Source organism: Pimephales promelas, chromosome 18 (genome assembly GCF_988280905.1).
Source record: "Pimephales promelas chromosome 18, fPimPro1.hap1.1, whole genome shotgun sequence".
Classification (NCBI taxonomy): Eukaryota; Metazoa; Chordata; class Actinopteri; order Cypriniformes; family Leuciscidae; genus Pimephales; species Pimephales promelas.
The window spans coordinates 33001744-33136748 of NC_142786.1; the positions used below are offsets into that span (position 1 = coordinate 33001744).

The 135005-nt window shown below is 36.2% G+C and overlaps 7 protein-coding genes across 10 annotated transcripts in view; 4 read left to right on the forward strand and 3 right to left on the reverse strand.

Moving 5' to 3' along the window:
* Positions 1-13825: 13825 nt before the first annotated feature.
* On the reverse strand, positions 13826-22717 carry edn2 (endothelin 2). Its single transcript, XM_039651563.2, has 6 exons — positions 22428-22717; positions 16804-17241; positions 15943-16096; positions 15692-15805; positions 14310-14402; positions 13826-14206 (listed from the first exon to the last, which is right to left on the reverse strand). The coding sequence occupies exons 2-6, from the start codon at positions 16862-16864 to the stop codon at positions 14119-14121; spliced, it is 510 nt and encodes a 169-aa protein (XP_039507497.2). The 5' UTR covers positions 16865-17241; positions 22428-22717; the 3' UTR covers positions 13826-14118.
* A 263-nt stretch (positions 22718-22980) lies between these two features.
* hivep3a (HIVEP zinc finger 3a) lies at positions 22981-58766 on the reverse strand. Of its 4 annotated transcripts, XM_089122617.1 has the most exons (10): positions 58578-58766; positions 50122-50204; positions 48313-48373; positions 45211-45269; positions 36429-40407; positions 34793-34932; positions 29936-30111; positions 28281-28382; positions 27265-27884; positions 22981-25496 (listed from the first exon to the last, which is right to left on the reverse strand). In XM_089122617.1, exons 5-10 carry the CDS (start codon positions 40059-40061, stop codon positions 24993-24995), a joined length of 5175 nt encoding a protein of 1724 aa, XP_088978743.1. In that variant the 5' UTR covers positions 40062-40407; positions 45211-45269; positions 48313-48373; positions 50122-50204; positions 58578-58766; the 3' UTR covers positions 22981-24992. The 4 variants fall into 4 exon arrangements, with proteins under 4 accessions (XP_088978743.1, XP_039508868.2, XP_088978744.1 ...); XM_039652934.2 differs by lacking the exon at positions 50122-50204; XM_089122618.1 differs by lacking the exon at positions 45211-45269.
* A 3273-nt stretch (positions 58767-62039) lies between these two features.
* serinc2 (serine incorporator 2) lies at positions 62040-72515 on the reverse strand. The gene is made up of 10 exons (XM_039652026.2): positions 72403-72515; positions 71422-71583; positions 70701-70888; positions 70416-70495; positions 69315-69452; positions 67561-67730; positions 67304-67394; positions 66560-66710; positions 64898-65116; positions 62040-62747 (listed from the first exon to the last, which is right to left on the reverse strand). The coding sequence occupies exons 1-10, from the start codon at positions 72439-72441 to the stop codon at positions 62609-62611; spliced, it is 1377 nt and encodes a 458-aa protein (XP_039507960.1). The 5' UTR covers positions 72442-72515; the 3' UTR covers positions 62040-62608.
* Positions 72516-76724: 4209 nt separating this feature from the next.
* Positions 76725-91961, forward strand: lin28ab (lin-28 homolog Ab). Its single transcript, XM_039652028.2, has 4 exons — positions 76725-77127; positions 79522-79697; positions 87142-87320; positions 91040-91961. Exons 1-4 carry the CDS (start codon positions 77103-77105, stop codon positions 91257-91259), a joined length of 600 nt encoding a protein of 199 aa, XP_039507962.1. The 5' UTR covers positions 76725-77102; the 3' UTR covers positions 91260-91961.
* Positions 91962-96182: 4221 nt separating this feature from the next.
* On the forward strand, positions 96183-110852 carry pdik1l (PDLIM1 interacting kinase 1 like). Its single transcript, XM_039652027.2, has 3 exons — positions 96183-96367; positions 98246-98545; positions 104023-110852. Exons 2-3 carry the CDS (start codon positions 98261-98263, stop codon positions 104761-104763), a joined length of 1026 nt encoding a protein of 341 aa, XP_039507961.1. The 5' UTR covers positions 96183-96367; positions 98246-98260; the 3' UTR covers positions 104764-110852.
* Positions 110853-111355: 503 nt separating this feature from the next.
* ppp1r8a (protein phosphatase 1, regulatory subunit 8a) lies at positions 111356-117534 on the forward strand. The gene is made up of 7 exons (XM_039651381.2): positions 111356-111457; positions 111974-112034; positions 112549-112702; positions 112783-113000; positions 114266-114410; positions 114865-114929; positions 116558-117534. Exons 1-7 carry the CDS (start codon positions 111408-111410, stop codon positions 116921-116923), a joined length of 1059 nt encoding a protein of 352 aa, XP_039507315.1. The 5' UTR covers positions 111356-111407; the 3' UTR covers positions 116924-117534.
* A 14625-nt stretch (positions 117535-132159) lies between these two features.
* foxo6b (forkhead box O6 b) overlaps positions 132160-135005 on the forward strand; it is a 45607-nt gene continuing 42761 nt past the window's right edge. Inside the window, exon 1 of the mRNA XM_039651544.2 lies at positions 132160-133180. Coding sequence (XP_039507478.2) covers positions 132722-133180 — 459 coding nt within the window. The 5' untranslated portion in view covers positions 132160-132721. The remainder of the gene's footprint in view (positions 133181-135005) is intronic.

The following is a 135005-nucleotide window of genomic DNA, read 5'->3' on the forward strand; positions in this document are numbered from 1 at the left end:
GAGTGGACAAATCACCCTGAAGTGTGGCCTGCCACAGAGGGAAAAATAAACATGCATGTGTCAATGTGTGTCAGGGTGCGGTATAGCATCAGATAATGTACAGTAGAAGTATGATCAGGGTTGAGTCACACATTATTTCCCTGCCTTAAAGTACCTGCCTTTGTGTTACACACTACACACAGAGACCGACCGATCAAAGCGATACTGAGCACAGTGGAAACTACTATCATTGTTTTTCATAACAAACCGTATCTCGCATTGTAAATCACAAATCATAAGCTCTTGTAGTTGAATGATTTGACATATTTTTTTTTAGAATGACCACATAAACAACAGGATACGCTCTATTTATCTGATGAATTTCAGCACAACAGTGGCTATAACATTCTCCTTTTATGGGTGGAGCATTTCAGTGGAATAGCCCTTTTTTTGTATATTATATAATGCGTGATTCATAGTGACATGAACGTGTGTTATGTCGTGTTGTTTTATACAGTTTTTATTTTCATCATTCATCAAGTTGAATAGCAGTGTGAATAGACTTGTGTGGAGACCTGTATTTCTGAATGAATTTATTATTGCAGTGAATTCTGTTTTTGCCTGCAATAAAATATCTGTGATAAGTGAAGGCCAACATATTGATGATGACACAGTGTGTGCTGGTTCTGACTGTAAGCCATTACATTTCAAGCCAAGTACAATGTTTGTCATGCAAAATGAGTGTATGCACACACTACCAGGATGAAATCATATTTTTTAGATTATTTAGTTTTGACAGAATTTACTTCAGTACAATATTAGTTTAAACTATATATCATGGAAAAGTATTTCTGGAAAAAATATCACCTTTATATTTAAATGACAAAGATGTTTTGTAAGGTATTTTGTTGTGAGTGTGTGTGTGTGTGTTCACAATGCATTATTACATAATACACCACAAACTTTTTTCAAGTTCAAGCTTGGCTCTATTTTTTGTTACAGGTGCTTATATGAGTCCAGGCATTCAGTGCTGACTGTTATTAAGATTTTTTACTAATAAGTAATTTTCACAGATCAAAATGTTGACTGATAGTCCTGTTCTCTAACGGATAAACCACAGTTGAAAAGATTGGTGTTAGTAAGATTCAAAGAAATCAATACTTCATGAATTATCAGAAGTGAAAATAAAGACATTTAAAATGTTTGAACAGTTAAAAAAAAAATGCTGTTCTTTTTAACTTTCCACACATCAACGAATTCTGAAAAAAATGCATTAAAAAATAAAAAGAAATTGATAATAATATGAAATATGTCTTGAGCAGCAAATCAACATATTAGAATGATTTCTGAAAGTTCTTGACCCTGAAGACAGAATTGATCACAGGAATAAATAACATTTTATGGGTTAAAAACAGAAAACAGTTATTTTGAAAGTATAACACACACTCAGAAGGCAAATCCAAATAAGCCCAACAAAGCATTAACCTGAACAGACAAAACACTGAAAAGACTAACTGAAATAGATAATGTCAAACATATATTAACACATTAATATGATGAATCTCCATAGTAACTACAGTAAGTGGCGCGAAACTAAACAAGAAACAACAGGAATTAAAGAAAGCAAATTAAGAGTCCATGAAAATGAAACTAACAGAACCTAACCGTGACATTATTATGTTTTACTGTATTTTTCTGATCAAATAAATGTAGCTTTAGTGAGGATACGTTTTTCAAAAATATTAAATCGTATTGATTTTTGGAACGGTGTAAATCTTGATAACCACCAGCCAACTTGATATTAATGATCTTTTATGCACCATTTTAAATCAAATATACGCACAGCAGTTATTTTTCATAAAAGGTTTTCTCCATTCTTTAAAAAAAATAATAAAAATGATGCCAAAATATTAGTGCATTCCTGAAAGTCCTTGATAAGCAACATTTAATACCACATAAACAATGTGCTTAACCATCCCACACTCTCCCTGTCCTCTGTGTCAGAGATTAATAATAGATCCACATGAAACCTCTCAGCCATGAGCGAAACCAACTCTTACTAAGTTAAAACACTGACGTGTGATTGTGGGCTAATCAGATTAGATCACAGGAGAATGTGTGTCGTCAGGATTATAGGAGGACCAGTGGATGCAGGTTCTGATGGAGACTGATAAACATGTTCATGTGAGGTCTGTGTGAGGAGGCCTGATGGGGAATGGGGTGGGCACGTAGTTCATGTTATCACTGTGAATCACTTTTCCACAGTAATGTCAACCATACCGTATTATGGAAAAATCTAGTTTTCAGAAAAGGCACCAAACTATTTTTTCTGTATACACTAAGTATCCAAATTTTCCCTGAAACTTTCACCCCATGATTTAGCTAAACTGTGCCTAAAACATGCCATATATCATGACGAAACCCTTTTCTTGCTAAATAAAGAAAGGCATGCTTTTTACATCACTGTGTGAGTCATTTGGCCTCTGGTTCCTGGTTCATGCCTGTCTCCAGATCAGTCCATGTCCCTCCAGACCAGTCCTGATATGCAACTATGCACTGTATGCTAAATCTGTCATCTTTCCTAACCTTCAAGATGGGTCTCTGTCCGTCACATCATGGAAAACGATAACATGTTGTTTGAGGTGAAAGATTGTTTTTTTGAGCAGTGGAAAGCAGGACCAAATTTAGCAGATCTGACAGTCTGGAGATTGTCATATAGTCACACAGGAAAATGGAACAATGGCTTCAAGCTACTGAGGAATCTGGGTGTATACCCAAAGCACCAGACTTGATCTGGAGGGTGTTTCAGGACAAGAGTTTAATGGATTACAAAGTCCAGGTCATCAGCATCAGAGAAATGTTTACCTGTTACCTAACAGTGGGTCAGGAGCGGACAACGGTGAAAAATAACTGCATCACGACTCCAAATCAGGAATGGTGTAAACACCATCTCATGAATGTGTATAAAGCTTTAACTCTGTCACTTTTTAAATATGTAAAATGTGATGCCGCCTGTAAATGTGTCAGATTTATATGCATGCATGCAATGCATTGCAATGCATGCATTTATATGCATTTATAACTCATGGTTGCATGTCCAGAAGTGCAAACTGTGTAAAAGGGTAAGTTCACTCAAAAATAAAAATTCTGTCACTAATTACTCACCCTCATGACGTTCCCGTAACCCACAAACCTGTAAGACCTTCGTAGTTCGTTCATCATCAGAACATGAATTAAGATATTTCTGATGAAATCCGAGTGTTTTTTTTTAATAGGCAGCGACGTCATTGCAGCTTTCAAAGCCCAGAAAAGTAGTCCCAGAAAAACGGCACCCTCGGCTCTTCATTAAAAGCAAACGTGAAAAGTTGGCAATATTATTGTGACCTATTTTGTATTTTTTGTATTGTTTAGTTTTCACATCAATATTTTTTTTTTTTTTTTCACATCAATATGATCTGTTATTTTATGGAAGCTTGTTTCCGCCATTGAATAAAAAATATTATAAAGAATTGTGACTTTTTATCTTACAATTCTGACTTTTTTTCTCACAATTCTGACTTTTTTTCTCACAATTGCGAGTTTATATCTCACAATTCTGACTTTATTTCTCAGAATTGCGTGATATAAAGTCGCAATTGCGAGTTATAAAGTCAGAATTGTGTGTTATAAAGTCAGAATTGCGAGATATAAAGTCAGAATTGCGAGATATAAAGTCAGAATTGCGTGATAAAAAGTCAGAATTGTGAGATATAAAGTCGCAATTCTGAGAAAAAAAGACAGAAGTGTGACTTTTTTTCTCACAATTGCGAGTTTACATCTCGCAGTTCTGACTTTATAACACATAGGCTAATTGCGAGTTTATATGTCGAAATTCTGACATCTTTTCTCAGAATTGTGAGATATAAACTCGCAATTGCGACTTATTAGGCCAATTCTTTTTCCCCCATCAGAAGAGTTTAAATCTCACAATTCTGACTTTATATCATGCAATTCTGACTTTAAAACTCGCAATTGCGACTTTATATCACGCAATTCTGACTTTTTAACTCGCATTGCGACTTTATATCACGCAATTCTGACTTTATGTCTCGCAATTCTGACTTTATAACTCGCAATTGCGACTTTATATCACGCAATTCTGACTTTTTATCTCGCAATTCTGACTTTATAACTCGCAATTGCGACTTTATATCTCGCAATTCTGACTTTTTATCTCGCAATTGCGACTTTATATCACGCAATTCTGACTTTATATCTCGCAATTCTGACTTTATAACTCGCAATTGCGACTTTATATCACGCAATTCGGACTTTTTATCTCGCAATTGTGAGAAAAAAAGTCAGAATTGTGAGATAAAAAGTCGCAATTATTTATTTTATTTTTTTATTCAGTGGCGGAAACAAGCTTCCATAGTTATTTGTACGTTATACTGCCCTCCACAGTCACGGTGTGTATCAGTGCAACGCCAGGCACAAATGTACATCTTGACTGTGCTCTGCAGATGTTCATTCACTTTTTTTTTTTGTATAAACTGTTTTTGATTGTGGTATACAGCATTTCAAGTCATAACTCTTTATTATTTAGTTGTGTATAATAGCGGATTTCTATGTTAATATTTCAGAATAAACGTAAGCCCACAAGCATTATTTTTGTATGAGAGCTGCTGCTACATAATTCTATATTTTTGAATTGAGCCATTTGTGATTTTCCAACAGCAAAATGTTTATTTCTAATTTTTTTGTCTGAAGGATTATATTGCTCATTGCAAATAACAGGAGGATGTGGTTAGACGTCTATTTTTAAATGCTAAAGATTCAGAATATGCTGAAATTTGTATTTATTTACTACAAGTATGCTGCTAATTCTGGCACACAATTGTTTTCCTGTTTGTTCTTTGCAATGTTGGGATATTTGCTGGCAAATGTAACCTTACAGATGACTTGCCAAATCACTTCCATTTGTTTTATTAACCCCTTAACGCCTGAATTTATATAGCTGTATATAAAAAAATGTTTTATGTGTGTTTTTTCCTAGTAAATAATGTTGAGATTATCAATTTCACTTTTGCACAACAAATAAATCGAAATTTTGTTATGTTGCAAATCTGCAACAGCGGGCATAATGGTCAATTTGGTATGTGGCAAATGTTGCAAATGTTCCTGACCGTGCGTAAACAGGAAATACGTCCGTCACTTTGCGGTCCCACTAGAAACAAGTGCTTGTCGAAGGTCCTAGGTCCGTAGCGAATATGCTCTTTGACTGAGTCAAACGGTTTGTTGCATATTTGCGACAGTGGGCGTTAAGGGGTTAATAAAATTAATATCGTAAGTATTGGAAGTAAGTTCTTTATCGGTCATTATAAATACTTTTCCGTTAAACTTCCTAGTAGTCACAAAAAAAGATGCATTGATAATCGTTACCCTCTGAATCGTAATTGAATTACCTAGAGATTGCCACCCCCAGTTAAAATAGTCCATGTGACAACAGTGGTTGAACCTTAATGTTAGAAAGCGTTGAAAAGCGTGTGCAAAAACCAAACAAAAATAATGACTTTATTCAACAATTTCTTCTTATCTGTGTCAGTCCCCTAACTTTTTTTTTCCACAAGGGGAGTTATGAGACCACAAGCAAAATAAAATGGTTTCAAGTCAGCTAGTTAGATGTCATGTCATCTTATGCTATGATAAGAGTTTAAGGTTTATTTAAAACTCTAAGTATGAAATCTTTCATTAAAAGCATGAAGGTAATCTGATCTCAGAATGTCACCGTTCCATCATTCCAGCTCAGTCAGAGTTCATTTACAGGCAACTATGGCAAACACGGAAAACCCCACACACACTGCTACAAGAAAATAATCTTTTTGATCACATTATAGATATGTGACTGTTTTAGAAATGTGTGATACCTGAAACACAAGAGATTACAAGAAATCATTTGGCATTCTTTTTGGTAAAGCACAGACAAGGAAACAATTCATGTTCAACTTGTTGACATGGCGTCGCCAATAGTTTGATTAATGATGTTGCCATATAATAGTATGAAATGCACCTCTGTAAAGGAGAACTGAAACACTAAATCATCCATACACCAAACTTTAGTGAATAAAGGTTCCAGAAAGGGGACTTTTTTAAGTTCCTCAAAGCAGGGCCGTAACCAGAATAAACATTGAAGGGTCTCCCCAATCATTAAAATGGCCATTGTTTCCCAATATTGTATATTCTTAACCCTTGTGCATCCTTATGGACATTTATGTCTTTTCCGGTTTTGTTTTTTTGATCACTTTGCCTGTGTTAAAGCTAACTGCAAAAAACTTGGCACAGGTGTGTATTTTTATTGGAATTTTACTATTTCACCGTCTTTTTCTTAAAAAAAATATTTTTTGCATTAGGTACAAAAAATATTCCCTCTCAGCGCCTTTTAGACAAAAATGTCTTCATTGAAAACTGCCATTTTTAATCCCCGGTTCAGTTAACTATAAAATTATGCAATCTTTGTTAAGAGGCTTTCATTCTGATGGCAAGGCTTCAAAATTTTATTTTTTACAATTTTTTTATTAGATTAAAATATATATTTTTTTTTAAAGTTTGGCCTATAAAACAAATATCACTTTGTTCCTGTTTTCTGCTTCGGCATATTATAGAGCCAACTGGATAAATTATGCAACAATATTTGTGTGGGTGTGTTGGTATGGATGTCAGAGTGTGGTTAGTATGTGTGTTATAAAAAAAATATGTGTGTGTTTGTAATACTGAGAGAGAAAAACTGCAAATAACAAATCCAATCACTGTGAGCTCCAGTGGGGTTTTGCTGGCACCCAATGGGGAAAATATGTTACTACACCCAAACAAACTGTTACCCAAAGCTCATTTTTTGAGATATCATCCTCAAATTTGGAACACAACCTATTTAGATTTATGGCTTTGATTTTATTGCAGTTTTGAGTTCAACCTGATTTATAAAATATATATTTTATATACAAATATTTTTTATAAATAATTTTCATAAACTTATACCTATATAACTTTTTTTATTTACTTATTATTATTATTTTTTTTTACTTCAGCAGTAATCTGCAAAGGGTCTTCTTTAAAATGATACCAAACTTAAGTCTGTGCTCCAAAGCGTAACATTTTTATTTTTGACATGGACATTTTTGTCCTCTTTTTACCTATGTGTAACTTTTTTTAATTGATGCACAAGGGTTAATGGTGCTCTGCTGTACTCCATTGCACACCACTCTATTGGTTTTTAAGATGACGAAAAGTTTAAAAAGTTACATTTTATTGCTAGTCTGCCTCACCGGTCTACCAGCCCTCGTCACTGTCAGAATGAGTGAGAACCGTCAATGCTAATAAAGAACCTTTTATATTTAAGAGCGTGTGTGTGTGTGTGTGTGACTGTAGTCTCACCCAAGTCTTTTGATGATGGATTGGCGATCTGCAAAGGGTGTTTCCCTGCCTACAGACTGAGCCACTGGGATAGGTTCCAATATTTGTTATATACAAACACATTTCCAGTTAATGTTTCTTTACTTACTTCCAATTTGAAATGGCTATTTTATTGATTTTAACGTGACATTGCAAGTTCAAATGTTATATCTCATATGAGCTTAAAGGAGAGAGAAATGTGTGATGTTACTGATTATGGAAAGGCTATGGCTCTTATCTGTCATATAAATAAATCTTATATTTCGTCTGAAATAAGTATCATAGTTTATGGATCTGATCTTTCATATAAATAGTTATTTCTAATCTCTGGATTGCTTGAGACACTTGTGAGGACAGAATCATCCAAACTCTAATTGTTATTCTGTCATACCTTGTCATGTCATGGAAAATACAACGCCCTTATACGGTTCTGTAGCTTACGTTTCTTCCTTCCTATTAAACTACAGACAAAGCACTAAATCCACCTCCGTCTAGCCAGTAAGGGAGTGTTTAGGTGTTTGCTTAATTGATATACTGTATATCTCCTTGCCAACCAAACATTTCCTGAAAATCTCAAAAGAAATGTCAGCAGACCAAAAGTTCATGACACAAACTGATGACCTGAAACAGCACAATCAAGCCGGGGCACACACCAGTGCACCCACATGCCACAATCAGCCTTCATTACATTAGATAATAGCTTACACCATATACATTACTCTTGTGAAAAATAAGTGTGCTTAACTTTTTGAATGTACAAAAAAATGTGAAGATAATAATGTACTGGGGGGGAAATGCCATTAAATTATCTTTTATTAACAAGGTTTGGGAGAAGCAGGTGCAGATAATTAACTTAATCAACACAAGTGGAGATCAATCAGTAATCAACAAAGTAATCAACCTTGACGGTTTCTCAGGCTATGTTTAGCTACACGGAAACGATTCTGAAGAGAAAACGCAAAAGTGGCGTTGCGTCATCTTTGTTTATAGAGTGCCGAAGTGATGACGTCACTTTGTAGGACAACCCGGAAGCTAGCGGCGCATGGGTTCCCTCAGTCGAAAAGCAATGCATTTTCCCCATAGACTTTTGGAAAATCGCAAAAAATAAGATGTGTTTAACAAACGGTTGTGACCCTTACACGTTTTGTCTAGCAAGATAATCTTTACAAGGTAATCCAAAATTTATACATTTTGAAGCCTATATAAAGATTTTAAAAAACACAATCAGACGCAATAAAGTTTAAAAAACCACAAGCAGGTTATAAATGTGTGTTCTATGTCATAGATCAAAACGTGAAAATATTTAGAGGCTTTGTTCACCACAGACCTTATTTCAGGCGATTTAGCAAAAACCCATTCAAAAATCCCATAGGCTTTACAGCGAGGGAACCGTAATGCTAAAATGCTAACTCACTTCCGCGTTTTAGCCTACAGAGTGACGTCGTAACTTCGGCACTCCCGCGTGCAAATGGAGACGCAAAAGTGTGTGAAATTCAATGTAGTATGCACTTCATGCGGCTAGGAGTGCATACTACAACAACACCAAGTCCACGCGCCTGCGTACAACTTTCACCGTTAAGCAGACTTTTGCGTTTTTACCGTTTACACGGGAACGCGGCGCTGGAGCGTTTTTAAGATTTCCACTCTGGAGGGTGGTTTCACTTTTTTGTGTTTTTGAGGCTCAAAAACGCCGTTGCCGTGTAAACGAAAGGCACATCCGATAAAATATTTTTACATTTTCACCCGCGAGCGTTCTCATGTAAACAGGGCCTCAGCATCCCACCTCCACCCCATCTCCGAGCTCGGATAACCCTTTACCATAATAATTTGAGTATAGTTCATCCAAAAATGAACATTCATTTTTGTGAATGTTGTTCCAAACATCTGCTGAGCACAAAAGAAGATATGGTTTTACTTTATTCTGATGGTCCCTTTTAACAAGCTATGTTGTCTATAATTAATGTTGCAGTGTGTTCGAGTGTTAGTAGTGGTTAGAATAAGTTGACATACTTGCAAAGTTATAGACTCATTAGACCTCTCAGCAGTTTGTGTATCGAAATTTTTCAAAATATCTTTTTAAAAAATCTGGGTAAATGATCATATTTACTATAAGTGCACTTTATAGTAATGTCAAATTAAAAGTTTCACTTCAAAGTACATTTTAAATCATTGTTAATAATCTAAAGTGCACTTCAGATGCTGAGGTGTACTTATTGTGCACTTCTTTTTTTCACAAAGCTATACATGCATAGACAAATACACAAGTGGCTGGGTCAATATTGTATATATACAACGTGAAACTCTATGTGTCAGCTTTGCAGAACTAATCTATGTTGCATCTGTTGTTTAAACAGATTCTGAAGTCGAGTACCTCTCAATAGAGTGTATTTTGCTTTCTGATTTGGGGGAGGATGTCTTTCATTTGAAATAGCTGGTTCTCCTTCTACAAAACACGTAATATTTCCCTGCGGGAAATGCTCTCTTACGTGACTCCCATGAGAATTTTTTCCGTTCTTGACCCAATAGACAATTGCCATAGTAAAACACAACCTGCAGTAATGGCTTCCTACAAAAACAAATATGTTTGCTTCTGCCAAGTGTTTAGACCTGTTATAGGAAACAACTGCATCTGCAGTCAACAGCCGTACCTTCATGCACCTGCTCGCAGTCGACGTGACTCCCAGCATTCCCTCCAACACGAATCCGAGCAGATTCCACCGTCCTGCAGGAGTCACTGGGTTTACCTTCACTTTCCCGTATGTGGATGAGGGTAAACCAGAGATCACTGTCAGCTCTGAATGAGAAATTAAGATAGTTATCCAATGCAATTAAACTGACAGATTGGACTGTTTACAGAGCTTGCTGAAGGTTGTTTATAAAGGTTTAACTGTTCTGGACATCTGCTCTACGTGTGCCACAACACAGGAGTGACCGTGATCTGCATCTCGAGCTGGTATTCTCAAACATGTCTCAGGCCCGGACATGAAAGTCTTGTTTTCTACTCTAAGAAAGTCTGAATGTTGGCTAGTTTGAGCTCTGTTTCAAGTCAGCAAAGAGACACTTCTTTACCTTCATGGAGAGCTCAATTCCAGAATTCATTGCCAATCATGTAATGACGACAGGCCATTGAATTTTTAGAAAATTATTGGAATTTGAATTTGAATTATTAGAAAAATAATGCACAGGCGGTAATGTGGTCATGACACGAAGCGAAGTGGCCGTTACACCTCGGGTTTGCATTATTTTACGGCCTGAAGTCAATTTTTCTGCTTATATACAGTTCCCACACCTCAAAACATTGTTCAGATGATGCATATCAACACATTTGTCAAATTTTTGTCATTAAAACGGTCTTGTGTGTAGGACTAATTTCTTACGCATGTAAATTGACTGTAACAGGTCTTAAACACACACTGAACACGCGTTTAGGCATGATCAGTCATAAGTGTCAAATTACAAGTAGGCCTATCAATTATTATTAATTTTTGATATTATCTGGAATAATTAAGAAAATCCACGCAGCAGGACTATCAATTTATTTATACATTATTATTATTATATATATTGCATTGTAAATTCCCCTTTTGAGAGGACAATCCCAAAAGTAGGTTTTGCCAATTTGAGCTAAACTCTTGGGGCATTTTGTTGGGGCACACATACACACGCAAACATTCCTGCAATGCAAGAAAAGGAAGGATAGGAACTTTCAGAAAGAGAAAACTGGGTAAACACATGATTCAGAAGAAATTTCCTCTAAATGAATGCATGCTAACCTGTGGACAAACGAGCACCTGCATCCACTGATAATTGCCTGAGCAACACTGAAAATCTTAAAGAACACAAAGGAAAAGATTAAAACTAAACACACAAGTGTTATGACAACCACAACAATTTAGTCGTAATCAGTTTCCGTCCTAGCCGGATTGGTTCCTCTCGAAAGACAAACTTTTTCCTTGTAGTTTGTGAACTGCACATATGCAGGAATGCGGCGGGAATGTGCAGACAGCATCCTGTTTTTTTTCTTACACTTAGTCAGCTGTTTACTCTCAAAGAACTGAGTGAAGAAATCAAGAGGTGAAGAGCAAATCGGTTTCCGTCTTAGTTGTACATAAGGGTGTAAAATTCTCTACTTATATTTACTAAATATTATCCGATTGAAATTAGCTCTATTAAAAACACTATATGCCGAAGACATGTTGGTAAGCCGTCAATTTCCCTGTTGTAATTTTGGAAAAATATTTTTAAAAATATTAACGCAATTAATCACGACCTGACATTTTATAAAAACGGATTTTCCTACATCTGCCCTTTCAAAAATGTATTTGTCTGTCACAATACACTCTCAGAAAAAAAGGTACAAAAGCTGTCACTGGGGCTGTACCTTTTCAAAAGGTACACTTTTGTATCCAAAGGCTGCATATTGGTACCTTAGTGGTACATATTAGCACCTAAAATGTACATATTAGCTCATGAAATGGACATTAGCACCTAAAATGTACCTATTATCACCTAAAATGTACATATTAACACCTAAAATTGACATATTACCATCTAAAATGTACATATCACCACCTAAAATGGACATGTTAGCTCATGAAATGGACATTAGCACCTAAAATGTACATATTAGCACCTAAAATGTACATATTAACACCTAAAATTGACATATTAACACCTAAAATGTACATATTACCACCTAAAATGGACATGTTAGCTCATGAAATGGACATATTAGCACCTAAAATGTACATATTAACACCTAAAATGGACATATTACCACCTAAAATGTACATATTAGCTCATGAAATGGACATATTAGCACCTAAAATGTACATACAATCACCTAAAATGTACATATTAGGACCTCAAATGTACATATTAGCACCTAAAATGGACAAAAGTTTACCTTTTAAAAAAGGTACAGCCCCAGTGACAGCTTTTGTACCTTTTTTTCTGAGAGTGTAGTATAATAATCTTTTAATTGTTGCATCTTTTGCATTTTTATTTTTCTTTCAATTGAAAGTTCTATTACATTACTCCATAGTAACCCATAGTAATTATAAAAGGAATTTTAAACATTTTGCTAAAGAATCTTTACATAAGCCAACTTCTATAAATCAACCCGCATAACTGATCTTGAGATTCTCCTCTTACATTATGGAAAACCTTAAATGTTACTCGGAATTTCAAAACAAAGTATTGAGTAAACATTCAGGCAGCAGGAATGAGGTGGTAGACAAAGAGACTGCACAAGATAAAGATAAAATACCGTCTCAGAACACTGTCAAACTCTGCTTAAAAAAGAAATAACACAAATGTTTTTAGTCTCACCTCACCCGTATAGCTAACTTATACTGACTTTTAAGGTAAGTATGTTACACACCTGTTTGAATGCACATGTGGAATTCCCAGTACTCCGAAGTTCTGCATGAACATTGCTCAAGGAGCCACAAACATGACTCTCACATAACATTTGGTTCACATATAAAGGGTTGCCCCCTTTTCCTTTAAAAGTTGCATGTTTCATAAATGTGTTTTGTAAAGTGTGATGTGTATATGCGAAGAGGGATTTACTGTATATTGTGGAAGAATGTAATGTTATTACTCATCTGGACATAATACCGAAAATTGCTATAAGTCAATAAAGACTTCTGTGTTATTTGACAGTATGCTGTTTCTTTATTGATAGATACAATGATACAAAAATAGATTTCATTGAATAAATACAATAAATAAACTGACTTCTGAATAAAAGCAATTCAAGTTTAAACATTCAAGTATCTGTGAATAAGGAAGAAAACAAGAACAGGTGCAGGATACTTAAATGTATTACAATAGTCAGAACTCTGGACATGTAAATAATAATACACAACAGATTGCATGTAACTCCGGGTATTTTGAGAGCGTAATGTGAACTCTAAGTACAGTAGCAGTACAGTTTTTTACACAATGGACCCAGCAGACAGCAGCAGCCGGTTTGTAATTTAGGAAAACAATAACAGCATTTCTTGGCAAGTGTTGAGCTATTGAAACTTGCTGGTATCTGAACAATAAAAACACCCGACTGAAAGTATGCAATAAATACTTCCGCATTCACTGAAACGGGGGAAAAAATGAAGGGAAGGAAAAGTCGTAAAAGGAAAACAGATAAACATTCCTCACGGCTACAGCTTTTTTTCTTCTTTTTCTTCATTTAGACACTTGATCATAGAAAGCATCAGACACATTTCCAAATACAATTAAATATATGAATAAATAAATAAATAATAAAATTAATCTCTGATTCAGAGAAAAACTCTAATAAATAAAGCATTAATAAAAAAAATAGGGTCAAGGGTGGAGATTATACCTAAAGTCCTTCAGTCTGAGGGTAAAGGGTTTTATTTGTTATATATATATATATATATATATATATATATATATATATATATATTCTTTTTGGTCTTTTCAAGAAGAAACCCACCATAACTTCCTGCTTAAATGTTTGCAGTATTTCAGCGATTTTTACGCTCACTCATTTTCTTCATTTCAGCACCTAATCATCCTTGTGGCGCCCAGACATTTCTTTTCCACCTCAACTGAAGAAATTGAAGGTTCATGCCACAGAATTGAGAGAATCCATCATGTTTGCCCTTCTTCACTCAAGGCAGATCCTCTTCATCCAGGATGGGTTTTGTTCAAATGCTCTCACGAGTGTCGTTTCATCTCGCTCTAGCTGATCAAGAGATTCCTGGCTCTGGATTTCTTTTTGGTTGCAGCAGATCGTGACGCTGTAATGAGGTTGTCTTTAAATACCTTCCTGCAAATGGAAATGATGCATTGTTTAGCCACAAAGCAGGATATTTTGAGTTAACTGAAGCAAACGCATGTGCTAATAGTGCTTATGTTGATGGCAAATATACCTGAGAGTTGACAGGAGATGATTACTGATTTTGCCCATGTGATTTAACTGGTCACCAAGTTGGGTCACAATCTCCATATCTGGATTTTCTGAGCTGGAGATAAAATTTGAGAATACCAGTTAACCTTCAAATGGTCTTCGTTTCCTGTTTACACTTCGGGGTCACAAACAATTGATTGAGTAATTGTACAAAAAATATACATTTTTAATCATACAAATAATATATCATTTTTTTTGTTTACTTCTCATCTATTCATTAATGCTGTGTTTTTGGAGATATAAAATACTTTTGTATCCATATACCACACAATTCCTCAACTACACCGTTAGCTTGCATATCAAATATTATTTTTTGTATGATGCATTGCATTTATGCTCTAGTACTAGGCCTTCAATTCTGTGTAAAAATTTTCAGATTTATGCCGGATTTTTTTTTTTTTTTTTTTAAGAAAATATATTTATTATTATTTTTTTTTCACATTTCCCATTTATTTCAATATGGGGTCATATCAAAATTTTTTATTTTTTTACAAATGGAAATGATGCATTGTTTAGCCACAAAGTTCATAATTTCAGAACAACTGAATCAAGCCTAGTTTTTGTTTGTGTGTGTATAGATAGATAATGAATGAAAAGCCATAAAATCTTTATGAAGGGAACCTTTTTTTCTTAAGTAAAAGTCGATTGTGGTCGTATAAACCCCATGACCCGATTGAGAGCTGCCAGTTTGGTCATTCAAATGTGTCCAATTTTGACTGGTAATGCTATTGTATATAATATGCTTTGTATATATATATATATATATATATATATATGAAGAGTTCAGATGCAAAAGCCTCTAAATGCCATTTGAAATTTTCTTCTTTAATGATGATTTTTTATCAAACTTGTATATTTAAGTACAGTAATTTCACTTAAATAACAATTAGTGAAATCACTGAACTTAAATATACAAGTTTGATAAAAATCATCATTAAAGAAGAAAATTTCAAACGGCATTTAGAGGCTTTTACATCTGAACTCTTCATATATAATAAAAGATTTCAGCTTTTTTTCAATGACTTGCTCTGGCATCCAAATCCAAATCCATAGACAAATATAGACATTAGCCAATGCCGACCACAGGACTGTTCTGATAAAAATAAACTTGTCCAAATAGCCGTCCTTTGATTTTTGGGACCTGCATGACTCATTACTACTTTAGTCATTAGATGTTTCTTTTTCACTCCCTTTTTTCCTTTTATCTCAAAAAAGGGATGCGTATCAGAGCTCGGTAAATCCTCCCACACACATCGCCCTCATCTCCGCCGCTTCCGCGACAGACAAAATGACACGTATCTATCTGGTTTCATCTTCAGGGCGGAGCTAGAAGTCTGACCTCACCTGGTGTGACAGAAACTGGAGCAGGAACGATCAGACGGATTGGCACATTCACAACGACCTGTGGAACGCCGGCGACGGGAAAGAGCACTTCCCAGACCGAAAGGGCTTATCTTACTGTACAGAGATGAATGAGAAGAAGAGAAGGATTTATTAAAATGCACAAGATGTTATAAAAGTCATGTGTCTACATGTTATCAAAATGACATATTCTACGGGACGAAACTGGTCAAGTACCTCATATACACACTCACCTCGGTGTGTTGACCCAGATGATGTCTAAATGGCAGAAATAGATGCACTCGTTGTCCAACCAACTGCTACAGGAGCAGCGCTTGGTACGAACCCGTTTGAGAGCAGGTGGATTGGCGGATGCTTCAGACTGTTCAGATAGTGGATATCCAAACCCTAGAAAACACACAGAATCTTTGAATCTTTAAAATACACGGTAATCTCGAAATCTACTTGACCAAATCACCAACAAAAGATCCAACTGCACATATTTCCTATTATTCTGTATTAAATGAATTACATGGAAAGATAAATGCACAAATTCTAGTATAACAATATAGATATGACACTGAGCAACGACAGCTGCACTTATCATTTTTGTGTGTGTGTGTTATCTTTGTGCAGATGTCCACACTGACATATATGACCATTTAATCATAACATCTGATTAGTGGAGATATTTTCTCAATTCAAAAATCTGAGAAGAAAAATTCTCCATTTAATATTACTGCTGACAAGCTAAAACAACTGAAATGTAAAATACTGTAAATCGAACCTTTTTGAAACCGAAAGTGCACAGCTCATACTTTAGTAACCCACACTGTAAAAATATAAATTTTCATGATTTGTTTTTTCAACTTGAAAAATTTTTAAATTTCAAATTTGTTTCACATTTTTTTGTCAAATCAACTTTAATGAATTATGTAGTTCAGATAACATAAGCTTTCGAGTTTCTGATGCTTAAATCAATCTCCTTCATTGTATTAACTCAATTTTTCCAGTTCATTGAACTTAAAATCTTAAGGCAACAAGGTTATCAGTTTTTAAGTTAGAGGACAGAACACTTTTGAATCTTCTTCTTTAAAAAGGTAGAAGTATCTTACCTTGCTGCAGCACACATAGTGTGACGGAGATAAAGACGGCCGTCCGCAGAGAGAGAGCCATTGCAGTTTCTGTTAAATCCAGATGATCAGTCAGTGCTCGAGAGAGAGAGAGAGAGAGACTAACAGGTGCTTGTGTTCAGCTCAACCAACCCGCCTTCCATTTATCCTGCCAAACGCTCCGCCCCACAACAGAGATTCCTGCCTCCTGATTGGCTCAAAGCATGTATGATGTGGATGGAACAGGGAGTGATGTCATGAGCTCCCCCTGGAGAAGTCAGTGTCACAGAAACAGGAAACCTTTGTTTTCTCCGCAGGGGAGCCCACGTGCTGTCATCATCATCATCATCATCATCATCATCAGCGGAGGAGGAGATAGCATTTAATGGCATGTTTTGCTTGTGTCCAGCGATATACATTCCACATTAGTGCAGAAAACCCCTGGAGGAAGAAGCAGGACTGATAGGATATCCAACCACAGATTATGGATGTGTCACGGGCACGGAATAATACGATTGGGTAGATATCCTCACAGGTTAGGGTGTATTACTTGATTCCATAACATAGTAAAAACAGTAATATTGCTAAGTAACAAATTCAAAGAGGAAAAAGTCATTGCTCAGACACACACACATTTATATACAAGGAGAGCGTAACGCTGTTTGACTTTCTCAGTTTGTGTAAATCTACTTCGGGTTTAGAGTATTTATTATTTTCCCACATTTATTTCCCACATGTCTTGTACAATTATGTGGTTTTGTTTTATTAATACTTTTTTTCTTGATTTACCCTGAAAGAATGGAAGTGAGATGTGACAACGTGCCCCATAGGTGGGGTACATTGTAACATCACCATATAACAGATTAAAATGCTATCTGATCTATTTAGAAAAATATACAAGTCAAACCAAAACATGTTCTTAATAAAATACAATTATTAACCTTTTCATATAAAATAATGGCATTTTTTAATAATTAAAAATAAACTAATGTTTGAGTTTGAACACACTAGAAAACACATCTATACAGCATAGTTCAAAACAAAATAATAATTAATCATTTCTAAAACATTGACTCTCACTCTTTATTTCCATGCTTCTCATGTTTTCTCAATAGAATCTATAAAAAGTATAGAGTATAATATCATGTTTCTAATGTAACGCAGTGTGACAACATGCCCCAACTGCACAACTGGGGTTTAAACCCTGCTAGTGACTATAGCATTAAAGAACTATATCAACTGTTAAACAACAGATTGGAGATTAAAATGATATCAGATTTATCTAATTTTAAATAAACACAAAAAATAGAGAAAAATACACAATAAATATACAAGGGTGTATATTTGCGTATTGCCACTGTTGCCTTGCTTTTGGCTTGCTTCTGATATTTAATATTTAACAATATTATTGATCTGTGTTGTATTACTTTCAAGTTATCACTGTGAAGCTGCTTTGATACAATCTGTATTGTGAAAAGCGCTATATAAATAAATGTGACTTGACTTGACTTGTATATACTCTTGTGTGTGTGTGTGTGTGTGTGTGTGTGTGTGTATCTGAGCAATGACATTTTCCTCTTTGAATTTGTTACTTTGCAACTACATACCAAGCCGATCCCTAACCTAACAGTCTACTAATACTCTAATGACAGTTAGTTGACATGTACAGTAGTTGCAAAGTTACTTCTAGTTAGTAAAATGTCAAAAGTGGACAATGGAAATAAATTGGAACCTTATATATATATTTGAACACAGGGAAAATGACATAACATTCAGAAAATATGCAAATTGAACACGAAACCCCATCAATGGAGGTCATGACAGCATCATTTGTATGTCATTAGTCCTATCAGCACACTCTTGTTAACAAATGTCACTGATTCAAATATGCAAAATATTCTGACCTGGAGGAAGACATTTTATTAAACACTGGAAATGTCCTCTAGCTGCTCTTCCATCATTGACTTTCCATATTTTGCTGATATTATCACTACAATGGTAATGGCAGAGAGAACCTGATTTTTTTTTTCTAACTGAATATAACTAAATCATTTATTTATTTAGGTAACTTGGTTGGTTATTATATAAAATGCATGGATATGCAATGAAATTATAAAACCAATGGATTCTGCAATAATTTGTTATGTGATGCAATGGACCCTAACCCTAACAGCAACTACCCTTCCCTTCAAAACAAAAACTGGACAAATATTAAACAGTAAGGATAGCCACTGCAGGGGGGCAGGAAATGCCAGAGTGATGATGTCACAATCTACCAAACAATGGCACCTCGCGGATTATTTGTCCTGTTGGAAATGTGGAGGTCAAGAACAAACAGAAATAACTAAAGCAAACGTTTGTTAACGCTCCCATCATTTTTAAAGATCATAACTCATCTTGTATCATTACATGTTGCTATTTCCCCAATTAAATATTTCATGCATGTCACATTTATGAACTAAGAGCATGAGAATATGATTAATTGTGCTGATTTAAATTCTAAAATGTTTTTTTTGTCTCCATATGAAGAGTTCAGATGCAAAAGCCTCTAAATGCCATTTGAAATTTTCTTCTAGAATGATCATTTTTATCAAGCTTGTATATTTAAGTTCAGCGATTTCACTTAAATGGCAATGATAATTACCTATTAATTGTTATTTAAGTGAAATTACTGAACTTAAATATACAAGTTTGATAAAAATCATCATTAAAGAAGAAAATTTCAAATGGCATTTAGAGGCTTTTGCATCTGAACTCTTCATTTACAGATGATTGTGCTTGATTATAAGTTAATGATTGCTCAGGACACTCACACTACACCTCAGACTAACTCTCTGTTTTTCTGTCTCAGTTTCTACAGTCACAATCGAACAATGTCGCTGTTTCCATTTCCTGCAGTTAACGTGGTGGCCTGTTGAAGGAATGCGGCGCTGCGCTCAGACTAACACTAAACAACTCAAAGCGTCTGTGGAATTCATTCAGAAGCTCTCAGGAATGCAATGCTCCTCTACACTTTGACACATCATGCTTCATTAGACTTTCCTGACCAAAACTAGTCACTGAGAGAGAGACAGAGAGAGAGAGAGAGAGAGAGAGAGAGAGAGAGAAGCAAATATGGCATGCAAAATTGTCAAACAATGCAGGCATAATGATGTCATTGTTAAAATTTAGCTTTGGAATTGTGAAGTGTGCTTTTCACATAAAGTATCAGTGACATATTAAGTTCACCCTTCACATGATAATTTAATCATCATTTTCTTGGTTTTTTTTTTTACACTTATTTTTTGTCTATACCTCTAAAGTTAATTGTGTCCAATTGGGGTTCTTTTGCATCCCACTGACTTTCACTAAATGCACTTTATTTATTATTTTATTAATTCCATTTTTTCAGAAATGTTAAAAAGAAATATTTTTAAAGAAATTAAGATTGTTGTGGGAGGTTTCCAACACTGTAAAAAAAAATATTGACGGGTTAATTTAAAAAAGTAAGTAACCTGGTTGCCTTAAAATTTTAAGTTGATTGAACTGGAAAAAGTGAGTTAATACAGTGAAGGAGATTAATTTAACCCTCAGAAACTCAAAATTATATGTTATCTGAACTAAATAAATTATTTAAGTTGATTTGACAAAAGAAAAAAATGTTGTGATTACTACACTGTAAAAAATATTGTTGGTTTAACTTAAAAAAGTAAGTAACCTGGGTTGCCTTAAAATTTTAAGTTGATTGAACTGGGAAAAAGTGAGTTAATAGAATGAAGGAGATTAATTTAACCCTCAGAAACTCAAAATTATATGTTATCTGAACTAAATAAATTATTATAAAGTTGATTTGACAAAAGAAAAAATGTTGTGGTTACTACACTGTAAAAAATATTGTTGGTTTAACTTAAAAAAGTAAGTAACCTGGGTTGCCTTAAAATTTTAAGTTGATTGAACTGGAAAAAGTGAGTTAATACAATGAAGTAGAATAATTTAACCATCAGAAACTCAAAATAATAAGTTATCTCAACTAAATAAATTATTATAAAGTTGATTTGACAAAAGAAAATATGTTGTGATAACAAATCTTGAAAATATTTTTTACAGTGAAGGTGTTGTTATGTAGTTGCTAGGTCATTCTTAAGTGATGAGCAAAGGTTAAAACATTGCTTATGGTCACATCACTAACTGTCTGTATGACGAGGCCTATATCAATCTAGGTGTTTAAGAACACACCCTCAAAATTGCAAAATTCATCTTTATCACACACAGGCTACCTGCAGGTATAATCCTAATCGCTTTGATGTTTATGCTAACTGAGGTGTTTGAGGAATTCCAAACAATGACAAATGGCTTCACTTTTCTTGGAATCCTGCATGAGACGATCCATTATCTTTGACCAATGTCTATGAAGGCAATGACGGGTACACACATGTCTATTTCCGTTTCCTGTACATTCCTCTTGTGTTAGCTATGGCCTGCATCACAGTTAAGAACACAAACATTTCATGATCTGTCTCTGGAAATCAAATACCATACATGCCTGTGGTTGGTTGGGGTGTGTGAGGGGGTATACTGTAGGCTATATGATTATTTTGTAATTATTTTTAATTACAAAGATAATTTAGTTCGTTTATCTGCACTGTACTATGAAGAGTCTCTTTAGCCATCGATAACACTTGACGTTGAGAACCTTTCATTTAGTTTCAGCGCATTTACAGCGCCCTCTGGTGGCGAACCGAGAGTAGACGTTTATTACATTAGCGGTCTAAGTTCCTTTAAAAAAAAATAAACGCAACAAATGAGTGAGTGAAAAAAGTAAAGAGATAGTTATTTATTCATGGAGCCTGACGTTATAATATAAATATAGGGAGGCAGTGGCCATGTTGAGGCATGATATCACACTTTATGGGATAAGTTGTAATTTCTCAGCATTTATAAATATATTATTATATAATATATAAATTCTATAAAACACATGTGAAAATAAAATTTGACATCTTACCCCAACAGTTAAATTATTTCAGTGTGGTTTTATTGTGTGCACTTGATTTTCAACAGCTATGACAATAATAATAAATATGATGATATTGTGATATTAGTTTGTTAGTCAAATTAATTAAAAAAAATCTGATTTATGATGATAAAACGTAAAACAACTAAAACTCAACAATTAATCAATCAACGAATCTACATTATTTAGAACTATGATGATGTACCAGTAGGGGGCGCTATCACCAAAGCTCTATGGTCTCACTCTATCTATACTGCCTTCAAGTGAAGTTAACAGTATTAAGAATACTTTTTAACGCCTTAAGACATGAGTGCATTTAAATAAGACTTAAGTAATTACTAATCTCTTAATTACTTAATTACAAAACAATTACTTCTAACACCTCATGTCACCTTCATTTATATTGCCTAGCGCTTAAAACAATATAGATTGTTTCAGAGCAGCTTTACAGTGATGATGATGATAGGAAATCACAGTTACAGAGATTGTTTCGGCGTAACAGCAGCTCTAGAATAAAGTTATCGTCCAGCTAAAGATAGTTTTGATTGATTCACTTCCGTTGAAAAGATCATTAGTTATTTACTTAAAGGAGTAGTTCACTTTAAAAAAAGACATTTGCTGATGATTTACTCACCCCCCAAGATGTCCATGTCTTTCTTTCTTCAGTCGAAAAGAAATGAAGGTTTTTGATGAAAACATTCCAGGATTTTTCTCCATATAATGGACTTCAGTCTGGGAACCAAACGATTCAAGGTCCAAAAGACACTTCAGTACAAACTGCAAACTGTTCAAAGGGCTTTAAACGATTCCAGACGATGAATAAGGGTCTTATCAAGCGAAACGATCGCTCATTTAATAAATAATTAACAAAGTTTAAGTTTTATAAGCACAAATGCTCGCCTTGCTCTGTTCTGTGATGCGCGCTGCGTTCGTGACTCTCCTGTTCGAACTCGTTCATCAAAATGAGCGAATCTTTTTCCGAGTCAACTCGTTCATTTCGTTCGTTGAATGAACCAAATGACTCGGGGAAAATATTCGTTAATTTTAATTAACACAAACCTTGAAATGCGTTGCAATGTGCAAGCCTTTAAATAATAATAAAAAGTTTATCTCTGTGCAAACTTCAAAAACGCAAAGCTTTGAAAACGCTGAGGAGCTATGATTGTGAAAACAAGGACACTGTAATGTTACCAGATATAATGATTGTATTTAATTAAAATGACATCAGATCTTTAATCAAAATGATCAGTCAAATCAACAGTTGCCCAAAACATTTGTAAAAAATGCTATTAACAGCATTAGTTATTAGAATCCATACATTAACAATATCTTTGCATATAGTTTGAAATACAAGACAGAACACATAATCATTTTGTGCATAGATTATCGAATAAATAAACATGGCCAAAGCAACTGCAGACTCTTGTAACATTGAAATTCATGTTACTCTTATATTTCTGATAATACTTTGTCCTGTCTGTAAGATCACACAAGAGATCTGTCTATCTGGACACATCACAACAACGGGAGGAACACCATACTGACATCTTCTTCCCACATCTAAATAATCAACGCCACAAGAACAACTGAAGCATCGACCAGAGCCGCTCATCTTCTGGGTTTGACCATATTCTAGACTATTTACTGGAAATGAATGAGTGTTTAAAATGCTGGCCAAAAAATATTCTACTGACCATCACATAAAATAAAGAAAAACACATATACACTGCAATGCCATAGAATATAGTATAAATGCATATAAAAACATACATTTGTACAGTAGGATTTCTATTAAGATTTACAGTTAGATAAATTTGTTTCATTCAATGGTTCCATGCAGTAACGCAATAAAACGTGAAAATGGTTGTTGAATTTTATTGGCACCTTATATATAATTTTGCTAAATATATGTAATAAATGTTTCCATTTTATCACACACACATACTGTATATATGCGTCTTTGTAAAATGTAGAATGCAGACAAGAACATACACATAGATCAGGAACATAATGTATCTACATAATGTTAAACGAAGCAAAAATGACCCCGGTTATTAGTTGAATCATGACCTAAAGGATAGTTCACCCAAAAATAAAGTTCTGTCATCATTTCTTCACATCCTCATATCCAAACCGACATGCAAGGCAGAATGTTTAAGCTAAGGCATCTTAAAAACACCCTAAAGTGCTCCATACAACGCATGAACACTCTCAGGAAAAAAGGTACAAAAGCTGTCACTGGAGCTGTACCTTTTCAAAAAGTAAACTTTTATCCATTTTAGGTACTAATATGTATATTTTAGGCACCAATATGTACATGTAGGTGCTAATATGGACATTTATTTGTTAATGTGTACATTATATGTACATTTTAAGTGCTAATATGTACATTTAGGTGCTAATCTGCACATTTTTGGCACCAATATGTACATGTAGGTGCAAATATGGATATTTATTTGTTAATATGTACATTGTAGGTTCTATGTTCATTTTAGGTGCTAATATGTACATTTTAGGCGCCAATATGTACATGTAAGTGCTAATATGGACATTAATTTGTTAATATGTACATTATAGGTTCTAATATCTACATTTTAGGTGCTAAAATGTACATTTAGGTTCTAATATGTGCATTTTAGGTGCTAATATGTACATTTTAGGTGCCAATATGTACCATTAAGGTACCAATATGCACCCTTTAGGCACTGTGTATAATTATTTTATATATATAAATACAACACATGCTTGTTTATATTTAAGAAATATTTCATGTGTATACTGTATATAGATTTATATATAATTTATATTATATAAATAATATTTTTTTTCTTAAATATACATGCATGTGTGTGTGTATTTATATATAAATACAAAATAATGATACACAGACTTTTATTTTCGATGCGATGAATCGCGATGAATCGTTTGACAGCCCTAATAAAAAGCGCAACACTTTCGCTGATTCTTTCTCTTCTCACACGATGTAAATAACCCTGTTTTATTATTTCTCCTGCCTGCATATCGAATACGCCAGAGGGTGATGAAGACGTAGGTGTTGGTTTGTGTCTATGCGTGTCATTTTTGCCCCAAGCCCCTGTTCGTTTCCAACACTGAAGATTCTGCCAAACATGCAGGTTTAGGTCATTATTAGGTCTGTAAAAATGAAGAAAGAATTGTCATTTTTGGCTGAACTTTATCTTTAACACTTAGTGTCCATGGATGTTCTTGAGCCGTCTACCGGTTGAGCTCGAGGATGCTTTCTGTGGTTTCTTTGAGAGATACTCTTCCAGGTCGTCATGGGAACGCCGGGAACCTTGGATACTCGCTCTGACTGAACCACTCCCCGGATTTGCTCCTTGTCTTCATCGGAGGAAGAGCTCATCTCCACCGTTGGCTCGGTGAACACAATCAGCTGATTTTTACGATGAGGAACTTCATCTGTCCCTTTCTCCTTCGTGAGTACAGTGACCGTCATCTGGGCCACGCTGTGGTGCAGAGAAGCGCTTCGGAGGAGCATGTTGGAGCGTGGCTGCACCATCTGGATCCCGCCTATAGGAATGGTGAGGCTGACACTGGGAATCATCACCTGGGGCTGGGAGTGCAGGGGCAGGTGACTTAACACACGCTGGCCTTCTTTCCTGGAGAGACGCCCATGTGGCAGAGGCATCATGTTGGTCCTTCGCTTAGGACTGTGTGTTTTCTCCTTGAGGGGAGCCAGAAAGACATGTTTTTTTTAGTGAAATCACCAAGTGACCACAGGTGGAGTCATCTTTATTCTAGGCAAAAGGACGTTATTTCTAAAGTGTGTGGTTTTTTGCAGCTAAAGATAGTCTTGGTTCTTCCCAAATCTAGTAGATGGTAAACAGATAAGTATGCATTCATCATTTCATGGGTTACTATCTAAGGCTTTGGCTTTAATTGTATGTAAAGACTCTATTTGTAATAAAGGTGCGACACAAAAATAACACAGTGTGCTTTTAGAATCGGGGTATTTGTGTTTGGATGTTTATCTTGGATATATTTGGGTGTCTTGTTTTCAGATTTTTTTGCACACAAATACATAAAAAACTCTATAATTGGAGTAAAACAAACTTTGACAAAGAAAGAAGCATCTACATACTGTATTTAGCTATCAAGGCTAACAACCCACAATTTATTATTGAAACAAGGATGAATGGTTGTTAAAAGAGAGCATGGATCATTCGAAGAAAAATTCGAATACATAAATACTTCAATCAAATAATATGTTAAATATTATAAATTACTTGCTGAAAAAAAAAAAATTATATACTTCGGACCAACTTCAATTATTAGTTTTTCAAAAATGTTTTCTGTCTAAACTTTTTATAAAAAATATTTATTTTCCCACTGATAAAAATGGTTTTTATTATAAAGATCATCAATGTGTGATTTAGTTTCCTAAAGACTAAATGTATTTTTAGAAAAATGAATAAAAGCCACAGTCAGTAAAGCTAGCCGATATGTGAAAATACTATTTAAATCAGTTTTTCTTAAAAAAAAAAAAAAATTCAATGGGTGTAATTTGTTTCTAAGGGTAATAAAAGTGTAATTTGTTTTAGAGAAACTAAACAAAACGGGTTTAAATGGGAAACCATTATATATATATATATATATATGAAGAGTTCAGATGCAAAAGCCTCTAAGTGCCATTTAAGATTTTCTTCTTTAATGATGATTTTTATCAAACTTGTATATTTAAGTTCAGTAATTTCACTTAAATGGCAATGATAATTACATATTAATTGTTATTAAAGTGAAATTACTGAACTTAAATATACAAATTTGATAAAAAATCATCATTAAAGAAGAAAATTTCAAATGGCATTTAGAGGCTTTTGCATCTGAACTCTTCATATATATATATATATATGTGAAGAGTTCAGATGCAAAAGCCTCTAAATGCCATTTGAAATTCTCTTCTAGAATAATCATTTTTATCAAGCTTGTATATTTAAATTCAGTAATTTCACTTAAATGGCAATTCATAGGTAATCTTCATTGCCATTTAAGTGAAATTAACATTCTTGAAGAAAATTTCAAATGGCATTTAGAGGCTTTTGCATCTGAACTCTTCATACATATATATATATGAAGAGTTCAGATGCAAACGCCTCTAAATGCCATTTTAAATTTTCTTCTTTAATGATGATTTTTATCAAACTTGTATATTTAAGTTCAGTAATTTCACTTAAATAACAATTAATAGGTAATTATCATTGCCATTAAAGTGAAATCACTGAACTTAAATATACAAGCTTGATAAAAATTAACATTCTTGAAGAAAATTTCAAATGGCATTTAGAGGCTTTTACATCTGAACTTTTCATATATATATATAATATAAAAATGCACTATATAAATGGCACGGACGGTCATTTAACCTTCTCAATGCTGGTTTAAACAGTCTTTTATGAGCATTCAGTCAGAAAGATGTCCATAAAGACACTTGCCGGTTTGGTCTTGAGATTTAATCTGTTGGGTGAGGCTTTAGTAGACTCAGTTTGGTACTGAACCGTCACACTGGCCCCGACGGTCAGCGCAAGTGGACAGCTGTGAGGCGAAGGCTGTACGGGGGACGAGGCTCTAATGGGGGACGATGAGGCTGGGTGTTCAAAAGGAGACCGAGAGGAAACGCAAGATGATGGAAAGAGACTGTGTCTCGGAGAGGGACAGCGCAGAGGGGACATGTCACGCTGAGGAGACTGCGGTAAAGCAGGGGACATCTGCAGGCCAGGAGACGGGGACGAGCACGTCCCTGTGGTGGGTTCCAGGTGGCGAAGGGTTACTATAGACTTTGTGGTCTTCGGAGAGGCAGCTTCTCCATAGTGGCTTGGTTTTCGGGGGCTCATACTGACAGGCGGATTTGGATGTTGTTCCCAGCCTGGGTTTGGAAAGCCCGAGATGTCACAGGAGCCAGAATTATCCCTGGAGAGAGACGCACTCTTGGACGATGAAGAGGAGCATGATGCTTGCCCGTCACCCTCATCATCATCATCATCATCCTCGTCCACATCTGTCTCCTCTGCGTCTGAGAACTGGTGCTCCTCCACCAGATCCGTCTCAAGGTCACCTACAGCACAAGAGTCACTTACATTCAGTACGGTTAATTATGCTAATAAACAAAGAGAAATGCACTGAACTAATTGAAGCACTAAGTAACTCTACTTAATCCAAATGCCACAGTAATTCATAGTAAATGCATCATTTATTTCCAAATGATCACAATAATCGATGAATCATATAATTTTCTCAAAGTCATATAATACTTTCAACAAACTACAGAGAACTACAAAAAGAAGTGATTGATAGACTAATAATTGATGATCCATGCACGTGGCTGCTGAAAATTCAGCTTTGCCATTACAGATATAAATTACATTTTAAAACATAGTTGTAATAATCTTACTGTTTTAGTGTATTTGTGATTAAATAATACTAATAATAATAAGAAGAAGAGACTTCTCACCTCCCTCATGTGTCTCAAGCTCACACTGAACTGGTCCTGGAGCAGTTCCCTCTGGACACCTCTTCCCATGAGCCTTTGACTTCATGTGTTTGGTTAAATTCCCTGAAGAAAACAGTATGACAGCTTCAACATGGGAATGGAAACTTATTTATATCAAGTTGTTCCCTGTGAGAGTACAGGTGTAGACTGTCCATGTAAACAACCTCCGATGTCATCGAACTAGTGATACAATAACATCTATTATTAACCTCTATTTTTGTTGTGTTGGCAAGATTTCTACTACAAGACAGGATCGTGATTAGTTTAACCCTCTGATGGTCATTGGCCACTTCTGACCGAATCATTTCTGTTTTGAATTTTACAAAAATCCCAGCTTCATCGGAAGGTTATGATACTGGGTACATTTTGAGGCATTTGGTATGTGAATACAAAAAAAATTGAGGTCATGATCCAAGCATACTAAGTGGTCGTAAAAAAAATATACACACTCGTGGTCTTCGGTCAAAAATGACTGACCCATAGGAAATTATTATTTTAATAATTAAGTATTTTTTGTCTTTACAATCTACAAATTGGCCACCTTTTTAAAAGAAAGTACACCGCAGTAAAATGTTGACACTCTACAACATCAAGAGTGCAAAAAATTTACACACACACACATTTTTATACACAGTACATACACACCAATAAATTCAGATTACAAAAAATCTGTTTTGAATTTTTTTAAATCACAGCTTCATCTGAATGTTACGAAACTTGGGGATATTTCTGACATCAGGGAAGCGAACACACACAAAAATTGAATTCATGATCCGAGCATGCTAAGTGTTCGTAAAAAAATTAGTCACAATTTTGGTCTTCGGTCAAAAATGACCCCCGTTAGGAAATGAATGGGAAATTGACAAAAACACAAAAATTCACCTATTTTTTTTCCACAATTTTTTCTAATAAGAAATTGTTTTTGAGATTGTTTCAAATATATATTCGAATCCACAAAAAAATGTACATGCCATCTAGTGGTTACACCATGGTTCTACAGTTTTTCTCTTTACTGTAACCAGATGGTGCTAATTTTCTTCAATTTTTTTTTTCTGAAGGCCTAGACTCTATATTAAACTAAAATACTGCATTAATCATTTTTTGAAAAAAAAAAATATATATATATAGAAAAATATATATATTTCCATGGCAAAAATCAACCATAAATATTGCATAAATATTAATAAATTCAATCAAATTGTCTCAAAATACTAAATTAAAAATAATAAATATTATAAAACAAAAATAAATTGCATTAGTTTTTACTGGGATGGAGGAAGTTTAATTTTTATGTGTCCGGTCACTTCTGACCCAGGACGTGACTCCTAAACGAAGACCATCAGAGGGTTAAATTTGCTTCTTGCTATTGGGAGAGTGGCAGTCTTATCCCACAGTACATTTTATTTGACCAAATATTTACAATTGCCCCTGACTGTACATTTAAATGTGTATACCTGCTAAAAGTTCATCTTGTTTTTTAGGTGTACACTAGCGTATAATAGTTGGACTCAAAGTTAATATTAAGTGAATATTTTACTTTATCACTAATATGAATATAATATGGACAGACATGAACTAAAAGCCACAAATCTCCATTCATCCGTTGTGCAGCATACCTTTGGTTTTGAAGGCAAAGTTACAGTGCTGACAGACGTAAGGCCGATCGTCCGTGTGTAGTCGAATGTGTTTGCGCAGCATGCTGGGTTTCTTACAGCGTATTCCACACTCTTCACATACATATCGTCCTCTGCCCCGGCCACGGACATACACGTATTCCTCACTTGACCTGTATCTGGAAAAACACAACAAAAAAGCTGAAAGGATATGTTGTGTGAACATTCATAATGATCAGGAGTCACTGACAAATAACAGACTGACCCCAAAAATGTTGAAAAAATGTCAATAGTGCTATTTATCATAATGGAAATTGTGGCTTTCGAAGTCTAAAGGTAACAAAACAAGCACCTCATAAAATACAGTAAGTGATGAACCAAATGGAAACTTCATGGGCAAAGAAGATTAAAAAAAAACTAAACACAAATGCTGAATTACAAACACGTTCTATTCATTAAAAAATCATCTTGAGACATTAATGTACTGTATAATCACCGATGACAACCATGTGTTTAATTGGCAAATCAAACACACACATATATAAGTGCACTTTGCATTTAAATGAACTTTTGCAAAAATTTGACATACACTACAGTCGCACATACTGTAGTGAAGTACACTTCTTTTTCACAAGGGAATCTCATTTGGGTTTGATTAAATAAAGACTTTGCCTGACTGAAATGCGTGCAGCAATCATATCCGACTAGCACTATTTTTTAAACAAACAGAATGGAGCGGAAAAGCAGCACATGTAGGTTGTCATTGACACTGCAAGTTCTCAACATCACCTTTAGGTTAATTAAAATAGCAGCAAAGCAAAGCAAAGCCTCTGGGCTGGAATATGTGCATAAAGAGGCCTTTACAGTGATCTCACAGGTCTGTGTGGGAGATCTGATCTCAAATCTACAGTATAGCACCTGCATGGCATGCTCTAAAACAACTTGGTATGCTTGGCACAGACCCTCTTTCAGACACCACGCATGCATATATATCCATACACACCCCCTCCGCCTACCCACAGACACACACACACACACATGGGTAGTCTGGCCTGTTTGTGTCCAGAAAGTCCCAAAACGGGGCCTCCACTTGACCTCAAACAGAGCTCCATTTATAATGTCAAGAACTAGGGCCCCCTCCCTTCGACCCCCATCAGCACCACCCCGGCTCAAACACGGGGATCTTGCAATGCCGCTCTGTGCCCACAGCCCGGGCTTCTGTGCCAATGCAAACAGCTGAGAGGGGGGAACCCTAGAGCCAAACAGCAGTTCATAACCAATAACACCAGTACAAATCAAGACCTGTGTTGCCAGCTTTCTTAAAAATAACACCATTATTTTTGAGAGATTTTTTTGAGTGGTTTAGTTTTTTAGATTTAGGCTGTGCCGCGATATATTCACGGTAACAGACTACCGTTCACCACCACAATTAATATGATCCAATGCCATTCTAAACATACCGGAATTCCAAAATTGGAAATTAAAGTGGGTCCAAAAGGCACTTCATTATTATATTATTTGATGAAAATGAGATTTTTCAGTCTCATTCATGTGGGATGAGTTACGCACTGACCGTTAATAACTAAATCTAAGTACAAGCCCTTTTGCGCCGACGTCACAGTTGCGTCACGGCGCTAGCTGGAGGCAAAACAAAGTGAAAACTGGAGGCGGCCAATACAAACCAGCACAGATTCGGCTGCATAATAAGGAGCTTAAATAATTGTTACTATTATTAAATGTCATCTTGTTGTGTTGTTTGGTGCAAGAATTGATGATTGATCTGGAACTTCTATTTCTAGAAAATATTCACATCATTAAAATCGCACTGTAATGTCACTCTTTACATTGTCGTGGTCTCGGCGCTGGCTCGGCAGAACTGCGGATCGTACACACAAGTCTTGTACAGGACCATATAGGCATCTAAAGATTTATATGCCCTGTACGATCGGTTTCTCTGTAAGGTAGGTGTAGAAGTCAGGCCACTCACCCGAGGTAACGTAACGTACGTTAATCCTGTCAGATCATCCATGCATTGAGTGAGCGTGTAGTCGGCTACGGGTCGGCCAATCTGGTTCCGTTCGTTAAAAATAACTTTTGGAAATAACAATCGCGGTCCTGGACACTGAGTGACCGTACACATTAAGATAATATCGGATTTTCTCCAGTCATTGTTAAAAAAACAAGCTAACAATCCTTGCTAACTAGCGTTAGTGAAGCGGCCAGAGGGATCGCTCTGCCTCCACCTAAGCTCCGCCCACAAAAAAACGTCACCATGTTTACCAACTGAAAAGGGTCTATTGACAACTTGTTATTGAAAGGTAAGACATGGCCCGAAGAAAGTGCATCAATCATGACATAAATATGTGAAAATTCATGACATATTCATTATGTGAGGATGAACTGTGCCGAAAACACATAATTACCATTCACCTGAAACCCAAACTTTCACTCAAAATCACTCCCCTCATACATCACGTAAAACCTCAGAGCTTCCATTTTAAGATGCACAAACCACCTTAACCACCTTCAGTGTTCTCATTCTGAAGAGACACAAATGTCTCCTAAAGTAAAGACCACACTTGGAGAAACGGCACAGCCAAATTATGAGTAAATTGCATGGCTGTATTCTGTGTTACTTCAGAAGTGGTTGGTGGTTGTTTTAGGAAGACTTGTGTCTGTAAACTGATCGCAGTCACGACAGACTACATGACCTTGAAGAATTACATTTCTTTCTATCAGTTGTCTGACTTCTTTTGTAGTTCATGGAAGTTCTCACTCGAGCTGTATAAAAAAATAAGCATTGAATGCCCAGTGGCTAGGCAGGAGCCTAACCCTAACCCTAACTGGTTGGAAAAAAACAAACAAACAAAAAAACCATTATACTGTACTTATCTTTTGTTGCCAATCATCCAATCGAACTACACCCAAATTATACATTAAATATGGGTTCAGTTTCAAAAAGGTTAAAATGGCCACACTAGACTTAACCTTCCACTGTCTTTCATTCTTATGCATTTATATGCATTTATACATATGCGCGGGAGACCGGATACACAACCTAATGCAAATACGTTTTGTTGCAAACAAGTTTTTGTGAACTCTGACCTGCAAATGCATATGACGAGACCAAAATTTGTGACCTGCATTTCCAATTCAGCTGTTCATGTAAATAATTGTGGCTTTTCTTGGGCCTATGGAGTTTTCAATAAATATATTATTTACACTCTAAAAAATGCTGGGTTGTTTTAACCCAGTTTTGGGTAAAATGTGGACAAACCCAGCCATTGGGTAAAAAATGTAATTTAAAAATGTAACCCAATGGCTGGGTTTGTCCATATTTTACCCAAAATTGGGTTAAAACAACCCAGCATTTTTTAGAGTGTACTTTATTACAACAATCAATTTTGGGAACTGTGTTTGGTTGCCACTTATCACTCGGATAATTTAGGTATTAAAGCAAATCCAGCTGAAAACCACGTAGATGTTTGTTTTTCATTCATCTGAAAACACCTCAAAATGTGACTCTACTGCCTCTTGGCCATCTCCATATGCCTTCAGCTCAATGACCAAAATCATTGATGCAGTATGGTGTAAATGGGACTCTGTGGGGTTCCACAGGAAGTGACCGCCAGGCTAGGTAGTTTCCTGGCTCGGGCCGTGTAACAGACGGTCCGTGTTGGCTCGGACAGCCAACCGATCTCCTGCAGCGGGGCAAGAACAGCACTGCTCAAAATACTGACAGAAAGCCACCGCACATTCAGTGTGAGCAGGATGCAGGAACTACAAAGATTCTAGCTTTTCTTACATCGGTGTACAAGAATCAACAGCTAACATGACATCATCTTTGAAGTGTTAAATGGTTAAATAAATGCATGAGAGAAAAGAAAGAAGACCAAGCGTAATTTAGCATGCAAATAAATGCAAAATAGAACAAGAAGCACAAATAAGTATGCAAACCATACTTTGAAGTTTTATTTTTGAACGGCTAATGATGCAAGTCAATATTGATTAAGTTTAATTTGACATTTTTTACAAGTATAATGTTTACAAAAACAAAACTACTCCACTGAAGTATCTACAAAGGTATCTATGGAGGTTTAGGCTGAACTTCTTGCAGAAATGCATGAGCAAAATAAACCAATATCTATATCTATACAATGCTGCCTTGCAAACACAGTAGAGCCCGACCGATAAATGATTTTGAAGGCCGATACCGATTCAAATATATTTGGGTTTTAAAATCCGATATATCAGCCGATATTTTTTTTTTTATTAAATATTGTTGGATTTCACACACGTGTAAAAGAAAAGCTAACTTTTCTGCACAAGATGCGTTTGATACTTGTTCTCTATGTCTAAATGTTCACTCCTCGCAAGTATAACTTACATTTTACAATGCAGGGACTGTAACTAGAGATATGCTAGTTATAAATACAGTAATCATTCCTTTATTTAGACAGAAAAAGTTCATTGTGGTTTCCAAGCTCATTAAGCAGTCTTCCACTGATGATAGTGGCGTTAGCTAGCTTTGTGGTTAGCTAGTCTATGATGAGCCATAATTTAGCAATAGATAACATCATACTGCAAATTGTAAAACATACATTTTCAATATAACAGGCCAAGGAGAGATGATGATTGAAGCGTGTTTCATCCGTTTTTATTTTATTTTTTTAAATATTCATTTATCGGCCATTATGATACCGATATTTTGGAAAATGCCTAATATCGGCCGATAATATCGGTCTGGCTCTAAAACACAGTAAGAAATATTTACTTAAAATTGTGTAAGGCATTCATTACGCTGTTACACTTTATTTTCATTGCATATAAACACAAGTGTTATGTATTATTATGACTTACCCTCCCTCACAAATCTGAACCCGTGAACTGTACTTGGAGGTAGATAGTTGGTCGTCCTTCTCCATTGCTGTTTTCTTTTCTACCTCTGTCAACTCAGCTTGCTGGGCTTCTTTCGGCTCTGTGGACTGAGTGGCACGTACCTACACTCGAGAGAGACACGGGCAAGTTCACCAACCCTATTCCAGGAGCCCAGGGAGACAGAGATGGGGGGGGGGGGGGGGGGGGTCTCATTCAACATTTTAAGTTGCCTTGTATACTTTTTATAAGTAAAATTTACAAGTTTACATTAACGTTGTCTTGTGAAGATTAAGATTAATCACATTTTAAAACTGTGGAGTGGGGACGGTAAGTCACTTACCTTTTGTATAATTTAAAACCCTCATATGCCTTAATACTGAGCTAAAAAACATACTCCCTTGATTTAATAATATCAAAGTCAGCAAGCATAACAGTTATTCTCCCAACTGAAAAATATAGTTTAAAGTGGTCAAGCTGGGAACATGGTAGCTGCCCAGCAAACAAATTTAGGTTCTGGGAACGTTAGTTTTTGGTTCCCAGAACGTTCCTAGAACTTTTCCGTAGGGTTAAAGCCGTGTTCACACTACATGATTTTAAAATGTCGCGGTTCACACTATATGACTTGCTCTCAGTGAAATCAGGAGTGTTCAAGTCGTTGAGCTGTTCACACACACACACACGACACAACATGATTGATCCACAACTCACTACACGAGCTGACAACGCACTACATAGAGATACAACCACGATCGGATGATAAAAGCAAATCATTTGTGACTCAATGAGAGCTGTTTCAGTACTATGGTACGGTCTAAATCCTGAAAATAATCAAATAAATAACAAGTCAACCAACGATCCTATCATGTCCACAAACCACGTTTTGTCACGAAAAAACATGCAATAAATAAATAAATATTGCGCCAATACCCAGCGAAGAAGAGAACACAACACGTGAATATGGACGTCAGACAGAAACTAGTGCTGCACACTGTTTGCGCGACGATCTGCTCTCCGGGAAAAAAAATGCAAAAAAAGAGAAAAACTAAGATTTTTACCTGGTGTCCTCAACCCATGCGCTGCTCTGATTGGCTGTACTCATGACATCACTGAGGTTGAGTCACGCGACGGCTCTGGATATCTAGCAGGCTAGATCTTGTTCTGGGCTCGGCGACGCGTCTGCGAGTGTTTTTGCTGCGTTGTTGGCTCTTTCACACTAACAGATTGGCAAGCGTTCATCGTCCGCTAATCCCCCACGCGATAACACCCTGACCTGTCGGCGAGCTCAATGATTTGCAAATCTGGCATAAATCGGGCTAAAAATCCTGTAGTGTGAACTTGGCTTAAGGGAACGTTCCCGGAACATTCTCCTTAGTCCTTACGTTATAAAAATGGAACCTAAAATAACCTAAATGGAACGTTCCTATAACGTTCCTTGTTTGGTTCCCCAAAAAATAACCTCATGGGACCATTCGGGAACGTTAGGGGAACGTTCTGTGTTTGCTGGGTGGTTAACCAACTACTGACCAGCTTGGACCAGCTAGAAACCCTAAAACACAGCTGATTTTCCAAGCAGGGCATGAATGATTGACGTGATTAATGCAAGAGTTGTTACATTTACCTCAGTCAAGTCAGGCTTTTGAGACTCAGGTGTCTCTTGTTTCCTGTCCAGAGGAGGTGACATGGCTGCCATGGTGTATATGAGTGGTTCTGGTCTCTGCCTGCAGTGCAACAGGGCTAGCATGTCCTTGCTTGTCAAGCCAGGAGGGTTTGGATTGCGGGTACTTGTACACCATGTAGAATAGACTGAGTTTTGTTGTTCACTCTGTATAGACGGATTGGGCTTTATGTAGTTTAGATAGCACCAGGTAAAAGTAAGGTTAGTGTTAAGAGTCAGAAATGGTGGTTCTTCGTGTTCTGTTGGTAAGATGGTACTTTGCTCACCCAGTCTTTCATCCTTCTTGCATTCAATCAAAACTTCATCATTCCCCCTTTCATTTTCCTCCTCTTTCACCCGTTTCTGCTGTTGCTCACTCTCAAGGCTGAGCTCCTCACTGCTTGTCGGGGATAGCACACGTTTGGTTGCTCCAGCACTTACTGATTTGAATCTATCAGATGTTGATTGTTGGTCCATGATTTCAAACTTTGAGGCCACTTGAACCGAACTGACTCCAGAGCAGCAAGGTTCCTGAGGCCTTGAGGCAAATGTTTGTGAAACTGTAGTATAAATAGAGCCTGCATGGTGTGGAAGGAGTGAATTGAGACGGACTGGAATTGTCTGGGCTGGTGAAGGTCTCAGTAGTTCTGTGTTTGAAGTAACGTCAAAACCAAGATTCCGATGGTGGCGATGATGAGTGAGGTATGGTTGGTTGACCCTTGTCTCAGAATTCGCCAAGTCATTCTCCATTGGAATTTCAAGCTTTAGTCCAGTTGACATTGAAGAATAATGAGCTCTGGCAGCACCTGATGGACAAAGCAGACTTCCCATTGTTGTAGGCTGGTCAGTATGAATAAATGGGGTCAACTGCAATGCATTCTCCTGTGATTGCAATTGCATTATCTGCTTCTCACTAGACAGAAGATGGGTGTTGGTTGGACTGTACGAGATTGCTGGGCTATGGCTAGGTGATGTGCTAGTCCTTTGAGTTGGAGAACTGGTGTTGAAGAGTTTAGATTGATCCTCCTCCTCAGGTTCCCTCACTGCACTGTGCCTCATTAGAAGGCATTTCCGCCTTTCTCTCCATCCCGCAGGGGTCCGATCTGGGGACAAACTGCTGTAGTCAAAAGACTTACTGCGAGTTTCCTTAATAAGGTTAACATGTTGAGGAACATGGGGTGCCTGCTCAGATGCAGAGCGCCTCATTTCTCTGTGAGAACTTGAGGGAATTGTCAAAGTATGAGTGGCTCTTGATCTCCTAGTTGGTGTCATATCCGCCTCTTCAAATGAAGCTGATCGACTGGAGGCGTGAGACACGCAACTGTCTTGACTTGGACTGTGAGGCAGGGACATTGAATCAAAGCTCGAGTCCTCTGAAGACTGGGCAGCTTCTGCAAGACGGAGACGTTTCTTTTTAGGCGGTAACTTCTCAATTGGAAGTTGGGCCAAAGTTGGACTTCTTTGGGGCCATTGGAACTCACTGACCTTTTCAGCGTCCTTGATTTTAGGTACGGTTGGAGGGGGTGATACTGCCATTTTGTTGGTGTTTGAATCTTCAGTGACCAGAATCTCTGGCACTTGGACGTTGTGTTGCCGTACAAGTTTACGGAAGTATGGTTTAGTTGACTGCTCCTTTGATTGTGAGCAATGGGAGACATCATGAGGGTGAGGGACCTCATCTGGTCCAGGGTTTTTTAAAGTACCATCATGTTTCTCAAAAGAACTAGTATGCTGTATAACAGATATTCCTTTCAAAGCACATTCTTGACCTAATTCAATGGTCCCTTTAATAGGCTGCTCACAAGATGGCGTATACCCCTTGAGTGATACATAAGAAACCGAAGGTAAAGAAGGATCGTCAAGTTCTATGCTCTCTTCTTTTCTTCTTTTTCTAAACGCAAAAGCACCAGGACGACTTGTGAACGTTCTTGTGTGTTCTTCCACTTGTTGTTGAGAAATATGAACCATGCAGTGGGTTTGATATCTCTCCCAGTCATTAAACACTATGCCACATGCATCACACTCAAGTGGCTCTTGTTTCTGGCTGGGATCAGGCACTGCAGGAACTGAGGGATGAAATGAAGAGCTGTGTTCATCTATGGTAATTTCAGCACCGATGGGCAATTCAATGGCGGGCTGTCGTCTTAGCATACCATGACGTCGATTCTGAACTGGTTGCTGGTCATCAAAGGATTGGCTAAGGCGAAGACTACGGGAAGTTTCAGACACGTCACTAACGCTTGCATCTGAGGGCATGGAGTGACTTCTCAGAAGAGGAGCGGTTGATGTTGAGTCAGTCGGTTCCATACTGAGAGGATGGTGCTGAAATTTCTCACAAGGTACACCGAGAGTAATTGAACCACTGCTCTTTGTACTCACATCTATTTCTTTTGGACTTTGAAGGAAAGGCTCTTTGGAAGAGGCTGGCTTCAGTTCTGTGCTGCTTCGCCTAGAGAGCGAGAACCTTCTTGGCTTGACACTGTCAATCTTACTGGTGTCTACCACAGCCTCATTGATGGTGATGAGTTTTGTTATGTGGTCAATAACTTGCTTTTTTGGCACAGAGAATGGAATTCGTTTACTTTCTTGCCCAGCAGGATGGGCATGTTGCTGATGGGCAGTCCTTTGTAATTGACCAAGACGACCAAACTTTCCAAGGATGACCTCTGCATAGCTTTTGGCACTTGTTGTGTTTGGTGGACTATCTTGAGAGACTTCCGTGCTCTCGGATCGAGAGAAATAGCCTGACTCTGTGCTACCTTTGCTACTTAGACCAAACGATGAGGATGTTTCATCAGATGATCCTATAGGTGTACGTCTTCCTTTACTGAGTCTCATTGCAAGTCTCTTTTTAACTGCGTGAGAATCCTCTGTACCTTGTTTATCAGAGCACTTTTCTGTGGTATTTTGCTTTTGAATGGACATCGTTTGTTTTTCTGAAAAGGAAGATGGTTTGCTTTCATCCTCTGATTCTGAAAGTGGCTCCTCGGAACAACTTGGTCCTTCCCGGTCTGCGGTAAGACCAGCTTTCACCCGGTGAGTATGTGATTTTCTGTGCTTGTACAGGTTACTTTTAGTCTTGAAGGAGAACCCACATGGTGCACATGGGTAAGGTCTCTCTCCAGTGTGGGAACGGATGTGTTTCTGAAGCACACTGGGCTTGGCACAAGCACGACCACAGTATGAGCACACATACTTTCCAGGCTTTTGAGGTTTACGCTCCCGTTTTTGTCGAGGTGTACCTTCCAGGGCCTCATCCATGGAACAGGATGGTCTAGCTGATACTCCTGAGGATGAAGCTCCAGACGGCATTTCACTAGGCTGCCTCATGTTATCATCAAGATTTCCAGAACTACCAGATGCCCTTGGTGGCTTTCCCTCTTCATCATTGTCTGTCTCCAGAGCAGTTTTCTTCTGTAATCTGAGACGCTTTCTCTCAGGATTAATACGTTTTTGCTGTCGCGCATGATGCTGCTGGGTGCCAACCTTGCTCTGGTCATGATCCTGAGGCTGGGGGCTCTCCACTGGAGTCTCATTCGGCTTTTCTAAACCTCCAGATTGCTCCCCTGTGGTCAACTGGCTATGCAAGGCCTCCATAAAATTTGATGAAAGCCTGAAGTACTGTTTATTCCAGACTACGAACGACCAATTAATTGAATGACTTCAGAGCATCGCTCAATGCATTGTTTCAGTCAACATATGCATGGATCGTCACAACTGTAGCATTCTGTATGCATCGTTGCTTGATGCTTGATTCTTCAAATTAATTTTATGTACTACAACGTTTTCAGTTACAGATAATTATTCCTCTTCTGTTTCTTGTGCTTTCTTGTCCTTTGAAATCCATGGCAACTATGTTTTATCCATGAGTGCCCTGTCTGGTTCTGCAGATGTTTTATGTTCTGCCTGGTTCAGATGACGATCCACTTCAAGGATTCAAATTCTGGGAAATACCAAAGGCAACAGAATTAGTAAGAATGTCAATTCTACATTATATGCACATGTATTTTAAGTTCTGTTAAAGAGGGGTAGAGGTGGGGTCACATTTGAGCATTTAAAATGTAATTTTACTTGAAAGTAACGCAATAGTTACTTTCTTAAGTAACTAGTTACTTTTAAATTTTTCAACTGAGTAACTAATTCAGTTACTTTTTGGAAGAAGTAACTAGTAACTGTAACTAATTACTTTTTAAAAGTAACGCCCGACACTGGCAGTCCCTCCAGAAAAACGCGATTATGCGATCGCTGAATTCAATGCAAAATCAGCCAAAGTCCGCATATTTATGCGGGGCCGCATTTTTTCAAAAACGCCGCACTATCGCCGCATAAATTGCCGATTTCCGTGCAAAATATGCGGGGTTTGCATAATTTCATAATCCTCGCATTTTCGTTGCAAAAAAAGTCACACGTATCTTAGCAGAAAGTTGAAAAATGTTGCGTTTGCTTCACACAAGAGCAGCCATTTCCCCCCGTTTCCATGGGAACGTTATGAAGTGACGCAATTACGCGACGCCAGACAGACTCACGGAGGCGATTGACATCTCACAAATCGAACTCGTATAACTGTCTGTCACACGTTCTACCGTCACATCGTTACTTAATAAACAACATAAGATAAAAGAAGTAGCATCAAACAGAAATTACCCGCACACATGGGGTGTTCGAGGCGCACACATAACACTGCAGAGAGCTCTTAAAGGGGCCACACCTTATTTACACTCGTTACAGTCTGAAATAAAACAAGATGAGAAATTAAATATTCCCAGCACTTTCTATGATGTAGTATGCTTGCTTATCAAAGGAAGTAATAAGAAATTACTCTTACATTAGCCTAGTGAGAACAGGATATTGGGGGAATCACTTTTTTTTCTCTTTTTCATCAAACCGCAATTTTTCCAAGTTCCCTCAATTTTTGCAAATTCCTGCAATTTCATCGCATAAAATTGCATAAATATCCCGCATATTCCATCGCATTTTTAAAGAAAACAGGCCGCGTAATCAATCAATTTTTGCCCGCAACAATCACAAAAAAACTTTGCGTTTTTCTGGAAGGACTGAATACCATTATGGTAAATGTTATATATAAATCGCACATTTTTTCACAAATTTTTGGAAATTACCACCACAAAATCAGTCATTTTGATCGCAAAAATCACAAAAAAAAAATAAAAATCGTGAAATCCTGGAGGGACTGCACTGGTAGCAATACTCAAAGCCATGTACTGTATGTGCATATAAAAAGTGTAATGTATGTAGTAATAAAGAGTGAATACTACAGGTTCTTTGGTATTCTTAACAAAAGCACAATTTCGGACAGCACTCACTGACTCAGATACTACTTTCACTAGAACACAATAAGGAATTGGGCATCCCACTCACTGACCAGCTGGTATTGGCACCCACGCTTTGCTTTAGGGGGCGGTTAGGTGTGGAAACACAGGAGGGATCAAAATCCCTGCCAGTGATACATTCCAGCACAATGCTTGTGTGAATCCAACTCTAAGTGATCAGACTTCCAATTATAGTCAAAACAGAACATATTGACGAGTGTATGAATTAAGAATGCCGTATAGTGGAAAGTAGAGAATCTGACATGTGACATTTATATTCAATAACCCCAAATATTTGATTCATGGAATTACTTTAGCATTGAAATACTAAATAAACCCCTGTTTTAACAAAAGTGCACTGTCATTTGAAGACTTCAAATAAACTAAACAATCATAATTTAAAGTAAAAAAAAAAAAGTATTATACAAAAAATAAATTTTAAAGTAAGATAAAACTGTCTGGGTTGTATTCACATGTCATTCTGTGGCTCAGGCTTTGTTAGGTTTGATGAGGATATGTAGGTCGGACTGATAGTGTAGGAGGCCTAAAACATGGTGGTTGTCTGGACTTGGATGCGAGTCAAGCAAGCGTTCATCTCTCTAGAACCACCTGTTCAGTCCTCCCACTCGAAAACACCGGCGACCTTGAATCACAGACTGCAGTGGCACATCAAAATGACTCATTTGAGCTCAAACACAGTTCTATAACTCTAACAATCCTGTATCAAACTACACATATAACTATAGAGACTGATCTGTCTTCTCTGAGCTGTTTTACCAAACATCTTCTTGATTAAGAGACGGGATTCGAATTAGGGCTGAACGATTAATTGCACTTGCGATAATATCACGCTTTTTAACCGCGAAGGTTACACCCTGATCATGTGACACGCAAAATAGTAAAGCAGTCCATAGAGGAAGCATCAACTTGGCACGCTGTGCATATAGGAAAGAACAGTTTATGTTTAATTTATGTGATACTGTTATATATTCTCTCTCCATTGATTCTGGATCAGTTTAGAGAATTTTAGAATCGATTCTGAGCTTAGTTTTTAAACACAGTTGCATGATCACATACAATCTCTTCAGGAAAATCAAGTCAAAAGAATGATGTTCTCCTTGACCGCAGACGAAATGTAAACTAAAAACGGAGGAACTGGTTAAAGGATTAGTTCACTTTTGAAAAAACTTTTGCTGATAATTTACTCACCCCCATGTCATCCAAGATGTCCACGTCGTTCTTTCCTCAGTCGAAAAGAAATTAAGGTTTTTGATGAAAACATTCCAGGATTTTTCTCCATATAATGGACTTCAATGGGGTCCAAAAGACAGTTAATAACAGTTTCAGATGCAGCTTCAAATGTCTTTAAACGACACCAGACGATGAATAAGGGTCTTATCATGCGAAACGAGCGGTTATTTCAAAACTGTAACTTTTCTAAGGACAAATGCTAGCCTTGCTCTATTCTGTGAGGCGCGTTTGTAACGTCACGTAATACGTAATTACGTTCAAAAGGTCACGGGCGACGTAGCCGGAAGTACAGAATCAAAATCGTCTGACATCGTTGTTTTACCTTTTAATTATTTTTTTTGTAAACGGCGTTTGAGTTAGTTTGCACGTTCAACCTATGCGTTCAACTTGTAAACACTGATTCTGTACTTCCGGCTACGTCGCCCGTGACCTTTTGAACGTAATTACGTATTACGTGACGTTACAAACGCGCCTCACAGAATAGAGCAAGGCTAGCATTTGTCCTTAGAAAAGTTACATTTTTGGAATAAGTTTTGAAATAACCGATCGCGTCGCATGATAAAACCCTTATTCATCGTCTGGTGTCGTTTAAAGACATTTGAACAGTTTGCACTGAAAGTGTCTTTTGGACCTTGGACCGTTTGGTTCCCATTGAAGTCCATTATATGGAGAAAAATCCTGGAATGTTTTCATCAAAAACCTTAATTTCTCTTCGACTGAAGAAAGAAAGACATGGACATCTTGGATGACATGGGGGTGAGTAAATTATCAGCAAAAGTATTTTCAATTTCAATAGTGAACTAATCCTTTAATGTTTGTACTGAAACCATCAATACTGTATGTGACAAAGAGAATCATCCAGCTGAACTGTGAATGAATGGTCACTGTGGCTTCTGTGAACATTGTAAGATATTTTATAACAAGGTCAGTGATCAGTCTTACCAAACCACAGCATTACCCTGCCAGGCTCAGATGGCGAGGAATAAAGCTTCGTCCACAGAACAGAAGCTTTACACTGTACGTAACCAAATCTAAAATATGTTGTTTAAATACGTTTAAGAAACCTTGCCAAAATTCCCTTTCGCTCGCTAATGGGCACCAATGGTGGTTCCTATAGCAACGGCCCTAAACCATGCAATGGCAGATGGAAGCAAAGCTGGAGGGCTAAATTTATCTCCCAGCATCCTCCCTGACTACAGAGTGAGCGCCTGACAAGCCAAGGTGCCGCCAAAAAATCCCCATCTCTCAAGACAGGAGGTGACGGACAAGGAAACACGACTTTTAAATAAAGTAAAGCAAATTTCCAATTCAATAAAAAATAATAATAATAATAATAATAAAAGAATTTCTTTCATTTTAAATTAAACACAAATTATCATCCCAGGATTAGCGAAGTTATTGCACTATTGTGGCTCTATAAAGTGATAAATTGAACATTGTCACTACAGACAAAAAGAATATTTTAACAATATCAGAGCAACATTTGTTCTGTCTGCAGTTACTGAATGCTAATATTCTAATCTATACGTGTATTTTATATATGAAATATTTTTGAGTAATTGTGATTGTAATTATTGCCTTTTGATATATTGTTTGGACCCCAGGCGTCAGCTAATGGGGATCCTTTTAAATAAACAAATAAACAAATAATGAAATCTCTTTTTATAACTTCACATTACATAAACAGACTACACAAAGCAGTCAATCTGAATCTGTTCAGGCATTCAGATAAGCAATCTTTTGGCTTTCCTATGCATTTATTATTCTGTACACCTTACGCTTATCATTAGCAAACAATCACCCCAATCCCAATGACTTCATCACGACTGTTCACATCCATCTCCCGGGATTTAAAGTTCCCCTCCATCCATCCGCTCCGAGTCTCATTCATACGGCAGCGACGTAGAGCACAGTACAGTCAGTCCATTCATACGGCAGCCATTTGAAACACACACACACACACACGGCGCACTACAGGCAGCACACAGCCTCCCAAACTCAACGTCAGAAGGTACATACTGTACAACCAGACATTTGATTGCATTAACACATAATATAGCTGAGAGCCCTTTACGATAAGATCCTGAGCTCTGCAGAAGTGGATGCGAGTGAAATCTGGTAATCAAGCAGACTAACTAGTAATCATCTTTGTTTGTTTGTTTTACCTGAAGCTGCAGGTCTCCTCTGTGAGGCTGAGAGCGAGTGAGTCATAGCGAGAGAGCCACTGAGAGAGAGAGAGAGAGAGGCTGAATGTATGAATGAGCTGCCGTAGTCTAGCACGGTATAACCGTGAGGCAAAGGGGAGGCGAGATTACGCTTCATGCACGGTGGATGGACAGAAGTGATGAGGCAGATACCACTTACGTACAGTATCAATGCCAAAATGTGTCATTTATTTTCAGGTAGGGATCAAAATTGACCATGTTTAATTTCTTAACACATCATCTGGTATTATATACAACAGTGCATGACAATTTAGGCCATCCTTAAAAACTATTTTGGTTTGCAGTAATAGTAAAAAAAAAAAAAGAAAAAAAAAAAAAGGGGGGGGGTAGGTATTTATTATTTTTTCTTCAAGGTTCAATGTAAAACAAAAAAAAGGACAATTTTGGTCATGGTGATAATGATTTTAAACAATTTTTTGCATATTGTGACGTCACTGACTGGGCCTTCAAACCGTGCCGCTCACTGCAAAAAAATATTGTTGGTTTAACTTACACAAGTAAGTAACCTAGTTGCCTTAAATGTAGTTGTGTAGAAATGTAGAAAAAGTAGTTAAGTAGTTTAATCATCAGAAACTCAAAATAATATGTTATCTGAACTAAATAAATTATTTAAGTTGATTTGACAAAAGAAAAAATGTTGTGATTATTAATCATGAAAAGATTTTTTTCTCCTTCATTTTTTCTGATTTTTTTTTTTTTTCAGAGACCAGTTACCCCTTAACTGTCACCGTCCCGGTACCGGGACGCCTAACTTTACTTCACTATATTTCTATTAAATCCTAATCTAATTATGACAAATTATATATTGTTGGAAAGGTCTAAGACTTCTAAATAGATATTCTACCCCTGTTTTGTGTTAAAAGTAATTGATGAATTTATGACAAGAGTGCACCTCAAAAAATCTTTTACTTTTACTTTTTTTTCACTTTTAATCATTGAAACTTCTGTTTTTATGCTAAAAGTTCATAATAAAACATATAATCTAGTATTTTTCAATAAAAAACAAAAAATTATAGTATATTATCCTCTAAAAATGATTATATTTATATTTATTATCCTCTAAAATATAATATTATTTTTATCGCCTTTTTTATTATATCACATATTTTAGTCATAAATTAGGTATCATTTGAAAGCTTATAAACTCAGAATTCATCGTGTGAAAATTGTTTTATAATTGAACGTTGCGTTACCATAGAAACGGTACTTATTTTATCAGGCTCCTCCCCTTTTGGGTGTCATTATATTTCATTATTTATGATCAAAACCTTTTCTAATCTTGACAAAACTGATATTTGGACAGAAATGTATTAATTTGTTAAGGCAGAATGTATGAAGAGTTCAGATGCAAAAGCCTCTAAATGCCATTTGAAATTTTCTTCTAAAAGGACCATTTTTATCAAGCTTGTATATTTAAGTTCAGTAATTTCACTTAAATGACAATTAATAGGTAATCTTCATTGCCATTTAAGTGAAATTACTGAACTTAAATATACAAGCTTGATAAAAAATAATCATTTTAGAAGAAAATTTCAAATGGCACTTAGAGGCTTTTGCATCTGAACTCTTCGTATACAACTAAATTAAATGGAATTCAATGGCACCCGGTGGCTATTTTTGGTACTACGCCTAAACAAAATCTCATGGGAACTTCAATTTTTGTGATATCAACAAAACAACAGCGTATTTGAAAACCTGAAGAAAAGGTTCTATATAGAACCTTAAAAGGTTCTAAAGCGCTACGTATTTGGAACCCCTATATGCAATGCATGTGAATGTAATTAATCAATATCGCACGAAGAGTGTCATTTCAGTTTTTGTCCTCCAAAAATGAGCATGATTAAAATGTGATATTAAGTTATAACAGTTTAATAAACAATAATTTAATTACAACTGCAAAATGTTGCAGAATAATGTAATAGCCTATAAAGAACTTCTGTGCCAAATGGGTTCTTTCAGTTCATTATCATCATTTTTTTTGCATAAAAGGTCCTTTGCAGTTGAGTAAAGAACCCTATGCTACATATATACAACCCTTTTTTCTAAGTGTATAGTCACTGCACATTAACCCTCCTCTTATCCTTGGGGTCAATTTGACCCCATTCAATGTTTAACGTCTGTAAAAACATAATTTTTTTTTTGCTTCAGGTTTTATGACTTTTCCTAATTTAATGGGGACAACTCTGTAAACATAAAATTAACCTGCTAATATTTTTTTCAAACTCCTGTACAAATTTTGTAGCATCGGTGTTCCTTGGGGTCAATTTGACCACATGCTCTTTTAGTTGTATAATACAACATAATAAATATTAAAATTTCACACACATTTGTTTTGGTTGTTATATTGAGGTTATTATAACATGTTATAATTTGGATTTATAATGTTCATTGTAATTTTACATATTCGATATCATTTTCAAAAAACGTCCCTCTGTTTTAGGGCCCTAACCAAACATAACCATATCTGTAGTATTGCGAGAACTACTAGTAGTTCACATGACATGTGACATAATTCTCAAGATAACTAATAATTCTTTCCTGTGCATTGGGGAGGGGAAAACATCATTTTTGTGAGATTGACCCCAAACATAACTCGTGTTACTATCCTACTAGTTTTTCTTTCCAAATGTTATAGATTACAAAAATCTATACTTAGAAATATTATAAAACAAATAAAACACCAGATGTATTTATACTTTTCCAATTTTAGGTCAAATAAGTAAGATTTATGTCAATCTGGATGTCAACTTAAAACGTTCCTTAAGTAGTCAACAAAGACATAAATTAACTGAGACAATCCTTTGTAAAAAAAAATAAACATATTGTGGAGGTTTAAATTACTGGAGTCAAATTGACCCCAGAGGGTAAAAAGTGTTACCAGATTTGAGGGTAACAGGAGGGTTAATAAAAAATGTATAAGACCTGTACCAGCTCTCTCCAAAGAAAGGATCAGAATACATGTACACAGAGTTACTCAACATTCAACCTGTCCTTGCCTGTCACGCCACATTAGACTGGAATATCAGTGATTCTCTGTCTTACCAGTGTCCTCCAGCTGGGTCTGTCTGAAAATCCTGAGAGAAAACTCTGGCCTCAATGTCACCTGCAAAACAAAGATGGACAATCACTCACTCACATAGTCTAAACCAGAGGATTACAATTTATTTTTACTTGGTAAATGCCCCCATTATTAGCATTATACGCTAAACAGGGTTTAAAGATAAAACTCTTTACATTCGATCATCATGAAAACAAATCTCAGAGAACAGTTGACTAGGTACCCATGTTTTATTCATTTTGCACCGGAGTTCTCCTTTAACGTGTATACGTGTGTTTGTTAAAGAGTGTAAAATGTGTATGTACCATTAATTTACAATAAATGAGGGTCTTTCATTTCCCTGTAAGCATCCAGAGGGACACCTGAGAGGGCTAAAAGAAGAACTCACATACACTAATACATGAAAATATGTACACACACTTATACAAACAGCCTAAAACTAGGGCTATGATGGTCTACCCAGCTAATGCAACAAGAAAACCATAGACTGGACCACTCCTTCAAATAAAAATGTGATCTGAGAAAAGGTCCAGAAGTACACGCTGGGACTCCTGCACTTCAAACATATGTCTGCAGCCACAACATACTTTGTGGTGGGCTTTTCTGGAAGATGTGTTATAAACAGCACTGTCTGTAACACTGCCAATATTTGTCCAATAGTAATATAGTCTCTCTTGGAAAAGGTGAGCTCAGCATATTATTGTCACTGCTGTTAAAATGCTGTCACAAAAAGTTTGGATCTTGGCAGATGAAACCAAGATGGGTCAAACCAACTGTATCCAACCAGAAAGAAAATGCATCACATATGAGTCACCACCTTACTTCCAGTAACACCCTAACGGTCTCATTCCTGACTCGCTATTACGGTTTCTTGTGTTGCTTACTGGAAAAGCCCTCGTTATTTTCTACCCAAAGACGATTAGCGTCTTTACAGTGTCTAAACTTAGTGTAGCGACTTGTAGGATGAAAATCATTCAAATGTTTTTGGAAATGTTACATGGTAGTTCTCTGACTAAGATTAAAATGTTTTAGATGGAAAAGAGGGAATCACTTATTTCATTAAAAAAAGAGTGGGTGAGGCGGATTAGAATGGTGGATTTGTAATGGATTATAAATATAAAAAAGAACATGTTTGCACTTGTTTTGACACAAATGTAAAGAAAATCAATCCTCCACCAACAGCATACACAGAACATACAAACACTATATATTGGGTCATTTTCATTTTGTCACAGTTTGGGTTTTGTTTCTGTCATGTGATCTTCCCTTGTCAGTTGTGTCATATTGTCTTTGTGGAGTATTGTTCACTCTTAGAAGAAATGGTTCTATTTAGAACCAGAAATGGTTCCATCCCCCGCTTCATATATGGAACTCCAAAATGGTTCTATATAGAACCATTTTTTTTGTTGGTAAAAGGTTCTATTGGCCAAATACGGAACCCCATGGTTCTATATAGAACCCAGAGGAACCCTTTTTTAAGAGTGTATAGAACCTTTTAGGGGTTCCAAATACGTAGCGCTGATAGAACCTTTTCTTCTAAGTGTGTTTGTTCTATGCTCTGGTGCATTAGTCTTGGTTTGTGTGCCTTATTTTAGTTTAGAGTTTTCCATGACTTGTCATGCTTTTGTTTTGTGATTATCTTCTTTTTGGTAACAAATTGTGTTTGGGTTCTCACCTAAAAGCTTAATGCTCATTTGAAAATGAACATACCACTTACATTAAGCACATCCTAAACCTAACCGGTTGTGTTAACAAAACAACACGACATGAAATAAAAGTGCATGTGACCTAACCTTGACATTTTAGCTTGCTTCTAAGCTTTTGCAGAGCTCAATGCTGTCCCTGAAGGAACGTTTTCTACGTCAGAAAAGCCACACTGTAAAAAAAAAATATTGATGGTTTAACTTAAAAAAGTAAGTAACCTGGTTGCCTTAAAATTTTAAGTTGATTGAAGTGGAAAAAGTGAGTTAATACAATGAAGGAGATTAATTTAACCATCAGAAACTCAAAATAATAAGTTCTCTCAACTAAATAAATTATTATAAAGTTGATTTGACAAAAGAAAATATGTTGTGATAACAAATCTTGAAAATATTTTTTACAGTGCATAGATAAGGAGCTGGTGATTTGATGTTTGGAGGTCATAGCATAGTATCATGCAAGGAATAATCAATAATCTGGTCATGTAATCATAATTTGTGCAAACAGTTGTTGGGGTTTGTTCATTTCAGCTGGAAACTACTGTGAATCGTGTATGTAGGTAAAAAATGTATGTAGAGGAACTTCTTCCAGTGAGCATAGGGTGTTAACTGGTGTTACCAGCAACAATTTAAAATGAAACGAAGAAGCTAAAAATCTGTTCTCTAACAAAACAAGTCCAATTTTTATTATCCTGGATTTGTGAGGAGTGAGTTTTATTATGAAAGGGACAATGGCGGCACCCCATGAGAGCAGCGCAGGCAAACAGATCAGTTCTGATAGCAAGGTGATGTCATGCGGAGAGGGACCAGACATGTGTTCTCTCATTTCACCCACACTCAATCAAGAGACTTCCAAATCCCCCCTGCCCTCAAATCTATAGCATTCGTACATAGATACGACACTTTTAAGAAATATGCCTCAAGAAAAACAGATTTAACAGCAGATATGGCCTGTTGAGGCATCTGTGAATGTTCATTTGGACATCTGACAGCTAAGCAAGGTTTAACACTTTAATTAGAAACGGTCAGGAAAAAATGTAAATGAAAAATCTACATGTAAGTGACACGTTTTTGTTACTTGTTATTTTGCACTTTTTATTTATTATTATTTCAATATTATTATTTTGTTTTGACACTTCAATTCCAGTAGTATTATTAAGAGAAAAATTCATTGTCATTTGAAATGGTGGTTATATTATGATTACATATTCAGTGGCATAAAATATTCTGAAAATGAGAATAGTAGTTTTGATGACAGGCCTAGTCGAGCCCCATTGTTCTAGGTTCCCAACGAGATGTGCTTCAGCACCGTGGACAGGGGCAAAGCAGGCGGGCCGAGGACACAACACGCACATTAAACCACTCCTGAATCACAACAGGAAGTCAAGGAGCACCTCTTTGGATTAAGTCGAGGTCCTCGAACCTTTATAATGCATCTAGCTTTAATCTTATACACAAAACGTGTCCTACCACAACAATCAACAATAATACAGATAGAAGCTGCAGATTTCCATGTCACAATCTGGACTGGACTAATAATCTGCATTAAATGCTTCTTAAGGCGAAGGCAAGAAGATAAATATATACTCTGAATGGCAAACAATGAGATACAGAAATAAATCAGTACTAATACACCTTGACATTAGTGTAAAAGCTCGATCAAAATATATATATTTTTTTAATTTCGCTTAATAAATAAAATAAATAAAAGTTTAAATATCCGAGCAGCGGTATAATACTGCTATCAAATTAATTTCAATAAAAATAACACCTTTAATTTCTATTATAAAGCAGCTCTCAATTGTGTTCATGTTTTTGTCAAAGTAGAACCGCAAATCCCACCTATTTCATAATTGCCATGGACCAATAAGGTGTTTATATATATATATATATATATATATATGAAGAGTTCAGATGCAAAAGCCTCTAAGTGCCATTTGAAATTTTCTTCTTTAATGATGATTTTTATCAAACTTATATATTTAAGTTCAGTGATTTCACTTAAATGGCAATGATAATTACCTATTAATTGTTATTTAAGTAAAATTACTGAACTCAAATTATACAAGTTTGATAAAAATCATCATTAAAGAAGAAAAGTTCAAATGGCATTTAGAGGCTTTTGCATCTGAACTCTTCATATATATATATATATATATATATATATTTAAAATATATCTGTCAAATGTAAAGGCTTAAAGGTGGGGTAGGTCATTTGAAACCCTCATTACATCCTGACAGCAATCAATAATAGAAGTGGTTTTAATATTAAAACATATACATAATGTATACCTCCTGTGTTCATCCAATCATTGCATTCAGTCCGTATGCAAGTATACATATCCTGCCTGTACTTATGTATCTCTATACCAACTGTTACATTTCCCCCTAAACAAAAAAAAAAAATGCCGTCCGAAATCTCCACTCAAACCACTAGTCCCTATGTAGGGGGTAGGGAGTAGAGCACTATATAGTGAGCTCACCAGCATAATAGAAACACCACTTTCGGACACTACTCGATCGTCTCTCAGTGCCGTTGATTACATCATCTGTCAGCTGGTGCCCGAGCCGGCTCTTAGATTTTTTAAAATAAATACATTATATTGAGCTTATTTTTAGTGGGTTAGTGACCATCGGTTGTACACACTACTTTTCAAAATGCATTCTGTGGACTATATAGGGTATAAAAAATAATCACTATACATTAGAGCCCGACCAATAAAGGATTTTGAAGGCCGATACCGATACAAATATTTTTGGGTTTTAAAATCCGATATTTCGATATATATCGGCCGATATTTTATTTATTTATTTTTTTAAACTGGACATGATAGTCATAAATTATGTCATGTTTATTTGAGTTGAGAGAACTGATGGGGATGTTCTTTTAATTGTTATTCAAGCGATGTATGTATCGTGACCAACTCAACGAGTGTTGCCAACAGGAACGGTGTAGAGTGCCCTCTGGTGGACAAACTATACAACTCCAACACTCATGACATGGTTCAAGCGTTTTTCGTCCGTTTTTATTTTATTTTTGAAATATTCATTTATCGGCCATTATAACTGCCGATACCGATAGTTTGGAAAATGCCTAATATCGGCCGATAATATCGGTCTGCCGATATATCGGTCTGGCTCTACTATACATTTGGACAGCACTACAAAATGGCGAGCTCACTATATAGTCCACTAGTATATAGTGAGTAGTGGGTGATTTCGGACACAGCAAAAGAGATTATACTGTGTTGTAACCGTAATTACGAGATTGCACCCAGGATCTGTTCACGTTCACGAGTTTCTATGTCAACACTATCAATGCCGAAATGAATCTGCAGCAGTCAGGTGGTATAAGTAAGAGCTCTGCAAGTTGTTTATGTTCATTATTATTCTAAAGTGAAGTGGTTTGAGACACGAGATCCCTCATCTCTCATGTGTTTTGGAGAGGGCGTGGCTTTGTAGACGCTCTGAAGGGAGGGTGGGATCTTATGCTTTCAAAGCTAACTTGCTATTGTTAGCCTCTCTGCAATTGCATACCCTAAATTGGTGGGTACAGTGTTTTAACAATGATCAATTACAGTTTCCTTTCATATCAAATTCTAGCCCATGCCTATTGAAACTCTCAAATCTCTGATTCAGGTTGATATAGTGATTGTGGGCTGTTCAGGTGGGCTGAGTTCTCCAAAGTTCTCCAGTTAGTGTCTGTCTACATGTAAATGAAACATGAATATCAATATAGACTTAACTGGGATTTGCTGTTAGCGGGACACTAAGACAGCCTGTAGTGTTTTCATAATTCAGTGGCACTGCTTTGATTTGAGGGGTAGCTTTTACAGTACACAGATATTAATGCAAGAGCCAGTCCTTCAGTACCAAGATGATGCTAAAATCATCGTTAGTATGGGTAGTAGACACACCTAAAACGTCCTTCTTAGGGATGGGCAATGATTAATCGCATCCAAAATAAAAGTATGTGTTTACATAATATATGCGTGTAGTGTGTATAATTACCCACACATGCATGTATATATTTAAGAAAAATGTGTTATTAATATATCAAATATTTATATATAATATTAATTATGTATAAAGTATATACATGCAAATATTTCTTAAATATATACATGCATGTGTGGGTAATTATACACACTACACGCATATATTATGTAAACACATACTTTTATTTTGGATGCGATTAATCGTTGCCCATCCTTACAATCTTTCTTCAGCTGTTTAAATTTGATCAATTGCTTATTCATTTATTAGACATTATGATTTTGCTTAATAAAATAATGCTTTCAAGGAATTTAGTCATTTTACAAAATAATTAAGACATTCGAATTGTGCTTTAGTACAGTTATGAATACATAACTGCAGTTCAATAGTGTGTGTTTTTGTTTTGCTGTTGTATTAAAATGAGAACAAAGAAGAGTGAGATTTCTCTGGCATCGGCGTTGACTGCTGACATTTTGGTATCGCGGTAACCCTAAATTCAACACAGTTGGCCAACTTGGATTTACTGTAATCTCCTCAAGTTTTAAACCTTGGCAGAGTCAATATCAAAGCCAGAGCTTCAAATATGAGTCATGTTGTCATCCCGCTCATACACTTGCTCAAGCACTAAAGCAGATTTGGCCCTTGTCTGGATAGTTTGGGTTTAATTCCTTCTGAACTGTGCCTGTATCAGGTATCAAGAAATCAAACTCCGTATTGGCTCTGATGACACACCTTCAGAGTGCCATTTGGGCTCTGGGCCTATCAGTTTCACAATCGAGGCTTTATTCCCCTGGACTATAACGGCTGAGGCTTTAAGTATGATTACAGAGGGATTGTCTTAAATAACCTCCGAGAGAAAAGGCACTGTGAGCTAAACCTTATGCTGGCAGAACACATCTAGCAAAGAGGAGAGCCGAGTTACGGGACTTACGGGAAGGACAGTTAAGCATCAGGTTTGAGTTTAAGGGAATACTTGGGATTATTTGAGGTAGCCATTGAGAGCCATGTAAGGAGTATCTTCATATTTGGTTACATAACCAGATACCGTTCACTTTACACACAATATAAGGCTGTCATTACGAAACCGGTTTCCTTTCCACGTCGTCCTCTGTTACTGTAATGCTGGATTGCATGTAAAGTTTACCAGTCACTTGCGGCCATGACTCGGCTCGGTGCATTTGAGCTGAGAACTGCACAAAGAGGAGAAGCTCAGTGCCACAGACAGAAAGTAAGCTGTGTGAGGCAAGATCTTGAGAAACGTTGCGCTCATACATGCTCTCTTAGAAAAAGAAGTGAAAGATAAATATTGTCACAGGCTTTCCTGGAAACCACTGGGGAGATTCCTACGGCCTGTCCGACGCGACCTGAAAAATCCCACTTCTTCGAGGAAAGTCATTAAGACTGGCTTATCAGTGTGTGTCAGCGTGCCGGGCCGTCGGAAACACAAGGAAAGGTGCTTTTGTGGGCCCTGCGTGGAAGAACTGATCCCATCGCGACACACTCCTGGCTGGTGGCTCATACGGGTGGACTGGGTTTGATTAGTAACTGGAATCTATTAGATTATTATTAGTGACATTAAAAATAATATGCTATTCATTATTCATATATGAATTCCTAATTAATTGGGCAATTAAGCCTTTATCTGTAGTGACAATACCCAATCTTATACACTCACATTTACTTTAAAAGGACAAAAAAAACCCTCACATTTATGTCATTCTGTGACAAAGCTAATGATGACTAGAAACTAAACAAGACAATAAAAAACGAAACTTGACCGTGACAATATTTAAATATGAAATTGTATCATTACTTCTATTATGGTTAAAGTGTTCTGCCGGCCTGGCGAACTAAAATAATTAACTTTAAATGTAATACTGAATAAAACATAACAGTAAACAATATAATAAAGTAGCTTACATGTGCTTCAGTATGTTAGTCAACACATTAAAACAAGTGTACTTTTGTAAAGCATGACACAAGATTATTAAAACAAAGACTTAAAGTGAAACTTTTCATTTGACATTAATTGGACTTTACCGTGTTAAGAAACAACATTAATGAAAATGTAATTCTTTGAACATAAGTTGCATTTTAATGAATATTAAATTATCTGCAAGTACATGTTTTATATAATTTAAGGTTTGAAGTGCACTAGAAATGCACATTCAATACAATTAAAGGAGTAGTTCACTTAAAAAAAAAAACTTGCGCTGATAATTTACTCAGTGAATTTGAAAAAAAACAAAACAACAACAACAAAGTTTAAGTTTTATAAGCTTTAATGGTCGCCTTGCTCTGTTCTGGGATGCGCGTTCGTGACTCTCCTGTTCGAACTCGTTCATCAAAATGAACAAATATTTTCCAAGTCATTTGGTTCATTCAACGAATGAAATGAACGAATTGACTCGGAAAAAGATGAGCGAATGAACGAGTTCAAACACAGAGAGTCACACAGAATAGAGCAAGGCGAGCATTTGTGCTTATAAAACTTAAACTTTGTTATTTTTTTATTAAATGAGCGATCGTTTCGCTTGATATTCATCGTCTGGAATCGTTTAAAGCCCTTTGAACAGTTTGCACTGAAAGTGTCTTTTGGACCTTGAACCGTTTGGTTCCCATTGAAGTCCATTATATGGAGAAAATCCTGGAATGTTTTCATCAAAAACCTTAATTTCTTTTCAACTGAAGAAAGACATGGATATCTTGGATGACAATATTAAATAAAGGCTACAAAAAAATGTAACAATCCATGATAATGTGGTGCATCGTACTACTTAGCCTACATTTAATTTGTTGCATACTTTGGTCACATTTTAAATTACATAAACATCTGTCTGTGTAACCATACAAAACTGAACTCATATTACATTATATTATAATAATAGTGTAAGTGAAATTGTCAATTTTATCTAATTCCCAGTCAATTAGTTACTAGAATGGTTTGAGACGGTGTGTGTTCGGTATCATCAGCCAACCCAGTGCTTCATGACATCATTTTTCTATGACTCCAGAGTTATTACTCACATACACTCAAAATAATAATAATAATAATAATAAAAAAATCAGATTTACATCACAACTATGTCTCTGCATATTTAAACATTTCTCAAACCCAAGAGCCACACAATAATATTCTTGTAGACTGTGTAGAGCATGGAAATGTCAACAATAAGAGATAGCTCAAAACCTGTGGTGACAATATCAAGAAATACAATGTGTTTGTAAGCTCCTGAAATGCTCTAGGTAGACATTTCTAGGTGATGATGTGTAATATCAGTTAAAATCTAAACAACCCTGGTTTCATTTTTCAGTATTTGCTCAATTTGTTATCATTTTATAATGTGCCTTTGGCTTATTCAGGCAGAGTATGGCTGGAAATGACAAAAAGGTGGACTATAATTAGGCCACATTAACATAAATCACATGAGCGATAGACTCGAGCGTCATTCCATCGACGCGACAAAACTACAACGCTCCTTTATAATCACCAAACGTAACGTTAGACAGACCGCTGTGTTTTCGAGATAAAATCTGAATTGGTAACAGTACACCTCGTCTAAAAAACGCAACGATAACGTCACAAAACGCGACGCCTAGAACAACGATTCAAACTAGCGCGGTGTTTACCATCGAAGCTTTCGTCGCGTCGCGATTAGGACGCTCGATCGCCTCGAATTCTATCTAGTGCAATAAAGAAAAGCAGAACCAATCTATTTTCTTTAGGCTAATGCACTAATCTAATGCTGCCCCAGCCTACTGTCAGTGTAACAAAGGCGACGAACAAACGTTGCGATGGATCGCTAGATTGATAGGCTAATCGTCATTATGTGGCATTTCGCATCTTTCTAGGATTGACACGCACGCAATGACCCCCGTTTAACCCAATCCCGCATTCTGCGATTATGTAACATTATTGATGATTTCATCGCGCTCAGGACAATGCCGGGAATTCTGTGTGCTCCGATAGTTCAGTCCGGCGTTTTAGCGACAAAATACAAGGATTAACGCGTTGACCAGGCGCAAGCTATTATTGCATTTGGTTTAATCTGCATTTATATATTTAATGCTTCAAGTTCTCAGTGCTGAGAGTCTGGATTTCCTGATGACGCGATAAACTGCACTTGAAATCATAAGCGGTAAGAAAAAAAAGCGATGATGTCATTTTACATATAACGTTTACTCCCGCTAACAAAGAGCTTGCATGTTTAAAATGGCTATCAACAAGAGAAACACATGTCTGTAGTCTTACTGAACATGTTTAGTGACCCCCTTTTACACCACTGACAATGCAACATATAGGCTACCCACCCTGTGCCTTGGCACCTCGATTGGTGTAGGCTATCCTACCTAATGAGCCCTCATGTGACTTCACTGCAAAGACATTAGAGTATAAATAATTGACGCACTGAACGTTTGCATTTGGCCTCATTGTATAATATCTGGCGAATAAAGCATATTTACAGACCGCATGGGGCACACTTGGGTTGTTCTGTTACTGTACCCTGCAGGACACAAATAACGTACACAATAAAGCAGGAAAAAACGCTTACCTGACAGCGTGGCCGTTCCCTCTCCATCTATTATTCCACGATGACTCGGTCAACCGGTTGCCTTGTAGCATTTAGGTCCGGAGAGGCAGGTCTGTTAGATGCTGGCACATGTCTTTCCTCTCGTCCAGGGCAGGCTGGCACAAGCAGAACTGCAATCTCGCGCAGAACACGCTGCTTCGATGAGCGCAAGCGCAAGCGCCACGCGCCCGCACGAGACCATTGAGCGCGGCCACGCCCCCTTCAGTGAGCTGTCAGTGGCAGTGCACCCGCTCGCTTGACCCACTGCATGCTTTCACATTCACATCGTTGTCCATGCAGACCTACATGTAATTGTAGATCATAAAATATAAGCGCAAGTGGAATGTCCTGCTGAACTAACTTCACTTTTCTGAGCCAAACTGACCTTCAATGAATGACGTCAGTTCTCCTAAATTTCACTAGCAGAGCATTGAACACAAACATGCTGTACACACTGTAAAAATGAATATGCTTTATCTAATCAATAAAATTGTGGCAACAGATTACAAGCAATATTATTTATTAAATTGAGCAAATTAGAATTGAGTAATAGTTAATCAAATTAATATTCTAATTTGTACAATTTAATTAATAATATTGCTTGTAATATGTTGCCACAATTTTATTGATTAGATAAAGCATATTATTTTTTTTCAGTGCACAATGCTTTTTTTTTAGATTGAGCGATATGTGTTTGTTTGTTTTTTCACAAGGATCATTTAAAATAAAACTGCTTACATCATGATATTCTGTTTATTTGCTGTCATTGGTTTGTGTTTGAGAATTATAATTCGGACAAAAAAGACTGTTTGTATTTTAATGAGTTTTGTATCAGTAAATCCTACTGACGGGAGCTTGTGGAGGTCCAAGGCTAATTATTATTTTCTCTAAAAAGTGGAAACACATAATAACAAAAGTCTTGTCCAGATCAAAAATCAAACGTGATTTAAAGCTAATAAAATAATATAACCCCCTTTAAACAATTCCAGACGATGAATAAGGGTCTTATCAAGCGAAATATTCGCTCATTTAATAAATAAATAACAAAGTTTAAGTTTTATAAGCACAAATGCTCGCCTTGCTCTGTTCTGTGATGCGCGTTCGTGACTCTGCTGTTCGAACTCGTTCATCAAAATGAACAAATCTTTTTACGAGTCAATTCGTTTGTTTTGTTCGCTGAATGGACCAAATTACACAAAAAAAGATTTGTTCACTTCGAACAGGAGAGTCACGAACGCGTGTCACAGAACAGAGCAAGGTGAACATTTGAGCTTATAAAACGTAAACTTTGTTATTTATTTATTAACTGAGCGATCGTTTCGCTTGATTCATCGTCTGGAATCTTTAAAGCCCTTTGAACAGTTTGCACTGAAACTCTCATTTGGACCGTTTGGACCCCATTGAAGTCCATTATATGGAGAAAATGCTGGAATGTTTTCATCAAAAACCTTAATTTCTTTTCCACTGAAGAAAGAAAGACATGGACATCTTGGATGACTTGGGGGCAAGTAAATCATCAGCAAAAGCTTTTTGAAAAGTGAACTACCCCTTTAAGTGTGAATCAATGATGACATAATGTTCATTTTGAAGTGAACTAATCCTTTAACCGTGTCATATTTCATGTGTAGAATCGTTTCACTGGGTTTGTTGTGTCCGGAGCAGAGAGGATGAGTGATGGACGTTGACGCAGACTTAAAAAAACACAGCATTTTTCATAATGAAAGCTTTTTTGTCTCTCCCCTGGTGCATTATCCCTCACTGCAGGTCCTAAAATGAGCTCCGATGGCCAACACAATCAGACACCATCAGGAGCAATTACTGTCGTTATGGAGCAGGTGTAAACCGTTGCTGTTTTTCCAGCGACAAAACCATGGCAGCCTCCCTACACACCACACTCGAGTCTCAGCGGCAGGGCAGCTGAACCTTTAATTACCCCGACCGGCCGCTAACACACAGATTTAGGCAGTGCAATAGGGTCCCTAGCCAGTGCATCATCCTCTATTTGAGTCAGTCCCTTAAGAGGGAGTTTAATATCGTGAAAAGTCTGTTTTGGGTGCGACACGATCATGGCAGACACTTTAGACTAGTCCCACTTTAGACTATGTTGTAGACTATGGTGGTGTAGTTACTGGTTATATAACAGTTTTGCCTACTGCTTTCTGGAGTGTGTGTATGTGTGTGTGCTGACATAAAACCATCAGGAAGATAGACGGGGGAGATCCCCGCAGTGGGACAGCTGAAAGCAAGAGAGCACAATTAGTGAGGTGACGTCACCCTAAAGTGATGCGTCTCGTCACGTCACACAACCAAACTGAACACTTCAGGATCTCACTATTACATCACTAGCAAATTAGGGCTGTCAAACGATTAATCGCATCCAAAATAAAAGTTTGTGTTTACATAATGTATGTGTATAATTATTTTGTGTATATATAAATACACACACATGCATTTATATTTATTAAATATATACAATATTTCTATTTATATATAAATCTATTTACAGTATATACAAGAAAATATTTCTTAAATATATACAAGCATGTGTGTGTATTTTTATATACAAAATAATTATACACATATATTATGTAAACACAAACTTTTATTTTGGATGCGATTAATCGTTTGACAGCCCTAATATTTGATTTTTTTTTTAAATGTCAAGGTGTAGGCCTTGGATAGATAATGTCAGTACAATAGATGGTCTATAAATTTATTTTAAGTTAGGGCTGTGCAAAAAGTAATTGCAATTAATCGCATCCAAAATAAAAGTCTGTGTTTACATAATATATTTGTGTGTGCTGTATATAATTATTTTGTATATATAAATACCTATGCATGCATGTATATATTTAATAATTGTTTGAGCTTAAATTCTGTGTATATATATATATATATATATATATATAAAGTACTTAATCTATATTATATAAATATAAATATTTTATATATGAATAACACATTTTCTTAAATATATACATGCATGTGTGTGTATTTATACAGCACACACAAATATATTATGTAAACACAGACTTTTATTTTGCATGCGATTAATTGCAATTAATTTTTGCACAGCCCTATTTTAAATGTAAACTATTCACTATAAGAATCCACCCTTAATATGATATCCTAGTCAGTCAGTGTAAGTGTTTTGATTTTGTCTGTTTTATCATTTGCTATATGAAAATTGCAAGTCTGACTGAAAAATCATCTGTATTAGTAAAAGTCTAGCTTTCTCCTTAAGCTGTTATTAAAACGAGTCCCCCAGTCATTTTTATTCCTTATTCAGATTTGATCAAATCCGTAACCCTAAACTGTGAGCAATAGTAATAAACACTCTCTTCAGGGAAGTCTACTTCTCTGAGAACAACACTTCCATCTAGAGGGAATAACTTGCTGTATCACAATCGCAGACTTTAAATAAATGGATTGATGAATCATAACTTCTTGTGTACATTTTCTTTAATAATCAGTTTTATAAGAATGAATAAAGTACAAAAACAGAACTAGAATCTCTTTTGGTCAGGAACATCATCATAAAGCTTCGAAAGTGTAAATGGATTCAGTTCTTTAGAAGAATGTATAAGGCGATCTTCATTTTCAACTGAACATTCATCTTTGATTTGATCAAACTTAGTGCAATTTATAACAAAATTGGACCCAAAACAGATATAAAGAACAATAAAATATCCAGAAATGGATGTCTAAAAAAAATATGTGAATTGAAGTATATATAAATTCTAAATATTTTTTTTAAAACAGAAAGAGTTAACCATAAAAGTGCCCAATTTAGTCATTACCAAGATCAAAGCATCATTTATGACAGGCTTTCTGAGTTTTGGTAAAGGTTTATGATTATGTAACAAAAATGTAAATGAAAAGTGTCCAGCGAAGGTTTACAAGTGTGCATAATTCAAGAGCTCAGAACATCGTAAGAAACTTCTGTAAAGTAGTGACCTCAGCATAAAGTATATTGCGTCTGGATAAGGCCACCTGTAGAATCGGATGTGCGTTTAGCTGAAGTCTCGGTCCGCCAGGATTACCGGAGCCACAAGAGTCCAGAGGTACAGTGCCAGTCCCAGCCAACTCGAACAGATCTTCACCCACACGGACGGCATCGTGGTTTTCATGGCTGTGTAGTCGGTTTCAGGCCTGAGAAGGAAAGAGAAGAAAAAAAATGTTTTTTTTAAGGAATAATTAATCGCTCAATCCCCAATTTTTTCCACATTAACATATACACAGAACTCAACTCAAAAACGGCATAATGTAAAGTGGAACAATTGTTTTCCAAAAGCAAAAAAAAAAAATGATTCTCCATACAAACTAATTACTGAGGATTGAAGACAAAATGAAAGGGAAAAATATACAATTGTGCTGTTTTAGGATATTCTAGACCAGGCATTTACAAATGGCGGACCGTGAGACATAACTGTAGCACCGTTTTACAGTTTCTACGGTTTAAAGTGAGCATCAAAACATCGGAGCGAAGTGCTCAGGTCGTTTATGGTAATGATCTTTCGGCACCATTTCCCCTCATATTTTTATTAGGGCTGTGCAAAAGTTAATTGCGATTAATCGCATCCAAAATAAAAGTCTGTTTTACATAATATATTTGTGTGTGCTGTATATAATTATTTTGTATATAAAAATACCTATGCATGCATGTATATATTTAAGAATTATTTGCGCTTAAATTCTGTATATATATATAAATACATAATCTATATTATATAAATATAAATATTTTATATATGAATAACACATTTTCTTAAACATATACATGCACGTGTGTGTATTTATATATACAAAATAATTATATACAGCACACACAAATATACTATGTAAACACAGACTTTTATTTTGGATGCGATTAATCGCAATTAACTTTTGCACAGCCCTAATTTTTATCTTTCTCTCTCCCGCTAAACTAAAGCACCACATTAAGAGCTGCAGATGATGTGGCTATTTTTACAGCAGTAATAGATTGATACTTTTGTGAAAACAAAGCTGCAAATATAGTTTATATAACAAACCAGGATTGTGACTATTTCATTTTTTCCATCTACATTTAGCATTATTATTCAGCATGTTTAGAACATTTCATAATAAACAATGTTATAATTGGGAAAAATATTTCTAGATGGCAAGGAAAGACAACTTAAACTTTGAAATTTGAAATGCATAGTGCAGCACGTTGCAAAAGGGGTTTTCCTGTTGCAAAAGCATGTGAAAGAAAACGACAAAGTTTGCTAGGCCAAAAAGGCTGTTAATCGCGTGATAAAAAAATTGACGCCGTTAAAATGGGTTTGCGTTAACGCTGTTAATAATGTGTTTAACTGACAGCCCTAAAAAATTATATATATATATATATAAAGAGAGAGAGAGAGAGATATGTATTAGAGCCCGACCGATAAAGGATTTTGAAGGCCGATACCGAAACAAATATTTGTTGGTTTTAAAATCCGATATTCCGATATATCGGCCGATATTTTTTTATTTATTTCAGAAACACGCAACAAAACATTAACAGATTTCCCTAACATTAGTTATTTGTGGTTATTTTTGAGTTTTAACTAAAATAATATGATAATGCATTTCAAAAAATTTTTTTTTTTTATTGTCAGAACAGAACAGACTGACGATAGTGGCATTAGCTAGCTTTATGGTTAGCTAGTCTATGATGGGCCAAAATTTACCATTAGATAACGTCATACTGCAAATTGTAAAACGTAAATTTTCAATATAACAGGCCAAGGAGGGATGATACGTCTCATTGCTATAACTGTCACACTGTCAATACTTCAGTCACATTATCAAAAGTTAAAAGGACAGTCCGTCAACTACACTGTAACAACGTAACGTAACTATCACTAGCTAATTCCGCTTCACTCTCGGCTTATTTAACAGCAAAACTGGACATGATAGTCCCAAATTTTGTCCTGCTTATTTGAGTTGAGAGAACTGATGGGGATGTTCTTTTAATTGTTATTCAAGCGATGTATGTATCGTGACCAACTCAACGAGTGTTGCCAACAGGAACGGTGTAGAGCGCCCTCTGGTGGACAAACTATACAACTCCAACACTCATGACATGGTTCAAGCGTGTTTCGTCCATTTTTATTTTATTTTTGAAATATTCATTTATCTTCCATTATAACTGCCGATACCGATAGTTTGGAAAATGCCTAATATCGGCCTGCTGATATATCGGCCTGGCTCTAATATGTATATATAGATGTATAATTAGACCGGAGTCGGACCTCTTGGACGTATAACTGAACACCCCTGCTCTAGACACTCACTGATACCAGTTGGTCAAGGTCATCATGATGTAGAGGGAGGCGAGGAAGAGAGAGAAATGGAAAAACGAGTAGCTGTATGTGACGCTGTCCTCTTCGTTATCCACAGCTCGTCTCACGCCATCCTCAGAGACGCCCTCGCTGGCATCCGCGCTCGCCAGCCCCTGAACCTCCTCTGTCTGCATGAGCTTGTTCACCTGGCTGTTGTTTGAGGAACGAATGCTAGAAAAAGAGAAGAAAACATGTCAAATGTGGCTTAGTCAGACATTTCACACACAAAAAATTGGCAGATATACTGATCATTTACGTTATACTGAATATGATTTGATGATAATCAATAGTGCCATTCAAAAGTTTGGGTCAGAAAGTAAAATGATGTTTGGACGATTTCGAAGTTTCCAATTTTCCAACGTGATTACGTAATGCATGAAGATGTGGATCCGTATCGCAGAGCTAGAGTAAGATAAGCATCTAAATGTTAAAAAGTACATTTGATCGCTAGATAAGGGCTGGGATTGGGACCTTCAACCCGTTGGTTCCCGTTTACATGGAGAAAAACCCTGGAATGTTAAAAACACAAAAATTTCTGACTCCAATTGTTTTTTTTTTCTTAATTTTTGACTGAAGTAAGAAAGACATGAACATCTTAGATCAGACGGGTCAGAAAATTACCAGAACATTTTAATTCTGGATTTAAATAATCCTTTAATGACCCCAAACGTTAAGCAGGAATGTAAAATAAACAAATACCATAAATATAGCAATGATTTCATTACTAATGAGCATAAGGGCTTTAAAGGATTAGTTCACTTTAAAAAAAAAAACTTTTGCTGATAATTTACTCGCCCCCATGTCATCCAAGATGTGCACGTCTTTCTTTCTTCAGTCGAAAAGAAATTAAGGTTTTTGATTAAAACATTCCAGCATTTTTCTCCATATAATGGACTTCAATGGGAACCAAACGGTTCAAGGTCCAAATGAGAGTTTCAGTGCAAACTGTTCAAAAGGCTTTAAACGACACCAGACGATGAATAAGGGTCTTATCTAGGACCCTTCGAGTCATGATTCGAAAAAAGATTTGTTCATTTTAATGAACGAGTTCGAACAGGAGAGTCACGAACGCTCAACACAGAACAGAGCAAGGCGAGCATTTGAGCTTATAAAACTTAAACTCTGTTATTTATTTTTGAAATGAGCGCTCGTTTCGCTTGATAAGACCCTTATTCATCGTCTGGAATCGTTTAAAGCCCTTTGAAGCTGCACTAAAATTGTCTTTTGGACCTTGAACCGTTTGGTTCCCATTGAAGTCCATTATATGGTGAAAAATCCTGGAATGTTTTCATCAAAAACCTTCATTTCTGTTCGACTGAGGAAAGAAAGACATGGACATCTCGGATGACATGGGGGTGAGTAAATTATCAGCAAAAGTTTGTTTTTTTTAAAAGTGAATTACTCCTTTAAGATAAAGATGTTATGATTTATTTCTAATCCATTTTAAGCCATTTCAAAGCAATTTCTACAATACATTTATTTATTTGAATAAAATCAAACGGTTACAAAAAATATTGAAGTATTTTATATTAGATGTACTGCTCAAGCATCACTGGTTGTCATTTAACTAATGATATTAAATAGTCCTTGAGGGATGATGATAAATGAGCTCACCTGGCATACAGTGTGCACAGGAGGAAGATGACCAAACCCACAATGCTCTGAGCATCCCACCACTGTGTCTGGATACCGGGGGCACTGGTGGGAGTGGGTGCTGTGGGCCCGCCATTGACTAGACTCAACAGACTGGGGTTGCACTTACGATCTGTTCACAGAGAGAATAAGAGATGTGTCGTGCATGTTTATTTATGGGGAAACAACAACATCTGTTGTTCATTTTACACATGCTAACTTGGCTACAATTAGGGTTGGGTATCGTTTGAATTTGAACGATTCTGATTCCGATTCCGGTTCCTGACGATTCTTGATTCCGATTCTTTTAAGAGGCAGGGCCAAAAAATTTTGCTAACCTTGCTAACCAACGGTCTTTCTGATGGAAATACTCCTTCTGTCACAAATACTCCTTTAGTCACAAATTTTGCATTTTTCGAGATTTTGTTATTTTTAAAAAAGTGAAGCCACACTTTGGACCGCCGACATAAGCTACTCATGTTCGACTCGCGCGGTTATGCCAACACTTCCGGTAGACGCTTCTTCGTTGGTGTTGTTCAGCGGTTTCTTCTTCCGCTCGGCGGACTGTGAATATCGAAACTAGGAATCGAAATTTTAACTTTTGAACGATTCCGGGAAAAACGAAAAAGTTAGTCCCGATTCCAATCGATACTCGATACCCAACCCTAGCTATAATGCAATAATTCTGAGTAACTGAGTGTACTCGGTCACATTTGTGAGACTTACTGGGGTTGTTGCTCATAGCAGACCATGTGAGATACATGGTGTAGAGAGAGATGAGAGACGCCTGGAGCAGACCAGAACTCGGCTGAGATTCCTGGAACACATTTACAATGCAAATGTTCACATTTTGATTCCACACACTCCCACAAAACCCAGAACACCCCAAAGCAGAAGCGCTTTAGCCTTTTGAGCGCCGTCTTGGGGCTGCGTAAGAGTGATAAAGAGAGAAAAACAAGAAAACAAATGAGTGTGGGAATGACCTGCACTTTTGGAAGGATGGCCACCACAGACACAATGATACAGAAGATGAAGTTGAGGCTGATGAAGACTTTGTGTTCTGTGCAGTCATCTGGCTGCGTGTAGAAGACATAGAACAAAACCACAGCAGCGAAGGCACAGATATAGTGCACCACTGTGAAAGAGAGCAGGGCTGCGGAGAAAACACACATCTGTCAATATTCACATTTACGGGGTTCGTCATAGTTGGCTAAACTTCAATAGTGGTGAATGGAAACTACAACAAATATCATTTTTGCATTCTCATTTACTCAAATAGCCAAAGGCAAACTATGATACCATTTCCATGACTTTACAAAAGAGCAAAAAATAAGTAGTGAGACTTATTACACTGGCTATAATAAAGAACGATGTCAAATTAGCCGTTATTGTTTTATAAACACTCATGTTGCAGCGTTAACTAGTTCTCTGTAATTTAATGCCAAAGTAATACAACATAAACTATAATGCTTTAACCCCTTAGCTGTAACCCCCCTTTTTGAGAATGGGGGTTAAAATGCACTATTCACACTTAAATGGTTGTAATTAAAGAATGCTTTGGAATATATAGCCAAGTTTGGTCTTGTTTTAAAGATTATCAGCAGTAAATCAAATACACTGTACTATATATTTTTTATTTTATATATAATATATATATTTGACAAAATATTTTTTGATTTTAAAATACTATAAAATCAAAGCCATAAATCTAACCAAGTTATGTTCCAAGTTTGAAGTTGATATCACAAAAATTGAAGTTCCCGTGAGATTTTGTTTAGGCGTAGTACCAAAAATAGCCACCGGGTGCCATTGAATTCCAATTAATTTAGTTGTATACAATTAATACATTTCTGTCCAAATTTCACTTCTGTCACAAAATTTGGAACCTCGAGACTCAGACCTTTCTGACGATATGTGTTTTGTCAAGATTAGAAAAGGTTTTGATCATAAATCATGAAATATAATGATGCCCAAAAGGGGAGGAGCCTGATAAAATAAGTACCGTTTCTATGGTAACGCAATGTTTAATTATAAAACGGTTTTCACAGGACGAATTCTGAGTTTATAAGCTTTCAAATGATACCTAATTTATGATAACTACTAAACTATGTGATGTAATAAAAAAGGCGATAAAAAATAACATTATATTTTAGAGGTTTATATATACACATATATAATAATAATTTTTAGAGAATAATATTATACTATAATTTTTTTATTGAAAAATACTAGATTATGTTTTATTATGAACTTTTAGCATAAAAACAGAAGTTTCAATGATTAAAAGTGGGTGCATCGACTTTTTGTGACAAAGGTCAGACCATTTTTTGAGGTGCACTCGTCTTGCACTCATAAATTCATCAATTACTCTTCCTACATAATTTGTAACACAAAACAGGGGAATATCTATTTAGAAGTCTTAGACCTTTCCAAAAATATATAATTTGTCATAATTAGATTAGGATTTAATAGAAATATAGTGAAGTAAAGTTATGCGTCCCGGTACCGGGACGGTGACAAACACATCAAATGAAAAATTAAAATAAACAACGTTCCGAGATTTACGATGTGAGTAACTGTGGGATTATAATCATTGTAATCTGTGAAAAAAAAGTGCTTTTCAATGCTGCAGCTGGTCAGGGTAGAATAGCGTTTGCTTGTGACTCTATCGTGTCACATGCTTTCAGCTTTTACATTCATCAGCTTAGTCATGGGGAAACAATGTTGCTGTACACACCTGCAAACCAGCATTTACGGTTCCCTTCCTCTGCGTTCTCCACCCACTTTTGGTTCCAGGTGTGTGCAAAATCCACCAGCAGAATGAGCTGAATCAAAATGAAGACGAAGGACCCAACCACACCAAAGTAGTACCACACTGCAACGGACAACATTTGGGTTTTACATCCTTGAACTGGCATGACTTTACCAGCTGTCCATGCCACCTTCAAGTGAACTTTTATAGTGAACAATTTTTTAAAAATAAATTCTTTACAGCTAAGCATAAATACAAGACTTTTTAAAGGGTTTCATGTTTTTTTGAGCTATAACATATAACATGACACTTTTTATTGAAACCAAGTCAAAACAACTTCTTTTGGATTTTGTCACATTATAAAGTAAAAGTAAAACGCCCACTTCTATATTATTGCCTCTTTAGCTCCGCCCACCGATTCGCACATGGGAACTATGAGTACTGAAATAAACCTATGTAGCAGTGAATGACAATAAATAGTGATTTATTATGCACTTCTTATAACTTACTGTGTTTACTCAGCTCTTACGGTGATTTTATGAAGTAAAACTGATGTACAATAACTTTATTAAACTCATCAGTATATGTTTGATCATCATTCGGACCTGGTCCGAAACAGATACATAGAAGCAGATGACAAATACGTGATAATAACCGTAATTAAACTACTAAACTATACCTGTTCCATCTCTATACAGCACTCTGACTCTGTAGGCATTATTGTCCGACTGGAAATGAGCACCGTTAATGAGAGTTTCTGATATTATCATCATGAGAGACTGAGGGAGCTCGTGAAGCCCCGCCCCCTGTGCCGGCAACAGCAGCTCATTTGCATTTAAAGGGCACACACTAAAACTGTGCGTTTTTCTGAGCCCCCAAAAAAATGACAATTTAAACATGCTATAAAAAATTATCTGTTGGGTATTTTGAGCTGAAACTTCACATACACATTCTGGGGACATCAGAGACTTATTTTACATCTTGTGAAAAGGGGCATAATACGGGACCTTTAAAAACAGCAACCTTTTTTTTTCCATGTAATAACTGAACAATAGTCTTTATTTTCTTATTTATCAGCTTACATACCTGTGTTGAATGCTCCATCTGGAATGAAGAAAGCTCCCACAGTAAGAGCGACCAGAATCAAGAACTTGAAGAACCAGAAACTGAAAAAAAAAAAAAGTCACATTGGCTTTTGAGTCATTATGGAAGGCTTCCTAGAAACCAGAAACTATTGTGCAAAAAGAAATTTCAACATATATATAAAAAACAGCTTTCAACTGTAGAGGGCAACACTTGTTAGTGAAAAGATTTGAGTTAGTAAGGATTTAATGAGAATGCCAGCTGGAACAGCAAACAGTAAAAATATACCCGTTTTGAATTGAAGCTCGTGGATCTTTGCTGCTTCTAACACGGATCATGATGATGGAGAAGAGGAAGAAGAAACAGGCCATAGCAAAGCACATCCTGTAGACCGACTTATAGCCAACGATGATCTCACAGTTCACCTTTCCTTCAATTCCTGGGATAGAAGAGCCTCCTTCACAAAAACCAGGAATCTGTTGATAAATTCACAATAAATAAATAAAACCTGCAGTTTTACAGTGATCAAAGAATGAATTTGAATCACATCCTGAACGTGTTTTTCACATCTCAAAAAAAAAATAATAATATCAAAAGTTAAAACATTTTACATTTAACATAATGAATAATGTATAGCCTAACCCACAAAAATGCATTAAGTAATGCAAACAGAATGTGTCATGTCACAAGCTTGCTGTGTTTTCATCAAACTACTAAAGCATAGCACAAATGAGAGAAGGCAAATAAATAAAACATAATCTGAATTGAAAATATGATTAACTTATATAAAATATAAATATAAAGATGTGGCCAAATTTAAATATAAAGATGTGGCCAAATATTGAAATCTTCAAACATTGCCCTTTACTAAAAAACAATTTCTGACACTGGTCTATATGTTTTAATCGTTTTTGTTTTTATGACTGGAATGCAGAGACACAGGAAGTGGGATCATCAGGACAGATTCAAACTTGGATCCTCATGAGCACATCACCAGCTGTCTATGTACCTTCTTTAGCTGTGTCTCCATGCCTGGCAGGATCATGATGATGGACACTATAGTGCCCAGCAGAAGAAAAAAGGAGAAGGCCAGGCGGGTCACGGTGGAGTTGTATGTAGAAGGGCAACATCCTGATAAGAGACATGGCGCAGAGCCGCACAGACAGGACGCCTACAGGACAAGAACACTCACTCAACACAGCAAAAACACTCATTTCCCTGTCATACAAGGTGAGCAACCTACTATGTAAACTATATGAGTGGCTTGGGTCTGTATGTTAAACATTCAAATTAAACTGTATTGTAAAATGGAAATGTTAAGTCTTGAAAGGGAAAGTGTAAAATTAAATGGGGGCGAAAAACTCGTGAGGAAAGGCAGTCTTGTTTCGTTTTTGTTGACAAACGGGATAGTTTTATTTATTTATTTATTTTTTGACTAAAGAAAATGTACCAGTTTGGTATTTTAGCAACGTTTTAAAACGTCTTATTTTTAACACCTGAATAAAACATCTCCCAAAAGTTGTACGTTTAGTTTGGTCTAGTTTCCTTTTAGTAGTAAACAAACGTGATATGTACGTTTTTATGACTACCCTAGCCTTTAGTGACTACAGTTTGGTATTTTCACAACGTTTTTAAAACGTTTTATTTTGGTTACATGATTTATTCATTTTAAAACGTTTTACTACTACATTACCTAATTACAACCAAAATACAACGTTGTAAAAACGTTTTGTGTTTGCTGGGAACATGGTTTATAAAGTTTTGAGATAACATTAACAAATGGATATACAGTTACTTATTCATGTTCTCAAAACTTTATAGTTTAAAAACGTAAATAAGACAAGGAAACAGCCTTTGAATCTCCTATGAGAAGAAATGCGTCTCCTACACGAAATCCGTTGCTGTTTTTACCCAATTCGTAGAAGTTTGAGAACATAAAATGAGAAAAAAAACTAGGCAGAGCCATTTATAAACAATATTTTGGACTTACGCAGCTCGCCAGCGAACACAAGGCCATACACGCACCCATGATGACGGAGAAAACACAAGACTAAAGCAAAAACACGGAAGTTAATCTTTCCTCCTCATTCTGGTGACTTAATAAATGACTCAAAAAGTGAGCAATGATTGGCTGGGAGAACAATCGCAAAACTATTGGGCCAATCAGACGACGGTACAGAAAAATCGCTGATGTAACAAACCAATCAGATGTAAACAAGGTTAGCAACTTGTGCGCTAGCTAGCGGTGGTTGGGTTTGCATTTTGTAACTCTCCATATTGCAATTTATAGAATTGCATTACATATTTATGTTTTGATTAAAGCAAACTATAAGATGAGTAAAAGTCTCTGTCTTACGATGCACTCTAGATGGCGCAAAATCCCATAAGATTGTGATGCAGAGGTTTTGTGATTACAATATAGACTTATTGAAACGTTTTTGTAACAAACCTTCCAAATTCCCATTAGGGAAAATTTAAGCAAGATATCCCCCTTTAAACAGTGCATTTACGGTTAAATTGTTACATATACACATCATGTGCGTTTAGCACAGGTACATTAATTGATTAGCCTAGCCTTTTGCAATATTTAAAAGGCTATATTTAGACCACTTTTTAATAACTTAAACTTTTCTGACTATATAAAATGCATATGATATCACTGTACAATACTAAATTAAATATTCAGATATAGATATAATTTAATAGTGCAATAGCACTACTCTACAATAATTCTGGTTAGTGCATCTACAAAGATTCTGCAAATAATTGTTTATTCTAAGGAATTTAAATAGACTATGAATTTTGGTTGGATAGGATTCCACTCTTTTAACCTAGGCTATGATCAGATGTTGATGTAATAGATAACTCCATGAATTATAATAATTAGTAAACTAGTAATAGAAACACCAGTAACAAGCTGGCCTCCTGCCCAATTTGAGCCAAAATTTTAGTCTGCCCAAATTAGACCTCCAGCAGCACACCTTCTGTCAGATAACCCAGAAACACTCTCCAGAGCCAACATCATAACTTCAGATTAGACAACAACTCTTCAGCAGCCTTCGTTCGCGGTAGGATTTGTCGCCATCTTGTGGCCTTTACCGGGTACTACAGAACCACAGAATCATCAGAATCCGAATCAGAAAGAGCTTTATTGCCAAGTGTGCCTGCCTTGCACACACAAGGCATTTGTTTTGGTGCTGAGGCTTCCAGTGCACAAATACAACAAGAAACATAGTAATACAAATTATAATACAAAAAAATTTAAATATAACAAATATGAGAATCATCCGCTATTCTAATTCGTGCAAGCCATCGCAGTTCTCTTGAGCTGCAACAAATATTGTCTTCTAAATATTCACAAACTCCAATTGTGAAAAGATTTGCAATATGAAGAAAGCTCGTTGTGGAATTCTCCTCTTACCACACAGCAACTAATCGGCAACTTTAATCCTTTCATAACATGATACCATCCTATCCTATTGCTGAGGTGTAGTAAGCCCAAAATCCTTCATTATTTTTTCAGGTGAAGAATTGATTCAGGTCCTCATTCGGATTACAATCATTTACTTAAAATTCTTGCACAATCAAAGTAGCCCTCTAACCGTCCTCACTCTATAGCCCTTAATCCTGTAATTGTGGTCAAATGTGGGCACAGAGGACTCACGTGTGATCCTAATTTTTATTATTTCACTGTCTTCGATAAAGTTTTGTCTATCCATTTATGGTGTTTTTTATTATTATTATTATGGGGCTATTTCTGCATTTATTTATTTCTAAAGTACTATATTTTCTATGTAAATTTTGCTTATTTTTGTTTTATTTTTTAAAAATATCATTCCAATAAGTTCTTAGAGCTAAAACCTAAAGATGAAGTGACTTTGCCGTCACCTGGTGTCTTATTTTGGCTTATTTTAGAATGCTCCAAATTACAGTTTTCCCCATTTATTTCTATGGGTGCCCATTTTTGACCCAAATACAAGATTAAGGAGGTTTTTTTTTTTTTCAAATGGATGTTTCCCTATGATGTTTCTTCGTTATAAAGTTAGCCATCTTGAAGGACATCTCAGTTTTGTAAGGCATTGATACCTGAAGTAACTCTGGTCTTTAGCGTTTGCTGATCATCTTTAAGTTGCATCCACCAGAGGGCAGTCAAGTCAGTTACCTGGAACAAAACTCACAACACAACCCATCAGAAGTAGAATGTCAATGTCAAAAACGCTAAAATAAATCTCATCGACAGTTTCTCTGATACATTTCTAAATATGAGTTGTAATTTAACTCTTGATGTACCAGTAACCCGAGCTCCCTCGGGAAATGCTGATCTTTCATGATTAATAGGCTACGGTTGTGAATTATCTTCATTCTGCACTGTAAAACAATATTGATGGTTTAACTTAAAAAAAAGTAAGTAACCTGGTTGCCTTCAAATTTTAAGTTGATTGAACTGGAAAAAGTGAGTTGATACAATGAAGGAGATTAATTTAACCAGAAACTCAAAATTATATGTTATCTGAACTAAATAAATTATTTTTAAGTTGATTTGACAAAAGAAAAAATGTTGTGATTACTACACTGGAAAAAATATTGTTGGTTTAACTTAAAAAAGTAAGTAACCTGGGTTACTTACTTTTCAAGTTGATTGAACTGGAAATAAATAAATTATTATAAATTTGATTTGACAAAAGAAAATATGTTGTGATAAGAAATCTTAAAAATATTTTTTACAGTGAGACCAACGCTCTCACATTTAACCCTTTGTAACCCAACCTGGCATTTTATCTTTGCTATTTTTTCACAATGTTGTCTAATCATGTATAATATTCAAGCATTAACATTTTCATTGGTTCCCTTAGGAGAAACTTTTATCAAAAGTGACTTTAGAGAAAAGTAGTACAGCAATCCTTGATTGAATCCTCAATTCAACACAAGGGAAAAAATGATACTCTCATGTTAGAGGAATATGTCTACAATCACATCCCAGTCGAGTTTGGTAGTTTGTGTTTAAGAGACATTTCTAAACTTACAGAAAGTTTCAGAGAGAGCTGTCCGTGGTGCTGAACGGGTCGCCAGTTACCAATATTGATCTGCACACACAAACAAAATGTTTTCACTCAGCCTTATGCTAATACAAAAGTAGGAGGTGAAAATGACAGAGGAATGAGAAATGGTGAGAATGATACCAAAGAAAAGCCAACATTGAATGTGTTGCTTCAGTTCTCTGGTTTCTGATGGTGAGTCAGAGGACGAGTCTCATTCTTCATTGTCATGATCACTGAAATCAGATCCTATAGATGTGAATGGCTGTTCACACTTGCTTCAGGTATTGATTGTCCACTGATTCCCTAAGGTCTTTGAGAAAGAACTTAACTGACATATTTCCCATTGGGATATGACCCTGATTTTCAATAGTGTGGCCCAAGCTTTCCATGCATATTGCAAACATCAGAAAAATGAATCGTTTTTTTTTTTTTTTTTTTAAATATTGCTTGTGGTCTTTCTCAAATGTTCTAATAGGGTAATTATAGAGGTCATTGTAATCATTTCTAATTTGGTGAACACACTGCAGAGGATATTTAACCCTAAAACTGTAGATGTGGGCAAAATAGTTTTGATTTATTTTTAAAAAATACTTTCCTTAAGACTTGGCTACTTTTCCTAAGTTTGCCTCCTGAACACACACATTTTTTTTCTGACTCAATTCTACAATGTTCAGTGGGTGGACAAAAAAACCCCCCTCCTAAATCTTGTATTTGGGTCAAAAATCGGCACCCATAGAAATGAATGGGAAAAACTGTAATTAAAATAAGCCAAAATAAGACACCAGGTGACGGCAAAGTCACTTCATCTTTAGGTTTTAGCTTTAAAATTCTTATTTTGTTTAATGTAAGGACTTTTGCCAACATAATAGAATTACACACAATGCAATGTGCTTTGATTTCCGCTGCGAACAATGTTTGTTTGTTTGTTTGTCTCTTCTTTTTAATGTTTCCTCGTGGTTGTCAGTATTTTTCCATAACGTTTAGGCGTATACACACAAACTGCTTAAGCAAAAATGAATTTTGAGACTTAAAAATGTCATGCGACTGTTTTATATGCTTAAAAATGCACAGTAAGTGATTAGCAATCCGTGCAGAGCCAGGATGGAGATCCAGCTGCACGTTTGATTGACATTTAATGAGTGCGTCATGTGATCCACCAAGTCATATGCCAATTATGAAGAGAGTTCTACGATTGGTTCTGTTCGTAATGTTTCATTATGTAAACTAAAGCTTCGTGACTAACGCAAGTAACAGGTGCTGTACTGTTTCCGTCGACATGAGTCAGCAACCTGTGCTCTTGTTGAGAGTGCGTCTGGGAAGCTGATGAACGCCATCCAAGAATCTTGCATGAATATTTAATTGGAAAGTGGATGCTGCTTTAATTGTGTTTGTGGGTGACGGGACGCATGACAATCCAAATACAGTCATCAGAGCAGAGCCACAGCAGGAGACTCACTGACTCACTGATCCTCATTCATTCACACACGCTCGACCTGTGGTGAGCTATAAAATGCCTTCGAGGAGGAGGAGGAGGAGGAGGAGGAGGAGGAGGAGAGTTGGAAGGCTTTTAGGTTTTCGCAAGGCTGGAGTTCAAACCACATTAGTAGATTAAACAACAGAGAGAAACTTAAAGATTTATATCTCTATCAAGATGCCCCCGGATCTGAATCACACAGGTGAGGAGAGCATTCTGAAATGTTGAAACAGGCATGTGTTTAATAATGACGAATGCAATACGCATATGAAATGGAGCATACAGTTGTCATATGGGCAGTTTGTCATGCTGTGGTGATAAAAAAATAAAAAATAAAAATAAAGCTTTAACTGATATTAAATATATTTCCCGCCATGCTTGAAGGAGTTATGCAGATGCGCGGAATTGTAAATTTGTGTGTGTGAAACACTTGACGCAATTCACATTCATTACGCGCTGGCGTCAGAGATCAATTAAACAGCATTTCCACACACGCCTCAGTGTCTCATTGTTCTCTTTGGTGATCTCTGCTCGAGGTGTGTGAGAACAATAACACACTGCGAACATGCGCCTTTCATGAAACCACAACTTCAATATCAGCTACAGACACATTGATGACGAGTTTATTTAATATTTTCAGCCATTTGAATAAAAAGTGAAAAGTTGCAGAGACAACCTTGCAAGTAGGCTAGATGATTATTATTATTATTTTTTTATTAAATGAAATGCACTTAATCAAGTATTAATTGTGAAACATTCCGAAATACACTTTAAATGTATAGGTTAGATTAGATTAAGACGCACAAATATCCCTCACACACACACACATTAATAGCCTAACTAGGAGAAAACAACAGCGTAGTTTTGTTGAGATAATTCTCATAAATAACACATTGGCCTGTTAAATGTTAAAATAGGCTAAAACATAGGCTATTATTAAAAATATGTTTTCGACGAAGATCGATTAACAAATGCCTTATGCAACAAATCAATATTTTTATTTTTTATTTTTTTATGAAGAAAGTGGTCAGGCTTTTATTGCTGTCTCAATGTCTATCCACTGTGGTGTGTGTGTGTGTGTGTGTGTGTGTGTCAGCACGCTGAGGGTCATTTCATGGGTTTAAGAGGGGAGGCCACTTCCTATTCCCCAAGCTGACTTGTTCTCACTCTGTGATTGGCTCATTGGCGAATTTGGACCCTATAGCTATACCGTTGCAGAAATGTGCAATTCATCAGCTCAAGTTGAGCATCACGTAGACTTGACCTAAAACTGAGGGAGATGAGATGCTGCAGTGACCCGTGTCCTTTATGATTCAGCCAGGATTTAACACTGACCACTGTTTTATGATATTTTTTCGTGGTGTGAACCAAGAAGAGGTTGAAGACATCCTGGAGACATGGCTGAAGGTGAGGTCGTGGGTGATCTTCCAGTGGGGGGTCAGAGTGGGATAAAGCAGAGGGGGTGGGACGGATCTTCTGCATTGTCTTTCAGATTTGGGGATCTTTACAAAGGGCTCTTCCCAGAAGCCCTGAAATGTCCGCGTAGTTACCGCGTAAAATGTATACCCCGAATCTTTTGTTTGTTCGTTTCTTTAAGTAGAATTATTTTGTCTGAGCTGGAGTTTTGAAATGTGGTGGAAAGTCTGAAGCTTTTCCAGAAGCTACACGGGATTTGTTTGGAGATTGATGGGCGAGATGGGGGAAATGGGCTCGGTTTATGAGCAATATTACACAGGTGAGCTGGGATATATTTGTGCTTATGATTGATTGCGCATTGATGAATCAACTTTCAGCTGTTTTAGACTTGTGTAGACTATAATTTTATGATAAAAATAGTACTTTGCGGGAGATCAATTAAAAAAAATATTAATAATAATTCATAAGATTTATATTGCGCTTTTCTCGGCACTCAAAACGCTTTATATAGAAGGCAGGGGGGATCACCTGGATGATGCAACGGCAGCCATATTGCGCCAGAACGCCCACCACACACACCAGTTTACCGGTTTAGAGGAGGCAGAGTGATGAAGACAATTGGTGTTTATTTTTATAGCCTACGTTTGATAATCTTTTACAATAAGCCTATAGGTCTATGTGCCGAATACTGCTAAATCACTGGTGACGCATATGGAAAAAAGGCTACCTGTAGGCCTATTCAGGTTTCTCATGGCCTGACTACGAGATTCCCTAATTTGCATTTTTCAGATTTAATAGGCCTAATGATTGTCACAATTCTCACTTGGGGAAAATTGAATGAATTATCGCGTTTTCAATTTCAATGCTATTAACAAAATCTGGAAAGAAGATTACCTGTTGAAGTAGGCAATTACTCTCATAACAAAGTAATGATATTTATTTAGGGTACGTTACAAACGTTGTTTATATAGCTATAGTGTAAAGTAATGTATTCGAAGGAGAAATCCATTTCATTCACTCGCGTTTCGCACGCAGATCATCAGATGTCGAAACGGCAGAGTTAAAGCTTAGCCTAATGATTTCTTTTGTTAGTTTATTTTTGTACACTTTCGATATCGAGATATTTGTGTTTGTAAAGTTAGTCTTGATTAGATAGTCTTGTTTGTGTGCTTTTATGAAGGGGGCTGTGCAAAGACAGAGGAGGAGGAAGCCGCGAGCTCTGAGGAAGACTCGGGCTCGTTCCGTGGCGCTGGGCTCTGCAAATGGTTTAACGTGCGGATGGGTTTCGGCTTCCTGTCCATGACCCATCGTGAGGACATCTGTCTGGACCCACCCGTGGATGTGTTCGTCCATCAGGTGAGAGCAAAGCAATCCTGCCGTTTTTATAAACCGGACCTGATAGCCTAAGGCCTTCGTCCATATCATCAAATAGCTTTATTTTCTCATGGCTTATAAACGACAAAAACTCTGGTTACTATAATAGCCTACACTAAATATTTTCAGTAATAGAAATTTATAATGATCTTGCTCCATTTATAAAGCTTTAATTTAGTGTTTTGTGTTGATGCTCGAACATTAACGCCTAAATATTCGATAGGCTATCAGACCTGCATTCTTAAAGATAAAGGTTATTCGTTCAGCAAAGGACACTCGTTTTATTAGCAACCTTTTTTCACTTTATAGTGTTTCTCTTCAGTTGGCTGTGTGGTGATTTAAGTCGTGTGTGGATAATGCGTTTTTAGTTATTTCACATATAGGACTTTAAAGCTCTTATTTTGGCTCCAAGTGGGACCTTTATTTTTTTAACATAGCCTAAAGATATTGTAGTTTTTATTTTGAGTGATTTACTTTATTTGGATATTTGGGATTTTTTTCACAGTTATGGTGGCATTTGGAGTTTTAGACTGATATGGTAATTGCTTTTTATGAGAATTGGAAGATCATGAAAGCACTATGGTTGTATTGAATTGTGTTTTAAAATGTGTCAAATTAGTAAATCATTCAAACTAATCAATATTGCAATTTTTTTATAAAACATGTGCAAACTTTACCAGTGACACTTACATCTCTATTTACAATTTATATACATATACTTTGACTCAATTTAACTTGCACGCCTGTGCTTTACAATACTTCCAAGGATTGGCCCTGAAATATTTTGCAAAACAAAAGTGATTTAGTTTTCTAACAGGGACACATACAGGTTCATGTCCGGTCTGCAGCGTCTACTCATTAACTTTCCTTCATATCATCTTTTAAAAAATAACAAACAGCCCAAAAATGAAAACACATAGTGAATATCTTAAATCTTTAAATCTAAAAATCACTCATAGTGATTCACAAAAAGTGCTATATTTTAAAAAAATCCTGTTGAGTTTACCAGTGTCTCCAGTCCTGGACACATACCTTCTCACTCAGCAATAATTTAACAAGCTATTGCCACAGAACAACCACCAAGTCGGCAAACAGTGGATCACCTATCGCCCCGAACCGAATGAGCTGCTGCCTCATGACTTGAGGTCATTGTGTAAAATTACCCAGAGATTAGAGCATCTTACGGGCAAGCAGCCCTACACACAGTGTCAAGTGATCTCTCTGTCTCTCTAAGTAAGAGGTCTTCTTTGGTTACCTCCAGACTGGCTGTCTGGGAGGCTAAACAGAGGGTGTTAGGGCTGAGCATACATCACCTGTAAGTTGGTTGACTGCAGAACTGAGATGGGAACAACCAAAGCTTAAAACAAAAACTGATAATTGTCATAATTTACCCTCATGTCATTCCAAACTTGTATGACTTTCAGTTTTTGTTACCTTTAACTTCCATTGTGTGGGGACAGTTCTAAAATAAAAAAAATAAAAAAATAAAAAAATCATACAGATTTTGAACAAAATGAGCGTGAATAAATACATTTTGGGTGAATTATGCCTTTTAAAAAATGTCCTGAAAGTATAAATGCATCAAGTTATGTTGATTTAAGTAAGTGATTTGAATGCAGGGAACATCAAAAACGTGTGTTGGATTAATATGATTTTATGCCTAACCCTAACACGCATTTGTACACTGTAAAAAAATATTTTCAATATTTATCACAACATACTTTCTTTTGTTAAATCAACTTTACAATAATTTATTTAGTTGAGATAACTTATTATTTTGAGTTTCTGATGGTTAAATTAATCTCCTTCATTGTATTAACTCACTTTTTCCAGTTCAATCAACTTAAAATTTTAAGGCAACCCAGGTTACTTACTTTTTTAAGTTAAACCAACAATATTTTTTTTTACATTGTAGTAATCACAACATTTTTTCTTTTGTCAAATCAACTTAAATTATTTAGTTCAGATAACATATAATTTTGAGTTTCTGATGATTAAATCATTCTCCTTCATTGTATTAACTCACTTTTTCCAGTTCAATCAACTTAAAATTTTAAGACAACCAGGTTACTTACTTTAAGTTAAACCAACAATATTTTTTACAGTGTACATGCAGTTTCAGTTGTCAACATCAAAAAATTGAGTACTTGAGTGGTTCACATTCATCTTACCTAATTTAACCTAGCAAACTACACATTTTAGAGAATAACATTAATTGGATGTAAATAATAAATGATGAGTAAATAAACAGATTGTTGAGATTCTCATGCACTGTAAAAAAAATGTTGTTGGTTTAACTTAAACTAAGTTCACTGAACTGGAAAAAGTGAGTTAATACAATGAAGGAGAATGATTTAATCATCGGAAACTCAAAATTATATGTTATCTGAACTAAATAAATGATTTAAGTTGATTTGACAAAAGAAAAAATGTTGTGATTTACTAATCATGAAAAGATTTTTTTACAGTGTGTAAACCTCACATCAATGTTTTGTGTATGTCTTCTCAAACCAGCCAAATGGGCATAGTTGTCGCTTTTTGCTTATTAAAAAAACAAAACAAAAAAAACAATAGCCACCAACGATAAATCGATGAATGCATACAACTCCTTAAAGCAATATTTCTCCCAAAATAAAAACAATCTGTCATAATTACTCATGCCATTATGTACAGTAAAGCGTAATTTCTTCTTCAGAACACAGAAAACAATTATACTATTAAAAATCTTTTAAATGTTTTTATTTATACAATGGAAGTCAGGTCTGTTTTCTATGGAAGAAAAAAGTCATAGATTGGAACAACATGAGGATGAGTAAAATGATCGGGGTCAACTGCCCCTTTAAGACCAATTCAATAATAGAGTAGGTGAACACCTCAGAGCAAATGCAGTGTGAATTTGACCTTGTTTGCTTAAAGATTTCCGGACATTGCCGGGTGCTTTTAACAGCTCTCAAACCTACCTGAGTCTCTTTCTGTGGATGGGAACTACAGGTTAAAAAAAGACAATGGCTGTCATTGTCAAACCTTCAGAAGGAAATCCTGCCTTCCCCAAATCTTTGAATCACTGAATGAATGGTGTTTGTGTGCGAGGATGACCAAAAAGAAGGGTCAGTGGGCAGAGATTTCATAATTAATGGTGAAAGACCTGCTGAAGAGAATGTGGGGAATGGAGACGAGAGATTGGAAGAAGGGGGGCAGGGAGAGAGTATTTGGGGGGGGAGGGGATCGTTAGCTAAATTCATTGATAAAAAAACCCCTCAGTAGTAAAAGAGGAGGGTGAGTGAGTGGTAGAGAAGGTCAAAGAATAGAGCCGTGGATGGTTTCAGGAAGCTTTGGCGGGGGTTGGGCCTGATTCCTTCTCCAGCGACCCCCTCCTGTGTAAAGACTGACATTATGTGAGCGCCAAAGCATGTAGACGTCTCACCTGGTGTAGTTAGCTCTATCGGGAATTGCTACATTGAAATGGAAACAGAAAAAAAGTTCTAAAAGTTTGAGTTTTGAAGGTCCAGCCATTGTGCGTTGGTGTTAAAAAAAAAAAAAAAAAACATTCAGGAGAGTAAGGTGCAACTGCAAACTCAAGCGAAATCAATATGCAATAGCCATTTTAACTCTTCATCCTCCCTTTTTTTAATTTCTATTTTTCTTCCCCTTTGTTTTTGTTGTTTTTTGTTTTGTTTGTATAATCTTTGTTCTTTTTTTATACCCCCCCCCCTTTTTTTTACTATTTTTTATTTATTTATTTTTGCATGTGTATGAGGGTATGTGTGTGTATATGTAGGTATGTATTTGTCTATGTGGATGCATGAATGTATGCTCAGCGATTTGCAAATCGGGCTTAAAATCATTACTCATTTTCGCTTGCACAATAATATGTTGTGATCTAAATGCTTTTGTGTACGATTTGTATCGACGAATCACTTAGCAGGCTCCAATATGGCTTTTCTGACATCGTAAACTTGCTCGGTTGCTCAGTATTGAGACACAGATCATGCAACTTGATAAAAGAGCTCAAAGACTTGTAGAATCAAGCTAAAATGGCAAATGCGTTTTATCTCTTATGAACACTATTGGTTGTGTTCAGTGTAAGTGGTGCGTTAATTACAAATGCGATTGAACATTAAACTTTTTGTGTCACTCACCGCCGGACATTTCATTTCCTGAACTGCCCCATTCATGCAGCTACTAATGCAATAAAACGTTGCCTAAATAAACATGATAAGCAGCCTGGTGTTTTGCTTTGAGAGAGAATGTGTGGAATTTATTACGGACCATTAAGAGTTTAATGGGTTAAACACTGAAAGCATTATTTTAAAGGATGTCCTCGGGACAAGATAAGCAGTTTTACTATAAGGATCGATTTTGAGGTACAGAACCACCAACTGTAAATACTTCAGTCCCACTTTAGATTAGGGAACTACTATGTTCCAATTATTTGATACAATGCACTTAGTGTACTTTTACATTGTAAAGGTATTTATTTATTTAATTACATCTCTAGTTATAATTTCACTGTTGATAACACCAAACCTGTCCCTAAGCTTACCCGTGTCCCATCTCAATAGCAGCAATACAACACACTCTCAGAAAAAAAAAAGGTACAAAAGCTGTCACTGGGGCTGTACCTTTTCAAAAGGTACACTTTTGTACCTTAAGGGTGCATATTGGTACTTTAATGGTATATTAGCACCTAAAATGAACATATGAAGAGCCTCTAAATGCCATTTGAAATTTTCTTCTAAAATGACCATTTTTATCAAGCTTGTATATTTAAGTTCAGTGATTTCACTTAAATGGCAATGGTGATTACCTATTAATTGTTATTTAGTGAAATTACTGAACTTAAATATACAAGCTTGATAAAAATGGTCATTTTAGAAGAAAATTTCAAATGGCATTTAGAGGCTTTTGCATCTGAACTCTTCATATCAACACTTAAAATGTACATATTAGCACCTAAAATGAACATAACACTTAAAATGTACATATTAGTACCTGAAATGTACATATTAGCACCTAAAATGAACATATCAACACTTAAAATGTACATATTAGTACCTGAAATGTACATATTAGCACCTAAAATTTACATATTAGCACAAAAAATGTACATATTAGTACCTAAAATGGACAAAAGTGTACCTTTTGAAAAGGTACAGCCCCAGTGACAGCTTTTGTACCTTTTTTTCTGAGAGTGCATGATGAACACAATACATTGCACTTATTTTTTATGTAAGTAGATAGTAGTTAAAGACACAAGTGTGATGAATTATTCTCTAAACACAATGGCTGTGGTCAACCTGATACCATGATCTCACACGTACACCAACTTGTCTGAAATTTGGTCTCCCAGTCGTTGTTTGTTAAGAGTACAAGCAAGACGGTTGTTGTTAAAGGTAGATCCTTTCTCAAGCCCCATTTCCATGCATCTGTAGAGCAAGTATCTCAGGAATGTGAGCTTCCCCCACCTTTTCCCACAGCAAACCCAGTGCTTGATGGCCAGGGTGAGATTTGACCAGATGGCGTTATTTTAGGGAAGCTCATCTGTCCATCACTTCATTAGCCGCACTTTCATTGCTTTTTCTTGAGAAACAAAAACGGTGCATATGTGATGTTCTGCTAAGATGCCACTGTGTGGTTAAATTTGAAATGAAAGCATGGATGTGTCTTTCGCTGGCTATGATATCTTCCAATATTCTGCATGGTTTGATCCTTCAGTTTCGGATGCAGCCATTGATCAGATGAGACGACCGTTTTGATCTGAGGTTGTTTGTGTCGGTCGGTGCTAGAGTCAAAGGGGATGTGCCAACATTGTTGGGGGCAGGAAAGAATTGCACAGCTCTATGAAAAAGGTTAATGGTGAAGTTAATGAACTATTCAATCTGGCTTAGTTTAACTTATTTTGTTGATGGCATGCTAAAAGTGGGAATTTTGCCAACACGTAGTATACAACAGAGAAGACTTGATCTTCCACTGCAGTGCGACAAATCAGAACTAATTATCGTGTTTATTATTTTTTTTAGCTTTTTATTTGACTGCACTTCCAAAAGTTAAAGAGGCTTTTAACACACAATTAACTTAATAATTAAGTAATCTTTTTTTTATTAGTATTGCCCAGAACTGGATGGCACTCGGATGCAACATGCAACAACAAAGTAATATACTACATTTGGATGATAAGTTTATATTTTGCAAATAATGCTATTTCCTGATTGCTTGTATATTTGCAAAATATAAACTTATCACGCGGATCTGTCCTGTGCAAAAAAATGCTGCGTTGTTTTAACACGATTTTGGGTAAAATATGGACAAACCTTTTTAAATGACAATTTTAACCCAATAGTTGGGTTTGTCCATATTTTACCCAAAATTGGGTTAAAACAACACAGAATTTTTTAGAGTGCGGGTGATTTATACTATATAGCAAATCTATATAGCATATATACAGAGTTCATAATTACATATAATTTTTTTAGATGCCATAAATTTTAACAATTGTCTTAAATTATAATAATAATATATTTAACTATATATTCTAATAATATAATTCTAATAATAATTTAATAAATTTATATTTAAATATATGTATTTATTTATTTATTAAATATATATTTAACAATTGTATTAAATTATAATAATAATTTGGCAAGAGGAAGGGATTTGGCAATCTTTTTCGGTTCAGTCCGTCGAGGTCAGACATCTGCAAGTGAAAACATGAAAACACTACAGAGAGCTTTATTGTATAGACAGAATAAATGTTTGATATCTTAATGGGTTTTTTTTTTTTTTACCTTATTGGAATCAAAACTAAGAATTGAAATAGCTTAAATTCAATTGATACCCAACTCTAAAATCCATGTAAATAAATAAATAATATATGTTAACACAATTACCAACCCTTTTTAATTAAAACTTTTATAAATATTAAATTAATTGAAATGTATTTATTTATTAAAGCTACACTATGTGATTTTTAGCCCCATCTAGTGGTGAAAAGGTATATGATCATCCAGTGAATATTAGTTTCTGTTCCTCTCAATTCCGACTTCGTTTTAACTCCTACGGTGGCCAATGTAGTCCAAGATTAACATGGCTTCCAGTTCGACCTCGTCCATGAGTGTTAACTCAAACGTAAACGCTTGAATTAACGGGTATGTCCCTCTTTGGCTAATGTACTTTCAAGATGGAGGCGACCGACATTAGAACCCCTTGCCCGCATATTATACACTCACGAGAATACTTTATTACTTGAACGAAGTAAATATACATTAATGAGCACATTTTTTTTTGTGTGTATTTTTAAGTGTTTTTAGCTAAGAATAAACTAAAAGAGTTACACAGTGCAGCTTTAAGAATTTGTTTTTAAAAAGTTTCATAATGTACATATGATCCAAGCATGTACAGCAGTGTTTCTCTTCTATCTGTGCAGAGCAAGCTCCATATGGAGGGCTTCCGCAGTCTGAAGGAAGGGGAAGCCGTGGAGTTCACCTTCAAAAGATCGTCTAAGGGTCTGGAGTCCTTATGGGTGACGGGGCCAGACGGGGCACAATGCATAGGCAGCGAGAAAAGACCCAAGGGTGCCCAGAAACGCCATTCAAAAGGAGATCGGTAAGTGCTGTCTGTTCTCTTCTACAACATTTTTACTCACACAATGTGATGCTTCATTCAGTATTGTGATGGAGTTCATGAATACAGAAGTCATCGATCTGATCGAGTCTTTCCACATTCATGTTTTTACCAGTCAGTCTTCTACGGTGGGCATGATCAATGCCAAGGTTGAACTCTCAACGATAGAATATAATATTTCACAAAATCAGTTGGTGTAATACACACACACACATATATATATATATATATATATATATATATATATATATATATATATATTACAGAGAGCAGGGCACAACCTAATGCTTTTTGACTTTCTCGGTTTGTGTAAATCTACTTAGGGTTTAGAGTAGCCTACTTATTTTTTTTCCTGCATTAATTTCCCACATGTCTTGTACAATTATGTGGTTTTGTTTTATTAATACAGTGTATACTTTTTTCTTGATTTACCCTGAAAGAATGGGAGTGAGATGTGACAACATGCCCCAAAGGTGGGGTACATTGTAACATTGTACATTGTTATATGGTGATATAACAGATTAAAATGCTATCTGATCTATTTAGAAAAATATACAAGTCAAACCAAAATATTTTCTTAATAAAATACAATTATTAACTTTTTCATATAAAATAATGGCATTTTTTAATAATTAAAAATAAAGTTTGAGTTTGACAACAAAAACATCAGAAAGCACAGCTATACAGCATGGTTCAAAACAAAATAATAATTAATAATTTCTGACTCTTTATTTCCATGTTTCTCATCTATCTATCACAAATAAATAAATAAAAAATAATATATATATATATATATATATATATATATATATGAAGAGTTCAGATGCAAAAGCCTCTAAATGCCATTTTAAATTTTCTTCTTTAATGATGATTTTTGTCAAGCTTGTATATTTAAGTTCAGTAATTTCACTTAAATAACAATTAATAGGTAATTATCATTGTCATTTAAGTGAAATCACTGAACTTAATTATACAAGCTTGATAAAAATGATCATTCTAGAAGAAAATTTCAAATGGCACTTAGAGGCTTTTGCATCTGAACTCTTCATATATATATTATTTTATGCATTTATGCATTTTTCTTGGACTTATTTCTTGATATTTTGGGGCAGAATGGTCATGCTCTTTCAGCTGTTAGGATGTTGGTTCTGCTTTTTTCAGATTTTTCTAAAGATTGTACTAAACTAACCTCACCCTTACTACCTACATACATATTTTATACACACACACACACACATATATATCAGGATGTTGCTTTTCTGACACAGTATCTCAATGAGCACACCCGGTGCATTAGTGACTTGACCTGCTGAATCAATAGGTTGTTTAAAATTAAACACTCTAAAATAATGGATTGTTTTAACAAATATATGGGTCAAATATGGACAAACCCAAACGTTGTGTTAAAAATGTACAAATAAAAATTTAACCCAATGGCTGACCCAAAGTTGGGTTAAAACAACCCAGCATTTTTAGAGTGTATATCTGATCCCTGTGGTGGGTGGGCTGTGGATCTGAGCCCATGGAAGCGATTGCAGTTTTGGCAGTGTCATAAGCTCAGTTACGCAGCAGTCCTGCCATTTCTACCATAATCAAATCCAACATGACAATTTTCCGTTTAGGAACATGTACTTTCTCCTGCTGCTCCATCTCTCTCTCTGTCTGTTGCTCCTGATCCTGCCCTTTTAATTAATAACAGATGTAGGTGCCTGAGAAAGGTCAGAGGTGAATGCTGCCATAGCAACCCTGAGGTGTGATGTATGTGAACCGGGTGGGGGTGGGCAGGAGAGAGCAGGGATCAAAGTGCAAAGGTCATGCTGCATATTGAAACAAAGAGCCAAAGAGATGCCCAACCTCCTCCAAAGCTCAGCACCTTCCGCTGGCCAATCGATGCCTCCCCCTCGGCTCGGCCGCAGGGACACACAAACGCACAGGAAGTCTTCATTTAAATCCCAAAATGGAAACGGTTTTATTTTTAGGTGACAGCGACTGAAGGATTGTGCTAAATCATCAATGGAACATTGCTCAAATCATCTATTTATTCATTATATTTCAAATATTATTATCATACAACAAAGCGTTATTTTAAAGTCCACTAAAACAGCTTCAGAAGACTTGAATCATGTAAACTTTTATTTGCTTGTTTTGTTTGTTTATATTTTGTGAATAAGTCATCATACTACACTAATTAATTTATTTATTTATGTGAAAAGTAAATAAGTTGGGAATACGTTATCATACTAAACTCACATTTATTTTTATTTACTTTAATATTTTTTTAGTAAACCATATGGAACTCAAATGAATTTGATTATTTATTTTTTTATTAAGTGGCTCGTAAATAATTTAAGCAATCATACTTAACTAAACTGTTTATTTATTATTAATGTGAATTGTAAATAAGTTGTGAAATAAGGCCTCATACTAAACTCAAATTGATTTACTTTTATATTTTAAGTCAACCATATTAAACTGAACCGAATTTTATTTTATTTATTTATTAAGTGACTGAATTAGTCATGAAAAAGTTAGCATATTTAACTGATATGTATTTAATTGTTTTGTTTAAGTGAGTCGTAAATAGGTTCTAAACTTGATACTTCTATTTATTTCTTAATAAGTGACTCATAAACAACACTTGATTTTAATTAATTCTTCAATTAATTAAGTCACTTAAATAAGACGTAAGCTTTCACACTAATCTCAAATTTATTTACTGTATATATTAATTATATTCAAGTAAATCGTCAACAAGATATACTCAAGTTGTTTATTTATTTTTAACCATCATCATCATCATCATCATCATCATCATCAATCATAAAAAGAATAACCATAAGTAGTCATAATCTTTTTTTTGGGATCTCAGTTGTATTCATCCCCATTCATCTTTATTGTTCACTTAATATACATAATATGCTTTATCTAATCAATAAAATTGTGGCAACATATTACAAGCAATATTATTTATTAAATTGTACAAATTAGAATATTAATTTGATGAACTATTACTAAATTCTAATTTTTTTCAATTTAATAAATAATATTGCTTGTAATCTGTTGCCACAATTTTATTGATTAGATAAAGTATATTCATTTTTAGTGTATTTGTTGTAATTTCTGCTGAAGGGGTTAATAAATCAGTCTTGGACTCTATGGTGCTGTAGATGCACACTGTAAAAATGAATATGCTTTATCTAATCAATAAAATTGTGGCAACAGATTACAAGCAATATTATTTATTAAATTGAACAAATTAGAATTGAGTAATAGTTAATCAAATTAACATTCTAATTAATTCTAATTTGTACAATTTAATTAATAATATTGCTTGTAATATGTTGCCACAATTTTATTGATTAGATAAGCATATTATTTTTTTAGTGTACACAAAACACTAACATTCTCCCTTTCTAAATAAGACATCTTAATAAGACATATGAAACATATCGCAAACTAACATCTTGAACTTTAAGAAAGTTGTGCATACTCGTCATGCAGTTCAGTTCGGTTAAGCAACAAGATGTCTGCCTCATAATCATTAACGCTTCACACATTCTAAATACTAATTGGCTCTCTTATTGTTCCTAGTCTACCCTGAAATGTGAATTGTTTCACAGTGGCTCTTGATTTCAAACATGTGACCGCCCTCTAGTGGTCTTAATGCGAATAACACCTTTGTTTTCCCGCTCCGTTCACAGATGCTTCAACTGTGGAGGGCCAAATCATCATGCCAAAGAATGCCAGCTACCACCTCAGCCCAAAAAGTGCCATTTTTGCCAAAGCATCGCCCACATGGTGGCCAACTGTCCAATCAAAGCACAGCAGTTGTCACCAGGATCTCAGGGAAAATCCACAACCTCAACTGGAGAAGATGACGACATGAGCCACACCCCCTTACCTCCCGAGACCTCTGATTAGTGATCAGGGAAACACGAGCACCAATCAAAACATGCCAAGCTGCTTTTGGAACTAACTCAGGTTTTTCTTTTTCAAACAGCAGAAATGAATGTCAGTCAGATTAAATTAATATAGAAAGTTATACTGAGAAATACGATTATATCCATCTTTATATGATAACATATCTTTATACCACAGAACTGATTTGGGATGAATTCCAGATCTTTTAGATGGATGATGATGATATGCATGAATTCAGAGGGCAAATCTCACAAAAACATCTTCAAGTTAGACACTTATTCTGAATTTTAGGACCATTACTATCTTTTATAAATAATGTTTCCTTGTCCTTTTCTAAAGTTAATCCATATTTATATGCTGCGATTGTATTTTTAAGTAATGCAAGTTGGTTGTGAAATTGCAAAAAAAAAAACTAATCTTTAATTATATTTTGCTTGACTGATAATCCCATTTTTTTAGGGTAAAATGTCTTTTGTAGAACAGAACTAATGTACTTGCCAGGTTTTGTGAGATCTGCCCTGAAAGTGTTTGAGACAAAGATTTTCATTTTCTGCCTTAGCTATAGCGAAGTGTCTTAGATTTGTCCTGAAACAATCAAAATGCATCATGTTGACAAATTGCAATAAGCCTGGATAGTATGCATATCTGTCTTTGTGCTGAACTTCAAATGATCACTTCACTGTAAACCCGAATAAGTTCCCACAACTCAAAAAATTTGAGCCAATCGATTGCCTCAAATTTAAGTTGATTAACTTAAGTCACAATTTTCCAGAACTTAAAAGGTTGGATTACCTGCTACAAAGACAGATAGTATGCATATCTGTCTCTGTGCTTAAGTACAACTGATCTCTTGCTTTCTAATGACAAAATTGGCATTGTCATTGTCATTAATTTCCTCTTTTCCCCGCTCTGTTGTTGTCTGACCCTCTTTGTGATCTAATCCACAGGCCAAATGAATGTTAAAAGCTGCTTTCGTGCAGATCATACATCCGTCCGTCTGTAGTACAACTGTTATATGTGAAAGACACAGTGACTTTCTTAGATTGTTTAGTTTAATGCTGTGTAATTGTAATGTAAGGCTTGCTCTCATTAAAAAAAAAAAATCTGAAATTCAACACTAATTAAAATATTGTTGGTTTAACTTAAAGGGATACTCCACTTTTTTTGGAAATAGGCTCATTTTACCACTCCCCCAGAGTTAAACAGTTGAGTTTTACCATTTTCTAATGTATTCAGCTGATTTTCTGTCTGGTTCCTGACATTCTTCTAAAGTACATTAGACAATGGTAAAACTGTTTAACTCTCAGGGAGTTGTAAAATGAGCCTATTTCCAAAAAAAAAAAAAAAAAAAAAAAAAAAAAAGTGGAGTATCCCTTTAAAGTAACCTGGTTGCCTTAAAATTTTAAGTTGATTGAACTGGAAAAATTGAGTTAAAACAATAAATGATTTAAGTTGATTTGACAAAAGAAAAAATGTGATTACTAATTTTTTTATTTTCAAGATTTGTTATCACAACATTTTTTTTTTCATTTGTCAAATCAACTTAAATCATTTATTTAGTTGAGATAACTTATTATTCTGAGTTTCTGATGATTAAATCATTCTCCTTTATTGTATTAACTCACTTTTTCCACTTCAATCAACTTAAATTAAGTAACCTGGTTGCCTTCGAATTTTAAGTTAAACCAACAATATTTTTTACAGTCTATAAAATGTCCTGAAGAAATTGACCATATTCCCAAATGCTACTTGAAAAGACAATAGCACATGTTTTAAAAGCGATAATCTAAAAGGTTTGTCAAAGCTTATTCCAAGAGGAGATCCTGACTTCCTTGATCTCACTTTATTGTATATAATAACTCCATTTTTTCCCCCCCTAACCATTGTTATTTATTTGTAGCAACAAACTGACCTCAAACTATGGGACTCGGTTTGCTCTCAGTCACAACAAGAGCTCAATTCTTTTGCTAATTATTTCATAATAATGTTTTTAACTGCAGTTGCACCATTATTCGCAGGCATCATTTTGTGATGCACTCATCTTTCTTGTTTTTTAAAGCTATTTTGTTCTCTTGTTTTGACAGGGAGCAACTGAGTTGTCAAGATTCACTGTTTGAGGAATGAAAGCATAATGAATTTTAGCCTTTTAGCCTATATTTTAAAATAATCTTCAAACTTTCAGAAACTCAGTGGAAAACAACAACAACTAAACACATACTACCATTTAATTAATAATGCTTATTGCAGCAAAGTTTCAAGTCAAATAAACCGGCTTAGGAAAAATCTACTATTTTAAACCAGATGCAATGGGAATGGTCATTTAAAATAATCAGGGCATGCATTGAACTCATGGTGTGATGTCACAAGCACGTCTCGTCTCTTTCGGTTTCTGTATTTAATTGCATGAAGTAGGTGTTAGAGTAGTTTAGGATTGGGTGGATGTGTCTTGCCTATAACGACGTGTTCTAGGCAATGGGTTGTGAAGGTTTCTTTCTGATTGAATCTTAGTTCATGCCATTTATTGTATATTACATTATCATTTCAATATTTTTATTGTATTGTTTTTTTAACCTTTATTTAAAGTGAGAACAAGACGTAACTTGTTTCAAATCTATACAAATCTACCTCAGGGTGTGTTGAAATGTATTAAATGGACATTGTTACTGGAACATTGTCTATTTAAGTGTGTGTGTGTGTTTGCGTGTGTGCTCTTTAGTTTTATTTTTCTAATGTATTTAATTTTGGAGATGTGAGTTTCAGTCAAAAGTGTTTGAATGTTTGGTTCAGACCAATTCACAAGAGAACAACTAATATTGCTCAAGTAAAATCTTTTTTTTAGATTGTCAACTCAGGAATGTGTGTTAATTATTTCTTGTTTGTTTCTAATGAAGAGGATAATCAATGTTGGTGACCTTGATTTTTTGATTGTTATCATGATTATAATTATTACTGATGCTCAGGGTTCAATCCTGCACAGATACGAAGCCCTATACATGTCTAGTTCTCGTTGCAGGTGGTAGACTGTGGTTAAGACTGTGTGTTTGCCGTGCTTTTGATAAAGACTAATATGTTTTTGTTCCAGTGACCAAAGAATGTAGCCACATTGAATATGGCAAACGAATAGCGTGGAGCTCGGTTTATGGAGAGATATCCATGTTAATTGGTTTCAGAGAGAACTATTTTATTTTCAATTTATCTAAGCATGCAAAGAATGTTGTGCCCAAAAAAATGTGTTTTCAGTGTTGACAACTGCTTTCTAGTGAATAAATATCTTTTTAAGGTTATGCTGGTATTTTGTTACTTTCACAAGCGGTTTGATGGTGTTGGATTTTAAAATATAAGCCCCTCCCCATCCATAATAAAACCTTTATTTGTCCTATATATTTTTTTTATCATAACATCATTTTGGTAATTTAGGCACAATATGCCATCTATCCATTCTAGAATTTTATTTAAACTGTCCCTTTTAAACTTTTTGAGCTGACAAAGACAAAATTGTCAAAATAAGAAACCCGTTATATTTTGCCAAACGCACATGGCACCCTTTAGAATTAGCGTCAAATGAGATGCAGATATATATGGGCCAGAAGGCGCCTCCTAGTGGTCTAACCGTAACCCTACCCCAGACCTAAACCTACGCTAAAGGGTGCCATGTGCATTGGATGTTTACGCTTTGGCAAAAGCGTCAGTATATGAGAATGCGTTGAAATACAATGTTTACAGAGCAGATGTTTATTCTTCTTCACTCTCAGAAAAAAGGTACGAAAGCTGTCACTGGGGCTGTACCTTTTCAAAAGGTACACTTTTGTCCATTTTAGGTACTAATATGTACATTTTATGTGCTAATATGTAAATTTTTGGTGTTAATATGTACATTCTAGGTGCTAATATGTACATTTTATGTGCTAATATGTACATTTCCGGTGCTAATATGTACATTTCAGGTACTAATATGTACATTTTTAAGTGTTGATATGTTCATTTTAGGTACTAATATGTACATTTTAAGTGTTGATATGTACATTTCAGGTACTAATATGTAAATTTTAAGTGTTGATATGTTCATTTTAGGTGCTAATATGTACATTTTAAATGTTGAATGTTCATTTCAGCTACTAACATGTACATTTTAAGTGTTATGTACATTCCCCGGTGCTAATATGTACATTTCAGGTACTAATATGTACATTTTAAGTGTTAATATGTTCATTTTAGGTGCTAATATGTACATTTTAAGTGTTGATATGTTCATTTTAGGTGCTAATATGTACATTTCAGGTGCTAATGTGTACATTTCAGGTACTAATATGTACATTTTAAGTGTTGATTTGTACATTCTAGGTGCTAATATGTACATTTTAGGTGCTAATATACATTTCCGGTGCTAATATGTACATTTCAGGTACTAATATGTACATTTTAAGTGTTGATTTGTACATTTTAGGTGCTAATATACCATTAAGGTACCAATATGAACTCTTAAGGTACAAAAGTGTACCTTTTGAAAAGGTACAGCCCCAGTGACAGCTTTTGTACATTTTTTTCTGAGAGTGTTGGAGATTTGTTCTTGAACTTAAAAGTTTACAATATTAATTTTTACTCAGCTTTCTATGGGGCGCTATTGTGTCACATGTTTTGAAGGGGGACAAAATCATATCACATTTCATTTTTCTGTCTTTAAAGGAGTTTTAGATAATATTTAGCCTATGTGTGCCAATAGTCATTTTTTTTTTAATGATCCATATGTTGCTGTCTGTAAAAGTTGTCTCGTGTTATCCCCCTTGTTTTTATTAGATAGTTTTAGACCATCATCGAAACATTCTGAACATTATATTTTAGAGAGAGAGAGAGAGAGGGCGGTGTTTCTCCCTTTCGCTACACTGCCCAAATTTATAAGACAGGCAATTGGGTGCGCGCATGAGAAATCTTCGACGCGGGCGCTACATTGAGCGCGAGTGCGCTCACGGGCACGCGCTCACGGACATACACAAAAAAGAGAAAGGGAGAGAGAGTCGAGGAGTGTGTGCGGCGGTCAAGCGCTTATAATGGCTGCCAGGAAAAGCAGAGCTGAGGAAAATCAGTTACATTGGGAATAAGGTCGTGCACAGGTAAATGTTTCTTGTGTTCGTGTGTGTGTATGTGTAGTAGGACTCTTTGTCTGAGCATGTGTGTTGGGCTGCTACGCAGGTGCATGTGCTGCTATTGGAAGGGTTTTGCATTGAAATACACCTTTGCTGTTACTGTCACAGCATCATATTAGCACCGTGCATATGTTGTCTCGTGTGACGGGCAGCTGCGGTGTGTAATAACACGCTAGACCGCGAGATCCAGCTGGAGAGGAAAAAACAGCGGCGCTGTGGCCGAAACAGACAAAACCGACAGGCCTGTTAAGCACATGACTGCATTACAAACACAACAAACGATTGTATTCTCAAGATTTCTGCTCATGTGCTTCACTGTCCTCGGTCAAATCGTGAAACAGGGAGTGCGTTGGCTTTGCCCTTTGATCGCTGTTTCCTCATGTCAAACTGCTTCCGCACACACACGCGCGCACACGTGTTGGCAGCGCTGTCGAGTCTGTTTACCACACACTAATGGCGTGTTTTTTAAATGTTTCTGGTCACTTCGATACTGTTCGTGAATTCGATTTAGAGAAACTGACATGCTAAAGATAAAACGTGTTATGAGCGATGGCTTAATTTGTGGAACTTGTATGTATTTTTAACTAACAAAAAAACAACCCCAGCTTTATAGAGTTTTAGGATAGTTCACTGTGAAATTAATTTTTGATATGTTTTATCTTACCTCAAGGGCATCCAAGTTGTAGGTGTCTTTGTTTCCACAGTATTTTTAATGTTGACATTTTTCAACCCGTTGTTGTCTATCAGTCATACACTGGGGGTCCACCAAAGAGAAGTCCAAATTAAACATGATTTAATGACTCGTAAATGTAAGTAACGTTACACATTGATGGCCTAAGACACGAAACGAGCGGTTTGTGTGAGAAAACCAACAGTATTTATATCGTTTTTACCTCTTGTGATCAAAGCCATGACAAAATGATCTGACGGCACGGGCGCTTCGGTCTGCGCATGTGCTGGAAGTTATCGCTTGCGCGCCTACGTCACTCTTTGTTTATACAGAAGTTCTACCTGTCACTAAACATATTTAGAAATACGGGAAACCGCAATGGAAGACGATTTCGGTATATCTAAATATGTTTAGTAAAAGGTAAAACTTCCGAAATCTCCGTGTAAATATTGAGTGAGGTCACGCAAGCGATCACTTCCGGCGTAACATTGAACTGATTCAGTTCGGTTCAGTTGGACATTGAACAACTGATTCAGATCACTTGGATTACACGAGGTAAAAAACGATATAAATACTGTTCGTTTTATCACACAAACTGCTTGTTTCGTGTCTTAGGCCATCAATGTGTACAGGCTTACAGTACAGGGTTGGAACAAAATGAGGGTGAGTAGATTGACTGAATCTTCATTTTTGGGTGAACTAACCCTTTATCTCCCGCTCCACTGTCGAATTTTAGTAAATGTCAACAACACAGAAAAGAAAATTGCACTTACACATTGATACACATATCTGTATTTTGTTTTATTTGAGAACGAAATGGCAAGTCTCTCCAAACATTTTAAACTTATAATACTATGTTGATTTATTTACCTTGTTACCATTTCCTGGCAATAAACAGTTTTTCTGTCTTCATAATCTAGAGAAACTGTCATGTGGCAAATAAGTTTTGGTTCTTTCAGCGTGAGATAAAGCCAACTGTTGTATTATCTTAAAGAGCCAGACTATTGACGAATATTTCATTATGTAGCTTCTGGCCAAACACCACCCAATTAACAGCAAGAAGCTGGCATCTGAGTCTTAATATCTTACAAAAAGTTAGGTTTGTCATTATTAGCGGCTTTAGCGTCTCCATTCATGGTATATTGTATGTTGTGGCTTTCTTCCACACAACACAGGTGAGGAAGAGGAGGATGGTGAGCAGTCAAGCCAAGTACGAGCTGATCCAGGAGGTGGGCAGGGGCAGTTACGGTGTGGTATACGAGGCAGCTGTACGGCAGACCGGCGCTCGTGTGGCTGTGAAGAAGATTCGCTGTCACTCCCCGGAGAACGTAGAGCTGGCCTTGAGGGAATTCTGGGCCCTGAGCAGCATCCAGAGCCAGCATCCCAACGTCATCCACCTGGAGGAATGCGTTCTCCAGAGAGACGGCCTCGCCCAGAGAATGAGTCACGGCTCCAGCTCCTCGCTCTATCTGGAGGTGTGTTTCCGACCTGCAAATCAATTTTAGGTTCATATTGTTTGCTAGAGTAAAATTGAAAAACTTGATAATGCAAACCAGTTCATTTATATATTTAGTACTAACTATTCATCATACCCGGCATTGATGGTACTCAATAAATGGGAACGATTACTGAAATTTTGATTAGACGTAAATCATTTATTATCTGTGTATTGCTGCTCAGTGCCCACAGTATCCTCTCAGGAAACAGGAAGTGACTAATTCAGCTGAGCTGATTGTAGTTTTTGGTTTATTAAAACCGTCATATGACGGCGGTGTTAGAACACTATGTAAACATAATACAATGTCTGCATTTGTGATTTCACAACACCATTTTCAACTGAAAACGGAAAACTTTGTTTACATGACAGTGGCGTTTTGGAGGACTGTAGACGTAAACTTTTGAAAACTGATTTCAAAGTGCAAGTTTTTTTGAAAACTATATCATTATCTCTGTGAATTAGTGCATGATGTCATGTGCATGCATATCACATGTTAAGTCTATAGGCACATAAGTTTTTCTTTACGAAGTGACATCGCCAACTACTGGCCCAACGGGGATCGTTTTTACAATGTTGTCTGTATGCCTGTATTTGTTTAAATGAATCACAGCCTTTTTTGCTAATCAGTTTAAATTAAATTGCAATATTGATTTTATTGCGATGCCATGCAGGCCAATTTTCTATGCTATTTATTAGGGATGGGCAACAATTAATCGCGATTAATCGCATCCAAAATAAAAGTTTGTTTACATAATATATGTGTTTGTAGTGTGTGTGTATAAGTAATTTCTATATATAAATACCCACACATGCATGTATATATTTAAGAAAAATGTGTTAATAATATATCAAATATTTATATATATTATTAATTGTGAATAAATATAAATAAAATATATACATGCACATATTTCTTATCAAATATTTCTATATAATATTAATTGTGAATAAATATATATAAAATATATACATGCACATATTTCTTAAATAAAAATGTGTTATTAATATATCAAATATTTCTATATAATATTAATTGTGAATAATTATATATATAAATATATACATTGCACATATTTCTTAAATATATACATGCATGTGTGGGTATTTATATATACAAATTAATTATACACACTACACACACATATATTATGTAAACACAAACTTTTATTTTGGATGCGATTAATCCCTACTATTTATGAAGCGTGGCTATAATTAATGCTTGCCTCATTTATCATTGATTTATTGTACTTGTACTATACTTTTTTTGGTGTGACTAATACATTACCCGTCATTCTTTTTTCCATTATTATACAAATGCATAAAGCATCAATTAATAACTTTAATACGCATCATTTGCTCTTCACTATGTTATTTTAGTGCTAAAATTCCTGTTTGTCAGTAATTGAAAATGAGAAAACGAAACATGAAGTTGCCCCTTGCATCTATTTTATTCTGAAAATCGCACGTAATTACTACTCCTGTAAGCAGGAAGTTCACTTGAAGGAGCATATCCCCTGTATAATTTAGTGTTTGTGATAGACACTGGCCAGACATGTTTCTTAAGATATGGACCGTAAGCGGAGCAATTGACACATTCAACAAATAAATAGCATTTCATAGTCTTCACTAACAATGCTGTACAGATCTTACTGTTCTGGTAGTACAGCATGCTAAAAGCTGGTAAAAAAAAGTTGTCTCCATCCTGCAAAAAAAAAAAAAGGCCACAAAACTACCTCCCAGAGGATTATTTTGATGATGAATAATATGCAAAAGGAGCAGGAATGCAAACTACTTGGACTACTCTACAAAGGAGACAGCACTCTATAACACAAGTGGATGATTATAGTATCGTATGCCATTTTGTGTTGGGTCAAGTTGCATAAAGACGTGAGGATGTTGTGTCTGGGTGGAAATAAGCCAGAGTGCAGCTCAGTAAGAGGTTGTTATTGCTAGCCTTTGAGATGTGGTTGATTAGCACTCTTGCTGCTATAATTGTGAGCCTGCAGAGAGCCGTTTGTCTGCTGACCTCTGTTTGCACATCTTCTGACGATGGGGAAACGTGGTTCAGATAGACACAGAAATCCACAAAAAGTACTTCGATTATCGATATTATCGGCCGATATTAGACATTTTCCAAACTATCGGTATCGGCTGTTATAATTGCCGTTGGCCGATAAATGAATATTTCAGTGCATTTGTTTAGACTTAAACATTAGTGAATCTTCAGTAAGTCTGCAGTTTGATTAATGATTCTGCTTAATGTTAACTGAATTTAGTGTTGTGCTTCTGTAAAACAGAGCTAAAGTTAAAACACAAATCCAATGTGGAGTTTATCAGGGGAAGGATGTGGTTGAATTTACGATCACATGACTTGCATGGACAGAGCTGCTGTTTTTGTTCTTCAGATTGAAGATGTTCTCTGATTGGTTCCTTGTTGCAGACGGGTTCATCGGTTGGTGCACTGTTTTGCAATGTCCTGCAAGATGAAGAAAACAGCTGCCTTGTGTTGCTGGTTGTGTAATTGATCATCCAGTCATTATGAAACTACTGTGATGTCACTCTTGTTAAATATCTAATACAGCATATATTTCTCGTTTTTGTGCAAGATGATGCATTATCTATGCAGATAAGTTATGAATAAACTTTCACTTTTAACTTCAGTACTGCAAAGGAATGTTATCGAATTTAAATATGATTAATGTGCTGTTTTTGTGCTTATCCTACATCCCATTCACTTGCAGTTTTTATCTTCCTCCGAAAAATCTACAATATTTTTTTTTTTACAAAGATGCGATAATGTTGGATTGAAAATGATGTGCATGGACAGGACACTAATAAACATGTACTTTTAGTTAAATTAATTATTTCCACGTTCTAAAATGACCTCTTTTGTAACTGTTGGCAAAGACAAAGCGCAGTAAATTTAATGATTCTCTCTGTTGATAATTATACACTTGTGTGATAAACGCTAGCATTGCATAGCATAAATTGTCCTCCACTACTTGACAGGAGGCTGTCAAACATTAATAAAAGAATTTTTTTTTTTTCATACATCAACTTCAACACCAACATGATTCGAGTTGGAAGGAATATATTCTACATCTAAATTTGGATGGGACACGTCATTAGCATAACAACATGCTAGCATCAAACTCAATAGCAGCTCATTAAGTTTTGGATCAGAGCTTTTGTCTCTGTTGAAGTGTTTGTGTTTTGATGGATGTTGATGTGGATGGATGGGATTTATATTCACTGTTGGAAAGCGAGTTGTTATTTAGCTTAAGATTTCATCCATGAAGTTTGGCTTCTATCCCGTAACATGTTTAGTTTTATCCTACTAAACTTTGCCGTGAGTGTCCTCGGCAAGCAGGCAATACTAGAACGTGATGAAATGGCTGGAAGTTTAATTAAGAAAAACTAAAACTCTTATCAAAACAAAAATTCTACTGTTCTTATCTATGTTATAGTTATTATTATTAATATGAATACTGCCTCTACTTCTACTACAATTCTATCACAACTACCAGGAATATCTCAATATTGCAATATATCCCATTGCTTAAAACATACCAATATACTTGCATACATGTTTTTCTTTTCCTTTTTTCTTTTCTTTTGCTTACTTTTGTTCTGCCTACCTTGTATGTACTCCATCTACGTCTTTCTCTCTTTTGTATGTATACGCAATTCACTGATCTCTTATTTTTGTATAAATTAATATGTTTTGTTAACTTGCAAGAAAAAAAAACCTTATTCCACAACTTTTCTTTTAAAGACATGAATGATTCCTCAAATCATGCGGCTAATTGTTGAGAGGTGTGCTATTACTTTTCTAAGCAATTGAACTTATGATTTTCCCTTGGTGACAATAACAGGTGTGATCCTAATTTTTATTTATTATAAATGTTATTTCACTGTCTTCCATAAAGTTTTGTCTATCCATTTATGGCGTTTTTTTTTTTTTTTAATTTGGGATAGTTTTGAATTTATTTACTTCAAAAAGTGCCATATTTTCTATGTAAATTATGCTTATTTTTATGTTTTATTTTTTTTAATTGTTTTAACTACATTAAAATATCATTCCAATAAGTTCTTAGAGCTAAACCCTAAAGATGAAGTGACTTCGCCGTCACCTGGTGTCTTATTTTGGCTTATTTTAGAATGCTCTAAATGACAGTTTTTCCCATTCATTTCTATGAGTGCCCATTTTTTTTTACCCAAATACAAGATTAAGGAGTTTGTTTTTCACCCACTTAACATTGTAGAATTGAGTCAAAATAAAATTGAGTGTGTTCAGGAGGCAAACTTAGGAAAAGTAGCCAAGTCTTGCACCACTCAGATCAAGGGAAGTATTTTTTTTTTAAATAAATCAAAACTATTTTGCCAACATTTGTCCAGAATATATTTATTTTGTGAATTGATTAACTATTCTGTACTATTATTATTATTATTGACCATCAACCACACTACTTCATTGTCATTTAGTAGAACTGGCCGTTAAAAATTCAACCACAAGTGCCATTGGATTGCAAATATATACACAAAGTAAACCTTTACACCCTTCAACTCCAAAGAGTTCTAACCTTAAAGGGTTAGTTCAACCAAAAATGAAAATTCTGTCAGTATTTACTCACCCTCATGTTGTTCCAACCCCGTAAGACCTTCGTTCATCTTCGCAACACAAATTAAGATATTTAAGATATTAAGATCTCTCCATAGGCTTCTTGAGGGAATGACTCTTGCTGGCATCGAAAAGTCATTAAAGACATCGTTAAAATAGTCCAAATGACTACAGTGGCTCAATTTTTAAATCAAACGACGAGAACACTTTTGTGCGCAAAAACAACAAAAATAGCGACTTTATTTCAACTATTCACTTCCTTCTCCATGGGCCTGTAGTCAGTTAACGTAGTGTGATTGCGTAAAGCTACGTCACACGTAGGCTCACTATTGGCCGACGCTGGTCATGTGTGTGATGCGTGTGACGTACAATAACAGAAGCTTACGCTATTAAACTAGTAACCTGACTCGCGCAGAGGGAGAAATAAACCAATAGTTGAAATAAAGTCGTTATTTTTGTTGTTTTTTGCGCACAAAAGTGTTCTCGTCGTTTGATAAAGTTAAGATTGAGTCACTTGGACTATTTTAACGATGTCTTTAATGACTTTTCGAGTGTCATTCCCTCAAGAAGCCTATGGACTAGTATGCAGGAGCGATCTTAATATCTTAAATATCTTAATTTGTGTTTCGAAGATGAACGAAGGTCTTATGGGGTTGGAACAACATGAGGGTGAGTAAATACTGACAGAATTTTCATTTTTGGCTGAACTAACCCTTTAACAAGCTCATCCGCTTCTAGTTTACAGACAGGTGGGATAAACTGGGATCCTAAAATCTGCAGAATAGAGTTGAAGAGTCCTGTTTCACACAACTTTTGTTTTTCTTTTCATTCAGTTGGTGGAGACCTCCTTGAAAGGTGAGATCACGTTCGACCCCCGATGCGCCTACTACCTGTGGTTCGTCATGGACTTCTGCGACGGTGGAGACATGAACGCCTATCTACTGTCCCGCAAACCCAGCCGCAAGACCAACACCAGCTTCATGCTGCAACTGGGCAGCGCTCTGGCCTTCCTGCATCGCAACCAGATCATCCACCGAGACCTCAAACCGGACAACATCCTCATCTCGCAGGGCCGCACGCCGGCCGGATCCCCCGAACCCACCCTGAAGGTGGCCGACTTTGGCCTCAGCAAGGTCTGCTCCTGTTCGGGCCTGAACCCCGAAGAACCGGCCAGCGTCAACAAGTGTTTCTTGTCCACCGCTTGTGGAACGGACTTCTACATGGCCCCTGAGGTCTGGGAGGGCCACTACACCGCGAAGGCTGACATTTTTGCTTTGGGAGTGATCATATGGGCCATGGTGGAGCGGATAACGTTTGTGGATGTAGAGACTCAGAAGGAGCTTTTAGGGAGCTACGTCCAGCAGGGGGAGGACATCGTTCCCCTCGGGGAGGCTCTGCTGGAGAACCCCAAGATGGAGCTCTTGATCCCGGCCCGGAAGAAAAGCATGAACGCTGGCATGAAGCAGCTGATTCGGGAGATGCTGTCGGCCAATCCGCAGGAGCGACCCGACGCGGTTGAACTGGAGCTCAGGCTGGTTCGGATCGCATGCAGGGAGCTCGATTGGGATACGTGAAAGGAAAGCGTCTCGGACGTGGGGTAAACACGCTCTGAGCTTGGTGAACGTAAACACATGTTGTTTGGCCCTGTCCCAAATGGCACGCTGGGTGTTGTGGTCTACGCTCTGAAGTGTACTCTAGGGTTTCCCAGTTGTCAATTCAGATTGTTGGTCCCAGATTTTGGTTAGCTCACAATGTTGTAGACGATTACCTGACATTATCCATGCTGCACAGAAATATCGGGCAGGGTGAGAGTGCCGTTTGGGACAGGATTGAGTCTTTAGGGGGCGATTGCACTGCTGGGCCTCCAGTACAACATTCATTGATGGAAAAACAGCCTTTACAATGTTCAATACTTATTACTGACTCATGTTCACAAGCACATTGGGACTTAGTCTTGATGGGTTTCATTAATGGAAAAACATCATAGATAAACACAGAATTCCCTGAACATTCCCAGGACTAAAACACCAGATTATGGCTGGGCGATATAAATTAGTTAAATATTTTGGCTTGATGAAATATTCAGTATCTTCCTTTTGATGGTTTTTTGGTTTGTATTTTCTTTGGAAGTGGTTTACTGACTTGGTCATAAAGGGATACTCCACTTTTTATGGAAATAGGCTCATTTTTACCACTCTCCCAGAGTTAAAAAGTTGAGTTTTACCGTTTTTTTTTAAATCCATTCAGCCGATTTTCTGATATTTAGAAGAATGTCATTAACCAAACAGTTTCTGGTCCCATTGACTTTCATAGTAGGAAAAAATTATACGGTAAAACTCAACACTTTAATTCTGGGGGAGTGGTAAAATGAGCTTATTTCCATAAAAAAAAGTGGAGTATCACTTTAAGGAATCGTAGTTGCATTAAAATTACGTTTGCTTATTTTGTCACCAACACCAAAATAGTGAACATTCAGTTATCGTCCAGCCCTATTGTAGATTTAATATAGCACAGCAAAAATACTCATTACTACTGGTGCTAATTCAACTCGTAATGCAAAGCGGAAAACATGCAGCAAATAACGGCTTCTTTAACGGCCATCTTGATTTTTTTTAAAGTCAATTTAGCAGTGTTTTTTTTCTGTAATTCGCAAACAAAGGGACTTCAGGGAGTTGTATTTGTATCTTTTCTACAAAAAACAAAAAAACAAAAAACTTAAAAGGCAATAGTTTCAAAAGTAGTCTATCAAAAGACAAATTATTCTGTAGTATTATTAATCATCCTGCTGGAAATTTGAATAATCAGTTTTAATGAAAAACAAAAACAACGAACATCGAGTTGATATGAATATATACAGAGTGGAAACTAAACGATTTAAGAAAGCTCTGTACTCTATGTGTGAAGGATCTATTTCAGAAGAGCAGATGTGAAGTGGTTCGACACAATTTCTTGAATTGAGGATCCCTGGACTGTGGATCAGATTTAAAAAGGGGAACGCTGGCACTTTCCACACACGGTTATTAATGGGAAAGAATAATGGTCAGTGAAAAACATTAAATCAGCTTTTTGGAGGTTTTATTATTTATTTTTGCAGTCTCTGAGAGTTTGAATTTGAGTGATAATCATTAAATAAACTTAATTGAATGCATTATAATAAATGAATAAAAATACACCAGCAAAAAAAAAGTTTCACCAGCAGGTTCTAGTTGTCTAGTTTATTGTGTTCAATAACAGGGCCGAATGGTTGACCTTGACGAATACGCTAAAATTTGTGTAAAAATAGAATGAGATTTACGTCACCACACCAAGTCAAACTTAAGAGGATGTTTTTGATTCTAATCCTACATTAAATGATTTCCAATTTCTTTAAAGTAACACCATTTGTACCCTATTTGTGGAAATACCACCTGCTCTTTCAGTCAGAATGGATATAATTACTCTAGATCTGAGGATTCGCTTAAAGGGATAGTTCACTTTGAAATAAATTTTTGATATGTTTTATCTTACCTCAAGGGCATCCAAGATGTAGATGGAGTATTTTCAATGTTGACATTTTTCAGTCAAACCGTTGTTGTCTATCCACCAAAGAGCAGCACAGAGAAGTCCAAATTAAACATGATTTAATGACTCGTAAATGTAAGTACACACTGATGGCCTAAGACACGAAACGAGCGGTTTGTGTGAGAAAACCAACAGTATTTTTATCGTTTTTACCTCGTGTAATCATAGTGATCTGAATCAGTTGTTCAATGTCCAACTAAACCTAACTGAATCAGTTCAATGTTACGCCGGAAGTGATCGCTTGCGTGTGACGTCACTCAATATTTACACGGAGATTTCGGAAGTTTTACCTTTTACTAAACGTATTTAGATATACCGAAATCGTCTTCCATTGCGGTTTCCCGTATATCTAAATATGTTTAGTGAAAGGCAAAACTTCCCAAATCTCTGTATAAACAAAGAATGACGTCGGCGCGCAAGCCATCACTTCCAGACCGAAGCGCCCGTGCCGTCAGATCATTTTGTCATGGCTGTGATTACAAGAGGTAAAACGATATAAATACTGTTGTTTTTCTCACACAAACCGCTCGTTTCGTGTCTTAGGCCATCAGTGTGTACTTACATTCACGAGTCATTAAATCATGTTTAATTTGGACTTCTCTGTGCTGCTCTTTGGTGGACCCCCTTAGCCTCCAGTGTATGACTGATAGACAACAACGGTTTGACTGAAAAATGTCAAATACTCCATCTACATCTTGGATGCCCTTAAGGTAAGATAAAACATATCAAAAATTAATTTCAAAGTGAACTATCCCTTTAAGTAGAGATCCTTGATCAACAGTCTCGATTAAAAAAAAACAGAGAACCTCATGTATTCGCACGAGAGAGTTACGCATTACAACAACGCATGCAATTCCTCTCTCACCTTCAGGGAAATGCGTACAGGGAGTGTGAACGGATAAAAACGTTGATGCCAACACACACACACACACACACAACCATAAGCCTCTGTGAGTCGGGGATCTCACATCTTTGACGCATGATACCAGCGGGCTGAATTTGATCTCCACTTTACTGTGTCATTTCTGCCTGGATTCCCAGAGTGCCGAATCTTACCGGTAATCCCCTCCGCTACGCTCATGACAGACTAACGCTAAGCCTGTTACGTTTCCGAGGTATTACGCTAAGACGGCATTCTCTGGGACAGAAACTGCCATTCAGGTCAACATTTTGTACAATTTTACTGGCAATTCACACATGTCCTCTGTCCCTTTAAACACAACACATGTTTTTCCTCAGTGACCAAGTGTAGATCCATATTTTGTCCTTGTCAAAAGCGGCCGTGATGTAAATGACAGAACCAGCTACATCATCCCTCTCAAAGTGTTTTCTTTTTCCTTTTGTGGAAGCTTCTCTTCCAACTGTGGTGTTACGCTATAATCCACATTATCACAAGAATAAAGGATAAAGGGATTATTTTCACAGAGCCGCTACTTCTTAATCACCCAAATATTGTTTAATATTCCTTTTTCTTGTAGATTAGCATAATTTATGCCTTATTTGTAAATCCTATTGCCCTTATGAGCACTTGATTCGGCCGTGTGATTCCTGGAGATCTCTCGAAGGACAGAGCGATGAGCCTGATGAGCACCTAGGCCTAGTTGTGTTGGTTTGAAACGAATCTTTGTCATGTTGAATTGAATCTTTATCATGTTGCTGTTTGTCAGTATCAATAAGAGTGATCAACTTGTCCAATGAAAGCGATGTGTTGTCAACTTAAAGGGATTGTTCACCCAAAAATGAAAAGTTGTTCCAAACCTGAATGAGTTTTTTTTTTTTTTTTTATTCTGTTGAACGCAAAAGAAGATATTTTAAACAATTTTGGTAACCAGACACTTATTGACTTCCATTGTAGGCAAATAATACTATGGAAGTCAATGGGTGCCGTCAACTGTCTGGTTAGCAACGCTCTTCATAATATCTTGGTTTGTGTTCAACAGAAGAACAACTTGTACACGTAGGGTGAACTATCCCTTTAAACAAGAATTAAAGGAGCTGTAAAGCCGACATGCAGATGAATGTCACTGGAATGTAAACTCGTGGCCCGATAGGAACATTGTGGGAAAAGAGCAAAATAAATGTGTGGTGTTCTCTTATGCTATTTTCATGTGTCCCAAACCTGATTTGGATGAGTGTGAACAGCAGAAATCCCAATTTTCTTCCCTTTAATTATCTGAGCCACTTTTGTATTATTCATATATCGTTTTATTGACCTGTGTATGGTTCATCTTCTGGGAAAAAATACAATATTTTTTTTTAATAAAAGCTTAGCCAGTTCTGTGCTCCATTGACAGCTACGCCACTTTAATACCTCAAATCTTTCACAAAGAGATATTAAACCCAAATAGCTACTATATCCAAATTGAGTGGTTAAACCCAAATTTCCAAGAGACACGATCCATTTATTTGATGATTGAATTCAGGCTTTTACCAACGTGCGGCATAACGTGAATAAATGCCTACATTTAAACTGTTCATCATATACAGTGATTGTGTTTCCTTGGAAAAATTGGACTACTCAATTCATTTGGATTAGTTTTACGGTCTATTTAACTTTTTGAAGCGGTCAGTGGATGGAGCGAAATCTCTCAGATTTCATTACACGAATCTTAATTTGTGTTTAGATTAACAAAAGAGTTTGGAACGACATGAGGGTGAGTAATTAATTAATTAACCCTTTTAAAATGTATTCATTTGACAAAATCTCAAATAATCGTGTGCCCTTAAATGCTGATTTCAGTTCTCTGAGCCATTTTTGTGACTTTTAAAATGACTTTTAATCAACTGGCAATTCAGGTGATTTTTTTTTTAATGGGTATATTAACAAAGTTCTCCTATCCTAATCACAGCAACTGCTAGCATGTTTCACTAACGCTCGACTTTAAATGTGTTTCTGCACATTCATAAAGTCAGCCGAGCCGACTTTCATTTATGGTTCAAAAGTTTGGGGCGTTAAGATTATCTTATTTGATCAAAAATTCTGTGAAAACAGTAATATTTTGAAATATTACAATTAAAAATAACTTTTCTGTTTTAATATTAATATGTAATTTATTCTATGAGACAGTAAGCTGCTTTGCTGCTCAAGAAACATTTCTTATCGATAATGAAATCAGTTGTTGATTAATGTTTATTAATGTCTCTCAGGATTTTTGATGGATAGAATATTTAACAGAACAACATTTTAAAAGTCTTTACTGTCACTAATGTTTAATAAAAAGGAAGAAAATCTTATGGACCCCAACTTTTGACCATAGTGGAATTTCATAAAAGAAAAGAATATGATGTTATAATCATAATGCCTGTTTTCCACACACAGGTCAATTTAAGATTAACGTGTGATATGGGACACATTTGGCAACAGCCCGATTGGATCAGAACTTTGATTTTGTGTGTTTTATCCTGCGGCGTGAACGGACTTGAAGACAATTAATCACTCCAAACGTGTTTCATGGATGTTACTTTAACCTGACATGAGTTTGTCTAATACAATATGACCCACAATAATTTTCACTTAAGTTTTTTTTCTCTCTCTCCTGTACATACTGTACATGAACGTCTTAGCCTGAAATGCACAGATAACTTCCTGATGGTTTTATGTGATTGAAATGATTGGTGAGTTTATATTGTGGGCTGGGCTGTCCATCATTGGGTGTTACAAGTGATTTCATGCCCTTCTCTCTGTTTCTGGTTTTCTGTGCCGTTTCAGTGTGTCTATATGATCTGATATACTGATATATGAAGGGGTGAACGTCTTGTGTGTTAACTGGGAGCACAACTGTATTTAAATTTTGTAAAAAAATAAAATAAAAAATAAATAAAACTTGTTTCAAACAAGCACTACGAACTATTTCCCACAGTGCCCTGCTCACAAGCCTCCGACAGCCTGACCTGATTACGAACAACTACTGGGAACATGATGGTGTTGCACTGTGACTTGAAAAGTGCTTTTATTTTCTTTCTTTTTTTTTTTTCACAGACACTTTGTGTTCTTGTAAAGTATTTTGAGATAAAAAGAATTTCATGAGAGGGGATCTTCTAAGTGAATGTGTAATTTATTGTTGGGGTTGGCTTTATTAATAAAACTTTTACTTGAATCATGTTTTATTGAAGTATTTATTTATTGAGAAAGGCCGAGAAAGTCTATGTGTTGGCCAAGATTAACGACCCGTTTATAAAGTGGACGGTCATTAGCTTTTTGCCAGCGAGTACTCACAGAAATTTACTATAGAAATTATATGTTCTAAAGCGTCTTTGGCATACAATATCACAGATAGCAGAAAATATAACAGAATATTAATTTTCTTTTTTTTAATATAAATCATAATACGTGAAAAATTCTGGTAACACTTTAGGGTCAATTATCACTAGTTGTTTTTTAGCGCACATGCTATATAGGCTACATGTATATTACAAGGATATTGTCTGTTTATTTTTACCTATAAAACACATTAATGCCTTATTCAGCACAACCAAATGACAAGAACACGAAAATACTCAATGTCGCCCTGCAGTAAAACAGTTAAGTCAATGATTACAATAAACTTCATTACACCATGTAAAGAAAACACACACCATAAGGTATCGAACGAACTACAAATCCCACAATCCTTAGCGACATCCTGTAATTACCCAGTATTCCCCGCGACTGTGCAAAATGGCGGTGAATGCAAGCACAAACACAGCTGCCTTTGACTGCCCGTCATGGTGAGATGAAAGACTAATTACATGATTATTGCAATTAAAACCAGTTGTTTGTGGAGCGGATGAGTAAATTTTGACTGCATAAATAAAAACAATGCAACTCATGATAATAGGCGCGGACAGTACCTCAATAAGTTACACAGCAGCATATCAAACCACTCAGCATGAATGACTATTAAAATATTTGAACTCTTTTATGTCTGATTTATGGTATATATAAATAAATTCAGGGATGTGATCTAGTGATGCATTGGCGGTTCCGGTGTTTAGTGTTGAATAAGTTCATAGGTCGCATCAAGCATTAATATTATATTAAATAATATAAATAATAATATTATATTAATATAACATCAAGCAAACTTTAATATTATAATATATTAAGATGTACAGTACATCAATCTTCCAAATAAATGGAGCATATGTAAGTTAAATGAAACTGTTAATATGAAAGTTCAAAGAGATTAGAGAATGAATGAATTTTGTCCCATTAATTGTTTATTAAACTAAATTTAACACCAGGGCAGGAAAACCTCCACCTGGACTCCATCTGGATGTGGTTAAAGGAGACAAATTAGTCGAGGTAAGTCTGAGTATTATGGAAATTATTATTATTGACGTGGTGGGCTTGTTTCCACATTATACATATGTATTCTGCTGATTTAGTACGTTTTGGAAAACAAGCGTCAAACACTTTTGAAAAAAAGTCAGGTGTTAAACTTCTGGTTAAAAGTTTAGTTCTTCCAAATATAAAAATTCTGTCATCATTTATTCTTTCGTGTTGTTTCAAAACTGTATATAACTCACTTTTCTTCTGTGAATCATGAAAGAAGACATTTTGAGAAAACTGTGTGGTTACCAACATGCTTCAAAATATCTTATTTTGTGTTCCACAGAAGAAAGTAAATAAATCTGGTTTGGAATGACAAGAAGGTGAGTAAATGATGACAGATTTTATATATACATTTTTGAAATTGGCAATCTGAACTTTTATTTGAAGATAAATGAAGGTCGACCCCATAATTTTGTGTCAAACCCATTTGAATATTGTTGGTGTCTTAATAACCCAGACTATACGTCCTTCTTGTCATCTGCAGAAGTTGATTATTGACGAGAAAAAGTTTTATCTGTTTGGGAGGAACCCAGACCAATGTGATTTTACGATAGACCACCAGTCATGCTCACGTGTCCATGCTGCGCTGGTCTACCACAGACACCTGAAGAGGGTCTTTCTCATCGACCTTGGCAGCAGTGAGTGCAGAAGACACACATGCAACACATTATCAACAGAATTGTTTCGTTTTCATTGTATCTTGATTGATCCTTTTTAGCCCATGGCACATTTCTGGGCAGAATTCGCCTTGAGCCCAACAAACCTCAGCAGGTGCCCATCGACTCCACCATGTCGTTTGGGGCGTCCACGCGAGTTTACACCCTGAGAGAGAAGCCTCAGACACAGAGCAGCTCGACCGCTGGAGACAGTAAAGGAGTGGAGGACGAGGAGCTGAAGGGATTGCTGGGACTGCCAGAGGAAGAGACAGAGCTCGAGGTGTGTGTGTGTCAGCTGACCTCATGGTAAATGATGCTCTTTAGTGGTCAGACTGTTATTAGGTCTGTGTTCAGGTTTTCACTGGAACTGTGGCGCGATTCAAAACTCAGGCGCATATTTGTTAAAAAAAATAGTATTTTTAGGGCTGTCAAACGATTAAACGTGATTAATCGCATCCAAAATAAAAGTTTGTGTTCACATAATAAATGTGGGTGCACTGTGTGTAAATGCTTGCATATATTTAATATATTATTTAAAAATATATTATTTATTATTAAATATTTAAATATATTATTTATTATTTTTATTTTATATATGCATGCTTGTATATATTTAAGAAATATTTTCATGTATATAGATTTATATATAATTTATAAATTATATTATATATAAATAATATTTTTTTCTTAAATATACATGCATGTGTGTGTATTTATATATATATGAAGAGTTCAGATGCAAGTGCCATTTGAAATTTTATTATAAAATGATCATTTTTATCAAGCTTGTATATTTAAGTTCAGTAATTTCACTTAAATGGCAATGAAGATTACCTATTAATTGTCATTTAAGTGAAATTACTGAACTTAAATATTCAAGCTTGATAAAAATGGTCATTTTAGAAGAAAATTTCAAATGGCATTTAGAGGCTTTTGCATCTGAACTCTTCATATATATATATATATATATATATAATAATTATACACACAGCGCACCCACATGTATTATGTAAACACAAACTTTTATTTTGGATGTGATTAATTGTTTGACAGCCCTAGTTATTTTTCATATGCATATAATTACATATATCGCTTGTTTCTGCGTCTTCCTCGCACGTGTTTTGATCATGAGTACTCTTTCTGATGACGTGTAATAGCACCCCCTATATGTGACAGGGAAAACACAGAAAGCTGGAAAATTCCATCAATATCGGGAAAGAGTTATATATAGATTTTAAATAAAATGTTTTGTTGTCTGTTCAGAATTGGGATTTCTATTTAAAAAGAAAATTGTTATTCTCGATGTTTTTTCAGAATCATGCAGGTCTAATGTATGGATTGTAAATTCAAAGTACAACATGTCTATACTGATGTGTTGCATGCAAATGAAGATCAAACGGCGTGTCAGTTTAATCAGATATTGTCATGCATGTTAAATATGCTTACACGAAATCCCGCATCTTTCACGTTTGATGCGAAATACAGAAGTGTCACTGGAGTTTCATGTGGTTAATTCCTAGTTTTCTGAATGTTTTTTCCCTCCAGAACCTGACTGAATTCAACACGGCTCATAACAAACGCATTTCTACACTCACCATCGAGGAAGGAAACCTGGAGATCCAGAGACCCAAGAGGAAAAGGAGAAGCTCAAGAGTGTCTTTTAGTGAAGAAGAGGAGATCATAAACCCAGGTACACAAGCAACTTCCCATCGATCGTAAATATAAATGTAATTGTTATTCAAAAGAAAATGTAACTTGCATTCGCAGCCTGACTCGTATGAGTATTCAATGTGCGGCGGCTCGCTGACAGCAACGGTTGGCATTTTGAGGGAATCATTTTGTATCCAATCATTTGGCCGGATCCCATGATTTCCTCAGAAATAAAGCTGGCTACATCCAGTCTGAAAAGTGTTTTTTGCCTGTAATTATGGTGCAGTATATTTAGTAAAATCCTTAGACAAATGGTAATGCCATGTTAAACTTCTTTTGAAGACTTTATTCTCAAAATATTACGACTTTAATGTTTAAATTAAATGATTTTAATTTGTTTTTGGAATGACTTTCCAGTCTTTATATGCTCTCATATATTTCTCATTCTTTGTTCACGTTGGGACTTTTGTTAAAAAGCTCTTCTCTTTGCACAGAGGATGTGGACCCGTCTGTAGGACGCTTCAGAAACATGGTGCAGACAGCTGTCGTTCCCATGAAGGTACGATCATTGACCCTCGTGTTTTAGCTTGTCATCATTGTTTTTAATGGATTTGCGAACAGCCGTTCTCTCAATTCAATTAATGTTGTTTGTTGCATGGCTCACAATCTTGGCTATAATGGCTTCTAAAAGCCTTCCTCATAGTCTGACTCTTCATATCTGACTCCTAATGTAAAGACCTCGGATGCCTTTAGGCCTTTGTCTTTCTCGTGTAGTCCCTACTAGCCGTTTGTTGTAGTTCTTAAAAAGCGTTTTCTGTAAAAGAAAATATCTCTCTTTCCTTTGAGCGTCCTAACTTTGCAGATGTTGTTTATGCTCAAACAGGAACATTACACACTAGCTGAAGTTAACCATCGGTCTTCATTTCCTGTTTACACTTCTGGGTCTATACGACCCCAACAATTCATTGAGTAATTGTACAAAAAATATACATTTTTAATCATACAAATAATATATCATTTTGTTTGTTTACTTCTCATCTATTCATTAACCCTCGGATGGTCTTCAAAAAGTCACAATTTTGGTCTTCAGGGTCTATTGGACCCCAGACAATAAGATTTAATTTTGTAACAGAATATATATATATTTTTATCTCTTTTATTTTATTTTACAAATGATAAGAGAACAGTTTTTAGAGTCTGTATGTATTCCTGTATATTGTATTCCTCTATATGTGTGTGTGTGTGTGTGTGTGTGGGCACGTGTGTGAGCATGATCATTTTGGATTGTGGAAGTTTTTTACATTTTTGGAAGTGTGCCACATGATTTCTGTCTGTGTTCTGCGTTATTTCTGATTTTGATGATGAATTTTGTCTATTTTGAGTCCAATGATAAATATTTATTTATTTATTTATTTATAGATATTTAAAAGATATCATAAATCCTCCAAAAACTGCACAAATGTTGAGTAAAAACATTAATAAACAGTAAAATAATATTTGTAAAAAAAAAACAAAAAAAAACTTTTGTTCTGTTACAAAATTAAATGTTATTTTTTGGGGTCCAATGACCACGACTATTTTTGTCACGCCTACATAAAAACAGATAATATTCCATTTTAATTTTTTTTTTTTTGTACATCTAGAAAGTGTTGAGACCCATAGGAAGTTTCATACCATTTGGAGAAAGAGAACATTTTTTTAATTCAAGCAAAAGTCATTTGGGGTCCAGTAGACCCCGAAGACCATGCTGTGTTTTTGGAGACTTTTGTATCCATATACCACACAATTCCTCAACTAATAAAAAATTAGCTTGCATATGAAATATTATTGTTTTTTATGATACATTGCATTTATTCTCTAGTACTAGGCCTTCATTTCTGTGTAAAAAATTTCAGATTTATGCCGGATTTTTATTTATTTATTTATTTTTTTGACACATGAAGAAAATATATTTAGGTTTTTTTTTTCCACATTTTCCATTCATTTCAATGTGGGGTCATATTGACCCCGAAGACCAGAAGTGTAAACATTTATTTTAAATACCTTCAGAACAACCGAATCAAGCCAAGGGAACCTTTTTTTTATTAAGTAAAAGTCGATTGGGGTCGTATACACCCCATGACCCGATTGAGGGTTAAAAAAAAGTGAAATCAGAATCTTTAAAGATTTATTTCTTCTGCACCACAGAAAAAGAAACTGGAAAGCCACAGCACGCTGGGATTGGACGAAAGCGTAGCACGTCGGTTACAGAACTTCCCCCTCAGTGCTGGTCTCTACGGCGACCTGCCGCCCACCAGTCACGAGCCAGGCGGACAAGGGGGCGGAGGTCAGGGAGGAGGGGCTTCTGCCATCATGGGCGGGATGCCTCTGCCCTTCCCCAACCCCGCGCCGGAGGTGGATCTCTCGCCCACCACAGTGCAGCCTCCCGCCATGTTGAACCCCACCCCTGCTCCTGGACCCTATTCGGCCGAGCCACTCAACGAGCCTCGCAAGAAAAAATATGCCAAGGAGGCGTGGCCTGGCAAAAAGCCCACCCCCTCCCTGCTGATTTAAACACAAACCACATATGACAGAACTTTATACTTGCAACATTTCTGAGGCATACTTCAAATACATAATTCTGTTAGCAGACTAAAGTTGACACTATAAACTCTGATTGCATCTGTCGGGGAGAGGGGATATCAAAAAGAAATATTTAGTTATGATTCTGCCCCATAATTGAAAGGAAAACAAATCCATATTGCATAATTATGACAATTAAATACGCATAATATGCATTATGACATTTTCTTCAGAATAACATTTGTCTTCCCAAATTCACATGAATTAAAATCATCATGTCTGAAATTATTATTATTTAATTATTTAATATAATTTATCAAATGGAAGTACAACAACTTTTTCACATTAGTGAGAAAATGTTCAATTATGGAAGGTCATAATGCAAAGAAATCTTGCTATTTACTTCATGCTAAATCTAATAACCCGGACATGTTTTTTTTTTTTTAAAGGCTTCATGAGGTTTACCTGGCCAACATGTACAACACAACCAGTCAAAAGTTTGGAAAGATTACATTTGCTTTATTTCTTTTGAAAGAAGTCTCTTACCAAGGCTGTATTTATTTGATCAAAAACACATCGAAAGTAGTAACAGTACTGTGAAATATAACAATTAAAACTACGTTTAGTGTATTTGATTAATTAAATTTAGCGTCTTGCTGAGCATTATACATTTCTTTCAAAATATTTCAATTTCTTCCAAACTCACTGGTTGATTGTTTCAGGCTTTCCTGAGATAAATGTCGACCGACTACCGTAGGAAAGCTAGGACCGGATTCAGTAGATGTGGGTATCACTGCGTTTTAACAACAACATGTATTTATTACATACACTCTAAAAATGCTGGGTTGTTTTAACCCAACTTTGGGTCAAATATGGACGAACCCCAAACGTTGGGTTAAAAATGTAATTAAAAAATGTAACCCAATGGCTGGGTTTGTCCATATTAAAACAACCCAGCATTTTTAGTGTAGAATTTGTTTTAAAGCGCTCCGCAAACGTGCCACAGAATTTGCTACTGAACTTTCATGTAAGTTTGCTATTAAAAAGACGTTTTCATATTACGTATTTGAAGTACAAACCAAATGTTACATTAAAACGTTAAGCTATAGGAATTAAGTCCGTTTGAGCACAGTGTTTAATCTATTTCACTGATTGTATTACAACATTTTTTATGAAATGGTTCAGAATACTGAGGCTGTGTATTCAGTGGCTTATAGAGAGAAATACAAAAAGATGAAGACAGAACAGAGCGATTTGTGTCTAAACGCTGGGAGTTGCCTTGTAATGTGAACTGTTTTGTTAAATGTTTTTATATATATTTTTTATATCTGAATGTGATGGACTTGAGTGAAAAGCACAGATGAAAAAGACTAAACATGGAATTCCTGTTATTGTTGGATTATTTGTCTAATAAACAGTATTCCTTGCCCTTAGCATGATAGGTTTTTATTATTTTTTTATTATTATTGTTCAAGGGCCACTATGCAGAATTCAGAAACACTTTTTGTCTATGATTACCAAATAATAGTTATTCATTGGGCAATCGGTCCTACTTTTTAATATCAAATTAGACCAATCTACATTTTTAAGTAACTGACTTAACCCTCTGATGGTCTTCGTTTAGGAGTCACGTCCTGGGTCAGAAGTGACCGGACACCTAAAAATGAAACTTCCTCCATCCCTGTAAAAACCAATACAATTTATTTTTGTTCTATAATATTTATTCTTTTTAATTTAGTATTTTGAGACAATTTGATTGAATTTATTAATATTTATGGTCTATTTTTGCCATGGAAATATATATATATATATATATATATTCTGTATATATATATATATATATATATATATTTTTTTTTTTTGTAAATTATTAATGCAGTATTTTAGTTTAATATAGAGTCTAGGCCTTCAGAAAAAAAATGAAGAAAATTAGCACCATCTGGTTACAGTAAAGAGAAAAAGTGTAGAACCATGGTGTAACCACTAGATGGCATGTACAGCTCTCTGTGAATTCCCCAGCTGTTTATGAACACATTTACTTTGTGTGTGTGTGTGGATTTGAATATATATTCGAAACAGTCTCAAAAACGATTTCTTATTAAGTTTTACATTTTTTATTTTTATTTTTTTTAGAAATAGTGATAAAAAGTTAAATTCCTAATGGGGTTATTTTTGACCGAAAACCAAAATTGTGACTAATTTTTTTTACAACCACTTAGCATGCTCAGATCATGAACTCACTTTTTTTGTATTCACATCCCTAATGCCAGAAATGTCACCAAGTTTCATAACATTCAGATGAAGCTGTGATTTTTAAAATATTCAAAACAGATTTTTTTGTAATCTGAATTTATTGGTGTGTATGTGTATTAAAGTGTGTTTGTGTGTGTGAATTTTTTGCACTCTTGCTGTTGAATTAATCCCCTTTCTTTGCTTGACACAACATTACGGGACAGAATAGCTCTTTCTGCATTATCCTGAACATTGTCTGTGCATGTGTTTCATGTGAACGAAAGAGGTTCTCATGCACATTTTGATTTTCTAGGCAAAAACGTATTTATAGACAACCTAGGAAGTCGAGGAAGGTCTTGTTTTTTGCTTGCATTGCAAGCTGTTCACTTATTGGCAATAAAAAAAAAAAAAAAAAAAACCCCAAAAAAACAATTAATACATGAAAATCTAGAGGCTATAGCACCTTTAAGAAATTCACCAACATTGTACAGTGGGCATGGTGTAGAAAACTGTCCCAAGTCAAATGATTCTGTCTGTATATTCTGATTAGAAATACCTAATCTGATGGTTGATTTTTTCCCCCACCTGATCAAAAGTCATAAACCTCTGATCACTTAGAGAATGTAATTGCAGACTTTAACAAGCTTCCAGGTATTAAATAGCCTACTTTTCAATTTTTGCAAATTATTGAGTAATTTGACACTGCATGATGACATTTATGAATAATGAGTGATGAGTTTTCCATTATTTGAAATCCACAAAAGCCTTCAATGTAGAGAGGATGAGTAATGAAGTTTGTCCACTAGAGGGTAATGTGTGACAAAGCTGTCTATGGGCTTCATATTCAACACACAAATGCATGTAGGCTACAGCCAATACCAAGATGTGAGAAAGAGCTGTAATAGGGTCTTTTCGGGTATTTTGGCCAAATAAATCCATTCATTCAAACTGCAATTTTCCTGTAATATTAACAAACATAAAAAGAAAAAAAGAAGTATAATATAATTAATGAACAAAAAAGAGTCCTATGCACTCTAGGTTCTTCATATGCAAAATTTTCTTTTATTGCTAAATTCGCACACAATTTCTCTCTGAGTTCCCGCGTTCAAGGTCTCAGCTGCCCTGTCATTGTGTTTTTGTGTCCCACTAGGGGTCTCGCGCGCTCCTCTATGACTGTGACTGTCTCACTGGCGCGGATAAATGGCACCTCATTAATCAAATGTGCATGAGTGCGCTCAGGTTGCCATGGCAATAATTATCAGAGCTGCCTAATTAACTTTCTCAATTGCTTAATGATATACGACCCTATGAACTCCCCTCTGTTTCTTTCCTCTCTATAATTCGTGCTGGGTTTTTTTTTTTCCTCTTCATTTTTTTCCCTTTCCATTCTCGCTGTTAACCCGTGACCACCATTTTATGAGAATAAAACAGGAACAGATTGCCAGTAACACTGATGTTAAAGCTGAGTCCACTTTCAGCTCTGACTTTAGGTATATCTCTCACTACTGAGACAACAGGTGGGAGAAATACTGCTGTAGGCTACTGTTAAATTACATATTGTGTGATGGAGAAATCCCGCTAATGTGGTTTTGGTACCGATATATGCATCATGTAGCCTACATCTGTTGATTTACAGAAAATAATAGTAATTTAAACTTGTCCCTTGGTGTGTAGATCATGAAAGAAAAATGTAATGTGATGGAATATTTAAAAGCGTCACTATAAGAACTTGTAACTTGTCTAAATCTTAATTTTTAAGTGTGGACTACTTTGCATGAAGAAACTGGTTATTATATGCTTCATTCACGTTATTCGGCTGTAAAATTAAGGATAATTCACCCCAAAATAAAAAAATCTTTCATCATTTAACCACCCGCATCACGTTGCTCCAAACCTGTGTGTACATTTCTTTGTCTTGAAGAATGTTTTAACCAACAGTTGTGGGGCATATTACGTTAGAAATATTCTTCAAAATTTCTTCCTTTGTGTTTAGCGAGACAAAGAAATGTACAGGTTTGGAGCAACGTTATGTGGGTGGTTAAACGATGACAGAACTGTTATTTTTGGGTGAACTAAGAGTTTGATTCTCAATGATTAGGCAATAGAGTTGTAATAGAGTTCTAATACGATAGAATTCAACCAATTACCAATACCAAATACACTTTTTATGATTAAACAAATTAGCTTGGCTCTATGCACGATCGCTTCCGGGTTTGTCTCCGCACGCGCAGTTACATCCGGTGCTGCGTCAGAAGCCGGTGTCAATTTCAATTACACTCGCTGTTCACAGAAACTTTCTGCGGTTAACGTGAATGATGTTAAAAACACTGTGAGGCAGTTAGCTGTCGCACATTAGAGTAAAAAAGAAAAGGGCTTTAGATTATATATTTCGTGCTACATCAACAACGTTGAGGGTGAGTATTCGAGTGTTCTGTCATATATCGTGCGAATTCCGACTAGCGAATCAATTTCTAAAATCGTTGTCTCCATTTCTGAGAAAATTAATTTTATAAATTAAAGTTTATATAAATTAAAGTTTTGCCGCTATATACTTTGCCTGCAGAACGCGCTAGCGGAAGTAAAGAAGCTGGCTGAGATTCTGTCGGACATACGTCAGCAGGGTTCGTGAACTGGGAAACCCTGCAAACCAGTGAGTGTCAACTTTATTGTCAATTCTACTACAATACAGAGCATTAAATACCATTTTCCTCAGTTCCGTGGTGTAAAAACCAACATAAAACAAGTATTAAAATAAATAAGATACAACATGTACAATAAAATCAACTTGGCACATGATAGGCTAATGTAAATATGTTTACAATGTAGTGCAAACAGTGTGCAAAAGAGAGAGCAGCAGTTTTAAAAGTGTCTTTAGGTCTCTGTATGTGTATGTGTGTGTGTTAGGGGGTGGGAAATACTGTAAACTCTAATACTGTATAGTTGTTTGCTTTAAAACAATCAATTGTATAAGTGCTATATACATAAACATAACTTGATTGCAGAGCTCGTGTAAATATCCACATGATCAGATGCTTTCTTAACTGCCGTTTTCTCACAGTCACTTTTGTTGTATGTTTATTGTGTTATTGAGTGGAACACTCGCAAAACTATATTCACATATTAACTAATCGACGCTCCAATCAGAGTGTGAAGCGTAATTATATGAAATAGATTGTTCAAATTCATACGAATTAGCCACCAATTTGGCGAAATGTATGTTGCGTTAAAAATAGGTGGGCAGAGAAAAGATACGCTGTCAATTTAATTAATAGTTTCCAGATATTATTTTAATTATTGCATTGACATTCACTACTGCAACAATATCAAATCAAATTATTTTAATTTGCAAATAAGTGACTCTAAAATCTAAAACACCCAGTAATGTGTAATTTATTTGCATCTCCTTTCGAACACAACATTCAAATTACTAGACAAAAAATTGTATCCTGAGAAAAGGGGATTTTGAAAATAAGTAAGTTATATAGTTGAAAACTGTGCTATGCAAAGTAGTTGACTTACTGCATTGCTCTGATTGGTTGTATGTCTACCAACTATCCAATTGAATGCAGAGGTTTGTTTCTTGGTTCGCTTCTTAATCTAAGCCCCGTGGAGCAGTTTCAGACTCACATTCTCATTAGAATATTAGTATGAATAAGTCAGACTAGTGGTTGTGTCCACACAGTGCAAAGACACATTTATATGCAAACCATTTAAAAAAAGTTAATTTTGCATCCGATTATCCCTTTAACACACTTGAGTTTTTAGATTAAAAAAAAAACAAAACTTAATTTTAGATTAAAGTATATAGCACTCCTTACAAGGGGATCACAATATTTTGGGTTCATCAAAAGTTTGAAAAGTCCTGTTTTGGACTAAATCAGTTGCAACGTTGATTCAGGTTAAAAAAACTTTGAAATATTTCTACTTTTGTAACAGATTTCACACACCTGCCATCCAAATGATCGTTTGTGGTAGTCGGCATTGTTCCAACATTGAAACCACCCTTTAAGTAGTCCTTGTGCGATCAGTGATATCTGGAATCTCGACGAATCTCTGTAAGTATGTGTGTATGAGTGATGAGCGCCCAGGGCTGCAGGTGACCTCGCGTGACAGGTTGAGTGAAGGGGCCGGTGAGGGCCTGTCATCTCCTGTTCACTCACTCAGTGTCTGAAGCAGCCAGGCAGAACTCGGCACAACACCTGCTGACACTCACGCTGGCCCCGTGCCTTCATGTCATACACACTACCGTCAGCATGCACTCGTAAGGTCACACGCCTCTTATATATGAGCCCGCTGCCATCATGTCACACACAGTATCTCTCTGAACATCTTCTCAGAACTCCAACTAACTATAATGTTCGTTTACATAAATTTATTTAATTTTATTTTTATTATTATGATTTTTTTTTTATTCTAAACCGTTTTAATTATTCTGATTTCTTTTGATTATTTTAATTTCTTCCATGTAAAGCACTTTGAATTGCCACTGTATATGAAATGTGCTATAGAAATAAGCTAAAGATTTAAAAAGGGGAACGCTGGCACTTTCCACAAACGGTTATAAATGGGAAAGAATAATGGTCAGTGAAAAACATTGAATTAGCTTTTTGGAGGTTTTATTTTTTATTTTTTTGCAGCCATGTCATCTCTGAGAGTTTGAATTTGAGTAATCATTAAATAAACTTAATGCAATTATAATTGAATGCATTATAATAAATAAATAAAAATACACCAGATAAAAAAATAGTTTATCATTCAAAAACATGCAGGGCCGAAGGCTTGACGAATACTCTACAATTTGTGTAAAAATAGAATAAGGTTTACGTCACCACACCAAGTCAAACTTAAAGGGATAGTTCACTTTGAAATTAATTTTTGATATGTTTTATCTTACCTCAAGGGCATCCAAGATGTAGATGGAGTATTTTCAATTTTGACATTTTTCAAAGAGCAGCACAGAGAAGTCCAAATTAAACATGATTTAATGACTCGTAAATGTAAGTACACACTGATGGCCTAAGACACGAAACGAGCGGTTTGTGTGAGAAAACCAACAGTATTTATATTGTTTTTACCTCTTGTAATCATAGCCATGACAAAATGATCTGACGGCAGAAGTGATGGCTTGCGCGTCTATAGGTCACTCTTTGTTTATACAGAGATTTCGGAAGTTTTACCTTTCACTAAACATATTTAGATATACGGGAAACCGCAACGGAAGACGATTTCGGTATATCTAAATATGTTTAGTAAAAGGTAAAACTTCCGAAATCTCCGTGTAAATATTGAGCGACGTCACACGCAAGCGATCACTTCCGGCGTAACATTGAACTGATTCAGTTCGGTTCAGTTGGACATTGAACAACTGATTCAGATCACTGTGATTACACGAGGTAAAAACGATATAAATACTGTTGGTTTTATCACACAAACCGCTCGTTTCGTGTCTTAGGCCATCAGTGTGTACTTACATTTACGAGTCATTAAATCATGTTTAATTTGGACTTCTCTGTGCTGCTCTTTGGTGGACCCCCTTAGCCTCCAGTGTGTGACTGATAGACAACAACGGTTTGACTGAAAAATGTCAAAATCTACACCTACATCTTGGATGCCCTTGAGGTAAGATAAAACATATCAAAAATTAATTTCAAAGTGAACTATCCCTTTAAGAGGATGTTTTAGGATGATTTCCAATTTCTTTAAATAAACTCTTTCACCCAGTTGTCTGTCTTTTAGATTCCCGTTTAGATTTGTGAATCATGGTGACACCCACCGAGCTGGACTTGTAGGGGATGTGCCCTTACATCCCACTTAATCGAAGTCTCTTCCGCAGCTGAGTGTTCGATTTTGTGCATTAAATCACTCTTTTAGCCAGCGAGATCTCCACAATCTTATCACATCATTCCTCTTATTCGAGTTCACGGACAGATTTAAATCCTGCATGTGAGCCCTATAAAGTTGGAGGCCATATTCCAGTGTAGTTTCCACATCTAGAGAACGAAAAAAGAGAATTGGGACTCGACTCACGCATCCAAAGCAGGAAGTATCAGTCAAAGTGCCGTGTGTTGCCAACCCAGAGGGAGTGAGCCCCGGCACTCTTTCTTTGGACAGGCTCCCGTAGCCCCGAGCCAAACGCTTTCCCTCCCTCCTCTCTTCCTCACATGCGGTGACATTGGGAGGCCACATTGTTGGCGGTGTCCCAGGTGTGAGGAGGAGACGCATTCCTGGGATGGCCATCGGCTCTGCCGGGGCAGGAACGCCCAACCGCCCCCCTCTCCCGCCCCACTCAGACTAACAGTCGAAAAACTGGGACTTGTGTAACGAAACACCGGCCAGCTGAGAGAGAGAGAGAGAGAGAGAGAGAGAGAGAGAGAGAGGAAGGAGGATTTGTTGAAATTAAAAATGTCTATCAGTGATGAGGGAAACTTGAGGACATATCATGAAGGAAGAGAAAAAACAACAACAATGCTAAACACTTGCTTCAAGACCAAGATTTCTCTTATCCCAGCTCAATATGCACAGATAACTAGAAGCAATAAATTGTAGGTTTATTTCACTGATGAGTGTAAACACCGCATCTCTGTTCGGGAATCCTGACCATATTGCAGCATTGGGTCGTGTTTTTGTGTTTGTTTGAAGTTTTTTCTAAACTTCTTTAGAAAAAGTCTATATTTATGCAATTCCAATTGGTGATAATGGTAGAAAACAGGCACGTACGTTACACTTTATGTTAATGTTCATGGCATTATAAGCAAAACCCACAAAGACACCCTCATGGTTTTAGCGTACCAAAAGATTGTGAAAGCTTAAAGGATTAGTTCACTTTTGAAAAATCTTTTTCTGATAATTTACTCACCCCCGTGTCATCCAAGATGTCCATGTCTTTCTTTCGTCAGTCGGAAAGAAATGAAGGTTTTTGATGAAAACATTCCAGGATTTTCTCCATATAATGGACTTCAATGGGAACCAAACGGTTCAAGGTCCAAAAGACAGTTAATAATAGTTTCAGATGCAGCTTCAAATGTCTTTAAACGACACCAGACGATGAATAAGGGTCTTATCATGCGAAACGAGCGGTTATTTCAAAACTGTAACTTTTCTAAGGACAAATGCTAGCCTTGCTCTATTCTGTGAGGCGCGTTTGTAACGTCACGTAATACGTAATTACGTTCAAAAGGTCACGGGCGACGTAGCCGGAAGTACAGAATCAAAATCGTCCGACATCGTTGTTTTACCTTTTAATTCCTTTTTTTGTAAACGGCGTTTGAGTTAGTTTATACGTTCAACCTATGCGTTCAACTTGTAAACACTGACTCTGTACTTCCGGCTACGTCGCCCGTGACCTTTTGAACGTAATTACGTATTACGTGATGTTACAAACGCGCCTCACAGAATAGAGCAAGGCTAGCATTTGTCCTTAGAAAAGTTACAGTTTTGAAATAAGTTTTGAAATAAGCGCTCGTTTCGCATGATAAGACCCTTATTCATCGTCTGGTGTCGTTTAAAGACATTTGAAGCTGCATCTGAAACTCTCTTTTGGACCTTGAACCGTTTGGTTCCCATTGAAGTCCATTATATGGAGAAAAATCCTGGAATGTTTTCATCAAAAACATTCATTTCTTTTCGACTGAGGAAAGAAAGACATGGACATCTTGGATGACATGGGGGTGAGTAAATTATCAGCAAAAGTATTTTCAAAAGTGAACTAATCCTTTAAACGATTCCAGACGATGAATAAGGGTCTTATCAAGCGAAACGATCGCTCATTTAATAAATAAATAACAAAGTTTAAGATTTATAAGCTCAAATGCTCGCCTTGCTCTGTTCTGTGACGCGCGTTCGTGACTCTCCTGTTCGAACTCGTTTATCAAAATGAACAAATCTTTTCCCGAGTCAAATCGTTTGTTTTGTTTTGAATGAACCAAATGACATGAAAAAAGATTTGTTCATTTTTATAACATAACATATGAAATATGCTTTTCAAAGACAGGTTGCAGTCTAATGTAACACCCAGGTCTTTTACTGTAGCGGATAAAGTAACAGGACATCCTAATATGTTAAAGTCGTGCTGCAAAAGGTTTTGTGCATGGGTTTTTTTTTTAACCGATTACCTCTGTCTTGTAGATTTAATAAAAGAAAATAACGCGTCATCCAAAACACACACAGAAGGGACCAAAGGTTTGTTCAAATGACTAATCCAAAGAATGAGCAATAGAAGTACTGATGCTTGCCCCAGCAAACCGCAATTAGAAAAGTACAAAAGGGAATGTGACAGATACACAAATACAGATAGACAACAGAAAGGGATCTAGCTGTAAATGATTTTAGGGACATTTATTTGATACCCTAGTTTTGCTTGCCTATGACAGACCCTTAGTGTTCAGCTCAGTGTCAGAGCTCTGATGTGAACGCTTGAGGCCCGGTTCAAACCCAACAGCAATTGCATGTTTACTTCCTTTAATTTGCTGTCAAAGAGATTCTCTATCACCTCAGCGAGTGTGTGTGTGTGTGTGTGTGTGTGTGTGTCAGTAGTGAGATAGAAACTAAACAGTTGAGAAGAGCCATAAGATGAAAGATCTGGTATGCAGATATACATGTATCATCTTTTTAACTTAAGAAAGGTTTTTTTCTTAGTTTATAAATATATTTCAGTCCTGGGACTCTAGCCTGATTGGTTTGTTCGCTGAAGAATTCGGCCTCAGGGCAAACCGTTCCAATCTCATGTATCTTTCGACGGTCCCTTGCATAATTATTCAAATATTTCACCAGTCGTATATCTTCAATGTTGACAGAAACAGGATCATGTCAAGAAGAAAGGAATTGCACGTAAGCCTGATTTGAACTTCACTAACATTATGAAAGTAAGAACATAGGGGAGGATCTCTTATATTATCAGTGATATCAGCGGTTTTTCAAATGCACATTGTACTTTTATTATGTATTTCTATGTAGTATTCTACGTAAAAAAAGAAGCAACCAAATACTAAATTATTTAACACTCAGGACTAGCTGGAATTCACAGATGCAAAATTCAGATTTGGGGTGGCAATATGCAAATGTTCTTAAAATTTACTATTAATCCACTAATCCAATGAATTTGAATTATTATTTTTGTTTTTGCAGTGCTTTGAACAGTTACTTATAGTTGTCTCTCCATGTCAAGAAAGCTATCAATCGTTGAAAATCGTCAGTGTGTCAAACCGAGCTGAGAGTAGGCTACTATATGCTCTAATTGTGCAGTTTTGTACTAAAAGAGGGGTTTTACAGGACTTTGTGAATGGTGTTCCTCTTTTTGCCGAGCTTTACCGTGCACTTCTGCAGGTGTAGATTCAGTGTGGGCCTGCTAATAAGCTTAGATCAATTGTAGTGAGGGAGGATCAAGTCTAAGCTTCTTTACCACACGAAAAAAGGGAGTTTAACACTTAAGTAACTAAATCACAATTACAAATGAAGCTGCGAAGGTGGGTCACATTAGATTAGCCACCTTAGCCAATTAGCAATATGCGTCAGCTACAAAATATATGTCTGACGTGCTCCAGAGAGGCCAGATTGAACGTCAAAATTAGTATTAAAAAAAGTCTTCTTTACAGAGACATTGGAGAGGGATGCTTACGAGAGATTAAAGATTGAAGGGATGGTTCACACACAAAAAACGTGTTTCGTTCCCAACACGTTTATTATGGTGTTTTACACAGCACGTTTGAGCTTTCTCTCCATCATATAAAGCAATCAAGTCTTTCCAGAAATTTTTGACAAAACCACTCAATTGATTTGTTTTATAAACTCTTTATGAACATTTTGAAGCATCAAAACGTCAGTTTTGAGTGATTAACCATTTAAAGGGATACGGTATACTGTCCTTGTCCAGAAAGGAAATAAAGACATTTATAAGTAAGTAAATAAAGGCATTAATAATAAAGACATCATCAAAGTAGTCCATGTGACATCAGTGGGTTAGTTACTATGTTTTGAAGCATCGAAAATAACAAAAACTACGACTTTATTCTGCATTGTATTCTCTCCCGAGTCTGTTGTCAATCCACTTCAGTGACGCTGATGACGACATTGTAATCCGGTGTAATCTAGTAACCTAGTAATTCGGGTTCAAATAAATATGGCTGGGCAAAAAAATACAAGTGTTCCTCTGTGTGGAAATCCTTAGACATGTTTGTGAAGATTGTTTTGTACAGCGTGCGTCTCCCTCAGACTGTAACCGAAGCTCAGCCGCACCTGAACACGGATCCACAACAGAACCGGAAGAGAATACAATGCTGAATAAAGTCTGAGTTTTTGTTATTTTTTGGCCAGAATGTATTTTTGATGATTTAAAACATTCGAACTAACCCACTGATGTCACATGGACTACTTTGATGATGTCTTTATTTCCTTTCTGGACAAGGACAGTATACCGTACATACATTTCCAATGGAGGGACAGAAAGCTCTCAGACTAAATCTAAAATATCTTAAACTTTGTTCTGAAGATGAACGAAGGTCTTACTGGCTTGGAACGACATGAGGGAGTCATAAATGACATAATTTTCATTTTTGGGTGAACTAACCCTTTAAGCCTTGAACCATTGAACATTTCCATCATTACTGGCCTGGAAAAAAAAGAAGAAAAAATGACAATTAATTTATCACCAATCTAGTTATCCCTTGTGAAAACTTGTGAAAGCCCAAATAACTGTTAAAAAAGTTTAAAAAATTATTGACATTTAGGAAATTTGCCCTTATCCTGAGAAAACAGGCTTTTTTAAATATTGATTGTAAAGTTGGCTTTTCCTCAATTAATATATATATATATATATATATATATAATAATAGAATGGACAGAATTTACACATTGTAATTAATTTTTAGGTGTTTTAAATGTACACACAAAACCACAGCCAGATAAAACTGACATTTGTGTAATTGGAAGGTGAACAGTAAATCTTGTGACAACTAGCCCCGGTCTCCTGTAGGTCACAGCATATGGTCTTATGTTTTTGCCCCGCAGGCTCTCTCACAGTAAAGACAAATACACTATTAAATCTGTTAAACTGGCTCAAGCTCAGTGTTTTCATTCCATACTGTAGGAGTCACACCACATTCCTGTTACAACTTCATTGTGGTGCATAAAAATCTCCTTTCCAAAACCACAGACCCATGTGTTATGAATTAAACCTCTGTTTGTTCTCATTTACAACATTTCTCTCCCTTATCCCTATACCTTCCTTTGCATGTACCTCTCGCTCACGCTCTCTTTTCCACATTTTGTGTTGTAAAAGCAGCGTTTAATCACGATGAAAGCATTCCACTACAAAGCATTGGAGGATTAGGTTGCCATTGACGACCAGCTGTCAATGGTCCACCGTTACGTCACCGTTGGGGGATTTTCCACCCGAAAAGGGGGTTACGGCTTTTATACGTGCAGATAGTTACCGCCCACTTGTGGCACAGGGCACCCAATGAACTTAAAGCAGCGTCTGGAGGCGGGCGGTGATTGGTCTAGCGCGTCTGTGAGCCCCTCCCTCCTGTCAGGTTCAATAGAATCTGATACGCGCGCTCTGGCTCGCGGCGTGGGCGGAATCCCCTCGGTCAATTTATCAGCGATTCACACACGAACTGTAACACTGAATGTCACACTCACGCGTGTCCCGCCCACCGCGTTTGCTCATAGACAAGAAAAACGCCTGCCAAGAACCATCATATCCAAAAGAAATACATCCCTCCTCAATTTTTTTTTTTTTTTTTTTTTTTTTTGGCGCTTCAGTGTCTCTCATGGATAATATGATGTAGGGGTGGAGATTATCTACCGACATGCGATCATGAATAGCTGCTCCCAACTGTTTTTCATGGGAACCCATCATGTGGGCAGTAATGCACGCACGGTCAGTGCAGGTCTCGCGCATGGCAGTGTGCGCGCGGGGGTTTCACGCACTCTGGTCACATCCCTCCGCCTGTCAAAGCAACAGGTTGCATTGGTATATACGAAAATGAACACTGAGGAAAAGAATACAGACAAATAAATGCAATTATAAATAAATTCCAGTCCAAATGCATTGCTATTTCGTTTTTTCTTCTTCTTAAAACATCCTTCAATCTTTTGAGATACTGTATAAGCAGCTTTAACATTATTAAGCTATAGTATAGCATGTTCCCTTTCTAGTTCACGAGTGACTATTGCATTGTTCTGACAAATTACTTTTTTCTTTTTTTCTTTTTTTTGCCCACTGATATCTTTGACAAAGTTATCCATATAATTCAACTATTCACTTTTCAACTTTTATTTGTTATTTGTTAGATTTAATACTATTGAGTTATCCTTGTTTATTTATTCTAATGTCCCCATTTGTATTGTTTTTAGGGTTAACTGCCTTAAAAATAGTTGAATATTATATGACATAGAAAACTTTAATTTAAGCAATGTAGAAATATATGTTGCATAACTTATTAATCATTCATATCATATAATTTTTACAGTGCATAACTGATAGACAGTAATGTGTCTTTGGGTCTATCAACATTTTTGTCAATCTTGTAAGATTTGTAATGTAATTATAAGCTATTGAATTAAAAATGCACGTATAATATAGCCTAATTAGTTGAAACAAAAGTCGTTTCTTTTAAAGTATATAAACTGGATGTGTCACTTGCTATAAGAGATGGTCGTGCGCATGTAAATCTTTCTAAAGAGGCATGCATGTCGTACGGTTGAAGATGCGCGTCCTCCGGATAAACCTGTTCTGGAGGGAGTGACTTGATTCAAGCGCCGTCCAATTATCTGATAGCAGCATTTATCCGCCGCTACAGCCCCGTCTAGTCATCCGAAAACAGGCGTGAACCGATGTGGAAGGAATGCTCGTCTGAATGTTGTATCTAACGAAAAGGAAAGAAAAAAGAAAACGTGTGGAGAAATTTGTTATCGCGGCTGAATTGTGGCGCTCCATCCACGCGACGCGACCCTATTTTTAGGGCGCTCTCGCCGTGTCTACTATCAGTAATAGTGACTGCGCTCGCGTGAGAGACCGCTCACAAATCTGCAGAGAGAGAGAGAAAAGGGGGACGGGAGAGCTCCAGACAAACGGAAACTGTGGCCAGACTCCAGAGGAAGTCAATTGATTTCGCCCTTCTTGATGAGATAGATTTACAAGCTTTGCCCAGCGTGTCTGTCAGACCGTCTGTCAAAGCAATCAACAGTTGGTGCGAGCGCGCGCGCGATTAAAGGGACTTTGCATGCACGAGACGCTTCAGTGATGGGTGTGTGATTTCAGCACCTCAGTCATATGGACACCCGCTTGCGTGTGACTGAATCGTTCAGTAATATGGAAGACAGATTGTTGCATATCGTGATGCATTGGATGCTTTTGCGTGTTTAGTACATTACAGCAGACAAGAATGAGCAGTCTATTCGCGGCGCCCGGTGCTTTTGCTTTTGTTCACGTATTGCATTTCGTGTGAGAGAAAAAAGAAAAGACTACAGACAGAGAGATCACACACAGTCCATCTTTACTGGATTTAAGGGTGCATTGTTGTTTTCCCTTGACCTTGCCTTTCGAGGCGCGCAAGAAGCATGTTAATGATGGAGAGCAGCGGGATAGACGCGCATCAGGTTGAACTGGACGCCGACTATGAGCCGCACTGCCGCCCGAGGTCGTGCACCTGGCCACTGCCGTGTCCGGAGGAGGAGAGCCGAGCGCTGCCGGTGAAAGTGGAGCCGCGCAACGTGCCGGCGTGCCGGAGCGGAGGGGCGCCGACGGAGTTCAAGCATCCAGCCGGCGCCCCTGCCCCAATCGCGGCCGCCCCTGCGTGCATGTCCGGCGCCGCGCTGGATGTGGCCGGCCAGCTGCGCAAATCCAAGTCGTCGCGACGGAACGCATGGGGCAACCAGTCATACGCGGATCTGATCACGCGTGCCATTGAGAGCACCCCCGAGAAAAGGCTCACCTTATCGCAAATCTATGACTGGATGGTGCGATTTGTGCCCTATTTCAAGGATAAAGGAGACAGCAATAGCTCAGCCGGCTGGAAGGTAACGTTACACTTCCCACCTGATCATGCATGTTCTGCGCTCGTTATGTAGTTATTTCGCATTTATATACAAAAGGCTGTTCGCTTATGTCAGGTATGCGTTTGACACGGAAATATCTGCTTCTTTTGTAACAACAATCATGCATTTAAACGTTTTTTCTGAGGAATGGGGAGGTGAGCAGACGGAGTTCAATGAGTTCACAATATTTAAATCTAACATTTTGACTATTTATGACGAAACAATGGCGTTTATGACGCATTAAGTTTGATTGTGACACCGTCCACGGTATGAGCTGGAGTGCGCGGGCCGCGCTCGTAAGCCGGGCAGGTCACCTGGGGGACACGCACGGGTCCGGTCAGCTTCCTCGCGCGTCGGCCACGCATGCACGCAAGCACGCCTGTCTGTCTGCTCTGAGATCTCCAGCACGCACCCTCCTCCTCCTCCTCCTCCTCCTCTTCACCCCCTCCCTCTGCTGTCTCTTCTTCAGCCCTGACATCCATCCAAAAGACTATGGGAAATAAAATAGGCGGTGTAGAATTGTAATTAAAACATTACATAATCGAAAAGGGTTATTTAGTGAAGCAAATGCAACCGCATAATTGCACCACATTGGTTGGCAAAAGAATAAACCATCCTGAATGTTTCAGCTGTTCATTTTTTTTGTCATAGTGTCAAAGGTTTTAATTAGATCAGATTGGATATTTTGAAGTATGCGCATGCTCTCACTGTGTACATGCTTCATGCAGAACCCAAGGGACCTCTGTGTGTGTGTGTGTCTGTCTCTCTTTTTCCCTCAGCACCAACATCTAACTTTGAAAATGATAGTCAGACACAGCTGAATTTGAATTCGGTTTCTGCCTGTGGTTTGTGGCTTTCTGGTAAACATTTTAGATCACGAGATCATATCACAAAACATCCAAAGGCAAGTGACTTCTTTCAATCAGTGGCTATTTATTGTAGATTTGGACCTTTCCTTTGAGTATGGCTTTTCATATATAAAAAACCCTGGAAGGTTCACAGAATGCAAAAAATACAACATACAAAACCAGAAGAATTTTCATAAATTTAAAAAATATTTTAGAATTTTCAAAAAAAAAAAAAATATATATATATATATATATATGAAGACTTCAGATGTAAAAGCCTCTATACCATCTGAAATTTTATTCTAGAATGATAATTTTTATCAAGCTTGTATGTTTATGTTCATTTTTTTTTTCAAATAATGGCAATGACAATTACATATTAATTGTCATTAAAGTGAAATTACTGAACTTAAATATAGAAATAGAAGAAAATTTCAGATGGCACTTAGAGGCTTTTGTATCTGAACTTTTCATATATATATATATATATATATATATATATATATATATATATATATATAAATGAAGATTTTCAGATATAAAAAGCCTCTAAGTGCCATTTGAAATTTTCTTCTAGAATGATCATTTTTATCAAGCTTGTATATTTAAGTTCAGTGATTTCACTTAAATGGCAATGATAATTACCTATTAATTGTTATTTAAGTGAAATTACTGAACTTAAATATACAAGTTTGATAAAAATCATCATTAAAGAAGAAAATTTCAAATGGCATTTAGAGGCTTTTGCATCTGAACTCTTCATATATATATATATATATATATATACATATATACATATATATATATACTTTGTACATATATATATATATATATATATATATATATATATAATTGCTCGATTTATTCATGGTTTAGGAGGATGGCATGCATTTATTTGAGTTCCTCTCAATGTTTTTGTTTTTCAAAGTCTGTGCAATAGTTGATACACACAGGCCTTT

What these genes read in the sequence shown, in the direction of transcription:
- edn2 (XM_039651563.2), bottom strand. Translation starts at nt 16,864, where the DNA reads ATGGCTCTCTCTCTGCGGACGGCCGTCTTTATCTCCGTCACACTATGT. An exon ending in ACTATGTGTGCTGCAGCAAG is followed by an intron (nt 16,097 to 16,803) that starts GTAAGATACTTC and finishes TGTGTTTTCTAG; the next exon opens with GGTTTGGATATCCACTATCT. An exon ending in CATCTCCTGTCAACTCTCAG is followed by an intron (nt 14,207 to 14,309) that starts GTATATTTGCCA and finishes TTCCATTTGCAG; the next exon opens with GAAGGTATTTAAAGACAACC.
- lin28ab (XM_039652028.2), top strand. Translation starts at nt 77,103, where the DNA reads ATGCCCCCGGATCTGAATCACACAG. An exon ending in TGGATGTGTTCGTCCATCAG is followed by an intron (nt 79,698 to 87,141) that starts GTGAGAGCAAAG and finishes CTATCTGTGCAG; the next exon opens with AGCAAGCTCCATATGGAGGG. An exon ending in CGCCATTCAAAAGGAGATCG is followed by an intron (nt 87,321 to 91,039) that starts GTAAGTGCTGTC and finishes CTCCGTTCACAG; the next exon opens with ATGCTTCAACTGTGGAGGGC.
- serinc2 (XM_039652026.2), bottom strand. Translation starts at nt 72,441, where the DNA reads ATGGGTGCGTGTATGGCCTTGTGTTCGCTGGCGAGCTGC. An exon ending in TGGAGACACAGCTAAAGAAG is followed by an intron (nt 70,889 to 71,421) that starts GTACATAGACAG and finishes ATTTATCAACAG; the next exon opens with ATTCCTGGTTTTTGTGAAGG. An exon ending in CTGTGCACACTGTATGCCAG is followed by an intron (nt 65,117 to 66,559) that starts GTGAGCTCATTT and finishes CTCTTTTTCTAG; the next exon opens with CATTCGTTCCTCAAACAACA.
- hivep3a (XM_089122616.1), bottom strand. Translation starts at nt 40,061, where the DNA reads ATGGAGGCCTTGCATAGCCAGTTGACCACAGGGGAGCAATCTGGAGGT. An exon ending in GTTCAGATTTGTGAGGGAGG is followed by an intron (nt 30,112 to 34,792) that starts GTAAGTCATAAT and finishes GTGTTTTTCCAG; the next exon opens with ATACAGGTCAAGTGAGGAAT. An exon ending in GCTTGAGACACATGAGGGAG is followed by an intron (nt 27,885 to 28,280) that starts GTGAGAAGTCTC and finishes CTTGTGCTGTAG; the next exon opens with GTGACCTTGAGACGGATCTG.
- ppp1r8a (XM_039651381.2), top strand. Translation starts at nt 111,408, where the DNA reads ATGGCGGTGAATGCAAGCACAAACACAGCTGCCTTTGACTGCCCGTCA. An exon ending in GCCTTTGACTGCCCGTCATG is followed by an intron (nt 111,458 to 111,973) that starts GTGAGATGAAAG and finishes ATTTAACACCAG; the next exon opens with GGCAGGAAAACCTCCACCTG. An exon ending in AGGAAGAGACAGAGCTCGAG is followed by an intron (nt 113,001 to 114,265) that starts GTGTGTGTGTGT and finishes TTTTCCCTCCAG; the next exon opens with AACCTGACTGAATTCAACAC.
- pdik1l (XM_039652027.2), top strand. Translation starts at nt 98,261, where the DNA reads ATGGTGAGCAGTCAAGCCAAGTACGAGCTGATCCAGGAGGTGGGCAGG. An exon ending in GCTCCTCGCTCTATCTGGAG is followed by an intron (nt 98,546 to 104,022) that starts GTGTGTTTCCGA and finishes CTTTTCATTCAG; the next exon opens with TTGGTGGAGACCTCCTTGAA.